This window comes from Panulirus ornatus, chromosome 55 (assembly GCF_036320965.1).
Source record: "Panulirus ornatus isolate Po-2019 chromosome 55, ASM3632096v1, whole genome shotgun sequence".
In the NCBI taxonomy this organism is placed as follows: Eukaryota; Metazoa; Arthropoda; class Malacostraca; order Decapoda; family Palinuridae; genus Panulirus; species Panulirus ornatus.
Window position 1 is genome coordinate 35,811,200 of NC_092278.1, and position 135,901 is coordinate 35,947,100.

Consider the following 135,901-nt stretch of genomic DNA (forward strand, 5'->3'; position numbering starts at 1 on the left):
ATCGAGGACATGAACACGTCTGTATCGAGGTAATGAACACGTCTGTATCGAAAATTTGAATATCGACGAGCATTGTCAGTAAGCGAGGCCGTCCATCCACACTGACCAGTGCGTTCTCAACACTTCCCGGGCACTTTATGCATCACCTTTCATTGAACAGGTGACCTGCGTTCCTAATACGGATGGCCGTTGACCTGCTCAAGGTCAGTGAGCCATGGGTCTGTAATACACTCTTCAAACATATGCCAAACAGGATTTACATAATATTAGAATATATTACAATGGCCAGCATTAAGAAATGCTCTTTAAATGACAGCTTCGTAATGTTTTCCTTTTCATCGTGTCACGTATTTAAGGCATGATGAAGGTAATGTGATGAAATGAAACAAATGCCTCACATGATTCAGGTCTTGGATTGTCAGCTCATTTGAGATAGCCAGTTTTGGCTTCAAGTGGTGGTGGTGACTGGTTCGGTCAGAGGTTTGACCATTTGCGGCCTTTATGATCAATAAAAGCTCGTGGACTCTTGACGGAGGAGTCTCCCGCGGTTTCCTAGCTCCAGGGAGGCTTCTAGTATATCCTTGGCATCATTAAAATCCTGCAGGAGGAGGAGGAGGAGGAGGAGAAGGGTGCTCCGGTAAGCGTTGCGAGCGACCGGCAGTAGGATCCTTCCGGTGCGGGCTTAGGTGGAGGAGGTGGGGGCGGCAGGACCCTAACCCCACCCCACCCAGCGCCAGTCAGAGTCGAGCACCCCGAGCGAGAGCACCAGCCCAGGCCCTCGGCTTCCCTCCTCCTCCTCTCCTCACCCCCCTTTCCCAGCCCTGCCTTGCCCTACCGCCCCCACACAAACACTGTGGCCTCCACTCAGGCTCAGGCAGTTGTGGGGAAGTGACGAGCGGCGCTTGCGTCTTCCTTACCAGTGAGAGTGAGTGACACTACAGAACCCGTGGCGATTTGAGTTGAACTTTGTTCCTCCATTTTTTTTTTTACAAGTGTGAATAACAGTGTTCACTTGTGAGTACAATAACAGTGAAAGAAAGGAAGGAAAAATATATACATACTTACACGGAAACTAGAACGTGAAAAGAGCCTCAACTGAGAACGTAGTGTGGGAATATTGGATGATTTGGATCAACGAGATTTGATTAACCGTGGTTGACTTTATATACACAAAGTGTTGGTGGTATAACCCATGTGGGGGTGCGGGATCATCACCATCATCATCAGCAGCAGCATAATTACCCTACTTCGCTCCTCGAACATGCCCACACTCCTAGCTGCTTTCGAACTACTGGTGAGTACTAGCCTGTTATTATGATGTTCGTCACACAAGAGAGCGGGCGGGCGGGGAAGGAAGGGAAACGGTGAGGAAGTATGTTTTACGTGACAGATACCCCGATGGCAGAGATCTAGGTGTTGTCATGCCTACCAGGCAAAGCTCTTCGTCACTACTTAATGATGCGTTGAGGTCTAAGTGTTCCTCTCCATCAGGTCACCAAGCGTCACTTCACCTGGACTTCATAACAACAACTGACCTAGTAATATAAACCTCTTGATTATAACTTTTTCCTGGTGGTGTTTGGCTCCGGTTATGACACTTTAAAGATCACGTGTTTTATTGAGCGACCATAAGATTGAACGACGTTGTTCGACATTGACATAATTATGGGCACTTGTGATCATTGTAATGGTTTACAGTATAGTTTCGTCTCTGTTGTCTTTCCCCATTCGTTAACTGGTGGGCCAATGTACTTTTACCTCAATCCAGATTTTAATGAACTGATGCAAAATTAATTTTTTTTCCTTCACAGCCATTTCGTATTCATGACTTTTCGTAGACACTTACATGGCATTGAAGAACATTTTTCGTACTTAGAATCCTAGGATGTTCTTGTGTATTATATTGTTGTTATCGGTTGATCTAACTTGGTCTAAGCCATCCTGACTTGTTACCACAGCTAACAAGACCTACAGTGCCCCAGCACCGATAACGTAGTGTACCTGTCAGAGATCAGTGTCTGACCTCCACAACGGAATAACCTTAAAGGATGACCTAATCCACGAAGGGAAGAGAGAGATATCCTCTCGAACACAGCGAAGGAGTTCGGAAAACGGCGAGGTTACCCGACTGAGGATTTTTACCCTACAGGATCGGTGGAAACGCGAACGTCCCGAAAAAAATAATAGGATTGTGTGAATATTTTCTCTTTATTTTAGATCTCTTTTTTTTTTTCGTACTTAAAAGAGGTGTTGAATGACCATTAGGATCTAGTGCCTTGCAGACTCCACCGAATCTTGGGATGATATTTACCTCACGTTGGATACGTCTTGTGGTTTATCATCCAAGCGTCTCAGATCACATCAGGCTGGACGATGGCCCCTGGCAGCAGTCTCAAATATAAGCAGCCAGAGATATTGTGTGATCGAATATCATTTCAGAGTGTCTTTGAATGCTGAAGACAGACCAGTCCATAGACGTCTGTGTTGGGGTATTTAGCGAGGTACCTTCAGGAACAGACGACTTGGGCCTTTTTGCGGGACAAAAAAAGGTATATCCTCGTGTGATTCCTTCTTTTATTCCTTCTTTCAGAAAGCGATAACACAGGAAGGGAAGAATTTCCAGCTCACCACCCCAGTCCTTCTTACTTTTGCCTTATACACAACATGCAGGAAATACGCGGGAAGCGTTACTTCCTACTTTAATCCATGAGATGAAGACATCTCCCTTCTCTTCAGTATCATCCATCCTTCGATCATGGTACACGCGGACATGAGGGTGATTTTTGCCTGCCCGGCAACCTCGCATGGACCAAAACAATGCGCGCACTTTAATGTTCGTTCGACACCAGGATGATATAAAGCCTCCAGAACACCTCAGCTGTACCACGACTGTCAACCTTACGTAACCAAGACAGAACCTTCGAAGATCTCGCTCCTCGTATCGTCTTCGATACAGTGGATGTAAATAAGCTGTGCAAGAACTTCGCCAGCTTTAATGGGAAGCTTTTTCGTCTGAGGTGCCATTGGCTTCAGAAGAACGTGTGTCTGAACCATTAATATAGCACCAGGGTTCTTGAGTGTACACTGGATGGCAGATCTTTACGCGAAGGGAGAGTATAAAGGAAAGATTAGATAATTGGAGACCTGGTGATCTATGATGAGGGTATTTGTTATGATGGCCTGAAAAAAAGAAATAGTGTAGAAAATAGTATAGTAAGGAATAAGGCACCTCTTCCCCGACCCATCACTCCTTCCAGCTCAATTGCCGGAAAGAAATAGTTGATTGAAAAGAATACATATGAATTATGGGGGTGGGGGTGATATCATACTGCCATGGAAGTTCTGTTGGAAAGTGTGAACTGAAGTGCTTTACCTTCCAATTTGACAATATTCGTTCCTCGGTTGGATTATGAAAAAGGAAAGATATGATCATTGGTAAACTGGATTATCAAGCGATAAGGATTAGGAAAATGTTTATCTAGCCTTCATATAAAAGTATTTGTTACGGTGGCCTAAAAAATAATGGCTAAACTGTTGGAAAGAAGGCACCTCTCGACCCACCACTCCCTCCGGCTTATCTTCTTCATCGATACGTAGACTGTACCAGTGCAAGGCCAGCAGTGAGGTATGCAGCCTGCCAGGACCTAGCCACCATTCTACCTGACGAACGTCTGATGTACGCTGGCAAGAATGCTTGGTTGACAACGAACCACCCCTCCTGCTCCAGCCTCGCTCACACAGCCCGTCTGATGTGTCCGCAAGAGGTCAGGGTGGATGGTACGCCAACGAGGATACAAGATTTCAGGACATGGCTTGTCAGCGGCGTGACATTGTACCCTGTGGGCGTGCTGCACCATCTTGCAGGAGCCGCGTCCCTTCGTTACCTCCCATCATTGGCGCCCTCTATTTACTCCCGTCGCAGACAACATACCCTCCCCTTTGTTGTGCTGATGCACTGGCTGGTACGACACACTGAACCCCTCGTTGTCTCGGGCTCCCTGGAACAGGAAGGTGATTTCCAGGGGCGTGACACAGGCTGGCGTTGTGATGAACTGCACCAGGTGTTGGCGGGTGTGCTCCGCCAGGTTGGGGCACTGAGTCCGCCATCATTTGTGACCCCTGGGGGCCCTTACAACCCTTACGCGCTCTCCTGCTTGTGTCTCCTCCACACTCCACTAACCCACACAACAACAACAAACCCCCCTCCGCTTCCTTTAGCTTTCCTTCCTGCACTGAGTCGTCTTTCTATTTCCTGGCGGGTTTTTTTTTCCCCGCGTCTTTGCAAATCGTCTCGTGTGAGGATGTGAAACACCCACCTCACTTCCTCAGCTGGAGACCAGAATAATATGACTTTGTCGTGAGGCCGTTCCTCGAGACATACAAAGCTGTTTATGACGCCACAGTTGTCATCTGGTTCCCGTACCTCCCGTTTTTAAGAACGTAAACTGCTGGAGCAAGTCTTAAACTCTCATACACATATAGAACCTCGCTCAACTTTAACTCGAGTGTCTTGTACTAGGCTGCCAGAGAGCGCGCTAGGTGCTGTCGGCGAGGCCGTGCGTCCTCAACAGGTCATATATATATATATACGCTATTGCTCTGAGAATGTTACACACACACACACACACACACACACACACACACACACTAGGTACTGCGTATTGTATTGAACCTAACGAATGAAATCAGTCGTAAGCCAACGTTTGTGTAACCTCAGACGAAACAGCCCCGCGGAACGTTTCTGTGTCGTGTTTGTTCCCTCCCCCGCCTGTGAGGAGAGGAATTCGCGCTATAGCTGATCGTAGAAGTCTTGGCGAGTAATAAACTCTCAGTGGGCGGAATCTCTTTGCTTTCCCGCGCCTTTCACGAAACTGGCCGCAGGTTCGTTCCCCAGGCGCGTGCGTACTGGTCGACCCACGAATTTCGGCGAGCGAGTTGTGGGTTCTATGAGCGGTCCGATGACGCTCATAATGGCAGATCTGTGGTGACTCTTTCTCATAAATGTTTCGCATTAGTCTTTATCATGAGGAAATGTTCATATCTAAGTGTAAAAGGAGGATGAACTACATCGTGTACAGGAACTCTTGTTAACTTGTTGACGAGCGGTTGGCGCTCGTTGTAGATTATGATTGTAATCCCGCGGGGGCAGCGGCGTCGCCACCTTCAGCAGCAACAGCAGCAGCGGCGTCGCCACCTCCAGCATTAGCAGCAGCAGCGGCTTCGCCACCTCCAGCAGCAGCAGCGGCTTCGCCACCTCCAGCAGCAGCAGCGGCGTCGCCACCTCCAGCAGCAGCAGCGGCGTCGCCACCTCCAGCATTAGCAGCAGCAGCGGCGTCGCCACCTCCAGCAGCAGCAGCGACTTCGCCACCTCCAGCAGCAGCAGTGACTTCGCCACCTCCAGCAGCAGCAGCAGCAGCGTTGCCACCTCCAGCAGCAGCAGCAGCGTTACCACCTCCAGCATCAGCAGCAGCAGAGGCTTCGCCACCTCCAGTAGCGGCGGCTGACCCAGGTGGCCCACGGTAACACCAGTACCTCGAGAGAGCTCCATGCTGTAGTGACGGATGTACAAGTTGCTCGACGTATCGACATAATCAAGTTACTCAGCTCGAGCCTGAGTTATTAAAGTTACGTTCAGAGAGAGAGAGAGAGAGAGAGAGAGAGAGAGAGAGAGAGAGGTGAGTGAGTTGGGTTCTTCAGTGGGTTAAACACATTGAGAGAGAGAGAGAGAGAGAGAGAGAGAGAGAGAGAGAGAGAGAGAGAGAGAGAGAGAGAGAGAGAGAGAGATAAGCGAGTTTTAGGTTCTGCCAAATTTGGATCTTGAAAATTGTTCATCCCCATATTAAGTGATAGCCATTACGCTAATGACCTTCCCAGTTCAAGGCAATTTACAGAGTAATCCCACTCATGGCCACGAATTGTAATTTGATTGTTATTGTTCTTTTTCCTCCTTGCGAAGTTGGATCAATTACGAAAACTTTAGGTCGGAAATTGTCTGAATCCTATTACAGATGGATGCCACTTCCCTGATCCTATTACAGATGAGTGCGGGACCCTAACCCTATTACAGTCGAGTGCAAATACTCTCGTGCTCTTGCGTCAGGATCGTGTTTTGAGATCCCATTATACTGCTGTGGTGTGAGTCCCTCCCCCCTGCAAACCCACTGTGGTGTGAGTCCCTCCCCCCTGCAAACCCACTGTGGTGTGAGTCCCTCCACCCTGCAAACCCACTGTGGTGTGAGTCCCTCCCCCCTGCAAAACCACTGTGGTGTGAGTCCCTCCCCCCGTGCAAACCCACTGTGGTGTGAGTCCCTCCCCCCGTGCAAACCCACTGTGGTGTGAGTCCCTCCCCCCTGCAAACCCACTGTGGTGTGAGTCCCTCCCCCCTGCAAACCCACTGTGGTGTGAGTCCCTCCACCCTGCAAAACCACTGTGGTGTGAGTCCCTCCCTCTTGCAAAACCACTGTGGTGTGAGTCCCTCCCCCCTGCAAACCCACTGTGGTGTGAGTCCCTCCCCCTGCAAACCCACTGTGGTGTGAGTCCCTCCCCCCTGCAAACCCACTGTGGTGTGAGTCCCTCCACCCTGCAAAACCACTGTGGTGTGAGTCCCTCCCTCTTGCAAAACCACTGTGGTGTGAGTCCCTCCACCCTGCAAAACCACTGTGGTGTGAGTCCCTCCCTCTTGCAAAACCACTGTGGTGTGAGTCCCTCCCTCTTGCAAACCCAAATAAAGAGAAATCTTTGAGATGATCATTGTTTTCTTTGGGTACACGGGAGGGACAAGCAATAAAGGAAGGAGCCCCGTTGGCCCCATGTCAAGGTTGTCTTTTTCTGAACTTGAATCTAAAACCTATAAGCCATGGTTATAACAGAGTTACGATGTTGTGCAATCTTCAGTGCGGCAGAATTCGACTCCCTGTAAAGTTGCAATTGCAAAATGACCGGCCAATGGTCAGTTTACCTTGAGAATTTAGCAGATGTGAAAGGCGGAGGGAGTAATTGATGCCGCAGAGACTACAGCGAGATCCGTCCCCATCGCTGAACGACAATGGTCAACAGTGAACTCAGCTTGACCACCTAGTGGACGAAGGTGTGATCCTTGAGCACGACGGTACGACTCCTCGGGTCAGATGGTTATGGTCCGCGTGACCTGACCCCTCACCATTTCAGGTCCAGGTCATTCGTGCCTAAGGGTCGTCCCCGTCGCGTCTTGCCCAAAAGACCTATACCGTCATGGTTAAATCAAGAACTCCACCTACCTTCTTTATTGAAGGGTTTTCGACCATCGTGCTCAAGTAAAACTAAACCAGGCTCCATCCTGCTTCAGATCTCACCTGCAGAACACGTCGCATGACGCGGTATTGTGTCACGTTCTCGGAACTGAACGTTGATTCAGCCATAGCCCGGAAATCCCCGTGACAGAATGTTAGATACACACAACTGGTGTTAGACTGGAACCTTGGCGGAGGCGCACACGCGCTACTTTACGTTCACCCTGCTGGAAATACCGTACGCAAGAAGCACACATGACTGCTGCAGTCGACACCTCCGAACGCTTCCCATAACACGAGAAGGAGACAGTTTGGTGGAGTTGTTTGCCGGCGACGAAAACACCGGCGCCAGAAGCCTTGGACGCGTCCATACCATTATGATGTTGACTTCCTTGTGTATACGATGAAGCGAAGACCTGAGCGACGTTGTATGAGATGTGTAACGCAGTAGCACCCTGCCAGGAATGCGTGTTAAACAGAATTATGACGTTGTCCTTGCGTAGAGGGGACGACAGCGAGAGTGGCACTCGTGTCAGTAGGCTGGTTAAGGATACGTGGCCATAGCGAACTGCTGTAAAAAAAACACATAGAGGGGTAGGCAGATTATACATGTACGCCATAGTCTTTTGAACGTTTCTGCTACTTGCCATCAAGTCATTAAGATCGAGGCCACTCTCTTGCGTCGGTGAACTGGTGCGTGCACTGCCCTGGACGTTATCAGTCCCGCCAGACATAAATGTGATAGGTTCCCTTCATCACCTGCAAAAGCCACACTTATCACAGACCCAGGAGCCTCCTGCAGAAGGGTTTGGTGGTGGTGGTGGAGATGGGTCGAGGGAGGCACGTGTAGTAGGATTAAGCGGAGTAAGGTTGTCCGTGTATCCGTAGACTGTCTTGACCATTGGCATCGTAGAGTGTTTACCTTCCGAAAGCATTTCCTTTACCAGCTCGACATGGCCTTGTGATTCGTGTAATTAGTTTCTGTCCTTGTCGTTGTTGGGTTCGTTTCGTTCATTCGTGACTGGTCCAGAGGAAGGAAGATCTTGATACTGTCTATAATACTCTCAGACTTAGGGCCCGGCCTGCCAGCCGAGTGTCGCACAGGTTAATTGAACCATATCCTTGGTGAGTTAAGAGTCTCCATTAGTATTCACAGTTAAGGGATATTTGAAGAACTTGACGCTTCGTCTCTCGCTGGTCTGATCGACCTCCCTCAACGGGTGATGGGAGGGTTTGGGACGCGTTGTATCCCACCCTCGCTATTCGTGTGACGCTGTGGTCTCCACTTGTTTACCAGTATAATGTCACTGTGAGCCACCACTAGGAGCCAGTGGGCACTAAGGTGAGGATGAAGACGGTATAGCCTCACACTTCCAAAAGAGACACGAATTGTATATGATGCTGTGTGGAAGATAACTTGGGTGTGTGTGTGTGTGTGTGTGTGTGTGTGTGTGTGTGTGTGTGTGTGTGTGTGTTCGTTCTTGCTAACACCACTTCGTCAGAATACACGTATTTATACTGAAATTTCCCCTTATTTTGTACTCTCAGATTTCGGGTCCGGCCGGCTTGGTGCTATACAGGTTGATACAGAGTTTGAGGGACTTAAAAATACACCATTAGTATACACTGCTGTTAGGGATAGGTTGTAGGATGTCATGACGACAGAAATGGGTTGTAGAAAGTGCTGATTTCACGGATGGACAAGAAATCCGACGTAAGATTCAACGTCGCATGTCGTAACTTTGAATATTTCACCCTCTGGACTCACAGATTACGAATCGTCTTTACGACAACGCTGAGACGTTGATTGTGGTCGAGTTACGTGTGAGGTGTGTGTTTGTGCCTTGTGTTGCGCGGGAGTTGTAATGACCCCTGGTTAATGTCATGTGTTGCATGGGAGCTGTAATGACCCCTGGTTAATGTGGTGTGTTGTACTGGAGTTGTAATCACCCCTGGTTAATGTTATGTGTTGCACGGGAGATGTAATGACCCCAGGTTAATGTCATGTGTTGCATGGGAGATGTATCGACCCCTGGTTAATGTTATGTGTTGCACGGGAGATGTAATGACCCCCGGTTAATGTGGTGTTGTACTGGAGATGTAATGACCCCTGGTTAATGTTATGTGTTGCTCGGGAGATGTAATGACCCCTGGTTAATGTGGTGTTGTACTGGAGATGTAATGACCCCTGGTTAATGTTATGTGTTGCTCGGGAGATGTAATGACCCCTGGTTAATGTCATGTGTTGCTCGGTAGATGTAATGACCCCTGGTTAATGTTACGTGTTGCTCGGGAGATGTAATGACCCGTGGTTAATGTGGTGTGTTGTACTGGAGATGTAATGACCCCTGGTTAATGTTATGTGTTGCACGGGAGATGTAATGACCCCAGGTTAATGTCATGTGTTGCTCGGGAGATGTAATGACCCCTGGTTAATGTTATGTGTTGCTCGGGAGATGTAATGACCCGTAGTTAATGTGGTGTGTTGTACTGGAGTTGTAATGACCCTCGATTTATGTTCACTGTTATACGATGGTAATCATACGTCATATTTTACCTTCCTTTATACATTACGGTACAAGCGAGGTCACTCTGCGAGGCATTGACGCCCTGTCAAACACATTTCTGACATGATATAGTTGTTCAGCTTTTACACCAGTCGTGTTGGCCATGGATGCAAGTCGATTCTGTTCTCATGATGGGTGGTTGTGTCATTTCTGCCAAAACGCAGCCTCCGTAACGCTATGGGTTGGTGCGTAAGTGCCTTACGCAAGCTCCTCTGCGAACCAGTGCCAGCTGGCGTGACCGGCACTGCCGCTGTGCAGTGTAACGCCACCGTGACGATCTTGTGGTTGAGAGACGCGTTGCACGCGTCACTGCTCGACACCTGCCGCGACTTTCACTGTTTTTTTGTCCTTTTCTCATAGTCTTCACGCCGGGTTCGCCCGCCAAGTTGGAGAGCGCACACGTTTTTCCCCTCATAGATCCCATCTTATCTCCGTCATAGGTCGGTCCAGATGGGGGTGTTTATATGAGTGTCTCCTCGTCTGCTGACGTTGTGTGGCCTCCACACGAGGAGCGAGGGTGTCAGAGGCCGAATCCCAGCGGTGAATGACACGATCAAGTGACGCGAGACTTGGTGGTGGTCCTCCTCCTCCTCTTGAAACCCGACGCCCTTCGTAATTTTATAAACGTGTGTTTCGCTCCTTTGCATAAGCACCGCAGTTAACTGTATGTGATACAACACATGTCTTAGAAAGTCTGTACATAACTTCATCTTAACTGTACAGGTTTACAAGTCCCCCTCAATTGTACAGGTTTACAAGTCCCTTTTAACTGTACAGGTTTACAAGTCCTCCTCAGTTGTGCTGGTTTACAAGTCCCTTTCAACTGTACAGGGTTTACAAGTCCCTCTTAACTGTACAGGTCTACAAGTCCCTCTTAACTGTATAGGTTTACAAGTCCCTCTTAACTGTATAGGTTTACAAGTCCCTCTTAACTGTACAGATTCACAAGTCCCTCTTAACTGTACAGGTTTACAGTTCCCCCTCATCGTAACTGTACACATCCACAAGTCCCCACCTCATCAAATCAAGTATATCAAAACCATCATTTCCTCGACTCATTTTCTTTTATTTCGTGGTCTTCATCCGCTACATTAGTACGCCACTTTCGTATTCATTGCTAGCGGTAAGTTTCCCTTTGACCGTCTGTGTTCGATGCCCTGGATGTATGATAGCCTGAGATACATGAAGATACGCAGATAACAGAGTTCTGCGCACGTTTGCTGTATGTGTGGAGAGGAGGGAGACAGAAGCGTCTGGTGTGGTGTTCTGCTCCTTGTTTCTGGTCTTATGATAATTAATGTTTTCGTCTTAATGCTCTACGAAGACGAAAAAAGTTCAACGTCTATAAGCACGAAATGAGAACGAAAGAGTTCAACGTCCTTTAATACGAAATTACGAAAGTGTGTTCAGCTTTCGGTAAACACGAAATGAGAACGAAAGAATTCAACTTCGGTAAACACGAAATGACGAAAGAGTTCAACGTCGGTAAACACGAAATGAGAACGAAAGAGTTCAACGTCCTTTAACATGAAATTACGAAAGTGAGTTCAGCTTCCGTTATCACGAAATGAGAACGAAAAGCGTTCATTTTCCTGTCAGTCAAAATACGGAACTTCATCCACAAAGTAAGAGCGATTTCTCAATTGTTTCCCCACGCATGTATATAACGTAATACCTCAGTTGAACGTAATTCGTGGACGTCACCGGAATCACAGGTACGAAAAACGCAGCTGTATCGTAAGCGCCGGCAACCATCCGTAGGACATTAACGAAGTGTTCGTTATAAAGATCCGGGACAGCGGGTGATTAACAGACGTGCGAAGAAGGGAAAATGTCATGTGGTTGGACTTCGTGGAAAGGGATATAGTACACACGGTACGGTGACGAGACACGGTACATACGGTACGATGAAGGGACACGGTACATACGGTATGGTGTAGGGACACGGTACATACTGTACGGTGAAGGGACACGGTACATACGGTACGGTGAAGGGACACGGTACATACGGTACGGTGAAGGGACACGGTACATACGGTACGGTGAAGGGACACGGTACATACGGTACGGTGACGACTGTACCGTGGGACAGGAAAGAGACAGGATTATGGTACAGTGACATTCTCTTGTACAAGAGGAAGGCGAAAGGCTCACGGTACAGTGGCAGTGTACCATGGAAGAGCGTGGGAGAGCTCACGGTACAGTGGCAGTGTACCGTGGAAGAGCGTGGGAGAGGAAAGACTCGTGGTACAGTGACATCATACCATGGGAGAGTGAAGGGAGGGGGTAAGTAAGGCCCGTGGTACAGTGACATCATACGGTACTGGAAGGCAAGAGGTAGGGGTACGGTACGCTGACGTCATAGAATAGAAGAAGGGTGAGTGGCCCGTGGGAGACAGTGACGTCACGGATGAAGGTGGGAGACCAATCACCGATGACGTCACATGGAAATCACCCACGGTGGCCACAACAAGACAAATAAACCATCTAGTCGTCGAAGAAAATGGGAAGATGGATTATACGGGAAACTTTCAAAAGGAGAAGAAGAAAACGCCGGCTGCTCAAGACACTCGCCTTGTAGGCTTCTGTGACCCAGCTGTCTGTTGGTGTTTGCAGTCGTGTTGTGTAAGGCTGGCGGTATAAGCGAGCCACGAGCCATAACAAGGCCGGCGGTATAAGCGAGCCACGAGATGCATAAGCACGTGGCAGGCAGCTAGCTGGTCCTGCACGTGGCGGACGCCTGGGCCAGCGCGTGGGACTCCCTTTAAGTGTCTGGCCTCTGCTGGTAGGGTCGTGATGTGGTGCCAACGTGAATGTGGCAACAGCAACGCCACAGTGCCATCCTCCACCGTCCCCCAGGACTCCACATATATGTCCTCCACTCTTCCATTTTAACACCAGGTAGCGCCAGGAAAACAGACTAGAAAAAGAAAAAAGAAAAAGAAAGGAAAAAGAATTGGCTACATTCGTTCACATTCAAAGTCTCCAGCTGTCATGTGTGATACACCGAAACCACAGCTGTTTCTACCTCATATCATCGCCCCTCTTTCCCCCCCTCTTCTCATTTCTCTTTTTATCAGTTCCTCCTCCTCCTCCTCCTCATGTTTACGTACCTCATCTTCCAGCAACTCATTCTCATTTTTCTTCTCTTATCGTCCCTCCTCCTCCTCCTCCTCATGTGTACGTACCTCATCTTCCAGCATCTCTAACTTTCTCATATCTCTTCTTTTATCGTCCCTCCTCCTCCTCCTCCTCCTCCTCCTCATGTTTACGTACCTCATCCTCCAGCAACTCTAACTTTCTCCTTATTCTTCTTTTATTGTCCCTCCTCCTCCTCCTCCTCATGTTTACGTACCTCATCCTCCAGCAACTCTAACTTTCTCCTTATTCTTCTTTTATTGTCCCTCCTCCTCCTCCTCCTCATGTGTACGTACCTCATCTTCCAGCAACTCTAACTTTCTCATATTTCTTCTCTTATCGTCCCGTCTCTCCTCCTCATGTTTACGTACCTCATCCTCCAGCAACTCTAACTTTCTCATATTTCTTCTCTTATCGTCCCGTCCCTCCTCCTCTTCTTCGCCCGTCGTAAATCCACCCTCTTCCCCCTTCCCTCCACTTTGCTAGTTGTGGTTCCTCACCGTTCACTCACACATCCACCCTCCCCCAACAGTGTTCACGGTAGTTGCCATTACCTCCACTTTGTGGTGAGGCTGTGGACCCGCACGCTTGGATATCATATCCACTCGTCGTAGATTTAGCTATTTTTTTTTTTCATGGTATTGTGAACTGAGGTAAGGAATACGTTTGACTTTACGTTATAGTCAAGATCCTGGAACATTAAGAGTCGTCAGTGGCACTGTTAGGGGATCCAAGGCCTCCCCAGTGGTAATGTTGGGGTTTTTATGGTCCCCAGTGGTAATACTGGGGATCTTATGGTCCCCAGTGGTAATACTGGGGATCTAGGGCCTCCCCAGTGGTAATGTTGGGGTTCATAATGGTCCACAGTGGTAATGCTGGGATCTTATGGTCCCCAGTGGTAATACTGGGGATCCAAGGCCTCCCCAGTGGTAATGTTGGGGTTCATTATGGTCCACAGTGGTAATGCTGGGGATATTATGGTCCCCAGTGGTAATGCTGGGATCTTATGGTCCCCAGTGGTAATGCTGGGGATCTTATGGTCCCCAGTGGTAATACTGGGGATCCAAGGCCTCCCCAGTGGTAATGTTGGAGTTCATTATGGTCCACAGTGGTAATACTGGGGATCTTATGGTCCCCAGTGGTAATGCTGGGGATATTATGGTCCCCAGTGGTAATACTGGGGATCCAAGGCCTCCCCAGTGGTAATGTTGGAGTTCATTATGGTCCACAGTGGTAATACTGGGGATCTTATGGTCCCCAGTGGTAATGCTGGGGATCTTATGGTCCCCAGTGGTAATGCTGGGATCTTATGGTCCCCAGTGGTAATACTTGGGATCTAGGACCTCCCCAGTGGTAATGTTGGGGTTCATTATGGTCCCCAGTGGTAATACTGGGGATCCAAGGCCTCCCCAGTGGTAATGTTGGGGTTCATTATGGTCCACAGTGGTAATGCTGGGGATCTTATGGTCCACAGTGGTAATGCTGGGGATCTTATGGTCCCCAGTGGTAATGTTGGGGTTCATTATGGTCCACAGTGGTAATGCTGGGGATATTATGGTCCCCAGTGGTAATGCTGGGGACCGAAGGTTCCCCATTGGTACTGCTGAGGACTCTAGGCTCCCTCTAGGGTAGTACGGGAGACCCAAGTCTCCACCCCAGTGGCAGTGCTGGGGACTGAACATACCCCCATTGCCGTGCTGGGGACCCATGGCTCCCACAGTGACTGTCCTTGGAACACTAGGCTCCCCTAGTGTTGGTGTTGAGGGCCTAAGGGTCCCCCAAGGTGGTAGTGTTAGGGGCCCAAGACTTTGCTTAAGGGCGGGGGGGAGTCCAAGGCTCTACCTCCCAAGGGTAGTGTTTGGGAGGGGGACCCAAGGGCTCTGTCCCGTCCCTCAGCAATGAGTGTGCTGGGAACTCCATGCCGGAGCTGTGGCGTTCATCCGAACTTAATTCGCAATTACCTACTTTGTATTCCGGCTGGAGGAACCTCTCTTGCCCCAGCGAGACGTCTGCCTTATTCAGTAATGTCCCGTGGCTGTGGCACCTGCCTGGTTTACGAGAGAGAGAGAGAGAGAGAGAGAGAGAGAGAGAGAGAGAGAGAGAGAGAGAGAGAGAGAGAGAGAGAGAGAGAGAGAGAGAGAGAGAGAGAGAGAGGATGATGATGATGATGATGATGCAGGAGGAGGAGAAGGAGGAGGAGGAACAATCAGGCCTGCTGAGGTGGAGGATGAGTAGTAATAGGAGGAGGAGGAAGAGCCAGGTCTGGATTGACGTATATCTTGTCCCTCTCTCTCCTAAGGGGCGTTCTTCCCTCTCAGGAGGTGTTCCTCCCTCCCAAAGGGAGACCTTGTACACCCACCCAGACAGCAGTTTCTGTATGGTTTTGTCAACTTCTGTCACAGTTGTGAGTGGATTTAAGATGAGACTCTGAGATGAGAGCACAAATGATATGCTGGAGGACAGCCACGTCAACTTGTATTCTCATATGTGTACGGAAGGAGACGAGATGATTAACCAGACGATCGAGAAATGTCTAAAAGCAGCCTCTCTCCAAGCTCGCACTTGGCGCGGGACAAAATCCAGCCCGCAGTTTCATGGGCGTGGATTTACACAGTGCGCGGGGGCGCGCGACTAATGCATGTGTTCCCGAATTTGTACCACCAGTTACAGTGACAAAGCCCCTTTTCCAGTCAGATGGAGCGGTACCCGTGCGGCAACCAGTAGACAAAAGCGCACGGGGTACCCGACGTGCAGCAACCGCTTGTAGCTGATGGTAGCTACATTGATTGCCACCTTAGGTTCCTCTCCCGCATCCCTCCACCTCCCTCTCCTACCTGACCACCACCCCTTGAGAAGAACTCACCATCCTGACCTTGGCAGGCCAGCAGACGGCACCAGCACATCCAACAGATGCCCAAGGACATATTTGGTGTATTGGTGAGTACGTCCTCCCAATGAATTGTCCAAGAGTCCAGCCCAACTCTATATACTCATTCATCGTCTGACGAAACTCTCACCATCTGTGAGGTTCAAGGGGAGATCGTACGCACCATTATGACCGTCCCTCGCTTCACCACTTCGTGTGATTTCACTTTGAAATAATACTGGTCACGTCTTAAAGTCCTCAAACCTCTCAGCATGGAGATTCCAGTCTCGTCTCGTTAGCATCCTGGGCATGAGGTGGAGCTCACCCCAAAAGGACGGCAGTAAATGTGTCATCGGCAATAACTCACACTCCACAGAAGTAACAAGGAGGTGCGGCTCTGGAGGATGAGGAGCCCTGTACTCTAAGAGGCAAGACAAGAGGCGCCCCTCACAACACACACACACACACACACACACACACACACCACCACCACCACCACCTGCTCTGGAGGAGTTCCTCCTTGAGGATGAGGAGCCCTGTACTCTAAGAGGCAAGACAAGAGACGCCCCTCACAACACACACACACACACCACCACCACCTGCGCCACCACCAGACCTGTAGCATACGTAGCTCCCTCAATTGATTGTGTCGAGTGCCCGGGCGTCGCACCTCAGCCTGCAGCCAACCGCATCCCCGACGTTGAGAGTCGCTGAGTGTTGCCTTGTGTGTTTGTTCCTGTGACGGCGGCTCAAGCCCTCAGCCCCAGAACGAGCGTTCAGGGGCGTGGGAGGTAGAAGAGGCTGAACACCGAGAGGAACAGAAAATGGTTCCATTATTTGTACAGATGTGTGGCACAGGTCGTACCGAGGTGTGTGGATAGTTTGAAGGATACGTATTTTTTATGCCTTAGTTTATATAATATATATATATATATATATATATATATATATATATATATATTTTTTTTTTTTTTTTTTTTTGTCTCCGCGTTTGAGAGTAGGCAGGAAAAGACGAAAGAATGGCCAACACCCTACAAGTATATACTACTCAACACACGCAAATATAATACCTACACAGCTTTCCATGTTTACCAGAGCTCACAGCTGATTAACACTGCAGACGTGAGGTATCAATCGCTCCAATACTTATTCCTTGCTCTTTAACCTCTGGTGTTCAGCCGACACACAATCTTTTTCATCATCTTCACACCCATTTGGTCTCCACTCCCGTTCCTCACTCAAACCATATATCCCTGGTCAATCTTCCTACTCATTCTCCCATGGTGCCTGGTAAGTCTTGTTTCCTCTCTCTTACCTTACTTATTTTAATTATATAAATATACTATATTATATTATTATATATCCTTATATATCTTATATTATTCTTCATATACCTTCTTGTGGTCTCAAGCTTCCCACCACCCACGCCTTGCATCCCCCACCTCACCCTGACACGAGCCAATGCATATAAGGCAAACACTTGCAACCTAAGCTGTTCATCGTGGTTTAACACCATAACACGTTGAAACAATGATTAGCGGACGCAAGGCACTTCATAATCGCCTGCTTCTGACGTTCCCTGGCGAAGGCTGGGGAGGGAAAGCAGATAGAGATGAGAAGAAACAGTATGGAGTCCCTTGAATGCTGGCTGCCATCTGCCAGTGGTGGCCATCAAGTTATAGACATCTTCCTATATAAGGCAGTTGGAGCAGCTGACACACACACACACAGTGGTAGCTAGGGAAGTCCCTGGTCAGCTTGCTCGTGTGTAGGTTACTCCAGCCTCTCGGGTGGGCGACCTCGCTCCTTCCCTAAGCCATGGTTGGCCATGGTCTCGTGTGGGATGCCTTAAACCAGTAATCCCTGTTTTTTATGAAAGATGTTTACAGCCTCACTGGCCATACATCTTCGAAATTTACAGCCTCACTGTGTGCAAATTTTCGAAATTTACAGTTCACTGTTTAGATTTGTCGAAATTTACAGCCTCCTCTGTCTGAAAATTTTTTCGAAATGTACAGCCTTCTTACTGACTGTAAATTTTCGAAATTTACAGCCTACTGCCTGTCAGTTTTCGAAATTTACAGCCTATTCACTGTAAATATTCGAAATTTACAGACTCCTCTGTCTGTATTTTTTTTGTATTTTAGATATTTTGCCACCCCACTGGCTGTAAATTCTCGACAAATTTACAGCCTCACTCTGTAAACAGTTCCCCAATTTTCAGCCTCAGGGTCTGTAAATTGACTTAAGTTTTAACCCCTTTACAAGTTGATGTTCCAAGAGGTTATTTACAGACGCGCATTAACAGCCTTATGGCTCTGTCATGTGGTTACTGAACCATCTGTTTGTACATATACATATATTCAGTATATCACAACCACTTCACAGCGGTAGTTCTAGAAAGAAAAAAAAAAGATAAAGGCTTTAATTTTTACCTTAAGAAAGATTGTCTTTGTCAAGACCCTTCAGCGTGGTGCAATGCACAGGTAATTATTTTCTCTCTGCCACAGTTTAGATCTCATCTCGTTAATTGGTGTATAGTGTGTGTGTGTGTGTGTGTGTATGGTGTGTGTGTGTCTGTGTGTGTGTGTGTGTATGTGTGTTGGGGCTGGTCCCGGCACGCCACCACGGCTATAAGCGTGGTGTCCTGGTGTGTAAACACTTTTAAAAGGGTCCCCTGGTATGTCACACACACACACACACACACACACACACACACACACACACACACACACACACACACACACACACAGTAATCTTGCCTCAGATTGCCAGCCCGTGCAAACGCTGCCTGCCAATGACGAGAGAGAGAGATTGGCGAAGGTACTTTTTAGATAGAGATTAACTCAGTTACGTGAAGGGGGGTGGAGGGGTGTGGGGTGAACGTTACGTCCTGCCAGATGAGATAACAGAGGTGTGTGATGTGGAGGAGTTAGGGAGGTGTTACGGTAGCAGGAGACAGGAAAAAAAAAGGTGTTTGATATTACGAAGAGATCATCATTCTGAAGAAATGGCGTACATTTTTATTTTTTTTTTAACTTCACTACGACCGATTTGATCTCCCTGATGTGTTCGGTAATGAGCTGCCATGGAAGCTTCGTTGTTATGCCTCAGAGATGGCCTTCGCTGGTGCTCTATTCATGAAAGAAGTTCATCTCTTACGTATTTGGTGTTCTATTCACCGTCTTCATGAAACAAGAAGTTCATCTCTTACGTATTTGGTGTTCTATTCACAGTCTTCATGAAAGAAGAAGTTCATCTCTTACGTATTTGGTGTTCTATTCACAGTCTTCATGAAAGAAGAAGTTCATCTCTTACGTATTTGGTGTTCTATTCACAGTCTTCATGAAAGAAGAAGTTCATCTCTTACGTATTTGGTGTTCTATTCACCGTCTTCATGAAACAAGAAGTTCATCTCTTACGTATTTGGTGTTCTATTCACCGTCTTCATGAAACAAGAAGTTCCTCTCTTACGTATTTGGTGTTCTATTCACCGTCTTCATGAAGGAAAAAGTTCATCTCTTACGTATTGATTGGTGACGACAAAAAAAAAAAAAAATGTAGGAGGATGTAGGATCTTTCTACTCCTTGGGCACCGGTCGCCACCCCCACTTGGAAGTTCCATGGGTCTCTGTCAGCCTAGGAATCGACCGTACAGATTCATCTACAGACGTCGCCATACATCTCCTGTCTTAACTGATGAAGATCTCACACTCGGCTTGCTCCATAAGGAAGCCAGTTCTTACGTAAAAAAAAAATTAAAAAGAGGTTCCTCTGTTGATTCGCTGGGTTGAGGGTGTGGCTAGGTGGTTGAAGAACCCTTGGGGAAGAAGGGTTGGGCCGGGGCAACGAAGAGGGATGGACGAGAGAGAGAGAGAGAGAGAGAGAGAGAGAGAGAGAGAGAGAGAGAGAGAGAGAGAGAGAGAGAGAGAGAGAGAGAATGGAGTAATGGTTGCATCATGTGTGTGTGTGTGTGTGTGTGTGTGTGTGTGTGTGTGTGTGTGGGATCACCACGGCTGACCTGGAGGGGCACCAGCACTGGGTGAACACCGAGGGGGATCTTCGGTTTTTACGACTGTAGGGGAGAGGGAGAATGATAATGTTGGTGTCTTCATGCCTGGACGTGATCAGTAGGTCTTCCATATGCATCATGGAAATGATGTGATATGATGGACCTGCTGAAGTAATGGACTACGAGCAAGCAATGGACTACGAGCAAGCAATGGACTACGACCAAGCAATGGACTACGAGCAAGCACATCCTTTCGTCTCGATCATCAGGTGACATACATCACTCGTAATGTATAAGACATTTTCTTAAAGATGTTTGTGTTTGTGGCTTTCCCGACTTGAGCCATCGCTGGTTGGGCGGTTGGTCAGTTTGGGCTGTTGGCCAATCAGTTGTTCCAGTGTCATATAGCCGAAGGAGGTCAAGTTCTTACCACCCTCTGGGAAATCTTTGACAACACCATCTTCATATATTACGGACGTGTGTGGGACTACGGACACTATGTATAGGGCCCGTGATGGTCCAGGCTTCAACATCTGTGTTTCCCTGTTGCTGTACCGACGTAACGTTGAGCGTTCGTTGTTGCTTCGTTAATCATCAAGAGTTCTCACAAACGACTGCATTTATCTGCTCTTTCCCTCCGCAATAGTCCTGCTTTCGTCATTGTTATGGCCTAATATATGTTTGCCTTCAGTTAGCGCCTCGTGTATTGTGAGCGACGTACAAGCTCCACCATCGATGAAGAACGAGAAGTTTACAGCAAGTTTTATGAATGTCTGGGAGATGAATACACCACATATCTGTGTGAGCAGAGGGAGGACCGTATGAAACGTCCAATCTACACAAGGTGTTGTGTGGTTGGTATTGCCTCCTCAAGCCGCACACACACACTCTCTCCATGAATCCCCAGCGTGTGTTACTTGAGACATGTATTCTACCGGGGAGTTACCCATTGTTACTCCCGCCTCTTCTCTCTGGAACCAGAAGCGATGGTAAAATGTGGAATGAGTTGCGACAGTAAGTCACGGCTGCAGTGTGGGAGGAAAAACATACGGGTTATCCAGCGTGGCGGGTGGGTGGGCGGCCACACGCTCCTGCAGATCCAGGACAGTCACGGTGTTGGGGTGGCCGGCCACGCCTCCTGGATACTGTGTACTCAACCGGGCACACCACACACACACACACACACACACACACACACACACACACACACACACACACGGTGTCCCAAAAGTACGGGTTCCCGAGGCAGAATTCCGCATTTTCGCCTTGAGTTCCACGGACGTTCATATTGCTTGCCTTCACGACCGCACACATCCGCGTATCCTTCGAGACGCTATATCAGCCATCAGGTCCTGCTGTCACTCCTCCCTCACAGAGGCAGTGAGTGAGGGTACTCGACCCTGTCGAAGACAGTACTCGAGCACAGGTTTGGCTATTCCTCAATCCAGCAGCTCCCCCACAACCCCCAACCTCGACGAACAGGTTGGGTATTGGTACAAGGGGGATATGGGACCTTCAGCGACGTACGTACAGGGGTAAAATCCCCCTCCCTGCCTCCCTCCCTCTCTCCCTCTCTCCCTCCCTAACCGCTGGGAGCCGCGGGAACCACGGGTTTGGGGTGATTGAGAGGGTCACAGAGGTTGGTGACCGGACCAAGTGAGAAGCAGTTTCAAGACAAATCCTTGTGTGTGTGTGTGTGTGTGTGTGTGTGTGTGTGTGTGTGTGTGTGTGTGTGTGTGTGTGTGTGGCGGCAGTGTCTGTGTGGCGGCAGTGTGTGTGTGTGTGTGTGTGTGTGTGTGTGTGTGTGTGTGTGTGTGTGGCGCTCCAGCTGATCCCCAGGGTCACACGGTATGACTAGAAGGGTTAGAAGTCTTCGTTGTAATTAAGACGTTTGAATGACTACCGTCTCGAGGGAAGTAAGGTGTGCGGACGTTAATACAGGACTGTCACAGTCCCTTCCAGGAAGTTCCCCTGGGCATGACAAGGGGTAATTCTGCGTCCCTCGGAAAAGAACTTCCAGGGATTAACGTAATTACTGTGACGGTCTTGAGCGATTACCCTGGACTGTAATGTACATCTTGGGATACCTTGATGCAATGAAAAAAGATTGTATATATATATATATATATATATATATATATATATATATATATATATATATATATATATATATATATATATATATATATATGTATATATATATATATTTTTTTTTCTTTTTCATACTACTCGCCATTTCCAGAGTTAGCGAGGAAGCGTTAAGAACAGAAGACTGACCCTTGAGGGAATATATATATATGGGGGAGAAAGAATACTTCCCACGCATTCCCTGCGTGTCGTAGAAGGCGACTAAAAGGGAAGGGAGCGGGCGGCTGGAAATCCTCCCCTCTCTTTTTTTTTTTTTTTACCAAAAGAAGGAACAGAGAAGGGGACCAGGTGAGGATTTTCCCTCAAAGGTCCAGTCCTCTGTTCTTAGCGCTACCTCGCTAACGCGGGAAATGGCGAATAGTATGAAAGAAAGAAAAAATATATGTGTGTGTGTGTGTGTGTGTGTGTGTGTGTGTATTGTTTTCTTTTTTGTTTTTTGACGCAGGTGAGCAGCGTCTTTTTCTTCTTTTTAGTTCGTTGTTGAACATTTCATTAATCTTGGAGTTGAACAAAACAGCCCACTTAGTTTATGTTCACATTCTGTCTCTCTTAAATTGGGGTTCATCACCACCCGAGCCGCTCGAGGCCAAGAATTCACACAAGGAAACGTTTATACTAATGATGGCAGGTTACGAGGGTCATCACGTGACCCAGCAACGTTTTGTGACCCCTGAATTCTTCCACTGGCTTCAAGCAGTGGTTATTACCAGTGGTCCGAGGGGGTCATCTGCTGACGTCGAGGTGGTGGATTCAAACCCCCATAAACCCTCACCCCCCCACCATCGTCTGCCCCTTCCCCTCTTTTTCAGTGTTGGTTCAACAATGTCTTAACTCACGTCCCAAGAGAGAAAACTGATCCCAGTCAGGGTGTGCAAGATGAACTTTCTGTTGGACGCGGAAGCGCCCTGAGTGGTGGTCTAAAGCTGGGGTTTCCCTGTGGTGTGTGTGTGTGTGTGTGTGTGAAATGTATTTTGGTGGTGGTGTTGCAACCGCTGAGGTCTAGAGAGAGAGAGAGAGAGAGAGAGAGAGAGAGAGAGAGAGAGAGAGAGAGAGAGAGGCGGGCGGTGGCGGTGGTCAGCGGGTTGGGTGAGGAGAGAGAGAGAGAGAGAGAGAGAGAGAGAGAGAGAGAGAGAGAGAGAGAGAGAGAGAGAGAGAGAGAGAGAGGCAGAGATAGTAGGTTGGTTGGTTGTTGGTGCTGCCTTCCCACGGCTGGGCCCGGGAAACACAGTGTGGTCTGCGACGAATAAGAAAGTCTGAGTCTTTGACTTCAGTTTGACTATGATATTTGACGCAGATAGTTGTCAGAATTCGTGAAGGGAATGTTTCATGTATATGGTTGTCGGGAAAAAGCAATTTGACCATTAGGCTTGATTTTGTGATGAATGTTTAGGATGTCTTTGTAGTCATACTAATCCTTGATGTTTGATGTCTTCAACAGAATTCGCCATGCTGAAGCACGCTAGTCCCCAGAGGTCGTCCTCCAGCCTCGCTCAGCATCTACCGCCGTCCCACGCAGCTCCGCGCCCCTCGAACACTTGCAGCTGCGTCCATGTGGAGGGCCCTTCCTCCCAAGCGGTAGACTTTGCTTTCAGGGACTCCTACAGCGAGCGCAGCGTGGACTGCGACAGCCTGATTGTACCTGCGTCGTACGCCCAGGCTGAGAGGCAGGCCGGCTACCAGGTGGGGACGTGGACGGGCGTGTCACAAGCCAACGTCCGACGAGGCCTCTCATTCAGCTCCCGGCGCGCTCCCGACGCTCTCTCCTTCAGGTCCGTGCGTAGCGAGGGAAAACCGGCCTCGCTGGCCCTGATGTCGCCCTCCAAGATGCCCCAGTCCAGCACGAGCATGCTGAACGTCTCCACCATCAGGAGCGACGGCTCCAATCTCAAGAGCGACAAGGAGCGTCCGGAGAGCAACTTCCAGTACCTGAAGGGTGACATGTCCAGCCTGAAGAACTTGCTGAGGCTACCGGGGGTTCGAGGACCAGCCAAGATAATTGAGTTGTCCAAGGACGGGGTCCTACTCAGCCCTGACAGCCTGAGCCTCAACTCCTCCGACAGTTTCTTCACCGCTAACACCGGCCGCACCTCCTCCAGGAGCTGGTCCTCCAACGCCTCCTCCAATTCCAGCGGTACCAACGCCTCCTCGGGATCCAACAGCTCCACGTCAGAACCCGCGTCAGTAAGTATTCTTGCGCTATAGTGTTATCAAGGGAACAGCAGTGTTAAGTTGCATGTAGTCTCGTCTGAGGCGGTATCAGCAACCTGTTTCATATCTCACAACTTCTGATTCCTTTCCCTTTTTTTTTTTTTTTTTTGCTACTGTTTTTTTTCCTAAGACTTTCCTGCATCCTGGACATGAAGTCATCGAGACCAATAAGTGTCTTTTTTTATGTCATGTGTTTTCTCCTGAAATACGAGTATTGGAAATTTACGAAATTCAGGGCGTCATTCGTTCTACGACGTGGACCGTCTTTGTTCTACGTCTTATCCACTGCAGGGATGATGTCATGTGAGCATTACGAGGGCTGGGGAAAGTAGATGACAGAGTGATAGAGGTAGTGAGGACGCTTGTAGTACCTGTGGTGCTACTGAACTGTCCATTGAGGTAATAGCATTTTGATTGGGTGACAATAACTACATTGATATTAGTAGTGGTAGTTTCAGTGGTTAGCTAGTAGTTATATGGGGGTGGTTTTAGCGTATGAACACGAGTGATTAGTGTGATTAGTTGTGGTGAAGTAATTGATGTGGTAAGTAGTGCTGTGGTAGCGAGGGCGAGGTTCAGTTGCGACGGTAGGAGACAGTGGTAGTGAGAGCGGTGGACAGTAAGTGATGGTGGTAGACAGTGGTAGTGAGAGCGGTGGACAGTAAGTGATGGTGGTAGACAGTGCTAGTGAGAGCGGTTGACAGTAGTGATGGCGGTAGAAGGTGGTAGTGGTAGGTGGATGGACAGTAGACATGGTAATAGAGCAGTACTGAAGTAGGTGGACAGGAAGCGATGGTAGTAGACAGTGGCTGGCTGGGGTTGCACGCGCACGGCTCATAGGAGTAAGTTGAACAACGCGCGTCGAGGCCTCACCCCTTTGTCTTCGCGAGGAAGGCTTGCTGCTCATCTTCTGCCACCTCTGGATGAACGCTGCGCTTCAAGTGTAAGGGAATTAATGAAGACACATTTGACAGATGCGTGACGGAACGGTCATAGGTTTTTATATGTACATGGCTGGCGTGTACGTGATGAAGAAGGCAGCATGCTGGAAAGCTGAATTTTGTCGGCTCTTGTGCTTGGTGTAACGAGCGTCCGTCTCGGGGTCTTGAACCCGTGGAAGCTGGCACAATCAGACAGAATGATCAGTTAAACAACTTAGATGACAAGCGATCACTGGATGTCATATCAGGTTATGGCAGGAGTATGTACTAGGTAATGTGGACGTCTTCATATGTCGGGCATCCTCCTCCCTGTGACTTGCTAGTGTTGCACGGGCGAGGAGGAGGGAGAGGAGGAAAAGGCCTTGGATTGGTTGTGTGTGTGTGTGTGTGTGTGTGTGTGTGTGTGTGTGTGGGTGGGTGGGTGGGTGAGTGTGGGTGTTAGTCATTCGCAACCAGATCAATAATATCCCAAGTGGGACAAGGGCCAGTCCACTGCCACCAGCACCTGGAGCTTTTGGTTTCCATCGATCTGGTGGGCGTCAAAAGCGTATGGTCCCCACCCATGATGAGGGGGTTACTTAAGGTCATTACATTATGTAAGGACTCCAAGACTGAACCAAAATAACGTCCATACGATGAAGTCTGTCTTTATGACCTGAGATAAATAGATTTTCAGATTTCAAAAGTTTATCCTCAAGAGGAAATGAAGCCCATCCACATTATAGGGAGGTGCCTGCATTACAGTGTCACTAATAACACACTCACACACACACACACACACACACACACACACACACACATAATGTAACACGTCGATTCCTCATGTTCTTGGAATGTTATTTACCCCTTCCGTTAGCCGTGTTCGCTTCGCTCAGGATTACTCCATGAACAGTCATCACAAAGGCCTAGGGCTAAGTATAGACTGAGTTATGTGTAAGTTCGCCAGAGTAAGCACACGCCAGCAGCATGAGTGTGTGTGTGTGTGTGTGTAGTTTTCGCTGAGAGTGCTCGCTGATCTGACATTTGCTGCGTGGTGCGGCGAGGGGCAGCAGCAGCTGGCCACTACAGCTCAAAGGTTTATCAACCTCACCCTCCCTTCCCTTCCCTTCTTGAACACAGCGATACGAACCGTAAAGGTCGTCCCGTTGAGCTACCACTGTGCTTATTGGTCGCCACGGGTTTCTCATAAGGTCGACATGGGTTACACTGTGCGGCTGGGGGTTGGGTGTCTACCCCCTTCAATGGACTGCCGTTCATTGTGTGTTACTTTACACCAGTGGGGTCAGGGTAGGGCGGGGACCTCTCATTGTGGTGTTGTGTCAGCTGGTTGCTACTTGAGCGTCGGTCCTAGCCTGTGTACGGCAGTAGCTGCTGGTTCAGGCATAGGAGTGGGTGTTCCTTGCTAGGCCAGCGGCTATGGTTGCGTTCAGTCGCTGTTACCTCACAGTGTTTCAGTTTTCAAGATCAGATTCTATATATATATATATATATATATATATATATATATATATATATATATATATATATATATATATATATATATATATATATATATATATTGTTTTTTTTTTTCAATTTTCCAAAAGAAGGAACAGAGAAGGGGGCCAGGTGAGGATATTCCCTCAGAGGCCCAGTCCTCTGTTCTTAACGCTACCTTGCTAATGCGGGAAATGGCGAATAGTTTGAAAGAAGCAATCATTCAACCCTAGTACCCCACTTTATAGGTTTCCTTCAACTCTGAGGCTGCACTCCAAACAGGAGCAGGGTGATTATGGACTGCTGTGGATTTGAGAAGTTTCTCGACGAGTTCGTGTATTCATGCTGATGATGTTCTTTTACGTAACTCAACTGTAATATTTAGGTTTTATATACATCTCTTGTGGTGTATAGTTCCTTACTTTTCCTTTCCGCTATCTGAACGGTACGACATTTCTTCGGCGTCTCGCAGTCACGGCAGCGAGCCCCGGCACCCAGCTGGCGGGCCGGACGGTCGACTTCCTCGGCTCTGCTGCCTGTACAGGAAAAGATCTAAACAACTTTGTTTGCCCCTGGAATATCATCGAGCGTCTTGTGTATCCTTAAACCATTCGTAAAGGGGAGGAAAAAAAATATCCAATTTGTCTCCTCATGTTAATCTTGTTTGAAGGAAAGTTGTGAAGAACGAGAGCTGCTCAGACAGTAGATGTATCCGGGAAGGTCGGGAGGATGAACATTGTTACGACTTTGTCGCGTTTTGTGGGAACTTTCTTTTCCTCCGTTTTCTCTTTCCAGCGCTGATTTCATTTTTGTGCAGTGTCGCAAATGCGAGGAAGAATAACGTAAAGTTCTTATATATATATATATATATATATATATATATATATATATATATATATATATATATATATATATATATATATATATTCTTTCTTTTTAAAGTATATTAGGATCCAAAATCGAAATGCTTAGTTGCAGGATCTTAGGAGTATGAATAAGCACCTAAAGGTTAGCAGATATGTGGCTAGGGGGGTGTGGTGGGTATTGCTGGAGGTGGATGAGTGTTGCTGGGGCCTATGGGCGCTGCTGAGGATCGCTAGGAACAGCCAGCCTTGCTGATGGCGACAGATGTTGCTAGGAATGGAGTGTTGCTGTCTCAGGACCATGTTGCTGTGGTTTGGGTGCTGTTGAGATGGCGGGGGGCTGTTGGTGGGGGATCGCGAGAGCCGTGTGGGTGTCGCTTGGGACGTGTGTGGATGTTGCGGGGGAATCGAGAGAAGAGGGAGGGATGATGGTCCGTAGTTCTCGGTCCGGCGGCGTAATAAATTGCGGGCGGGTGAGTCACGTGGGCGGACGTGCGGAGCGGGAGCCCCCCGGAGGCCGCGCTGGGCTGTAGTAGGGTGGGTGGGTGCGTGTTGTCACTGGGCTTTTTCCTCCCGCCTCACCTGAGGCTGCCTTTGCCCAGTCCCATCTCCCAGGGAACCAGCAGGCCCTTCAAGAGTCGCCACCTCACCTACCGCGCGTCAGCCTCACCTCCATATCCTCCGTCACCTCGACTCAGACGCACATGAAACGTGTTGTGCTCTTTTCCCGTGGACGCGCGGCCTCCCCCATGATAACAGTCGTGTTCTCGCCCGCAGTCTTCAGCGGGTCTTTTCTTCGCACGACTAAAAACCATTCTCTCCTTACTTCCGGCCTTATTTTTTTATTCTCTCTCTTTATTTTTCTGAGAGAAAGAGAGAGACTTTCGACGCACTTGTCTTTACCTGGCAGCGTCCATGTTCTTGTACAAGAATGATATCCAAAGCGAAGCTGTAGCGACTGACCGCTTTCTCTTTTTCGCTGTAGTTCTTAGTTTTACGAAGATGTATCGGAAGACGTCTTCTGTGCCCTGCTCTGCTTCATGGAGAGTCCAAGACGCTGTTATTGCCGCCGACCAGCATGTGTTCAGGAGTGAGGGCTTCATGCTACACCATCCTAGAAGACCGCTTCACAGCCACACTCCCCCTGCCTTGTGCCCGGCGGCGGCGGCGGTGTGGTGGAGACCCCGCCACAACAGGCTGCACCACCACCCACTGGAACAAGAACCCACTCAGCGGTCCTGACAACGACTGGCGCCTCACTCACGGTAGTTCAGGATAGGAGGCGGATATGTTGACATCCCTGTGGTGGTGTGGGCCAGCGTGACAGGTACAGCACTGGGATGACGCCAGGCATTTGGGGCTGGCTAGCTCTGTGTGTCCACGGGGTCTACTACATTTGCTCCTCCATACTCTCATGAAGTGAGCAACGTTTGACTCAAAATGATTTAACCCCTCCCCCGCGATGTCCTAACATCGGATGTCAACCGATCAAAGCCTAGCTTAACCCTGTCAAGTTGGAACGGCCATTGTTCGTTGTATGCCTCCGAAAGTACGTCGCTCCCTATATACCATAACGGTACAATTTGCTCTATCCTATACAAACCCAGTAGAACTGTACACCGAAACCGCTTCCAGAGAGACTGCTCTTTCCACTCACTATTAGACAGACGAGAGAGTTCTCGGTGATTACCGTTCCTCTTACATTGATAATGGAGTCAGTGAATTATAACGTGAGCGCCTCACGGGTAATTGAATGCACGTCCCAAAGCATTACCACCAATGTAAATCCTGCAGCAGTCGCAAGGGGAAGACCTCCTCCGCCTGCAGCAGTCGCAAGGGGAAGACCTCCTCCGCGTGCAGCAGTCGCAAGGGGAAGACCTCCTCCGCCTGCAGCAGTCGCAAGGGGAAGACCTCCTCCGCGTGCAGCAGTCGCAAGGGGAAGACCTCCTCCGCCTGCAGCAGTCGCAAGGGGAAGACCTCCTCCGCCTGCAGCAGTCGCAAGGGGAAGACCTCCTCTGCCTGCAGCAGTCGCAAGGGGAAGACCTCCTCCGCGTGCTGCAGTCGCAAGGGGAAGACCTCCTCCGCCTGCAGCAGTCGCAAGGGGAAGACCTCCTCGGCGTGCAGCAGTCGCAAGGGGAAGACCTCCTCCGCGTGCAGCAGTCGCAAGGGGAAGACCTCCTCCGCGTATTATAGTAAGTCGGGGCATCAGAGGAACACACACACACACACACAAACATATATTAAAAGGTTGTATTCCAGCTAATGGGAACAGATTATAAACATTTTTTGTTTATAGATTCGTCGAAGTCGACTCGCAGCGCAACTCTGCACCGAGCGATGATTTCCCCCTCCTTCACTCCACAGGCTAAGTTTCTCTACGCCCGGACCTCATACACACACACACACACACACACACACACACACACACCCTCGTTCTTATGAAAGGTTTCTCTGTATGAAGATTCGTAACTCTCGTATTCTTGGAACGTACGGAGATGATGTAATGATGAGACGGACGTAAAGCAAGATGACTATGGCCTTCAAGAATTGGAGCGTTAGGGTGATGATGACGGGTCGGGCAGCTGGCAATCGACGCAAGCGGGTTACGGGGAGTGTGATGCCGGCAGCAGGGAGGAGGAAGGAGGAGCAAGACGTCCTCTCGGCGTAGCTGTGTCCGAGTATGTGTGTGTGTGTGTGTGTGTGTGTGTGTGTGTGTGTGTGTGTGTGTGTGTCAGCCGTAGAATCCCTTGGACGTCCACCACCACGACCTGACACTCCCACTCGGGGCCCCCGACTCTCCACCAGATAGACAGAGGTCAAGTTGCGATACATAGATAGATGGAGGAGGTCAGGTTGGGGTAGATTGATCGAGAGAGAGGTCGTGTCGCTCCCACGGGCACCTTGTCTCGCCGCCCCCACCCCTCCGCTCCTCCCTCCATCCCTCCCCGATGCCCCACATATATATATACATACGCGAACCAGTGACACAGATCGTCTTAAGTCTCATGAACCTGACCCGTCGATAGCGGAGCTTGACACACCCAGGAACTGTGTCATCCTCGCATTGTTTACTGTAATGGTATGGTGGGGCGCGGGGGGAGGACCTTATGGCATCCACCCCTGGGTAGTGGTTACGGGTAACCGAGAGAGAGAGAGAGAGAGAGAGAGAGAGAGAGAGAGAGAGAGAGAGAGAGAGAGAGAGAGAGAGAGAGAGAGAGCGCCAGGCGCTGAACTAGTTACAGGAACGGAGGATGTAGACTAGAGATCGACGATACTCGGGTTCGGTTCCCAGGTGGAAAGACGAGGGTGAGGAGGAGGAGGAGGAGGTAGAGGGTTGAGAGTGTGTGCTGAACATAGGTGAACTGAGGAGGATCGGGAAGGTATCATAGAGAAGCGTATATAAAAATACAACGTAACTTTAACGTATAGTATAGTATAACATAATGTAATATATAATGTAATGAAGTATAATGTAATGTGATATATATTGTAATATACTATTACGACGGATTGCACCGCCCTGCTCAAGGGTCGTACCTTCCTATTGAAGGATAGTACCAACCTGCTTAAGGGTCGTACCTTCCTATTGAAGGATGGTAACATCCTGCTATAGGAATGTACCGTCTTAGTGAAGGATAGTACCATCCTGCTTAAGGGTCGTACCCTCCTATTGAAGGATAGTACCATCCTTCTATAGGGATGTACCGTCCTAGTGAAGGATAGTACCATCCTATTTAAGGGTCGTACCTTCCTATTGAAGGCTAGTGCCATCCTGCAGAAGGGGACTACCGTACTACTGAAGGGGCTGATGCACTTCAGAAGGGACTTAAATGATAACATTTCGAGATGCTATCTTTACCCTCCTGTTTGACGAGTGTGTGTGTGTGTGTGTGTGTGTGTGTGTGTGTGTGTGTGTGTGTGTGTGTGGGATCGTATGTCCACCACGCCATAAATCTGCTTGAGCAACCACTCCTCCTCCTCTTCCTCCTCCTTGTTATTGATCATTTAGCTTGTTCTGAGCTGCTGTGTGGGTGCCTCTGTGAGGGTGTTGGAGGTCTCATGTGTTAACTAAACGTTGACCTTATATCTGGCAGTGATGTGTGTGTGTGTGTGTGTGTGTGTGTGTGAGCTGCCTGGGGGCACGCAGGCATTCACGCGTCGTGTTTTACGTGTCTAATTCACGGATCACATGTCGTCGTTTGCTGGTGGTGTAGACCGTCTGATTTTGGTTCTCCTCCTCCACCCGTGCATGGCCAGTCGTGGCTGACGCTAAGGTTAGGTCAATGAATCGCAAATGCTTCATGAACGTGTGTGTGTGTGTGTGTGTGTGTGTGTGTGTGTGGCGTGTGAGTTTGTGAGCCGATGATCGTGGACAGCTTCTGACGGACCGAGTCATTTTAGTAGCGAGTGTGTCGTTGGTCTACGGACAAATTAATGTGTAGGTTACTACCGTATTTCATCATTCGTTTTGGTGCTTTGAGGACATGGCGTATGTCATATTCTGTCATTAGCTCCTCCGCAACCAGTTGTGCGCACGTAGGTCATGGCTGACGGCTCGGTCGGGTCTGTATGTTTACCGTTGCGATGTTTTGAATTAACTTATCCCACCAACCGCCGGTACGACACCCATGGGGGCTGGTCACACAGTTTTCTTTATGATGTATTAATTACCGGGTTGTTTTTTTTGCCGGTTCACGCTCCCCATCCCTGGCAAATTAGATCCGGCAGCGTTCTTCTTCTTCTTTTTTTTTTTCTTTTTCATCCGCGAGTATCATGTGACCTCACACTTTCCCTCACCTCCCTCGAAACTCGACGTTCCTTTATTTCGTATTTGTTGGTCTTGAGGCCATCGGTCGGGCTCTAGGACAGAAAATCGACGTGGTTCAGAAAGACAGATCATCATTCTACATATGTATGGAAACTGACGTAAATGACGCGTTATTAGAGGGGGTTAAATAGAAGAGAAAGAGAAAGAGTGTGGTGAGAATGCGCGGCGCTTGGCTTAGGCTAGGCCGGGCCGGGCGCTGTCTACCTGGAGGTGCTGGGTTACAGTGCTGTCCGGGATCGCTTACTTTGCCGGTATTATGAGCCGCGTCTCACTGCCTTTGTTCCCAGCGCCCTTCCCTGGTGTCTCACCTCCGTGGAACAAAACACTGATTGGAATTCCTCTTCAGCTCAAAGACCTACTTAGTAGCTTCGCCTTCGAGGATGATTCCTTTTTATATTTTCCAGCCTCGTCTTGTCAGTTGTTGATTTGATATGTTAAGACGTATTGGCTTTACGACAGGTAATAAGACCGATTTCTTTCCTGTCGTTGTTTAACGTCTGGTTATTTTACCGACAAGACCCTAATGCAGGCGATTACGTTTGGTTATTTTACCGACAAGACGCTAATGTAGGCGATTAATCTAGTGTGTGTGTGTGTGTGTGTGGCGAGACACCATCGGTAGTGACCTGGTCGTGTGTGTGTGTGTGTGTGTGTGTGTGTGTGGGTCGGTGTTTCATAACAGCCAAGATCACGCCCTTGAGCATGACGGTACAACCCTTGTGTACGATGGCCTGGCCTTCCACTTGACACCTTTAAAAGGTCAGATTAAGAAAAGGTCGGTACATTTATACCCAAAGGTCGTGTTCACGGGTTGCGCCGTCGTCCTCAAGGGGGGGTTAGTTAAGGATGAGGTGATCCTACCACTAAGATAACAGCCAGACAAGGATGAGCTGTGTCGTGCCGTAACCAGGAATTAGTAAGCGGTGTATGACCTCATAGCGGGAAAAGCTGTGATCTGTGCAGTACTGTCTAGAATTAATGTTGATATTTTTCCTGAGATTTCCCATGAGGCTGAAATCGAGCGTTTGACAGTACCTACTCCACATCTGGAACGCTGGCTGGTCAAGGGAAGAGGAGGGGCTGTGTGATCAACACTGGCGAATGTTGTAGTCAGTCAGTCCCCAGCTACAGCGTAGCTCTGAGTGTGTTCCCACATTTTGAGCTCCGAGATGGGGGTGAGGGGTGAGGGGGGACATGCTAGAGATGCCTCCCCATCGTGAAGGACGTCCCCCACCTCTTCCCCCTTAGTGTGGGAAGTGTGGTTAGCTGTGATGGTGATATGATTGGCGGGGGATAGTGGGGGATGGGGGATGAAATGAGATATAGGGGCAGCCTGATTAAGGGATAAGACGGTAGAGCACTTTACGTTACGACCCAGCGTGGGGAAGTGAGGGGGTTGGGGGTAGGGTCGGTTCTCCGTTACCCTCTGTGGTGAGAGGGCATTTAGAGGTCTACTTTTGACCCTTGTATTCCCAAGGCATCATAGATTCCTTTTAAGCTTGCGTTTAAACTTTTTTTTCTTTTTATTCTAGGAGGTCAGGTGATATAGATGAGGCGTGTGTTAGAACCGTAATCTGAAGCAGGTATCCAGTAACCGTTTTCTATATGTCAGGTGTTCCATGTTCCATCGGGAGAGAGACTCTCTGGTGAGCTTTCCTGGCGCTCATTACACCAGGTGACCGGGCGGACGTGAAGAGAGTGACTCGCTCTTGTTACGGCGCTACACATCACCCAGCCTGTCCTGCTCCTGGGCCCAGGGTCAGTCGGGGTCTCCCTCTCCCACTGTGTGCTAATGAATGGAGGGAGGACTGGCTAGCTGGCTGGCTGGTTGGCCTTCAGCACCTGGCCTGGGACCTGGTGAGGGCCTGTCCCAGCTGGGGAGTGTGTGTGTGTTTGTGTGTTGCCACCTGGCCTGGGACCTGGTGAGGGCCTGTCCCAGCTGGGGAGTGTGTGTGTTTGTGTGTTGCCACCTGGCCTGGGACCTGGTGAGGGCCTATTCTACCTGGGGTGTTTGTGTGTTGCCACCTGGCCTGGGACCTGGTGAGGGCCTGTCCCAGCTAGGTGTGTGTGTGTGTGTGTGTGTGTGTGTGTGTGTGTGTGTTGTGTGTGTGTGTTGCCACCTGGCCTGGGACCTGGTGAAGACCCGCCCCAACAGGAGTGTGTAGTGTGGTGTCCACCCCAGCTGAACCTTAGCTATCCACATGTATAGTTTACATCAGCGCATTCTCCTTTCTCCACCGTATGAATCAGTCATATATATCATTGTTACTCTCATTTACATATCCTCTCTAATCCTCTCACCCTTCCTTCGCACTCAACTGTTAGTCTTCTGTTCATACTTTCCTCTCATACTAAACATACTGCCCTCAGGATCACCCTTATCATATCTGTTTTAGATTTCTCTCAGTATCTCGATTATTTTCGTCGTCAATTACTGTCTGAATGATTTTCTTATTCGTCAGTTAATACCAGAATTATTTTAATCCTTCGTCGGCCAATATCTGAATTATTCTTTTGTTCTTCAGTTGATATCAGGATTATCTTCGTGTTCTTCGATTATCAACAATTATTCTCTTATGGGTCAGTTAATATCTGAATTATTATATTTATTTGTAAGTTGATTTATGAATCCAGACCTTACTTCTTCAGGTGATAGTTGTAACAGTCTCGTATGCGTCACATAACACCTGCCTCATCCTCATATTCCCCGGCTCTCCTCCACCACCTTCACCGCCCCTAACCCCTCCCAATTTAGCTGTCCGGGTCTCGCCCGAGCATCCGGCGCACCAGCCTCGGTGGCATGATCGCCCCAGCACAGCAAGGACAGCCAGGTGCGTCGCTGCTGCTGGTCCTCCTCTTCCTCCTCCTTCTCCTCCGACTTCGACTCCGCCACGACCGCTCTGCGCTGTGCCTCCTGCTGTGTGTGTGTGCGCGCCCCGCGCGCACACACACACCTGTCGCTGCTGCTGTTCTTCCTCCTCTTCCTCCTCCGACTTCGACTTCGACTCCGCCACGACCAATCTGCGCTGTGCCTCCTGCTGTGTGTGTGCGCGCGCCCCGCGCGCCCCCTCCCCACCCTTTCGTGGGACGCGGTCTTTGCAGTCACGCCGCAACGAAAACAAAGAACAGCGCTGTGTGATTCGACATGGGAAGGGCCGTTGATTGGTGGATATTATAATTACTGGGCGGTGGTGGTTATCGTGGCGGCGGCCATGATATATACCATTGTTGTCGTCATCAGAAACCACCAACACCCACATCATCACCATCATCATCACCATCATCATCATCACCATCATCATCATCTCCAACACAGTTCAAGGCCACGACCCCGATTAACCTCAGCTGGTCTTATCTCTCTACCTCTCTTATGTGTACCTAATGATGACGTATGTGTGTGTGTGTGTGTGTGTGTGTGTGTGTGTGTGTGTTTGGGGAGGGGGCAAAGAGGACGGACGATAATGGTTGGTGATTACCCATTGGTAATCGCCTATTTGTACTGTACGAGGAGGGGGTTCTGTAAGGCTAGGGGGAAGGGAGAGAGGGTTCATCTCTTGAATCATCTCGACTAATCATACGGGTTTTGAAACCTGTCAGTGTGGTATAAACATTTACTGCATCGTCACTCAGCGTACTGCAGTTCAACCACTACTCACATACCGTCAGATGACTCGTTTGCGTGTGTTTTTCAAACATGTTCCTTGGCTCGATTCTGGTGCTGGGCCCCCTAGGCTGATGAGCTGTGCGAGCACTTAACCAACAATTTACCCTTGATTGACATAGGAATGTATTTGGATTATCTCCTGCCTTGTCTCTCAATATTCTTCTCAGTTTTTTCTCTATTCCTCTTTATTTATCTTGCTGTACTCATTTCTTGCTCTGTTGCACATCTCATATTCTCGCTGGCTGTTCTGCCACCTGTGGTACCCCACCACCACAGTGCGTCATTAAAGTCTCTTGCTCTTCGACATCTTTCTCAACCTCTCCTTTCTGTTTGGGAGATTACGGTATCCCATGTTCTAACTCCTTTCGCGGTGCATTTCACAGAGCCTTTCATCAACAGTGATCTACATCTTGGGAAAATCCACTTCCAGATTTATGGCTGGAAAGAGTTTGTTCAGCTCTTTGTCGTGTCCACGATTATAACTCATCGGGCCTCGTCTTTTATGGTCGTTCGTCTTCTTTAACCATGTAATCAGAACATGACATGGTTATCTTTCTTATCATTAGAGTGCTATATCTCATGTACTTACTTTCCAAGCTGCTGCTGTGTGAAGATAAGCTCTGGTAATGGCAATATATCAACTTATCTGATTGTATAGTGTGCTTATCGTCATGATATCACGGTGCGATTACTAGTTGTGTGCTACGAGAGAGAGAGAGAGAGAGAGAGAGAGAGAGAGAGAGAGAGAGAGAGAGAGAGAGAGAGAGAGAGAGAGAGAGAGAGAGAGAGAGAGAGTTTACCCTGATGTTGCCACGTCTTTTAATCTTGTGCATATACTGTGTTTATGTATACACGCCCCAGCTTACACAAGGTGTGTGTGTGTGTGTGTGTGTGTGTGTGTGTGTGTGTGTGTGTGTGTGTTTGTGTTTGTAGACCTATAGGAAGCAGAGTGACCCAGCCAGTAGTATGGGTAGGAGAGTATGATGATACGGGTCATGGCGACTGGTCGATACTGGTCGTACCACCTGGTCGATTGAGAGTAAGTCGTAAGTAACATCCTCTTACACCTGTGAGGGACACCTGTACCTCACGGTGGGCAGCTGTGAGGGGCGGGGTCTGAGGGGCAAAGGGACGGTCACTCGAGCCCGGATGGTCAGAGTTACTGGGTCGGAAACTCCTCCATTCTGGGGTGGACTTGTCGTGTGGTGGTGGGAACGAAGGATGCCGACGGAGGAAACACTGAAGGATAATGTGTTCCATGATCCTATATGCTCCCGGGCTGCCAGGTAGAAAGGGCGGCCTCCTTCACGGGGGCCCCCTCTCCAACCCACCTTGAGGTCGGGGCCCCAGCAGCCACCTCGACCACACCTCCTGACCCGGGCCGTCGTATCTCCCTCCCGCCCTGGTTGTGTACCGGCTTGGCATCCTCTTCACTTCCCACGTCCTAGTTTTGCTACTGGCGGGTGACAGCGAGGTAACCAGGGGGCGCCGAGCAGGTCGCCGCTGGGCCCTGGCCTGCTTGTGGGGGTACGTCGGAGACAAGGAGGACGGAGAGAATACTGTGGAGGACGGGGAGTAAGTTAGGGGGGGGTACCGTGTTGAGTGGAGAACGCCACATAGACCAAGAGGCAGGTAGGTCGTCCTCCACCTGTTGACGGTGACTGCCGACACTAGGAAGCTAGGGGGTTTGGTTGGGTGGAGGGAGGGAGGTGAGCACACCTGGTGGAAGGAAACTGTAATTATTTATGGTAATTAGTGACGTACACCTGCGGGCACGAGAGCGGGCTCGTACGCTCGCTACATGGGTTGCCTCACATACACTCGTGAGTCTTGGTGTAAACATCTCTGATGGTTGGGATGATCTTAGGATAGTAAATTCACGTCTGTGTTAAGGTCAGGAGGCGCCCTCTCAACCCCTAGCCTACAGGGTTGGGCCACACGCTGTGTGGACTTGATTAATCAATGGTAAAGAATTTCCAGTTCGATTTGATTGAAATGCTCGATGATGAGTTTGTATGTATTAGCTTGCATGCGAGGACTGGAGCAATGATATGATGGTTATGGGAATGGTAAGCAAAGCTGGGAGATGGTAAGCAAAGCTAGGAAATGGTAAGCAAAGCTGGGAGTTGGTACGCAGCATTAGCCGTGCCACACCAGAGGGCTGCGTACGGGGAAGATAAACTGCATATATTAGTTATCATGAAAGATAACCAAGTTGGCTTCATGCCTTCCTTCCTGCTCAGGCAGACCTGCGCGAGTCCTGCCCTGGCTTTTCTTCGAGTGTCCTCTGTCCTTTACTGAGGCCTGAAGGTGCTGGGTCCTCATGTGTGCCGCGGGACAGCTCGTGGTGGAGTTGTGAGGCATTTGGTCAGCAGACCACTAATGATGCTGTCCGCTTGCCCGGAACCGTGGGCGCGAACCACGCACTGCTGCTACCTCCCTCCCTCCTCTTGCCTCCCGCTGCATGCGCTACCTCAGTTCTGAGGGATGGTAATGTCGTATCGATCATGCCGGGGTATAGGTCAGCGTGTTTCCTCACTAAACACTAGTGCTTACGGAGGTAACCAGATGGCAGCACAAGGCAGACTGTTGTATAGTGTGTACTCCTTGTGGCGTATGCATAGCACGGTAAACATACGTCCGTACGTTTGCCGTTCTTCGTTGTGGATCAAAACATGGTTTAAGGAAGTAGTGTTTGATCCCATTTGCTGATCAGGTCATATGCATCAAGATCTATGCTTTATATAGGTGCTTCCTGCCATCTAAAAGGATTGAGTAGCATATGACCCGTAACTACAGTTTAAATGTTGCTTGAGTAATGCCATTTATAAAACGGTTTAGCCTGCAACTTAGGTCTGGCTCATGATTGGAATAAGATTTAACTTTGCGTATGGACCTTGATAAACATGGCCAGATATATCAACACATCAAACGGAGATGTTCGATCCATTCCATATCTCACTTTGTTGCTTCGGTTGAACATGAAACTCCCTTGCCTTTAGGCACTGTGTTTCTGGGCAGTGTTTAGGCCAGTCAAGTGGTCCTTAACCCCGTCATGGCCACCTGCATACCAGCCAGGGATGTGAGGGAGAGACTCCCAGCCCTCACACCACCTCAGCTCATGATAGCATTGTTTACCTCACTCATCATCAAGTGGCGGGATGAACCCTTATCAGGCTCGGGTGATGGTGGCAGTAGCGGCTCCCGCTCCTGCACCCTCCTCCTCCTCCTCCTCCTCCTCCTGCCGCCCAGGCATCCGGCTGTCTCGGGAGGTTCCGTCGTTCATTAGATACAAGAGATACACCCGGTGATGAACGAGACAGGCTGGAGGAGGCAGTGTGGGGGACAGGCTGGAGGAGGTAGTGTGGGGGACAGGCTGGAGGAGGCAGTGTGGGGGGAAGGAGGGACAAGTAGTGGAGGCAGGGTGGGAGGTGTGGCAGGGGAAGAGAGAGACAAGGAGCGGAGGTAAGGAAGACGATGTAGCACGGGAGGCAAAGGACGAGGAGAAGTGGGAAGACGGTAAGATGGCAGGGGTAATAAAGAACAGAGATAGAGTGAGAGAATGAGGGTAGGAGGAGGAGGAGGAGGCAGTGTTGGAACGTACGATACTGTGGGGAGAAGCCTGAAGTGAGCTGAGATAGGCATGAACGAAGGTAGGAAGGAGTTTAATGGTAGTAAACGAAGGAACATCAAGATGAGGAATGAGTTTATCTCCTGCCCCTGACCATGTGATGGATCTCTCACCAGGCAGGTGAGGTGATGTTTACACTGCAGTGGAACTGATTGTGAATGTAGGGGTGGAATGAGGTTAGACGTTGTTTTGCCTGTAGGAGAATGGTTTAGGTGGAACGTAGTGGGAGGGGTTGGTGAGTGGCGTATGGTTAGGGCGCTCGACCTAAGTACTGTCCGGTGACTGACGGGTAGTCGTCACGGAATGTCCTATTTCTCCTTGCCACCACTGGACCACTTGAAGATGTAAACATAGACGGCGTGGAGGGAACGAAGGTGAGGCAAGTGGCTGAGCCGTTCGGTCCAGGGAGGTGGAGACTATGAAGAAAGAGAGGGATGTGTGGAGTCGCATTAAGTGTCTCTTACATCGTGTAAGCAAGAGAGAACTCTGGGTCACTACCTTACTGTAAGAATCCCAGATGAACGATAATACATGGTGACTGGCCTCGTAGATCCATGGATGTGAAACAAAAAGACTCGGCAGTATAAGAATAGTGACTATGGTACTGGCTCTCGTATTACTGTTATCTCGTTCACGGGGGATCCACGTAACGGGGAGGGAAAAAAAAAAAAAAACCAGAGGAAAGAAATCGTAAAAGAAGACGTCAGTCTTTGTGTTTCAGGTCAGTGTGGTGGCACATTAGCGTGGCTGTGCGTGAGCGCCTCCCGATATTCTAGAGCCACACGACGTGACCTGGTTCGCAGCACGTACCGTCCATCCATCACCGGCGTCAGACCTCCGAAGTCACACCCCCTCCCAACACATACCGGAACATCGGCTATTATCACTACCGCTCCTTGTTGCTGCCTATACCGCCGCCACCACCACTGCCGCAGTAGGAAGGTTGCCCGACTGCTCCCCGTCACCCTTGATGGATGAGGGACATCTCGGAGGGGTGCGGCAGCATTAAGCATCAAGGGCACGCGCGCGCACACACACGGCGGATATCAAGACCCCGAGCAGCAGGAGAGGAGGAGGTTGGGCAAGATGATGGGATGCTGCGCTGTGTTGGGCCAGACCTCTCCTCCTTGACCTCCGACCTGACCCGACACTGTCAGAAAACTGGTGACACCATCGGCAGCAGCTAGTGCACTACCAATTGAGCCATAGCTCTTCCTTCTTAAACCTCGCACTTCGCTGACGCAGTCTGCTTTCGTCGAGCTGTTACTTGGTTAAGGTGTCTACCATCGTCAAGCTGTCTGCAGACATCCCTTATTTTACGAGTCTATCACAGGTGGAATAGAAGTCACCCTGCCGTGGCTTGTGTATCTCCAGCAACACTGCAACACTACCTTCCCTTAGAAACACTGGCTGACTGTTTCATAGACCTGATACACTTGCACAAATGTTTGATTGTGGCGTTTTATATATATATATATATATATATATATATATATATATATATATATATATATATATATATATATATATTTTTTTTTATATCAAACTGTGGCATATAGAAACTCATCCGTTTTCTATGAAACATTTTCGTATCGGGAACTATTTTCTCCTCAGCTCCGCAAGAGTGGAATACTCGTTCTGTTATCGTAATTCTTTTTTATTATCGTTATCTTCCATTCTGATTGTTTAGCATTTTCTTCCCCCCACTCTTGTCGTTATTGTAGTCGCTATTCCTCAATGGTAGTCTTCTATTTTGGTCTCTGTCATTGCTTTAAATGTCGCTGTCATTCGCTTTCACTGTTCCCATCCGCTGTTTCCTCCCGTCTACGGGGAGGATGTCAGGTCCCTCCCTCCCGCTCCCGGTGCGGTGAATGAGGCGTCACGCCGTGCCTCTGGTGACGGCGGAAACGGGTGGTAGAAAGTGGCGGTGTGACGCAACCGGAAGGAAGGAAGGAAGGAAGGAAGCTGGTAATAATCGGATAGAGGGGAAAGGGGAGAGTGCAGGGGAAAGGGGAGAAGGGGGGAGGGAGGATTCTCACATGGGGGCCGGCACCACCGATGTAAACAAACAGTGCCGGATCCTGCAACACCCTCATCCCCTCCTCCACCTCCTCCCATCCACCCCACAAGGGACACCGGACACCATGGCGCATTTTCCCCATCTCGCACTGTTTGACTTTCCTGCTCTGTTGGTGTCATCTTCTGATGGCTGCTAGAGTACGTGGAATAGTGAGTATGGGGGGAGAGTGACGGTAGATCTGGTCGATATTCATGGTAGACGGGTACAAACATAGTATGGCATAGAGTGTGACGGATGGATGGATGACAGTGAACTCCCAAGTGACCGGCCATGTCCGCCGTTAACGGTGGGTGGGTGGGTGGATGCTGTTGTTAACGGTAGGATGGATGGTGGAAACATATTTCCGTTGGTGTGTAGCCAGGGTCTGTATCGGAACGAGGCCGCTCCTGGGCCGTGGGGGTGCGCACACCCACCCACCCACCCACACACACACACACACACACACACACACACACACACACACACCGCCGCCCATTGTGGCACGTACAACAAGTCTTGTCCGTTTCTCGAGCTGTCTTTTTTTTTTCCACCAGGCGCACCGTTATTGTCAGCGCTGACCTGCTGGGGTCCAGTGGGCGTCCAGCGCGGCTCTTAATGTCTTGTGTCGGGCAGACGTGATGTGTGGTGGGGTAGGGTGGCGGCAGCGCAGGAGGAGGAAGAGGAGGAGGAGAGGTGGTTCGAGCAGACGTGATGTGTGGTGGAGTAGGGTGGCGGCAGCGGAGGAGGAGGAGGAGGAGGAGGAGGAGAGGTGGTTCGGGCAGACGTGATGTGTAGGTTGTGGTGGGGTAGGGTGGCGGCAGCGGAGGAGGAGAGGTGGTTCGGGCAGACGTGATGTGTAGGGTGTGGTAGGATAGGGTGGCGGCAGCGCAGGAGGAGGACGAAGAGGAGGAGAGGTGGTTCGGGCAGACGTGATGTGTAGGGTGTGGTGGGGTAGGGTGGCGGCAGCGGAGGAGGAGGTGGTTCGGGCAGAAGTGATGTGTATGGTTCCTCAGGGTGTGGAGGAGGAGGAGGGATGGTTCCTCTGTGGCTTCGTTCTGCGGATCGCCAGTGCGGTAAAAGGGGCCCCCTTTCAGACCATTACTCAAGACCTAACAATGAACAGGTAGTCTGCGTTCGTTACTGAACCCGCTCGCAACGACATACCGGGTTATGTTCGTCACCCCCAGCGTACGTTAACGATGAGGCAATCAGGTAGTTCGCCGAGTTAACGTTAGGGGGACCTTAGCAGAATTTCTTACCGGGTGAAGCACCTGTCAAACACAACGTCATCGTTACGTCATAGAATCTTCAATCGATTGAACCCGTTGGCGAACAACGTCATCGTTACGTCACAGAACCGCGGTCGGTTGAACCACCAGGCAGACAACGTCATAGCTACGTCACAGAATCATAGTTATGATGATAACCACAGAACTAACGCCCCATGAAACGGCGGGACGGACCTTAGCTAGATCAGGGTGATGCATGAGGGCGTCCGTGGGCTGCCAGCAGCCCCTCCCTCACTCTGTTATTACCTCCCTGGTGTACAGGGAGGACCTGGAGCAGTAAGGGAACGCACCAGCGCCCTCTTGACACAGACGGGTCCCAGCGAGGTGGAGGTGGAGTTGACACCAACACAGACGTTGCAGGAACATTTCAGTGCGAAACGAGTCATAATGAAATTGATGATAAGAGAAGAGACAGGCAGGTTAAATCTAATGGGTATCATGTGCATTGCACCGATACCACAGCCCCTTTATCCATAACCAGGCACCACAGACTTCTGAGCAGTTTTCTCTGGCCGCTTCACATGTCCTGGTTCAGTTCACTGATGGCACGTCGCCCCTTGTATACCACCTCGTTGCAATTCACTCTATCCACTGCACACCTTTCACACTCCTGCACATTCTGGCCCCGACCAGTCAAAATATTTTCACTCCATCTTTCCATCCCCAGTATATATATATATATATATATATATATATATATATATATATTTTTTTTTTTTTTTTTTTTTATACTTTGTCGCTGTCTCCCGCGTTTGCGAGGTAGCGCAAGGAAACAGACGAAAGAAATGGCCCCCCCCCCCCATACACATGTACATACACACGTCCACACACGCAAATATACATACCTACACAGCTTTCCATGGTTTACCCCAGACGCTTCACATGCCTTGCTTCAATCCACTGACAGCACGTCAACCCCTGTATACCACATGACTCCAATTCACTCTATTTCTTGCCCTCCTTTCACCCTCCTGCATGTTCAGGCCCCGATCACACAAAATCTTTTTCACTCCATCTTTCCACCTCCAATTTGGTCTCCCTCTTCTCCTCGTTCCCTCCACCTCCGACACATATATCCTCTTGGTCAATCTCTCCTCACTCATTCTCTCCATGTGCCCAAACCATTTCAAAACACCCTCTTCTGCTCTCTCAACCACGCTCTTTTTATTTCCACACATCTCTCTTACCCTTACGTTTCTTACTCGATCAAACCACCTCACACCACACATTGTCCTCAAACATCTCATTTCCAGCACATCCATCCTCCTGCGCACATCTCTATCCATAGCCCACGCCTCGCAACCATACAACATTGTTGGAACCACTATTCCCTCAAACATACCCATTTTTGCTTTCCGAGATAATGTTCTCGACTTCCACACATTTTTCAAGGCTCCCAAAATTTTCGCCCCCTCCCCCACCCTATGATCCACTTCCGCTTCCATGGTTCCATCCGCTGACAGATCCACTCCCAGATATCTAAAACACTTCACTTCCTCCAGTTTTTCTCCATTCAAACTCACCTCCCAATTGACTTGACCCTCACCCCTACTGTACCTAATAACCTTGCTCTTATTCACATTTACTCTCAACTTTCTTCTTCCACACACTTTACCAAACTCAGTCACCAGCTTCTGCAGTTTCTCACATGAATCAGCCACCAGCGCTGTATCATCAGCGAACAACAACTGACTCACTTCCCAAGCTCTCTCATCCCCAGCAGACTTCATACTTGCCCCTCTTTCCAAAACTCTTGCATTTACCTCCCTTACAACCCCATCCATAAACAAATTAAACAACCATGGAGACATCACACACCCCTGCCGCAAACCTACATTCACTGAGAACCAATCACTTTCCTCTCTTCCTACACGTACACATGCCTTACATCCTCGATAAAAACTTTTCACTGCTTCTAACAACTTGCCTCCCACACCATATATTCTTAATACCTTCCACAGAGCATCTCTATCAACTCTATCATATGCCTTCTCCAGATCCATAAATGCTACATACAAATCCATTTGCTTTTCTAAGTATTTCTCACATACATTCTTCAAAGCAAACACCTGATCCACACATCCTCTACCACTTCTGAAACCACACTGCTCTTCCCCAATCTGATGCTCTGTACATGCCTTCACCCTCTCAATCAATACCCTCCCATATAATTTACCAGGAATACTCAACAAACTTATACCTCTGTAATTTGAGCACTCACTCTTATCCCCTTTGCCTTTGTACAATGGCACTATGCACGCATTCCGCCAATCCTCAGGCACCTCACCATGAGTCATACATGCATTAAATAACCTTACCAACCATTCAACAATACAGTCACCCCCTTTCTTAATAAATTCCACTGCAATACCATCCAAACCTGCTGCCTTGCCGGCTTTCATCTTCCGCAAAGCTTTTATATATATATATATATATATATATATATATATATATATATATATATATATATATATATATATATATATATATATATATATATATACATATTTAGAGCAGGGGGCTGGAAATCCTCCCCTCTCATTTTTTTCTTTAATTTTCCAAAGGAAGGAACAGAGAAGGGGGCCAGGTGAGGATATTCCCTCAAAGGCCCAGTCCTCTGTTCTCAACGCTACCTCGCTAATGTGGGAAATGGCGAATAGTATGAAAGAAAGATATATACATATTTATATATATATAATCATTCGTGTACAATATATATTTTATATGGAAAAAAAGTGAAGGGTTTGGTCTGTTGACTGGACTTAAGTATTACACAATGAAAGTGAGGCGTAGATTGGTGCACTGTTATTCGCGTCCACCCGCCATTTACCTGTGGTGTGTGTGTGTCTTCACGCGCCTGTTGGCACCTTCACTACAGGTACGTACCGATTAAGAGCCTGAACCTCTCCAGGGATATACCATCGTGCTCAAAGGAGTCGAATCGTCGTACTTAAGTGTTGTACCGTCGTGCTCAAGGGTCGAACCATTGTGCTCAAGGGTCGTACCGTCGTGCTCAAGGGTCGAACCATCGTGCTCAAGGGTCGTACCGTCGTGCTCAAGGGTCGTACCGTCGTGCTCAAGGGTCGTACCGTCGTGCTTAAGGGTCGAAACATCGTGCTCAAGGGTCGTACCGTCGTGCTTAAGGGTAGAACCATCGTGCTCAAGGGTCGTACCGTCGTGCTCAAGGGTCGTACCGTCGTCCTCTAGGGATTCAGCCCACAGGCTGCTTGTCCAGGAACGGAGCCAACTTATACCAGAAGTACTTACACTTATGAAAGGAAAAGCCTAAGACCTCTGTCTAACTCGTGACCACACCTTTCTGTGCATCTGTGTAACATAGGTCCATAGATAGATACACAGACCACGCAAACCCCAGGTCCTGGAGAGGCGGCATAGCCTTAACACAACTGGAAAAGATACAGTCCCCTTCAAAAGGATAGGAAAAACTGTGGCTCTCTGGATACTAGCGTTACGAAGAACCCCGTAGTTATTCAACTTGGAGATCGAGATGAAAGTCTTGGGTTATAAGTGATGTCTGCGGTCGCCGTGTGTGTGCGTGCCTGCCTGCCTGCTTGCGCTCCTGAAAGTAGCATTCCAAGAGAGATTCTCAAGCCACACTAGCTTTCCAACCATTATAATAACCTGAGGTGTGGTATACGACGGTTCTGTAAGGGTTTCATATATGTATATTCATATATTTGTTTATAGTTGCCTCACGCCCACTTTCTGTGAGAGGGTCTTGGTGGTTTATCCCAAAGACCTTTCTCGAGGTTCCTTACAGCCCAAGGCTGCGCTGCTTCCAGTAGCAGGGAAATGATGATGTCGACTCCTTTGGAGTGAGGAGTTCCTTGACGAGACTGTGCTCTCAGTTGTATACAGCCTCGCCCAAAAGTGACTTTTCGCTCGCGGTGGAAACTCAAGCCGGCGGAGTCAGGTAACACCAGGATTTTAAATATATTCAGTAGTACGATTTCTTTTTTTTTTTTTTTTGTGTTACACCTTCTATGGTGTTTGAGGCTCTTGTATTATATGATATTTTAACTGAACAGTTATTTAACTTACAAAGAGGCCTGAGTGACATTGTAGCCACAAATTTAATTAATTATCTTCCTCGTAATTTTGATCATTATTGTCTTTTTTTTCCAATAAAGATGATTACCCTTCACGTTAACACGTACTCAGTGAAAAATGTTCAAGGAAGTTCATTCTCTGGCGTCGAAGGGCAAGACGTAACACTGACAATGAAAGCTTGAAACCCTTTGGACCAGGAGGCACCTGCAACATGTAATGACCAGCCTGGACCAGGAGGCACCTGCATCAGGAGGTGATGACCAGCCTGGACCAGGAGGCACCTGCATCAGGAGGTGATAATCAGCTTGGACCAGGAGGCACCTGCATCAGGAGGTGTTGACCATCCTGGACCAGGAGGCACCTGCAACAGGTGTTGATAACCATCCTGGGCCAGGAGGCACCTGCAACAGGTGTTGATGACCAGCTTGGACTAGGAGGCACCTGCAACAGGTGTTGATGACCAGCTTGGACTAGGAGGCACCTGCATCAGGAGATGTTGACTAGCTTGGGCCAGGAGGCACCTGCATCAAGAGATATTGACCATTCACGGTCGGGCTTGTGTCTGAGCAGCCAGAGGTCACAATGCAGGCTGACCTTGCCCTGTCCTACCACTGGTAAGTGTGGAGGGGTCACGACCCGTGTGTTAGAGCCTCACAGTAACCAACTGTACAGATGGTTTGACTAGGTCATTATCGTGTCTCACGGCGGCAAGAGCCCTTGATCGTAATGACCTGCCCTTGATAGTAATGACCTTACGATTTCACATGAGCCGAGTCCGTCTTCTGCACATAACATCGCATGTAATGCATCGAGACTCAGAAACCTAACCTTATTTTACGACTACAATCACCGGGTGTAAGTCCTCGTAATCACTCATTTACGAGTTGTAAAACACACCTCATCCAAAGACGCCACGGTCACTCCGTTAGGACCCCAGCTGGGTGTTTTTCCTGCCGCCCCCCCCCCCCCCTCCCCACCAACCACACCCCGGGGCGCCCCCCACAAACCACACCCCAGCGCGCCCCCCGCTGGCAGCCCCTTCTTCAGTCACCCGTGGTGATGAGACGAGCGTAGTGATCTCACACTAGAATATCTTCCGTGATTTTATTTTTTCTCGCCGATGCTAGTGTGTGTGTGTGTGTGTGTGTGTGTGTGTGTGTGTGTGTCTACCTGATACACACACACACGTCTCTCTTTTTTTTTTGTATCATTAATATAACTGTTTCGTTATTGTTCTTTTATTTGAGCTGTTTTTTATTCTCTCTTTTTTGGGGGGGATACTTTGCCTCTCGACTTAAGATCAGCGGTTATCTGTGTGTGTGTGGTGGAATGATAAGGGTTATGAGCACGGAATGATATGGGTGAGGGATAGTAAGTCAGGGTGGCCGAGAACCATCGCGTGTCTCCTCTTGTGCAGTGACTCCTAGGTCGGTTTCAAGGCTCTCTCTCTCTCTCTCTCTCTCTCTCTCTCTCTCTCTCTCTCTCTCTCTCTCTCTCTCTCTCTCTCTCTCTCTCTCTCTCTCTCTCTCTCTCTCTCTCTCTCTCTCTCTCTCTCTCTCTCTCTCTCTCTCTCTCTCTCTCTCTCTCTCTCTCTCTCTCTCTCTCTCTCTCTCTCTCTCTCTCTCTCTCTCTCTCTCTCTCTCTCTCTCTCTCTCTCTCTCTCTCTCTCTCTCTCTCTCTCTCTCTCTCTCTCTCTCTCTCTCTCTCTCTCTCTCTCTCTCTCTCTCTCTCTCTCTCTCTCTCTCTCTCTCTCTCTCTCTCTCTCTCTCTCTCTCTCTCTCTCTCTCTCTCTCTCTCTCTCTCTCTCTCTCTCTCTCTCTCTCTCTCTCTCTCTCTCTCTCTCTCTCTCTCTCTCTCTCTCTCTCTCTCTCTCTCTCTCTCTCTCTCTCTCTCTCTCTCTCTCTCTCTCTCTCTCTCTCTCTCTCTCTCTCTCTCTCTCTCTCTCTCTCTCTCTCTCTCTCTCTCTCTCTCTCTCTCTCTCTCTCTCTCTCTCTCTCTCTCTCTCTCTCTCTCTCTCTCTCTCTCTCTCTCTCTCTCTCTCTCTCTCTCTCTCTCTCTCTCTCTCTCTCTCTCTCTCTCTCTCTCTCTCTCTCTCTCTCTCTCTCTCTCTCTCTCTCTCTCTCTCTCTCTCTCTCTCTCTCTCTCTCTCTCTCTCTCTCCGTGCACCAGACCGCTCCTAAAACGCACCTCTGAGTCGTCACCACACTCGCCTCGGATGAAACGCGCGCGCGCGCGAAAAGCAACAACGTACGAGTCAGTAAAATAAAAGTTTTTCACTCGTCGCGCGCGCGCACGATCCATGAGTATGTGGCGGATGCGTCGTTCCGGGATGTGTTCGCCCTCCCAGAAAGTCGCTCCGTCACTCCTGTCTTGCTGGCACCGTCGCACGGCCACGTACGTCATGTACTTACTGGTGCAGCTGACGGAGGAAATGCTCTCCAGGGGCAGGAGAGAGATTGTGTACATTAAGCCATGAGAGAGAGAGAGAGAGAGAGAGAGAGAGAGAGAGAGAGAGAGAGAGAGAGAGAGAGAGAGAGAGAGAGAGGAGGAGGAGGAGGAGGAGGAGGCCATATCATCCCCCGAGGATCAACCACCGCTCCCTGCACACCATCGTCTCTTCTGAACATAGATAAGCAAGCCACACCGTGAGGTCATCACTACTCTCAAATGGACAGATGTTTTACATAAGACATTCAGTAGCATTTGTAGATCAAGAATGATCTCTCTGTGTGTGTACGCTTGAGAAAGTGTTGTGTTGTACCCCCTTTCCCTCCAGTCGATATATCCGCTTTATTTTCAAAGGGATTTGGGTAATGGGGTTGGTTAAGGGTCCCACATTTACCGCAGTCATGCGTCAGGAATACACTAATGTATGATACCACCCTTTTTGTACCTTTCGTCGAGACAGTAGGCTCCCAGGTGGCGGCGGCCCGTAATGTAGCAGTGAGGTGCGAAGTGGGTGAAGGTGTGGATGCTCAGGTGCAAATTGTGTCGCCCTTCTTCCCCTCCCTCCGTCCCTCTCTCGCGGAGCAATCACACTCAGGAGGTCTTTTGGCCTTGCCTTCGGTCTCTCACTCGCGGTGGGAGGAGGGGAGCCCCCGCGCGTCACTGCTTTCGATGTCTCTTAGCCATCTTAAGAGGCAAGGGATGATTGACAGCTGTGGGAGAGCAGGTCTATTGAGATGATGCGCCCTCGCAGAGTGTGGGAGGGACAGCGAGGCTGGTGGTGACAGCGGTAGGGTGGTGGTGAGCGGGGAAGGTGGAGGCAGCACCCGGCTGGAAAACTGCGCGGGTGGGTGGCGGCGTGTGACGGGTTAAGGGGGTCTTTTTCTGTATCTGTCAGGCACAGGTGTTGGTACACACACACCACACCACCCAGAGGCACTCCAGTGGTCGCACCTTTACACATCTCGGTCTATATAATCTTTGTATATGGAGCTACTTTTACGTTGGAACAAGACATGTTTTTTCACGCCAGTGTGGAGTGAAAAAACTAGGTTTACTCAGCGAGCGAAAAAAAATAGGTTTACTCAGATACGCCAGCAGGGTTTAGGGAGAGTGAGAGAACAGGAAAGATTATAATGGGATAGAGTTTATCTTGAGGTCTCCACGATTGCGTTGTGCTAGGATGATGATAGCTAATATAGACGGATCATTCTTTATGGGTGGCCCGATCACGAACGATGCTGAAGTTTGAACGTGTGGAGGGAACTGAAGTCTTGGCCAGCTGACTGAGAATCTTATCAGGAAGTTGGACGTTGAGTGGAAAGCTTTCCTTGGTACATGGTTTCAGGACCTTTAATGATTAAGTGAGGAACTGCGAGTAATGAATACTGCGAACATGGCTTGGTTCCCTCTGGGGCGTCTGGGGGAACCAGACACGTGTAGTTTCCTCTACAGATGCAGGGAAGTAACTTGTTCATCGTGCAGTAGTGGTGGCTTGTGCTGACGAAGGGAAGCGACAGGACGTTGTCCTACAAGTGGTGGCAGATGACTGCCGACCTTCTCTTGCCTGGGTGGTGTTGGCTGTGACGCGATCAGTGTGCCGCCTCCGTCACGCTGGCTGCAGAGAGTGACGTCTGCAAGAACCATGCACTGAGGGACGAGGTTGAGAAAATACAGCGGAAGGATTTAGCTCGAAGTGAAAGATAAGGAAACTGTCATTATGTGTGGTTAGAGTACTGCGTTTACGTTTGGGTCGTGCTTGTGTTCCTGCTTTGCTTGGACCTTCTTGGTATGATGGAGGCAGGAGTCCCTTGTTGTGGGTTATGTTTCCTGTATGATATTTCCTCGTAAGGTGCCCCACCAGGTGTTTAAGTCGAACACCAGTACAGGGGCAGGGATAAGTGATGACTGAGGGCTGCAGGAAACACTGACGCACAGGTTAGGGGAGACAGTGACTTAAGCTTTGGGTGGATAGTGACTAGAGTCTGGTGTGGACACTGACCAAGGCTCAGGAAGGACAGTGACGAAAGCCTGGGATGGACGGTGACCAAGGCAGTGACCAGTTAGGCTAGGGCAGAAATCAAGATATGGAATAACCAGTGGGCAAGGAAGACAGTGAACGTGGATATGGGCAAGCTTTGGCCGAGGCAAGTAGGGAAGACTGTGTCAGAGGGGAGAAGGCTAAGACAGACAGGGAGGACTGGGATAGGTAAGGAAGACAGGGACAGGCAAAGAGAGTTGGAACAGGCAGGGAGGGCTGAGGCAGACAGAGAGAGAGCCACGACAGGCAGGTAGAACTGGCTCAGACAGGGAGAGAGCTGGGACAAGCAGGGAGGACTGGAACAGGGGAGGCAGGGAAGGAGGGAGCCGGACGGAGGGATTAGCGGGCAGGAAGCGGTATGGCCACTCACACCCACTCCACCTCCCTCCGTACTCACCACAATCACAAGTCTTAAAGCACAGGCTGGGTCGGCCATTGCCGCCAGGCCACTACTACTTGGCTAGACTAGGAAAAGGGGGCGTGGGAGCGTGTGTGTGAACGCAAGGGCCTGAGGCTCCTGAACCACCAGGAGACTCCCCAAACCACACACTTACACTCACCTTCAGCAGTCTTTTTCCCCGCACGACGCCTTCGCACGGCTGAGTAAACAGGGCGGCGCCTCGGCTGGAAATAAAAACCTTCCCCCTTAGTCCCGCTGGAAGGATGTGTGTTGTTGAAGGCAGTACTTGAAGCAGGGAACATAATGCACCCGAGGGACGAGGTACAGGAAGTTTTGACTGGGGTCTGGCGAATCCTCAGATGGAAATATCGTCAGGATTTTCCTTTTTTTTTTTTCCCTGATAGATTGACGCACCGTCATTCTCACCGAGTCTCCAGAGACGTTTCGGCAAAGCGAAATTGCTTTAAGGATTTCAGGTGCGTTCAACCTCGGTCGTTAAGGCTGGCTGGCTGGTGGGCCGCCTGCCCGAGTGCATTATTGAGTCAGATCCCATCGGTGCTGGTCTTCCAGGCTGTGTGTAGGGGCGAGGCTGTTGAAATTCCCAGCTCTGTGTTCGTTAAAATGTAGTTTCTGAGCTGTGTGAGTCGTCCCCCCTCCTCCTATCCTTGTTTCTGTATTCTGAGTTGTGTGAGTCGTCCCCCTCCTCCTGTCCTTGTTTCTATATTCTGAGCTGTGTGAGTCGGCCCCCTCCTCCTCCTGTCCTTCTTTTTGTATTCTGAGTTGTGTGAGTCGTCCCCCTCCTCCTATCCTTGTTTCTGTATTCTGAGCTGTGTGAGTCGGCCCCCTCCTCCTCCTGTCCTTCTTTTTGTATTCTGAGTTGTGTGAGTCGTCCCCCTCCTCCTATCCTTGTTTCTGTATTCTGAGCTGTGTGAGTCGTCCCCCCTCCTCCTATCCTTGTTTCTGTATTCTGAGCTGTGTGAGTCGTCCCCCTCCTCCTGTCCTTGTTTCTGTATTCTGAACTGTGTGAGTCCCTTCATCCTTGTAGCTCCCAGCAGCTGTGCTTAATTTCCCCTTCTGTGTAGGTCTACATACCGCAGTTTCCCCAGGAGTTGAGGCCGCCCAACCGCAAAGTTCCCAAGCTATGTTGTTACCCCGCTTCTGATATTCTCATCTCCGTAGGTCCGGAGATCCATGGCTTCCCCTCCTGTAGACAACTTTTCAGCTGCGTATTCCCACCCTGTCCTGTCGCGCTAGGTCTCAGAAGCACGTAGACGCCCAGCTGCCCAGATCCGAGCTTGCGTGGGTTTTCGACTGCGATAGGTCCTGAGTTGCTTAGGCCTCCTGCTGCAAAGGTCACACATCCTGCGTAGGTCCCCCAGCTGTGTGTAGGTTCTCTCGTGATGAAAGCCACGGTGGCGTGTCCGCTTATCCCCGGCGGGGGTTTGGGCGCACGGCTCGCTGGATCACTACCTGAAGTGTCGGCGTTGAGGTCTCCGGAGAGCGGATGTAGCCAAGGTTACTCGCTGCCCTTTAATACCTCACCACCAGCGAGGGTAGAGACGCTCCCGCTTAGTGGGCTGCTGGTTTGAGGAGAGGGTACAAAGGTGCTTGAGGTTGGGGTGGGGTTGGGGTTTAAAGAAGAGGGGTATGTTCCCCTGGATGAGGAGGAAGAGCAGCTGCGTTGTCAGCGAGCATAGGTGTTCTGATAAGAGTGTACACGCTACGCAGTGAAGGCATGTATTCGCTGCGAGGAAGTGGGTATGCTATAGGGAGAGACGTGTATGCTGTAAAGAGATCTTGAAGGCTTCGAAGGGCGTGCGTGTGATACGAGGGCGTACATATGTTTCTAAGGGATTGTATGTATCTTGCGGTAGTAGAGTCTGTGTTAGGAGGAAGTGTCCGTACACGGAGGGAGTTGGCAAGCAGTGAGGGGGAGAATATACGCAGCGGAGGGTAATAGCGCCCTGATGCACAGTGTGTGTGTGTGTGTGTGTGTGTAATTAAGAATATATCGTCTGTGTCGCCGGAGTGTTTGCTGTAGGGAAAGTGTGAGCCATGATGAGAATGGCCGTTGTTCTACCGAGGTGGAAAGCGTGTGAAGCGAGAGAGTTAATAAGAGGACCAGCACCACCACTTGACCCACCCCCTTTTCCTCCACCACCATCCACGGCTCTAACCTCCCCTGCTCCGCCTCCGTATAGTATACACGTCAATGGTGTGGTCTGTCTTTACGCAGACCGCCCACACCCTTCCTGGTGCTGGTCCTCCCACCGTGTGTGACGTGGGGCGAGGCGTCACATGTTTGCACGTCGCTTGACCAAGCAAGGACCCGAAGCCCTGCAAGTGCCGTGCTGGAATGTAATCAGACACCAAGGAAGACACACACACACACACACACACACACACACACACACACACACACACACACACACACACACACACACACACTATCCTGCCACCTTCCATTCTCTTTCTCTTCCTCTCTCTACCCCTCGGGGTCAAGGGTGTATACATATGTATATTCCTTCATTATAACGGATATTTCAGACGCAAATAAAGACCTGCGAAGACCACAGGCTTCATATTACGTGATTAGACAGACCCTCACCCAGGCTCATTCTGTCGCAGTGGTTCGTGAGACAGAACAAGAGACGCCGACCTCTCGCCGTGGTGTTTACCTCTGGCCTCTTGGTCGAGGGTCCGTACTTAAGCCCTCAAGGGTCCAGCTACTAGACATCCCATTTTCTCTTAATAAGGTCTTACTTCGGTAAATTACGGGGCTGAGGTGCATTGTGTGATGTTAAAGTGTGCGTAAAAATCTTCCCTCTGGGTGGAGATCACTTCCATTTCAGTTCAGGGATGTATTTTTTTTCCTAGCTGTGTCTTGGAGCTACATCTTGGATAGGAAATTGTTAAGTGGGAAAAAAAAATTAATGTCACTGTGAACGTCCTTCGTAAACAAAGGACTATTGGCTAATTATGTCAGTAACAACTGGGGACGATAAGTTACCTAATGACTACAGTTTTTGTCGATGTCTCGTAGGATGTCTGTAGCATAAGGAGACGTTAGGAGAATACAGAAGTTACTGTAATGCTTTTTTTACTTCATGGTACGTAGAAGCACGTAAGGGAGGGACAGATAACAGGAGACTTGATGGTGTATGACGAGGTTCACTCTTGGAGGTTGGTAATAGTAAACTACTGTGATAATCACGGCAAATGATGATGGGATAGTCAGAAGAGGAGGTTTTACTACACCCTACAGCACGGGAGGAGGATAGGAGGCAGAGATGGATAGTCGGAGGGGTGTGGAGGAGGAGGAAGGAGGAGGAGGGAGGTAGGTTTCTCCCATGGGTTGGTTACGGCAGGGTGAGAGAGAGAGAGAGAGAGAGGGAGGGAGGAGGGGTCGCTCTTAAGAGTCCCGGGGAAAAAACAATTTCACGTGTGACCAGGTACACTTCCTGCCATCGGGTGAACGTCTCCGAGCTAGCTACCACACCCTCCCTGACCGTGGCTACCACACAGGCTGGAAGGTGTGTACTGGGCCACTAGAGGATGGTGGATGATGACTAGGTAAGTGGGAAGAGGATGACAAACGGGAAGTAGCAGTATTGACGGGGGGGGGGGGATGCAGGCTTGATGAGGTGGTGGTTCGAACGCACAGACGGCTCTGTCTCAGTGTTCGTAGCTTCGGGACGGTTGACAGTGGTCGTCCGAACAATAGACAGATCAGAGGACAGTTACAGGGTGGCCTCACTTGTAGGGCCTCTCACATGCCCTGTGTGTTTTTAATTATCTACTTGTACGGTACAGGGTGGGACTTCTGACACTGGTGGTGGGCCCTGTCTCTTGAATTTTCTCTTCTGATGCACATTAAAAGTTCTGTAGGCTGTTAGCATTCGCGGTTTCGTCACTCACATTCTTCCATTCATCCACTGTTGAATTATAATAATACGTCTTTGCATCTTTTCCAACATGGTTTTTGTTTGCGTTCTTGTCATGGCTTCTGGTTGTTCTGTCTTTGTATTTTTCGCGTCCGACATCATCAAAGTAGTTTGAAAACGGATGTTGTCATTAACTCACCCCTTACTTTTCTCTCTCTCTACCATGATGGAGAACTTTATGGCTTCTAAGCCTCTCAGGTCTCTTACTTCTGGTACTATCCTTGGTGCCTCCGTCTGTGTCTGTGTGACCAGGTACTGACCAGTGGACATGACCTGGTACTGACCCATGAAGATAACCGTGGTAATCACCAATTCACATGACCCAACAATCGACCTGATAGTGTCTTATAAGACTTTGGAACGATTCACTGATAAGTTGATGATTACACTGCGTTAGGAGGCTGTTATCTCCGTGTGGCCGCTCCCCCCATACCTATTATATATCCATCTCTGAGCAGGAAGAGACCTTCACACCCCATCAAGGCTAATTGCACCCCAGGAGAGATAAGACTTACCTCTCATTACCACCGGTGTAATAAGCTTCCCTCGCTTTCCCTCTGCTCATTGATTGTCTTCAACTCTGCGTGTAGCAGGTTTAGTGATCTCTGTAGCCGTATCGAAGTACACAGTGGAGGACGAGGTCTAATAGAAGACGTAGAGACAATTCAATAGACAAGTGTTTTCTACAGTTAGGAAAACCTGTTGATGATACAGTCTTATTAATGTTGATGAATCTTTTGAAGCTTGTAGACTTCAGGGCTTCTTGAGCTTCAGATGTGTGCATTTTCAGAGAGGTGTGTGTGTGAACAGCAAAGCAGAAACCTGGCCGATTGAAGTGAATACCTTAACATCTACAGACATGAAATACCTCAGTGTATACCTCCGCACCCAGGTGGGATGGACGGGGTATGTTTCCCTCCACATGACTGTCTGGAATGGTAGGACGAAAGTTAGGGTAGTCTCTCTAGAGAAAGGGAGGAATTAGATACGGGTTATGGTGTGGGCCGAACGGTGGCGGAGTGGGCTGTGGTGGCATGGGCAAGAGAGTGGTGTGTGTGTGTGTGTGTGTGTGTGGAGCTGGCTGGTAGATAGTGTGTTCCCATCATTAAGGGCCCCACAAACCAGATCAGGAGTTGGGGTGGGGGGGCGGCGGGCGCTTGGGGCCCGCCCGTGGGACGACGCCACCGCCTCCTGGGAACCAGAAGGTCGCACGGGACGCCTCCTGGTTGTGGCGGGGGAGGGGATGGGTGGGTCGTGGGGCTTCTGCTGGTGGTGTGGTGGTGGTTGGTTGGTAATCGAGGGCTGGAGGAGAGAGGAGGGGAAGGGAACGTTGCTGGTTGATGATCCTAGAGAGTTCAGGAGTGGCTAGGAAGGGGAAGGGGAGGTTTATGATGTCGTTCGCTGTTGTTCAACTACGGACGACCCTTGAGCACGACTGTACGACTCCTTGAACACGACGGGTACGACCCTCGAGCCCGATGCTACGACCCTTCGATCACGATGGGTGCGACCTTGGAGCACGACGGGTGCGACCCTTGGGACGTGTTAGCCTGATCTTTGAACTCATGACCCTTCGGGATCAGGACAAATGCCAAGCCGCCATTATCCAAGGTTCGCACTGTCGTATTGATGGGGGTCGTATCGACGTACTCAAGGGTCGTGCCCAAGAGAGGTCGTATACCTTCATGTTCGGGGATTTAAACCGTTCGTTCTGGACCCCAGGTGTGCTTGGGTGTAGGCCTACAGTGTGGGTGGAAAGCTGCCTGTAGTAGGCCTCTCTCTCTCTCTCTCTCTCTCTCTCTCTCTCTCTCTCTCTCTCTCTCTCTCGCGCGCGCGCGCGCGCGCGTGCGGCACAGGCACTGTGTGTGTGTGTGTGTGTGTGTGTGTGTGTGTGTGTGTGTGTTTGTGTGTGTGTGTGTGTGTGTGTTTGGTACAGGTGCTTTGGAACGAGGCTCAGTCTCTGTCTCGCATCCCCTTTGTTCATTCATAACACTTTGGGGGTAAGGGGGTTGGTGGTGAGGGTTTAAGAGCATGAGAGAGAGAGAGAGAGAGAGAGAGAGAGAGAGAGAAGGGTGTACGCGATAACATTGTTCTCGCTCCCGTTACGTGAGGCGGAACACCCAAACAACCGCCGCCCCTGACTGCCCTGTTCCTCCACACCCCTCCCTCACCCTCCCTCACCCGCTCTCACCCTCCCTCACCCGCTCTCACCCGCTTCATCCACTCTCACCCGCCTCCATCCATCCTCACGCACCCTCATCCACCCTTACCCTCCCTCACCCGCCCTCACCGGCCCTCGCCCACCCTAACCCGCCCCCATCCACTCTCACCCGCCTCCATCCACCCTCATCCACCCTCACCCGCCCTCACCCTCCCTCATCCACCCTCACCCACCTCCATCCACCCTCACCCACCCTCACCCGCTCTCACCCGCCCTCACCCTCCCTCACCCACCCTCACCCGCCCCATCCATCCTCAGCCGCCCTCATCCACCGGCTGATTAACCTGCCGTACTGCTTTACTGCCACTGTGGGAACCATTGCCTCGGGGCGTGATGCATGTTAGGGTCAGGTATGTACACTTGGGGGAGGGGGCGCGGCGCGCGGCGTACTGGTGCTTACCTGGGATGGATTGCTGCTTTCCCCGGGTGGTCCAGTCCTCTCCTGGGGTAGGTAGACTGGTGGTGCTGCTTTCCTGGGGTGTGTCGTTGCTTTCCCGTGGATAGATATTACAGCGACGTTGCGAGACGCTACTTTGACTGAGCGAAGAGCTAACACCTGACGAAGGAAGGTACTGGCGATAGTTGAAGGCACTGGCGACGACGCAGGAGGTATGAGCGAGCTGGTGGCGTGACAGCGAGGCCGGTGGGCGGCGCGGGTGGGGTCGGCGAGGGCGGTGCGACACGGTGGCTGCGGGGCGGCGGTGGCAGCTAGGGGGAGGGAAGGGGGGCGGAGGTCACGGGATAATTATGTCCCACCACGACCCCCGGGGCACCCTGGTGACTCCCTCCCGCCCCGCCGTCGTCCTCCCCTTCCCACCTCACCCCACACCCCCTCATTCACCTGACGCCCACCCAACCACTTTGTCACTCGCCCACCCATGCCTCACCCACCCACCCATTCCTCACCCACTCTTGCCACCCGTCAGCGTAACATCGCCCATACATCAGACTACTTTATGGTGGTTGTGACAACAATTTTAGGGGCCATGGATCCCCCGAGCCATATAAAGGAATGTGTGTATGTGTGTGTGTGTGTGTGTGTGTGTGTGTGTGTGTGTGTGTGTGTGCAATTACCTTTTTGTACGGCACGAGGGGGGAGGGGAGGGCGCTCTATACTCTTGGGTGGGGCCCCTTAATTTGAACTTTCTCGACAGCCATTCAGCCATTGAAACTCTACTGTCCTGTCAGGCATTTCACAGTTCAGTTACTTAGATTTAATCCCATTTATCCGCCATACTGATAGAAGTACATCTTTATCTCTTCTTTTTTTTCGACACTTTCTTTCTTGTTATTTTGATTTATATAGTCTCGTTATCACTTCTCCTTAGCGTCTACTGTTCGCTCTCGCCATTGTCGGTTTGGATTTAGAAATTGGAAGGATCTGATCAAGTCTCCACTGACTCTTCTCTCTTCCACGGTGGGCAGATTTATAACTCCCTCTTACTCATCCTCTCACAGTAACTCAGTTCTCCTATTCAAGATACCATCTTTGGTGGCTCGTTCGCCGCCCCCTCTCACCTCACCTCACCTCCCTCCTATGGACCTTCTTTGTCAGGTCTTTATGTTTCTTTAAGTGAGGCGACCATACCTGAGATGCAAATGTGTGTGTGTGTGTGTGTGTGTGTGTGTGTGTGTGTGTGTGTGTGTGTGTGTGTGTGTCTTTGAAGGGTTTATGGTGGCACTGGTCTCAGCAGGGTACCGACAACACTGCTCCTCCTCCTCCTCCTCCTGCTGCTGCCACTACACCCCCGCTGTTGCTGCAGCTGCTATTGCCTTCACCACTACCTCCTCCCCACCACCAATCCTGCTGCTGCTGCTGCTGCTCCTGCCTTCACCATCGCTTCTGCTTCTGCTGCTGCTGCTGCTGACGCTCTGCTTCTGCTGCTGCTGCTGCTGACTCTTTCTACGACTACCTACTATTACTACTACAACAACTACCACTACCACTACCACTACTACTACCACTACTACTACTACTGTTCATTTGCCACACTGCACCACTGCGCCTTCTGCTGCTCTCACCGTCTCCTTCACTCCTCCAGACGATGATGTGATGGCATGTCTGTAGGCGATGACTGCAACGCTCCCTCTCTTCCCGCTCCACCTGACCTGTTTAGCAGTCATCGCGACGACGACTGATGATCGCCGGTTTATTACGAGCGAGATGAACCAAGGTTACATTAGCATCACGGTGTGACACGCAGCCCTTCGGAGAGATTGAGTGTAGCGGTTTTGTAACGTGAGTTGGGCGCCCTGTGGGGAGAGGGCGAGGGCATGAGACCCACTCCTGAAGGCAGGCGTGGTCGACCGAGAGGGTTGTGTGTGTGTGTGTGTGTGTGTGTGTGTGTGTGTGTGTGTGTGTGTGTGTAGTGGGTCGGTCAGGTCCTCCGACTCTCCCACACCAGCCGTAGTGAGATCATCTTTATTGCAGTGTGTGTGTGTGTGTGTGTGTGTGTGTGTGTGTGTGGGCAAACTGAAGAAGGACTGCGAACTATCTGGCTTCGCCACCAGAGGGAGGCGCGGTCTGATCACATATGGCGAAACGTTTCAAATGTTTCGTGTTTCGAAGTCTGCCGCACAACGCAGAGTGTTTGCTCCAGTGTCGTTCAGCTTGTAACACTTGCTTGCTGGAAAGCCTGTGTGTTGAGGGTGTGGAAGTCCTGGAACGTCGACGCAACACTTTGCTGAAAAGTCTGTGTTGTTAGGTTGTCAAGAGTCGTACCGTCGTGCTCATGGGTAATGCAGTCGTACTGAAAGAGAGAGAGAGAGAGAGAGAGAGAGAGAGAGAGAGAGAGAGAGAGAGAGAGAGTCACACCCAGGGATCGAACCGTCGTGCTTAAGTAGTTAAGCGTACGTGGATGACCCGGAGCCAAGCATATGTAGATGGCTATGTAGATGGCCATTAGATAGTGATGCCAGCGTTCAATTATTGAGTATGTACCTGAAGGTTCTCAGTTTTTCTTTTTCTCCTCCTTGTTTCTGCCGTCCAGAAATTTAATACGAGGTAGTCAGGAGATACAGACACCACTCACTGTATACCCACACTAAGTGTACTACACGTACCGAAATACCATCTCTCTCTCTCTCTCTCTCTCTCTCTCTCTCTCTCTCTCTCTCTCTCTCTCTCTCTCTCTCTCTCTCTCTCTCTCTCTCACACACACACACACACACAAAGTCTAGTGCTCTCTCATCCTTATTAATGGTACCCATCAGGGCGTCTAGCAGGTGCATCCTGATGGATACACCTGGCCCAGGAGGGCTCCCCGTCTGACACCGCCAACGGCGTCAGAGATGACAGCAAGCTCTCACACCTACATCACCCTCCAGATACACTCCCCACACCCTCAGGAACTGGACCTTCGCCAGCATCCTCACCACCAGTCGAGCCAGAGCCCGTAGTTACGCACACCAGCCTCACTTCCAATCCCTCTGTTGTCTAAACAAAGCCTCAGTCCTCTCGATCTGAGTCAGTTGGACGAGCTTCTTAAATGTGACTATGGCCAGTGAACTCCACCGGAGGGAACGTGTCAGCCCCATCATCAAATCCTTTACCAAACGACTCTGCTACGTTCATCGCAGACTCAAGACTCTTAGATTCCTCATACCTGAAACTCGAGGACATATACAGAACTCTCAGTTACACTCTAGAGTCTCTCTGTGACACCTTCCCCGCTTGGTTCCCATCCACCATACAACAGAAGGGGCAGAAAAGGACGAGCAAGATCATCGCCGTTCCCTCTTACACCTCCTATCAAAGAGGCGCTGAACACACACACACAATGGTCCTCACGCACTCATCTCCAAGTTGCCGAGTGAGGAGATCAACTCCATCGTGTTGGGAAATCTCAGACGTAGGCCGGAAGATTGTACGAGACCAATGAATGGCTCAGTAAGGGCTGGAGGTCCTGCAGGATGGCTCAGTAAGAGCTGGAGGTCCTGCAGGATGGCTCAGTAAGAGCTGGAGGTCGTGCAGGATGGCTCAGTAAGAGCTGGAGGTCGTGCAGGATGGTTCAGTAAGAGCTGGAGGTCCTGCAGGATGGCTCAGTAAGAGCTGGAGGTCGTGCAGGATGGTTCAGTAAGAGCTGGAGGTCCTGCAGGATGGTTCAGTAAGAGCTGGAGGTCCTGCAGGATGGCTCAGTAAGAGCTGGAGGTCCTGCAGGATGGCTCAGTAAGAGCTAGAGGTCCTGCAGGATGACTCAGTAAGAGCTGGAGGTCCTGCAGGATGGCTCAGTAAGAGCTGGAGGTCCTGCAGGATGACTCAGTAAGAGCTGGAGGTCCTGCAGGATGGTTCAGTAAGAGCTGGAGGTCCTTCAGGATGGCTCAGTAAGAGCTGGAGGTCCTGCAGGATGGCTCAGTAAGAGCTGGAGGTCCTGCAGGATGGCTCAGTAAGAGCTAGAGGTCCTGCAGGATGACTCAGTAAGAGCTGGAGGTCCTGCAGGATGGCTCAGTAAGAGCTAGAGGTCCTGCAGGATGACTCAGTAAGAGCTGGAGGTCCTGCAGGGTGGCTCAGTAAGAGCTGGAGGTCCTGCAGGACAGGCCACTCTCATGGACAGCTCTGTCACGGCCCAACAGCTGTTGTACCGTCATGCCCGAGAGCTGTTGTACCGTCGTTATCAAGGGTCGTACCGTCGTGTTCAAGGAGAGTCGTACCGTCATGGTCCAAGGGTTAGGGTGTGACCCCTCACACGCTGCAGACCATCAGCCGAGGCTGGCGAGACTGGACCACCAGGAGGGAGACCATTTGCTTCGTGCGGATCACCTCCTTCATTTCCCTCGCCTGTGAGGCTGGTGAAGGCCAGTTGTTTCACGTAATGAAAGCCACAGGTCGGGGAGGGGGCGCCTCCTCCTCAGGTGCAACAAGGTTGTACTGAGTAGAGAAGAGCAGTGTGGGGAACTCCTGTATAGATTCTCATGAATGAATATATGGCGTATAAGACTTGTGGGAAAGTACATACGCCAGTGTCAGGTATATTCGCGTACACGACAGTGACACTGAGAGTTGGGGAGGGGTTGTTAGGAAGGGGAGGTGTTCTTCTTCAGGTCGTTTCCCCATTCCTGGGACGTCCCAGGTCGACGCTCTGACCTGCAGCAGTGGCTGTAGCATTCCCGCTGGACTCCATGAGTTATGACTTCCTCACAGCGTGCCTCGCCTTCGCCAGGACGAGTTGACGAACTTGCCTCAAGGTGTGGTTGAGGTTGTGACTATACAAATACAACACAGATGTAGACGATTGGTTGAGGTTGTGACTATACAAAGACAACACAGATGTAGACGATTGGTTGAGGTTGTGACTACGGAAAGACAACACAGATGTAGACGATTGGTTGAGGTTGTGACTACACAAAGACAACACAGATGTAGACGATTGGTTAAGGTTGTGACTACACAAAGACAACACAGATGTAGACGATTGGTTGACGTTGTGACTACACACAGACAACACAGATGTAGACGATTGGTTGACGTTGTGACTACACAAAGACAACACAGATGTAGACGATTGGTTGACGTTGTGACTACACAAAGACAACACAGATGTAGACGATTGGTTGACGTTGTGACTACACAAAGACAACACAGATGTAGACGATATCTCAAGACTTAGCATGGCTCGGGGAAGATTAGTGCTCTAGACCCGTTTATGTTTGCTAGAGAAACATGGTTGCAAAATGTTGCACGTACGTGATTCATGTACGGGCATGTGATGATACCTATTGACTCTCACCAGCATTGTGGATGTTCATCCTGCCATCGAACTATGAGAGAGATTGATCAAGAGCTGAGCCAGGCGGCAGGGCCCAACATCCATAAGGAAATTAGATGCTCACGATTATCTAAAGCAAAAAGATTTCACGAACCCTGCATCCTGCTCTGAGCCTTCTCACGATGGCACTACTGCTGTTACTGTAGCTGGCAGCACACACACACACACACACACACACACACACACACACACACACACACACACACACACTGAGTCAGTTCACATACACGGAGGTGGCTCACGAATGCGGCCCGTCACAGTTGTGTAGTTGTGGATAAAAAACTAACCAGAATGTGGGCTGCTGTAATGTCTGTTTCTTTCCTTACGCCACTAAGCTTTGGAAGCATCAACTCTCTCTCTCTCTCTCTCTCTCTCTCTCTCTCTCTCTCTCTCTCTCTCTCTCTCTCTCTCTCTCTCTCTCTCTCTCTCTCTCACATCTTACCTAATTATTACAACGTTTTTCCGTCTGAATGGCAAGTTTATACACCCTGTCAGACACTCTTAGATCCTTCTTCCCGCAGTTCTTTCTTATTTTCTTTTTTGTCTTTTTCTTAGAAATTGATGAAGGCCTGGTGTTTGTGAGGTCATCTGGTCGAAACTTGAGCCTTTGACGAAGGAATGACGTCCACATCTAACCACTATTGTCCACAGGGTCCCTCTGTACCCAGCTGGTACCTGGGTATCTCAGGAGTGCAATGTACAAAACGAATTTTGGAAGATTGGAAAAGACGCGCGAACAAGAAGTGAAAGAAAAGAACATCACTCAGCTTGAATCTGTTTTCCTTTTGTAAGCTTAGGTCTCTTTCCCATTATAAGCTTTGGTCTCTTTCCCTTCATAGAACAATGTGCAGACGAGCAGGTCAGCGTAGACCTGGCTCCCTTCTGCAGGTTGTGGTCAGGTGGTGGTGTGAGCGATGATGACCCGGTCAAAGTTGCTGTTGAGGCGAGCGGCAGCCAGCAGCTAACGGCCCGACACTCGATGAAGAAGCCCTCGTAATTTCATTGTCTTCTGCGGTGACTTAATAATGTATGAACGTTGACAGAGAGACAGCATAATCAAGTGGTACACCTATTTAGTAAATCTAAGACGATGTAGGGAAGAAAGAAGAAAAAAAAGAAAAGAAAGTATACAAACCCATAAACCACCCCGCCCCCTCCCGCCTGACTTACGACAATTATGGATAAAATTGGTCGTCATGTTTCAGTGACAGGATATCCCCCCCTCACACATTCCCTCCTTCCCCCACACACCTCAGATAGTGTAGTGTGTGTGTGTGTGTAGGCGATCAGTCTCTAGCTGCATCGTGTGCAGCCGTAGAGAGAGAGAGAGAGAGAGAGAGAGAGAGAGAGAGAGAGAGAGAGAGAGAGAGAGAGAGAGAGAGAGAGAGAGAGAGAGAGAGAGATCAACCACCATCACTGCGTCAGAGTGTCCCTTACGTGAGGTGGGAAGGTTTCCAGTCTTCCATGACCGCTTGTGGGTTGGCTGTGCATCATTGGTTGGCAGAGTCGCTGGCGTGTTTCGTTAGGACGTCCGTATCTGCGTTGATTTACGCTCGTCTGGTGTTTATTTCTGCCGTTGCTGTTTTAGAGTCACTTTGCTGTTACTGCCTGTCGCTGCTTGGGCTTATTCCCTCGCTGATGGGCTGTTAATTTGCAGCTGAAGTGCTGTTATTTCTGTTGCTCTGCTGTTACTGTGTTTGTTTTGTCCTGGTTTTTTTTTCTCTTCCCCCCTTCTGTTGGTGGTGCAGGTGGTGTTTCCACCGCTGGCCTCTCTTTTACCCGCCCGTGCCGCGGTCCTGCCCCCACCCACTGACCCAAAAGGGGTCGACCTCGCGACCTGTTACGGGTCACACACACACACCCTCTCTATTAACCTTTATATCCGCGAGGCGACGCAGGGATCGAACACCCCGTCGTGGGAGCAGGAGCACCTGATGGGGGAAGATGCTGTCTGATCGCTCTCCACACACCCCGCTTTTTTTTTTGCCTTTGTCGTGCTGACGTGACCTTTCATACCGAGGGCGTGACACCCACACACCCCCCCAGGTGCTGGGAAGGTGTCGTCGTCAGGTGCACGGGCTGAGGGGGCAGAGAGAGAGAGAGAGAGAGAGAGAGAGAGAGAGAGAGAGAGAGAGAGAGAGAGAGAGAGAGAGAGAGAGGTGTAAAACTCCCTCGCCATACAGTTCAAACAGGCAGTTACCCCTCACCCCGCGCGCGTCTCTCTGTATACCACTACGTAGGAACGTCCCTTAGACCAAGATTGTGTCGCGAGTGTATATTTCATCTCAATACTCGTCAAGGAAATACTTAATTTCTCATTATTTTGCCCTAGATCTTACTGCATGCCATGGTTTTTTCAACAGGTAAGGAGGAACGATGCTGGAGATCTCTCGTGTAATTGAGTTAACTTAAGCCACAGCGTGACTGGTGGATTGCAAACGTTGGTCTGTTGATACGTTGCAAACGCTGATCTGTTGATACGTTGTAAACGTTGACCTGTTGATACGTTGTAAACGTTGATCTGTTGATACATTGTAAACGTTGACCTGTTGATACGTTGTAAACGTTGATCTGTTGATACGTTGTAAACGTTGACCTGTCGAAGTAGAAGCCATACAGCAGACCTGAAGCCGTTCACATGCATTAGCACGATGGAGGTTTGGATGATGGATGACCTGTCACCTCACAAGTGATGTGGCTGGGTAGAAGGCCCTCGCGTCATGACACAGCTTCGTGGATGAGAGGGTTAAGCTCATGGCCATGATAGAAAACCATTCCAAAGGTCGTGACAGCCTCAGTCATCTCTGAACAAAGTGCTGGTCTAGTTAGAGACCTTTGTCTTGATATATGGATGACCGACTGACTGGCTTGTGAGACGAGGGGGACGAGAAGCGGCGTCCAAAACCCGCAGTGTGTGGGTCGCGTGCGTAGACTCCAGGCGGAGATGGACTACGGAACGCGCCATCGACTTCGACACAGGTTGAAGGGGGGGCCATTCTGGCGACGGGGGAAGGGACCGAGTTGCCGTGGTAGCTGAGGCGTCCCGGTGGTGTGGTGGTGTGTTTCCTCGTCGTCCTTCCTCAAGGGGGTTTCCGCATTTCAGGGGTGAGTGTGGCAGGACGGGCCGACGGAAGGGGACGCTGTGCTCCCGTGGACGCTGCTGCTGCTGAGCTGGTGTGTGTGTGTGTGTGTGTGTGTGTGTGTGTGTGTGTGTGTGTGTGTTGCACCTCTCGTTTCCGTATATATGGTAACGTTAGCCACCGAACACCATCACCAGGAACCAGTAGAAGCTTATATTTTCGACTGTTGTGACCGACAGATATGCCCTCCCTGCAGCGCCTCACCACAGATCTAGTCAGACAGAAACCCTCCGTCGCCCCCCAACCTTCCCCCTCTTCATGAACATCATGGCTCACCAGAGCTTAGGCGTCTTTCCCTACCTCTGTAATGGAAACTGTCGACGTTAAGTCTCCTGTGGTGTACCTCGGTAATGCCCCCATTTCACAGCCTCATGCATATTGTATTGGTGGCTTCCGGTCACCTGTGTTGTGAGGTGGGCCTCCCTCGCCTCACTCCATGTGTGTATGTACTCACACTTGTGCCTCGCACGACCAGAGAACAGAATACAGTCATATTAGAGTATTTATATTCTTATTTATCATCTTTACTGTTGTCATCATCATTATTATTATTATCATTATTATTATTATTTTATTATTATTATTATTATTATTATTATTATTATTATTATTATTATTATTATTATTATTATTATCATTATTGTTATCATTGTTATTATCATTATTATTATTATCATTATTATTATCACTATTATTATTACTGTTATTCCTTATCATTATTATTATTATTATTATTATTATTATTATTATTATTATTATTATTATTATCATAGTTTAATTTTGTTTATTTTCTTTATTGTACATTTTTTTTCTGAACGCCTTACCGAAGTCAGGCCTTAAGTGAAATATGTAAAGGATCATAGCAGAGGAGAGTAACAATTAATGAAAGGGTCACATGGGAGCTGTTAAGAATGCATAGACCATAGCCACATTCTAGTATAGCAGAGCATATCTTCATAACATACCTTACTGATTGACGGTACATTGAGAATGAGTATAAGATAAGATTTCGGGACACAAGACCTTCACTCTTGCGTTTGTTAACGCTCACATTCCCTCACAAAGACCCTCATACACCCTCATAAAGATAAGACTATCACTGCTGTGTGTTGGCGTGATGTTTGGAATACACTGGGTGACAGTACTCGATCGATATCCTGTGATGATGTCTTCTGGGTAGGAGTGAGGGTGTATGGAAAGGTGAGGAGGGAGAGGCGAGGGTGGAGGAGAGTGGTGAGGGGTAATAGGTGAAGTGGTTGGGAGTGGGGAAGGAAGGAAGGGATAGCGTAGCTCCGACTTGTCCTTCAGGAGGACAATAGCAGTGTAAGGGAGACCCAGTCCTTGCTGGGGGACACTGTCCTGGCAGTGGGGGGACACTGTGCTTGCTGGGGACACTGTGCTTGCTGGGGACACTGTCCTTACTGGGAGGGGGTGGGGGGAGACGGCCCTTGCAGGGGGGGAGACGGTCCTTGCTGGGGGGGAGACGGTCCTTGCTGGGGGACCTGTCCTGACAGAATACGGGCCTTTACCCCTTAACTTCCTCAGACCCTAACTCCAGTTTCCACTCCTTCGTCTTGCCTGGAAGACGATAGATACATTCCATTATCCAAGGCCTCTTTGAGGTGATGCTACATCCAACTGATGATGAATGATGACGTCACTCAGTCATACATCTCCTTCACTGATGACTGACTGCGTCATCCTGAGCACGGAGAGGCCGGGATGATGCCGTTCATCCTTGATGACATATTGAATTAATGAATTTTTCCACCATTACTGCCATTAACCGATGTGTAATACGAGGACGGGGTGGGGTCTTAGGCTGTCCTTGACGGCGTGATACAGGCAATTAAGTGGTAACGACAGCGTGTTGAAGGTCGACGGTCGTTAAGAGGCGGCGTGATGCAAGCCTCAGCGGGTGATTACAGTGAGGAATTTCCTGTGGATCAGGGGCGTGAGTGTGCTCCCGTCAGGTAATGTCTGGGAAGATGGAGGTCTTCAACTGCTGGCTGGCATCCGGCTCGCCTGCACCTGTGCTGCCTCTGCCTCTCCTGCCCCTCCTTACCTCCCTCCACGACCAACCCTCGAGCAGCTAACCCACCTCTACCTCCTCCCCTCTGCGAGTACTGACTGACTGCACTCCACTCCCGTCCTCCCAAGTGTGAGGGCCTCCTCCACCCACGCTCGTCGATGCCACTCACACCGCTCATCTGAAAGGCTTTGTCATCTGAGTACACCTAGACAGGGCGTTTCTGTGATAGCGTAGGTGAATGGCACTTAGTGAGGGGTTAGTGGAGTCGGGCGTAAAGCGTACGGTGGGGTATAATACATCGACGCAGAAGGGTGACAAGTGAACCTGTGATAGTGTGAGTGAAGGACACATAGCAGGGGGTAGGTAGGTGGAGGCAAGCACAGAGTGTGCAGTGGGTACAATACATGGACGTAGAAGGGTGACAGGTGAGCTAGCGTCTGGGTGTGAAGAGCACATAGCAGGTGGGTTAGGTGAAGGCGAGAGTAGGACCTTCCGTGGGAAAAGAAGGAGCAAGGAGCAATGTCATTAACAATTGTAATAATACAGAAGGTCGAAAGGGTATCAGAGTAACACATTCGGGTACTGTATCAACGACTCGACATCATAAAGGATTTGCAAACAGAAAGAAATTGTGGCGATGGATCATCACTTCGAGACTCTCTGTGAGAATAGAGGTATCATAAAACATGGATGATAGTGTGGAGAGTGTACAAAACCCAATGATTTACGGAGAAATGTTTTTTTTTGTGTGTGATTCATTACGTAGGTTCAGCTTGTGTTAGACGTGGACTTAAAAAGCGAGGCACTCGTCAGATCTGTTTTGGAACGTAGTACATGGTGTTATACCATGAGCTCCTCGTGTTGGTACTTATCCCTCATGTTAACAGTCTTCTTCAAGACAAACTGCCTCGTTACGAGACACCTGCTGAATTGGCATCCAGTACTGTAGGGTGACGTCAAACTGACCCATTCTTAAATATCTGCTCCAGATCAGTACTATCGAAACCTGTGTTAGGATTGATATAAGTCACGTCTTGATCTTCTCTCTTATAGGTTGAATAACTTAAGGTCGTCTACATGGTTCGAACAAGCCTTGTTTCCCAGCCCTGAGTCATCTCGGTAGTGGGCAGCTATTCTCTCTCGATCCTATATGTCTTCTTCAAATACCGCATCCAAACCTAAACACAGTATTCCCGCTGGAGACGCACCACTAAATTGAAACGAATGAAGGTCGTTTTCTTGGTCTTCGAGTACCTTACCTCCGAAGCCTGTGGATTAGTTTCTCGTTTGGCCATTGCTGTTCACTGCTTACTTGGCTTTAAGTCAGTGGAGGTTATTACATCTATTTGTGTTTCTCTATTCACCTTATATTCATTATTCTTTTTTACTGCCTTTATCGATATCAAGATTCACTTACGACTTGTGAGCTCAGTTACCAGTCTTAAGTCGGATTGCAGATGATGACGCGCGGAATCTGTCGCAGCTTCACCACCCAGTTACAAAGCAGTGTGGACATTGTCATATTTGACAACTTGATCCAATACCAGTGTTAAGTCAGACACGTCAGAATGGGGGATAAATTCCTGGACTGCTGTTAGCGGCAGTTCGCTTGTTTGGTCTATTCTTTGTCTTGAGGTTTGTGTGTGATTAGGGCCATTCAGCTTGACAAGGTCAAGTTATAATCACCATCTGGCAAAGTCATTTTTTTTTAACACCTTCTGGTTTTGGAGATGGTTCTAATATCACTTACGCTCGTATTGTGTGTGTGTGTGTGTGTGTGTGTGTGTGTGTGTGTGTGTGTGTGTGTATGTGTCTGTGTTTGTGTGTGTGTGTGTGTGTGTGGTTCTTGGTGGGATGGTGATGGTGGTAGTACTAGTGAGATGGAAGGAAGGGAGGGAAGGAGGATAAGATGCAGTTGAAGGCGGAGGCGGAGTTCAGCCTTCGTCTCGGGAGTCGACCTTGGGGTGTGTGTGTGTGTGTGTGTGTGGAGGGGGTGTGAAGGTCTCCCCAAGCCACCTCGCGTCAAGAACACTTCTTGGTAATTTACGGGTTATAAAATCCTGTGATTCAGGGCTCGCCAGCATCATGTTGCTTGACACGGGAGCCACTGACGCACTCAAGATTGTCGTGTGGTCACGTCCGACGAGCGAGGACTACGGTGAGGCACTGGTCCTCCTCCTCCTCCTCCTCCTCCTCCTCCTCCGGTAGTCACCTGGTGGAGACTACACTCCTCCGAGGGTGCTCTGGTCATATAGTCGTAGGGGGGAGGTTGTCTTGTGCAAGTGAAGACAAAGATGTTAGTAAGATGGTATACGGGTGGGTGTTTGATGAAGGCCGTGAGCCAGCAGACCCCCTCTCGTTCATCCTGCATCCGACCATTACTCAGGAAATTCCGACGTTCCGGCTCTAGTCCTAACAAGCCTCCTCTCCCTCCTCCTCCCTCCCTCGTCACCAACACACACACACACACACACCCGCTCGACACTGTCACCAAGAACCCCAGACCCACAGGATTTAGTCCACGTCTCGAAGTTCCCCTGTTCTCCGTGGTTGAGGAACGCCTTCTACAGGTGTTAAGAGACAATTCTAAAATCTTTTACATTCTTACTGTACACGTGGAGATCTCTGAATGCGTCTTTTAGCATTTAAGCCTCCATGCCTTACCAATTTACCGCATTATCCCATGTTTATCCCGTCTCTCCTTCTTGCCTCTGACGGATGCGTTCCACATCATCCTTGAGAACCAGGAACGGTAACCTCACAACACCACTTCCTCTCCGCAGACGACCATCAGGGTGTTCGCCAAGTGCCTCCGCTCAGACATCGAGTACAAGACGATCTCGGTGAGCTCGCGCGCCACCTGCCGGGAGGTGGTGGCCCTCCTGCTCTCCAAGTATCGCATGAGGCATCGCGACCCCAACCTCTTCTACCTCACCATGGAGGTCACCGTTCGCAGGTATGGTACCGCCTCAAACCTCCTGTCATGTGTTGTTTAAGCCACCTCCTTGACCACATCGGTACGACCCTTGGGGTTATGATCGCCTGGCCTTTGACTTCCTCCAGAAAGGTCAGGGAAAAAGGCCAGCCCATCATACCTAAGGGTAATACAGTCTTGCTTAAGGGTTCTACCATTGTGCTCAAGGGTCGTACCACCGTGCTGAAGAGTTGTACGTGCTCAAGGGTTGTACCATTGTGCTCAAGGGTAGAAGTTGCTGTTGAGTTTGAGTATCAGTAAAATGATTAGGTCTCTATACTCTTTTGTCATTTGTAACCATTTGATGGCCAAAGACGTACGTGTTAGCTCGGTGTTCCAGGTAGTGTGATGTCTAAGTGTTGCCTGGCCCAGGTGGCTGTGTTACAACAGAAGGTGTAGATATATGTGATGTTTTGCCCAGATGGTATGGATGTTAGTTATGTGTGTTGCTCAGGTGGTTGCGTGTTACAGTTGATATAGAATTATGTGTTGTCTAGATCAGGTGACTATGTTGCAGTTGATGCGGGCTAGCTAACACAGGTGGTTGTGTTGCACGGATACCTAAGCGTTGGCTAACTCAGGTGGTTCTCTGTGTTGCAGGTGGTCAGGTGCGCCGGTGCGCTCGCTGCTCGTACTGGAGGACGGGGCCCGGCCGGCGCAGCTGGCGCTCTGCAGGCCTCCCGGCGACTCGAGGTTCGCCCTCCAGATGCGTCGTGGTGGGGTGGTCAAGGTGCACGACACGCTCCTCATGCCAGGGGTGAGTAGTGGGACCTCGCCTCAGTCATCCTCCACGACCGCCGACGCCGCCACCCTCACCCTCCTCCCACGACCACAGAAATCCCTCCCTCCCTCCCTCACTCTTGCTTTAATAGATGGTCAACTCCCTCTCTCTCTCTCTCTCTCTCCCTCACGTCCCCAATATCCATGGTTCCAACTGCCCCATCCCATCATCTGTCACCCCTCTCCACCACCCCATCACCCTTCTCCTTCATCCTATCATCCTTCTCCACCAACCCATCACCCCTCTCCACCATCCCATCACCCCTCCACAATCCCATCACCCTTCTCCACCCTCCTATCACCCTTCTCCACCATCCCATCACCCCTCCACAATCCCATCACCCTTCTCCACCCTCCTGTCACCCTTCTCCACCATCCCATCACCCTTCTCCACTATCCCATCACCCTTCTCCACCAACCCATCACCCTTCTCCACCAACCCATCACCCCTTTCCACCAATCCATCACCCCTTTCCACCAACCCATCACCCGTTTCCACCAACTCATCACCCCCTCCGACTCGCTTACACTTGTACTTCCGAGAGACGTAACTTGGCAATTAATTTTTTGTGTTCGCTCTCCAACTCACAACCTAATTTCCTGTTTAGGTTGTCTCTAGGTACTTTCACCTCTTCCTGTTTTCACTTGTTTACGCCAATATTCACTCTTCGTTTTTTTATACTTTGTTTGTATAACCCATTTACACTTCCATTTTCTGTATTCCCTGTCTGCGACCTTTTTCCCCTATACTTTGTTTTCATTTTCAAAGTCAATTGATATGATTGTTTGCATCAGCGGTGTATTCCTTTTTCCCTATACTTTGTTTTCATTTTCAGAGTCAACTGATATGGTTGTTTGCATCAACGGTGTATTTCTGACTGAATTGATTTGCATCAAGTATCACTTTTTAACCCAGTCATATTAACTGGTAATCTTAGACATGATTTCTTACGATGTATTAAACTTAATGGTTTAGTGATAGTCTTTCGAATTACACTTAGATGAATTTGGCTAAAGATATTTTTTTTTACTCAAGTTATGATTATTTTAATTATGATAGTGAGTCATATTTGCAGATATTTTTTTTCATTTCCAGATTTGGAAGCCATCTCAGCCACTATCTTGAATTAGTGGTATGATGATGACCAAACAGGCTTTTAGCAAGAAATAGACTTTTTATTTATTTTGAACAATGTCTAAATATATATGGAGGCTTCTGAGCTGTATGACTGTACACACAGAGCCGACCAAATGGAGTGTGTCTTCCGTTGCTGTGTTGGGGTAACCGACTGCTTATTGTGCTTTAACGTAACCCCCTTGAGCACGCCGGAACGACCCTTGGGCACGCCGGAACGACCCTTTGAGCACGACGGTACAATACGACCCCTTGAGCACGACGGTACAACACTTGATCACGACGGTACGACCCTTGAGTACGACGGAATTACCCCTTGATCATGCCGGTGCGACACCGTGAGCACGCCGGTACGACCCCTGAGCACGACGGCACGACCCTTAAGCACGACGGTACTACCCTTGAGCATGCCGGTACGACTCTTGAGCACGACGGTGCGACCCTTGAGTTTGATGGGTTTGCCCTTGATCATCTGACACTTAGGGCGTCAAATGAAAGGCTAGGCCATGAAACCCAATGGATCTTTATCGCCTTGCCCAAGGGTCGCACCGTCGTGATCAAGGGTCGTACCGTCGTGATCAACGGGTCGCACCCTCATGCTTAAGGGTCGTACCGTCTTGATATGGGTCATACCGTCATGGTCGAGGGGTCGTACCGTCATGCTCAAGGGTCGTATCGTCATGCTCAAGGGTCGTACCGTCATGATAGGAGTTCTACCGTCATGTTCAAGGGTCGTACCGTCATACTCAAGGGTCATACCGTCATGCTCAAGGGTCGTATCGTCATGCTCAAGGGTCGTACCGTCATGATAGGAGTTCTACCGTCATGCTCAAGGGTCGTACCGTCATGATCAAGGGTCGTACCGTCATGATCAAGGGTCGTACCGTTATGCTTAGCGGGTCGTATCGTTATGGTCATCGGTTCGTACCGTCATGCTCAAGGGTCGTACCGTCATGCTCAAAGCTCGTACCGTCGTGCTCAAGGGGTCGTACCGTCGTGCTCAACGGGTCGTACCGTCATGCTCAACGGGTCTGTAACTTGACATCCCCGTCTCCTTTTACGTTAGAGCACTTGACGTAAGTACCATACTAACTCTTCCCTTCCCCCCTTCTCAATGTCGCAGTCGCAGTACAAGTCGTTACTGGTGTCGGATCGCACGACGGCCGAGGAGGTCGTCCAGCTGCTCCTCAACTGCTACAACAGACGTGACAACAAGTACTACTACGCCATACACGAGGTACGACCACCCACCACCGCCCTCCACCCACCCACCCACCCCACGTTACTATGACCTGTTACCATACTTCACTGTACTTTTATATGGTAGAACCACAATAGTCTGTAGCGTCACATAGAACCACAATAGTCTTAGCGTCACATAGAACCACAATAGTCTGTAGCGTCACATAGAACCACAATAGTCTTAGCGTCACATTGAACCACAATAGTCTGTAGCGTCACATAGAACCACAATAGTCTTAGCGTCACATAGAACCACAATAGTCTTAGCGTCACATTGAACCACAATAGTCTGTAGCGTCACATAGAACCACAATAGTCTGTAGCGTCACATAGAACCACAATAGTCTTAGCGTCACATTGAACCACAATAGTCTGTAGCGTCACATAGAACCACAATAGTCTTTAGTGTCACATAGAACCACAGTAGTCTGTAGCGTCACATAGAACCACAATAGTCTGTAGCGTCATATAGAACCACAATAGTCTGTAGTGTCACATAGAACCACAGTAGTCTGTAGCGTCACATAGAACTACAATGGTCTGTAGCGTCATATAGAACCACAGTAGTCTGTAGCGTCACATAGAACCACAGTAGTCTGTAGCGTCACATAGAACCACAGTAGTCTGTAGCGTCACATAGAACCACAGTAGTCTGTAGCGTCACATAGAACCATAATGGTCTGTAGCGTCACATAGAACCACAGTAGTCTGTAGTGTCACATTGAACCACAATAGTCTGTAGCGTCACATTGAACCACAGTAGTCTGTAGTGTCACATAGAACCACAATTGTCTGTAGCGTCACATAGAGCCGCTTATCTGTAGCGCGTCACGTAGAACCGCTTGTCTGTAGCGCGTCACATGCATGAGACGCAATGTCCCATAAGTTCTGGACTTAGGACTTGGGGTCAGAGAACCATTAAATCACCAGCATTCACAGTAACGATGCAGGAAGAGAGTTAAAAGACGAGCGACTGCGCGTCTTGCATGGTTAGTTATCTCAAGTCACTCCATGAATTGCTGGAGCGATAAAGACTGAGAGTCTTCCTTTGCCGCAGGTGCGGCGCAACCCGCAGTACAGCGACCGCATGATCCTGCCGGAGGAGCGGCTGCTGGACGTGAAGGCCAAGTGGCCGCGGGATCGACAGGCCGAGTTCGTCTTCGTCCTCAGGAGGAACATGTCCCAAGCGCTCTCCCTCCGCCGGGTCAGTAACTCAGCTACCTCCCTCCCTCCGTCCCTCCTTCAGTACGGGCTGCCGTACCTTGTGTTGGTTTATGAAGTGTATCATCATGTTTATCTTATTCCAGGCATCCATTCTTCTTTTCCTTAGTGTATCTGGAGTTATCAAGGGGGCTTGTTTGTCTTATTAAATGTCGATTCAGAGCTTGACTGAGCATCAATTCATACATAAAGCTTCTTAGATTAGAGTATAATGTAAGACATTTTACGTTGAATGAGGAAATAAAAGAGGAAAATCTTCTTCCAGCTCTCCTTAAGGACAAGCGACGTGAAGAGGCCTCCAGTGGACTTCAGCGGGAGGGAGGAAGACAGGCACTTCCCCAGCACCCAGGTGCTCCCTGCATGGAGAATCAACGCGCCTCCCCTTCCCAAGGCCGATGACCAGGTACACATCATCATCGTGGAGGAGGCGGTCATCGACTGCACAGATGTCACCCCCAAGATGACGACCATCAATAGGGCCACCACCACCACCTACCGCCAACACTGGTTGTAAAGGCACGGCGGAGGTCTTCCCTTCCACCACCACCACCACCACCACCACAGGTTGTAAAGCCACTGCAGAGGTCTACCCTAACACCACCACAAGTTGTAAAGTCACTGCAGAGGTCTACCCTAACACCACCACAAGTTGTAAAGTCACTGCAGAGGTCTACCCCAACTCCATCACTGGTTGTAGAGGAACTGCAGAAGCCTTCCCCACCACCACAGGTTGTAGAGACTCTGCAGAAGCTTTCCCCACTACCACAGCCTATAAAGGCACAGCAGGAGTGCCCACCACCACTGCGGGTTGTAAAGGCACCGGAGAAGTCTTTCCAACCACCGCCACAGTTTGTAAAAGCACTGTAGGAGTGCCTTCCACCACCACCACCACCACGGGTTGTAATGGTACTGCAGAAGTCATCCCCACCACTACAGGCTGTAAAGGCACTGCAGGAGTGTCCTTCACCACCACATCTGCCGAAGCCTTCCCTGGTAAGACGTCTGCCGAAGCCGCCCACACTCGACCACCTGCCGCTCAACCAGTCAGCGAAGCGGTGGTTGGTCCTGTCGCTGCCTCCAGCACAAGAGATAATGCGACCAACACGGAGGCCAAGATGTGGTCCAACACCAGTACTCAAACCATTGTATCAGGTCAGGTCTCTAAGTCAGCCTCGGCCTCAAGGGACCAGCAGCGCCCACAACCATCGCCTGAGATAAGAGATGTGAATCCTAGCGAACAGAATCCAGGAGGTAATGTTAAAAGATCATCTAGCGAAGAATCAAAAAGTTTGACGACTAGAATTGCCTCGCAAGATCCACAGGGTGGAACCGAAAAGGCCACTTCAGAAACGCCACGGTGTGAAGACGCGAGCAAAGTGTCATCAGATAACCCCACTGATAGAGAAAGACCGTCAGCTCCAAATCCCCGGAGTGGTGAAGCCAGTGACAGCTTCACCACTCCCCTCAAAACACAGGTCAACGAATCTTCCTTGGTTAGTTCTTCCCCAACGGATGTGTCGGTAACTGCCAGGCCAGACGTTAGACATAAGTGTAAACACAACTGTCAACATTGCTTTTACATATGAAGAGTCCACCATTGTGTATATAATGTACAATTGTAGTGCCCTTCAGTGACTTTACCTTTGCGTGTACATATCTCACCAATCTGGCCAGTAAGCATTGAAAGGACTGGCCCAGAACAGGTGTATGTTTAAAGGTGCCAGAGCCATCTTCACATGCACTGTGCTTCTTGCATCCGTCTGAGCCAAAGTGTTTAATTTGCAGAGTAATATATATGTGTGTATATACCCAAACTTGTATATACGAACACATATATGTATATATGCTTGTACATACATTCTTTAATACCCTCATAATCCCTTGTAAGGGGCTCCCACAGCTTCAGGGATCGGCTACAATCATTAGGAGGGAAAGGGTGAAATGCTTTGGAGTAAGAAGTTCTCGGACTAGACTCTATTCAGTTTCGTCTTCCTAAAAAAAACGTTTCTGTTCCGATTGTGCTTGGGGGCTGATGGTTGATTGTGATGTGGTTAAGAAAGGAGGCGAATAATTTGGATGCTAAGCATATTGATGTGAAATTTTACAGGCAACGTTTTAGTTTCATTGTGCAGGTGAAGAGTTTTGTGTTTATAAGGCCATGTCTTGTGTGGTTTACAGTTTTGTCATGATTGCTCATGCAAAGGGATTCTTTTTCTCGTCCAAAACTGATGCCAGTTTATTGACAAGTGAATCACTTTTCGAACACAACTGTGATCCATTTTTCGTTCGTCTTCTGGACGCCTTACATCACCAGCCAGCTTTACAAACACCGTCTTAACATAATCACAAGAACCGTCTACCCCAATGTGCCACTTTTTATTCTGAAGACACCGAATAAGAGTCTAAGTTCACCCCTCAGAGACACACGCACTTACACAGCACCGCAGGATACGACCTGCGTTCCCAACCCGTTGGATGTGGCCTGCATCCTGTGCGCTGCGTGAGCCCTAAGCAACTCCTTGTCAGGAGGGTAAGATTTTATGGAGATAAATTAGTCCCTGGTATGATCTCCTTTCAGAGTTGTAATCCAAATGTATAGTTTCTGTTTTTGTGAAAAAAAAAAAGAATTGTACATAAAATGATGTGAAAGATAGTTTATGATTTATTCAGGAGAATAAAAACAATATGATAGTAATAAGTCTGTGTTTGCTCTGATGGTAAACAAGTAATAAGTCTGTGTTTGCTCTGATGGTAAACAAGGACACAGAACATGTAGATATGTACATTTGTACCACGGTTTCCATGTGTGCCTTGCACATGCTACGGTTAAAGCAAGCTTTAAGTAGCCTATGTAATATGATGTATTTACTCACAGTGATTCAGGAAAAGAAATGGAAATAGTCTTTGTAAACATTCACAAGATATTAGAAAAATAAAATAAATGGCATTGAGGAATTTGTTTACAGTGATGTGTTCAACCTGAAAGAGACCAGGACAGTTGTATATGACACTTATATCCCTGTGTATTACTCCTACCTATATAGCACAGCTGCCGGGGTACAAGTTAATCTGTTTTCGCCCAATCTATTTTTCTTTATAGGGACCAACTTGGAGCGAGCGAAACTTGCCCCAGTGGAAGCCATCTCGGGTGAAAGATTAAGATGAGGTGAACAGTAGCTAAGTATTAATCAGGGCTTCCCAGTTATTAGTCTGCCTGAATCGTAAAGGAAAAAAAAAGTTATATGAAGAGTGAAAGACGTGTTGAATGATTATGTCGGTATTTTTGGTGTATTTACTGCGTGTGTATTTAGGTAGCAATGGATAGCGAGCTGCTTTACTAACTTTCCTGATATCAAAGCGTCAGTAACAGGGGTGAAGTTCATTATCAGGAATGAAAGATACTCCTTTTAATTCATTATCATGTGATACAAGCTATAATGAGACCACAAATTAGCTCCAAAAGTCATACTTCGATAGTTTTATTATAAGGTGAATAGGGTATGAGGTATTGTGTTACTTGTATTACGAATCAATCTTAAAGAAAAGACGGCTCAGAAGAAGCAAGATGAATATATTAAGATAACAATCGTCGATACACTAAGAACTATTTCCTAAATACATCTAGAGCAACAAATCAATAGGATTTGTCAGAGGAAGATTTATTTAAGGGAAATTGAATTGAAATACCGTCTCGGCTCATGCAAGTACGCATATCCTGTATATCGTAGGGGAGGGACAAACTATCGTTCAGCATGGAGCGGCTGAGTTGTTTTGGTTTGTCAGTGTTGATGAATACGAGTGTTATTTTCGTGCTTAGAGCCCAGGATATGAGGAATTCTGATATAAATTCGATGTACATTTGAAGATGGAGGTTCTCCAGTTTATTTCTAGTGTCCTGTGACTAGAAACTGCGTCAAAATTCAGTGCTTCGTCACCCGAAAACTTGGTGATTTAAACTGCATGGAATTGTAAACAACTGGAAAGTGACAGTTTCTTGAACACAACTTTTCTTATAAACTTTTGAGAAACACAGTATTGATGATGAGAATAGTGAATAATGAATAACAAACACGAAGACCTCGAAAGGGCACACCGACGGATAGGAGTGTATATAATATGTGGGCGTTACTACATATTATCCTCCCAGTTAAGGTAATTTTGATATTGTTAGTATTTACCTTAAACACCACAATCTAAGTAATTTAGATACGAGTACAGGACATCGAACCCGAGAATTATGAACGTGATCTAGGTTAAGTTTGGTCCTTTTCGTCTTTTTTGGTTTTTGTTTCTCCTTGGAGCCGTTCTTATATCTATTTTTCTGACGATAGCTTCTTGGAAGACCAACTGCAGATCATGAAAATCTTAATGTTATCATTACTTCAAAGTGGTACATTTGTCTTCTGGTTTGTTTTCCACTTTGTCTATTTCCCCTTGTGCCACTTCAGTTTCGATGAAGTAGACTAGGTAGGCAAGATCTGGCTCGGAGTTAGGTACAATAAATGGATGTGAACATTTTTTTTAACCTATCTCTTTGTCTCGACTTTGAGATGGCTATGGGTATTTGATCTCTCGCGAGCCTGGTAGATTTAATGCAGTTCGACTTGTTCTAATCGTTCATCCACTGTCACACTTTCAAGAATGTTAATATTTCATTAGTTTTTTTTTCCGTAGGAAAATCGATTGATCCAATAATAAAGTGAAAGTAAAGGTAAATTGATTAGTGTGTAGAATACAATACCACTTAACGCTGGTGCCATGTGATTGGCAAAATAACCTCTGCGTATGTAATGACGTCTTTGTTTCAGTTTTACTACTCTCAGTTTGCGTTTGCTTGCCTAGAGAATAGTAAAGTTGAGTAGCAGAAGCTGAAGAAGCGGAAAGACTTTATCGATGTTATTTTCACAATGCTTCATTTGAATGAGTAAAGAGCAGCAAAACATGCGGTACTGGGGCAGCATTACATAGAACTAGTGACACCTTTTTAAGACATCAGACGCGAACATTGGACCAGCCAATGTCTAGCATGAGTCCCAAATTATACTCTTGTTTAATCAGTTGACTATCCACAGTTTGCCTTGTGTATCACATCGCACAACGTCACCTTGTATGTCTTGCTTCCTCAGTCATGACTAACGTAGCAGAAACAACACTTAAAACTCGTTTTTGTAGCTTGTAGTGATGTAATATAGCGAAAATTGGACACCCAAGGACGAACTGTAGTGAATAAACCATTACTCATGACAGATATCTGTGAATGCAGTGTGAAAAACAAATTCTGATTTGCGAATCAAGTAAGCGTCAGACACATCTTGTAAAACTGAATGGAGATGAATTGAAAACTATCCTAGTTAAGTCAGTCTTACTCAGATATGATCGCCGATACTTTGAATGAATGTTTTGAAGTAGATTTTGTGTTGAATAAAGCTCTCGTCGAGGTACAGTGTGGGTGGTAACATACGGCTCAGCCTAGAACGACTGTGTGATTCAGGAAATCGTAATTCAGCCACGTTGAATTTAAGTTCAACTAAACATCGGAAGAAAATGGGTCGTGTGTATATATGTTTAAATGATATACGCCATAAAGTGCAGTGTTAAGGCTCATTTGGTAAAATCATATGAATCTTGACATCAGTTCTGTAGTAAGCAATGAGCTAGGGTAGGTGGAAGATGAAATATGTTTCAAAATTTCAACAGACTAGCATAAATTCACTCAATACCGAACACTATGTCAGGGAAGTTTGAAGCTTTGGATGTATGATTCCTCAAAAAGAGAGAGAACGAAAAAAAATCAACCGAAAGTTTCTAGGAAGGAGGCGGGTGGAACGTCTTACCTTTAACGGAACTTCAGATCTCTTCTTGCTGAAGACTGCTTAACACGCTGATCCCTGAGCACCACAGTGGACACGACAGGGGTCAGCCATTTTATTAGTTTCGATGGTTTATGTATGGCGGAGCGTTAAGCGCCCCAGCTGATAAGGATCATGATACTCCACGCGAGACTGTTAAGATCAAACTCTGTTCAGCTCTCTTCGTCATTGGGTCATTTCACTGTAGAAAATTGATAATTCATGATTCATTTATGATAGCTGACCTTTACATTACTGCATATGTAACCTGTCAAAGACATCTTCCCTTTTTAGAGAGGTCGTAGTTTTTATAGCTCGTAGTTTTGTAGACTGGCACTAAGAAATTATGACGGTGCAAGGAGGCTGGTTTTATACCTCGATTTGTAATCAAAACGTGGTAGAAGTTTTAAGCAGATGCCGAGACCATTCGATTACGAGCCAGGAGTACAACAGATGCATATGTGAAAGTTGTTGAGTGTCGACAGCCGAATTGCTGTGAGGTCGAAGCTCGCGGGTAGCACTTCGAAGTTTGGTTACTTTCCCTCCCATGGCTTCGTATTAAGAGCGAAAATGAAGCGTCAGTACTTTCAACGAGACGTTACTCTTTTAGGATGTGACATCATGAAATATCGTAACGTAGAGTCACTGGATTTCGTGTCAACTTGGTCATAGAAAATGTCCATGGTTGCCCTCTTTTGACGTCCCGTTGTGAAATCAAGATTTTTGTAATAGTGTGTGGTATATTAAACACAATTAAAAGATTTGCTGCATATATCTGACCAGAGAAAATAGATAGAGGGCTAGACTGGAGTGTCCCAAGTTGATATAAGTATATCAAGAACTGGTTGGTTCAAGCATTCCTCCTTTCCCCATTGCAGCGCTATAGCTTGAACGTATACACGCTATAGCAAAACTGGAGGAGAAATTGCATAATTCACGAAGCTCATAAAACAAGTAAGTTCTTCATTGTGATTTTCAAGTAGGCTAATTCTAAAGGAGTCTAACGTGATTTTACTCAGTCCGTAAGATATGAATTATTAAGTGAGAAATTAGATCGATTCAAAGATAAATACAAACTTTTATGGGTGCCTTGTGTTCTTTTCTTACGATCAAACTTAAGACTGCAAATATGAATCTTGTTTCATATGATCTTCATAAAGTATCGGACACCATCACGTTCATTGAAAACGAACTCATACGAGAAAGCTGTGGTCAACGTTTTTAGTTGGGGATAGGCTTTTTAAGTCGCTTCACTATAGCCATTTTGGTTAGGCTTTTTAAGTCGCTTCACTATAGCCATTTTGGATAGGCTTTTTAAATCGCTTCAGGTACAGCCATTTTGGATAGGCTTTTAACTCTTCAAGTATAGACATTTTGGGTAAGCTTTTTAACTCGCTTCAAGTATAGCCATTTTGGATAGGATTTTAACTCTTCAAGTGTAGACATTTCGGATAGGCTTTTTAACTCGTTTCAAGTATAGCCATTTTGGTTAGGCTTTTAACTCGCTTCTGTATAGACATTTGGGATAGGCTATTTGAATCGCTTCAAGTGTAGCCATTTTGGATAGGCTTTTTAACTCGCTTCAAGTATACCATTGTGGATAGGCTGAAAATTTTAACGCTTCAGTATAGCGATTTTGGATAGGCTTTTAAACTCGCTTCAAGTATAGCCATTTTGACAGATGATGTAAGGAAGGGTTGGTAGTGTTGAACACTCCAACATAATGCTGTTTAATCTGGGCTAGCATCATCGTTTTAAGGTTAGACCAATGAAGAGGCAAGCAGATAAATCGAGATGAAACTTTGCCTCGAAAACCTTCATACGTTACACACATTTAGTCGACTGAATTTCAAGTTTTGCAGTGGCTATCCAGCGCGTCAGACTTTTCTATACCTGGACGTGGATCCGATCCGATATCAGGTTGTGAGACGGTCTGCGATCTCCCTCTCCTGTCCTCTTTTGATGAGGCGCGACTGCACCGTGGGAGCTGTATACAATGAATTTTAACTCTGGTCACCAACGCATTACACATTAGGCGTTCCTAATTGTATCAGACCGTTGTTGTGGGAGCGAATCATCACTCATCACATTTGGTATTTTGTCTGGTCGTATGTTGTTTCATATGTTATAAACAAACCGGTGCTCATGCTACGCTAATTAGGTGGTGGAATGCCTTTGGTCGAACTGCTTTTGTATATGGTAGTTCTGGTTCCCAAGGCCTCCCGGTTTTGTAATGAATTACTCTCTCCCCTCCTCCTCAGTGTTGTGTTAATTCACATGAACATTTTTGCTGCTCTTGGTAACTTACAAGTCGCGGATGTGAACTGTTCAAACGCCTGGCTTTATTTAGGTACTGGGAAGTCTTCTAGACGAAATTGGATGTGTACTGGAATGAAACTCAGTCGTTATCTTACATGTTGCCTAATTACGTATCTTAATGAGAAGGAAAACAGCTAAATCTCGGGTGTTCCTTTTGGTTTACAACATCAAAATATATGTTCAAACGTTAAGTTCTCCCCATACGCCTTTGAAGTTGAAAATGGAGCCATAGAATATGCAAACGAGTTTATTCAGCAAAACGAAACTTAAAAAAAAAAACGTTCGTCTCTTTTGTCTGACGTAAAAAGAAAGAAAAAAAAAATGGTGTAAATTCTGAGACATTTTTGTTTGTCAGTTAAATCGAAATAGTTTCATTTCTTAACAGTCTATCACTCAAGTAAGGCATGACAGAAAGAGAGTTGAATAGGCGGGTTGGTATTGCAAATTCCCTTTTGAAAACCAAATCTTTGTGTTATGAATGGGGTGGAATGGTGTTGCCTCTTCTTTTGAACTGTTCCTTAATTGATAATTGGAGTTGAATTGTTCTTTCATTGATAATTGGAGTTGAATTGATCTTTAATTGATAATTGGAGTAGAATTCTTCTTTGATAATTGAACTATTCTTTAATTGATAATTGGAGTTGAACTGTTCTTTAATTAATAATTTGAATTGAATTGTTCTTTAATTGATAAATGGAGTTGAACTGTTCTTTAATTGATAATTGGAGTTGGATTGGCCTTTAATTGATAATTGGAGTTGAACTGTACTTTAGTTAATAATTTGAATTGAATTGTTCTTTAATTGATAATTGGAATTGAACTGTTCTTTGATTGATAATTGAAGTTGAATTGTCCTTTAATTGGTAATTGGAGTGGTAATTTTCATTTGCCATTTCGAGTTATTCGGAAATATTATCGAAGGAATTAACGGGCCTGTAGGATAATATTGGGATTTGATTGTTGTTTTTGTGGCATCTTTTAATATGATTTTTTTTTTTTAAAGTAACATAGTTTATGTTGAACTTTCCAATTGCTTGTTATAAAGATGATGGTCATTTGTCACGATTCTTGCTTTTTTTCATATTGATTTATAGAGTAATATGATTTCCGAATCTGAATTGTACTTTTGCCAGTTTTTTTAAGTGATATTATATAACTTTGGGCTTTTTATAACAGTATTTACGACAATACGTGCGCGAAGACGGTAGCGCACTGAAAACCACTCGGGTGTTATAATTTTTAAAGTATAAATTTCGGTTTTAAGAACAGATTTAGGTCACTGCACCGATAAATGCGGTAATATATTCTCTCTTTACTGTTCTGACTCTAGTTTATATAAAGTTTATATAAGCTTATTTATGTTAGATTAATTTTAGTCAAAGCTTAAGCTAGGTTAAGCTAGGTTGTTTTGATTTTGGTTTGTGTCAACTCCACAAGGCTTCATCATTCAAGCCCTGTCGTCATTTACCGAGTTTATATTTCATATTTTATCTCAGATTTCGCACCAGTAGTTCCCAAAGAATCTTTTTCTGAGGAACATGATATCGCCCCTGAACATTATTTTCAGTAACTGCTTCATGATCGTATATGTCGCAATTAGGAGACTTATTATATGGTACTTTAATAACGAAATGGGAGGTGACGAACGTTTCCCTAAATTCTGTACAATATTTTAGTTAACCAGTATTTAGCCGTTTTCTTTCAACTATTTTTTTTTTATGTTCATAGAAAACAATACATAGATTAGCTATGACTTAAAATTCTTACATACCCATTCAGAATTATATATAAAAATCAGTTCCCTTACAGCATTCTGTATGTACGGAGTGATATGAGTATGTGAACATATGTAAGTACGTATGTGCATTAGTTTCACCTCCAAGCATGTCAGCACTAGTGAACGAAATGAAAGCAGGTTTGGTATATATATATTTTTTCTAATTTTCGACGTCGCCTTGACCATAAGTGGCTGAATTTCAAAGGCTCCATGCAAATGACGCCTTCACGGTGTTATCTCAAATTTACTTAGATGGGATCTCTCCCTTGGTATGAGAGAGGTATAGCTGTGCTGTAATGTGACCACACGATTTCCTTCCGTAGCTTTGAGTTAGCTTATGTTAGATTAGAGTTGCATTCTCATATATATAAGATGTTTCTCTGTGATTTACAGATATCATTCATACTGTTGTGCTAGAAGAAGCATAGAGTGTTAGCCAGTAGTACCTCTCCATAGATAGAGATGGCGTCCTATATTTCGTAGTATTTATGAGGGATAAACTCATATTTTGAGTACACTTCTCTTTGATATCACGCACCTCTGGCATTAAGAGGCACTAAGTGCTCTTAAAAAGAGGCTATCCAGTGAAACATTAGAGTTGTGTAAAATGCTGCCTACTTAAGAGGCCTTTTTTAACACTCTCCTCCTCCCTACATGCACCGTACACTTAATTCTCCTCCCCTGTAGCTATCTCCCAACACCATATATAACGATTTGATTTTTTCCCTTTATCTGTAAATCATACGTGTTTTCGTAACAGTTATGTACTGCCTCACTAATAAAAAACAGGTTTGCCACCTCTATAGAGTACTACGTTTCTCCTCTCTGCTCCTCATAACGACCGGCTTGTGGTTGTGAGTTTGTGAGACTGGGTTATGGATAGTAAATACCTCTCCAGTCGTGGCGTCTGTTTCAAAACTGGCTCGTCTCTCTCTCTCTCTCTCTCTCTCTCTCTCTCTCTCTCTCTCTCTCTCTCTCTCTCTCTCTCGTTCGCTATTTCGAGCAGATATTCGTTATCAGGTTTCAACAGAACTTTACAAGAATGTTAAAAAAAAAAAGGTCTCACATATGCTTCTCAGTCCGAAAAAAAAAATAATTGATAAAGACAGATACATCAGTGTTTTACCTATAGAGAATAAATCTAACTGGAATATTAATGAAGTCATAACAGGCTCGTTAAGAACCCGCCAAGCTGCTCAAGGAAGTCGTGTCAAATAATATAAACAGATATTCATGTCCTGAGTGTGTATAATGGTGGGTAAGTTCGTGGGAGTACCAGGGACTTGAGAGCACCCGATCAATGTTGTAGAAATGACCAACTCGTGACCAAGCTCCTTCCCTCCCCACCTCACTCTTTGATTAGGGAACATTACCGACACTCCAGTCATAACTTTACGTTCCAGTAACTCTCTCTTCAGTAGATCATTGGTCCCAGTGAACCAGACGTCAGAATACTTGAATTGCTACATTTCAGACAGCATAAACCTTCAATACATAATGTTAAAACAGCCGTACCATTGTGTACAATAAGATACCTCTGTGTCTAATGGCTTCCCCTCCTAGTAACAGCGTCTTCTATTATTTTGAGAACGGAATCCCAATTAGCTTTATCCTCTACCGTGAAATACCAATATTATTTTTTTTTTCCTTTTTACAAGTTATTGGTACGAAGTGCGACGTATATTTGTGACTTTGTCACCAATTTTTGCAAAGTTTTTTGGGCGAAACACGTTAACATATCTTTGAAGTGACGGCCAAGACAGACGCATCAGGATTGAAACAGACGCCACGGGGTGTGTTGATATTCTGATGTGGATATTCTGTGAAGATTTTTTGCATTTGTGCTAGTTACCTCGTAACCTTAGATCATTTGGGTAAGTTTTAGATAACTTTTAACCAGTTCGTGTATATTTTTGTGGTTGGTATATACTATATCTTATGATACTGTAAGTGTAATCAACTTATGATTTTTAGTTGATGTATTTTAAGTTCTTAGAAAGTTCTGTGTATCATCTTTTATTTCGATTTCGTTATATAAAGATTATGTCTACAGATTCCCCTGAAGATGGGCAAAGAGATGTTCGTGAAGTATAGTAAATTGAATGATTAATATACCTACAATACTACATTTATTATGGGTAATTGCTTCTGACCTTTATTTTTTTTTAATTTCTTGTTACTTTAGTTTATTAAGCACACTGGTCTGACCTTCGAGCATGACGGTACGACCCTTAGGTAAGGTTAACTCCTCCCCCTGAGTCGTAAGATGATAGCGACTGTAGTCGTAGTAGTAGTAGTAGTGACGAGATGTCATCGTGACTAGATAGGTCGTTCGACAACTCCATTCCGGTCGGCAGTCCAGACCTGCCGGGGGTGCGCCGGCAGCGATCCCCCTCCAGGTAGTTTTGCTGGAAACTCGAGGCTTGCTTACTGTGTCGGTCTGCCGCTCGGCCACTCGCTCGCCAAGCTCTTCCTGTGGGTTGTGGGGTAAAAGGGTTATTATTAGAGGTCAGAAAGGGGTTGTTTGTCAGACACCCCCTTCCCCGGTGGCCATGGTTCGTTCGTTAACTAGGCCTGCAATCACCTCATGTTGTCTTTGACTCGTTTTTCTCATTCTAAGACATGGTGGTCATTATCTCTGTCCACACACTTTACAGTCCACATACTCACCTCCGCGGAAGCCACAGAGCCAGAAGGACTTAAAAATCGAGCCTTTAATTTAACAGTGACAAAATGTTGTAGTTTACCAGTCTTATTACCTTCTCCATAACACATGTTTTCCTCTACACGCATTTCACTGTTGGGGGAATATAGGACTTCTTGTGCCCTATGTACACTCGTCTTTTGGCTTCACTTACATCTGCTAGTTGTTTTTATCTCTTTGGACAGCCTAGTGATGTATGTGGCCATCATCTTGATCTGGCGTAAGTCAGGCTAAAGCATCCAATTTGATCATACTCTTGGAGACGCGTATGAGAGAGAGAGAGTCCACAGCAGTTTGATTCGAATCCATCTCCCAACTGTGGCCGTGGATCTCCCTCTTAGCTTTAGGGGCAAGTACATTATATTCTGGTCTCAGGGTAGAGGCCCTGAGACCCTTGTTGTACGTACGTGGAGGCTTTGATCCCATTCCACGCCCTGACTGCCACGCACACTAACGAGTCTGCGTATCTATAGTGAGTTTATCTTTTAATCCTGTTAAGGCAACAGTGGGTCTAATGTGTGTCTGGAGGGGAGGGGATCCTGTCTTGTTTGTTGACATGTGGCTTAGCTGGCAGGGGATGGGAGGGCCGAGGTGGGGGTGTGTTATGGTGACCGACCCCCCAACCTCCTCCTGGTGAGTCTTGGGCCGGACTGATGCTGCTGCAGCTGGTGGTGGTCGTCCTCCTGCCTCGTAGCGCCTGGTGGCTGAACACCACCTGGTGATCCAAAGGACCTGGTGATTCGTAGGGGCGCGGGGGGCAGGTGACTTACGGGACTAGGGACCTACCTGGTGACTCACAGTTCCTCGTGAGTTATAGGACTTTGGATCTGGTATTTCATAGTGGTTGGTGAGTTAATGGACCTGGTGGTTCACAGCTCCTGGTGACTCACAGACGTAGGGACTCAGCGTGGTGAATGATAAAGCCTGGTGATGACTCGGCTTCTTCCTCTCAAGACCTGGTGACTCCCAGCTGGTGAATTTCAGGTCCTGGTGACTCACAGCTGGTGTATTATTACAGGACCTCGTGACTCACATCTGGTGACTTATATGACCTGGGGATCCACGGCTAATGAATTCCTGGACCTGGTGACTCACAGCTGGTGAATTACAGAAATTGGTGGCTCACAGGTCCTTCTGACTCACAGCTTTTGAAGTACATAACCTAGTGACTCACATACGGTGAATTATAAGACCTGGTGACTCACCTCTGATGAATTATAAGATGTGGTGACTCACATCTGGTGAATTATAAGATGTGGTGACTCACCTCTGGTGAATTGCATAACCTGGTGACTCACCTCTGGTGAATTACAGGTCCCTGGTGACATGGGCGACTGTGAGGCACGAGGTGATGGTTTGGGTACTAGTGACTGAAGGAGGGGGTCCATGTGGTCAAAGATCCTGGTGATTCATGCCGACTTTTGACTTTAAAGTTCGAGATGATTCACCAGCTGGGGACTCGTGGGTTCTAGATATTCACAGTCTGGTGAAAAAGGATTTGGGTGGTTCATACCATCTGGTGGGTGAATCATACTCATGTGAATTGTAAGTTCGGGTGATTCGTACTGTCATGTCACTCAAGCGTTCGCGTGATTCACACCAATATGTAACTCAAGGAGCTCTGGTGATTCATGCGATTCAAGGAGCTTGGGTGATTCACGCTCATGTGATTTAAGGACTTGTGATGATGGTTCACACACAACATGTCAAGGGTGTCTGGTGATTCACTCTATCGTGTTACTCAAGGGTGAATATCAGGTGATTCATACCATCATGTGTCACAAGGGGGCCCCCTGGTGATTCACACCATCATGTGTCACAAGGGGGGGGCTGGTGATTCATACCATCATGTGTCACAAGGGGGTCCTGGTGATTCATACCATCATGTGTCACAAGGGGGGGTGGCTGGTGATTCATACCATCATGTGTCACAAGGGGGCCCTGGTGATTCATACCATCATGTGTCACCAGGAGGGGGGGGGGGTGGCTGGTGATTCATACCATCATGTGTCACAAGGAAGGGGGGGGGGGAGTGGCTGGTGATTCATACCATCATGTGTCACAAGGGGGGGGGGGGCTGGTGATTCATACCATCATGTGTCACAAGGATGGGGGGGTGGCTGGTGATTCATACCATCATGTGTCACAAGGGGGCCCTCTGGTGATTCACGCCATCATGTGTCACAAGGAGGGGGGAGGGGAGTGGCTGGTGATTCATACCATCATGTGTCACAAGGGGGCCCTCTGGTGATTCACGCCATCATGTGTCACAAGGAGGGGGGGGGGGGGGGAGTGGCTGGTGATTCATACCATCATGTGTCACAAGGGGGGGGGCTGGTGATTCATACCATCATGTGTCACAAGGGGGCCCTCTGGTGATTCACGCCATCATGTGTCACAAGGAGGGGGGGGGGAGTGGCTGGTGATTCATACCATCATGTGTCACAAGGGGGGGGGCTGGTGATTCATACCATCATGTGTCACAAGGGGGCCCTCTGGTGATTCACGCCATCATGTGTCACAAGGAGGGGGGGGGAGTGGCTGGTGATTCACACCATCATGTGTCACAAGGAGGGGGGGGAGTGGCTGGTGATTCATACCATCATGTGTCACAAGGAGGGGGGGGGGGCGGTGGCTGGTGATTCACACCACCATGTGTCATAAGGGGGGGGCCTGGTGATTCATACCATCATGTGTCACAAGGGGGAGGGGTCCCTGGTGATTCGTACCACCATGTGTCACAAGGAGGGGGGGGGGAGTGGCTGGTGATTCATACCATCATGTGTCACAAGGAGAGGGGGGGGGCGGTGGCTGGTGATTCACACCATCTCGTGGTCTAGTCATGTTATGCTGAGGCCAGCACCTTCCCCATGCTGCAGAATGGTGACCGGGCGCTACTCTCACGCCGCGCTCCACCTGACAGACGGGCCCGGGGCTGGGCTGGGCTGGGCTGAATCTATACTCCACAGGACGCCATATCTCCCTCACTCCTCATTAGATGTTTAGGTCCTCTCCCTTGAATAGTTAACGTCCCAGGACTTACGGTAGTCCCGCCCTAAGCCACCTCACTCCCGTTCGGTCACTCGGGGGCTCTCACCACATTTCTGGGGCGCTGTGCCACACCCTCCACACCCCATCCTCAACACCCTCCCGAGTACAGAGTACCACACCCTCCACATCACAGTCCCGAGACACTGTGCCACACCTCCTCATCACCCGGTACACCGTGCCACACCCTCCCGGTACACTGTACCACACCCTGCTTACCACACTCCCGGTACACCGTTCCACGATCCTAGGACACCGTGTCACGCCCTCCACCCACCCGCCCTTCAGCCACAGTCCACCGTAGGTAGGTGTGTAGGTAGGCTGGCAGCAGTGTAGGGTGTGGGGTCCGCAGTGGGAGCTGACGTGGGGAGGGAAAGACGTGTACTGGGCAAGTCTGTATTGATCTCCACCTCCTTGTTTACCCACGGGCGTGTCCACACTTGTATGGGTGAAGGAGAAGTTTTTCTATCATATATTTATATTTTCATCTTTTATTTGCTGCTAGTTTTTTTTTTTATTTCCCTTCTGGTGTGTGGTTATATTGGTGTCTTGGACCTCGTGTGACACGCGGGGTGGGGCTGTATTGACCTAATTTGATAGATTTGCTATGATACGGAGGGGCACTGCTGGAGCTTCGTATGTCCTGACGTGCATGGTTGATCTGTGATGACCTTCTCTGACGTTGTGGTGACCTTGTCCACTGTTCATGTATGGCGACGTTGTAGTGACCTTGTCTGCTGTGGTCACCTTGTCTCGGGAACTGTAACTTTGACGTAATGGTAATGTAACAATGAAAAGACCTTATCTGATTTGTTGGTACAGTAATTATCAAACTCCTCACATACCCATCACCTGCTGTAATCTTGGGGGGGGGGGGGGGCCTTTTTTTGTGACGTGGGAGACGACCCCATTTGGCCAAACCCTCTTGTAACGTCTGAGGGAGATAGAGAGAGAGAGAGAGTGCCTCCGGTACGCATCGGGTGTGACTGGAAGTAACTGGGGCGGGAGGAGGAGGAGGAGGAGGAGGAGGAGGAGGAGGAAGCGCCTCACATGAGTGCAAGAGGCAGGGTGTAGCTTCCCTTCATTCACATGCTCCCCCCCCCCCCTCAAAGTGCATTGCTGTTCTAGGTGCCTAAGAGGCGTCAGGGAACAGCAGTTTAGACTAGTGAAGAGTTAGATTGGCGAACAGTTCCTAAACCCGTGGACTTTCATTGCCCTAGTGGGAATTCAAAAAGGGCCTGGCATGTTCGTGGTTTGTTACCGATGCGTTACTGGTGTGTTACCGATGTGTTGCTGGTCTGTTACTGCTGCGTTACTGGTCTGTTACTGGTGCGTTACTGGTCTGTTACTGGTGCATCACTGGTCTGTTACTGGTGCGTCACTGGTCTGTTACTGGCGCGTTACTGGTCTGTAACTGGTGTCTTACTGGTCTGTGGTGCGTTACTGGTCTGTTACTGGTGCGTCACTGGTCTGTTAGTGGTGCGTTAGGCGCCGTTGTTCTGACATCTGTCTGTCAGGTGTTGAGGAGGGTCCGTGCTAGGGGGTGGGTGTGGAACTAGCGCTCTGGAGCGAGTGGGAGGCAGTGTACCACATACAGTGTACCATGTTAATCAGGTCGATGTGCGAGTGTGGTGGACCGCGCCATGGGTTTATACAATAGGGGGTCCGGCCACACCGATGGAATCTAATGCAAAAAAAGAAGAGGTTATCTTGCTAATTAACTCCCCCCTCCCTGCTCCCCTCTCCCCAAAAGGAAAATAGTATACCTTGATATTTTTGCATTTATGAATTTCAATCTCCCATCATTGGGCACTCCTGTGTTATTATAAGACTTCCCCTCCAAAAAAAAGAGGCTGATCACTTTTTCCCATTTGTCTTGTAAATGTATTCATCAAAAGCGCCTCCAACTGTGAACACTTCTTCATCTCCACAGTGCGAACGTACGGTGTCATTACGAAGTCTCCATCATGTACTGTTCTCGAGTTATCGCGCTGACAAGAATAGCTTCACACAGACGGACAGACAGACAGATAGACACAGACAGGCAGACGAAGGGCTGACGATGTAATGTATTGCTGGCGAGTCGTGAAAAGCTTTCGGGTGTAAGTGAGGCTCGAGTGTAGCCTTCAGTTCTCCTCCTCCTCCTCCTCCTCCTCCTCTTCACACCTGCGCTACCTGTGGTGCTGGAGGAGGAGGAGGAGGAGGAAGAAGAATGACGCTGGGTGAAAGCCTTACATTAACTGGAGCCTCCTGAGGACCCCCAGGCCTGCAACATTAACCTTACTCCCACAACACAGTCTTGATCTCCTTAACTTCACCACTCTCTCAGAACTCGCAGAACTTCTCACAGTGGAGGGAGGAGGGGGAAGCGCCCTTTAGCTACTCCGGATCTAATGATGTCTTTCTTTCCTGATCTCCTTAACAGCTGGGTAATACTGCGCTGGGGTGCTTTACGTGCTGGAGTATAGACTACACCTTTTTTGTTTTTATATCCCCTCCTCCTCTCTTCGTAGTGCTCTGACGTTATCGTTCACTCTCTCTCTCTCTCTCTCTCTCTCTCTCTCTCTCTCTCTCTCTCTCTCTCTCTCTCTCTCTCTCTCTCTCTCTCTCTCTCTCCCGTGCTGGGGTTTCTGTGCATTACATATGACAGCTAGAGTGTGTTGGTATGCAGATTAGGCCATTGTTCGTCCGTTTCTGACGCTAAACTCGTTCAAAGGTGGTAGAGAGGGAATTAAGTCATCCAAAAGTATACTATTATTTGCAAGTGCAATTATGGTCATTACATTTTGAGGTAATATATTGTACTTATTATCTAAGCTGTTGTGGGTTTTTTTTGATGCTTAAGATGGTCTATCACCAAGAGGTTTAGTGAGGAAATATGTATTGATTGTTAAATTTGTTTATGTTAGTCTTTCCCTGTCTTGATGAACCCCTTGGGGGTTTGTGTGGGGTTGCCTGTGTCGCCAGTTTCCATCCGTGTCCTCACACTGTGCCCAGAGTGTGAGGACTGGAATTCTCAGTACGATGACGTGGGGGTGTCATCGTTCATCACGGGGTTTGGTCATCGCACTCACAGATGTGACTGGGTCTTACAGAGCCAGTCATCTCCCACGTTCTGGACCTTGTCCCAGCCATCCAGTCGTGCCTGGGGCTCTGGTATAAATCACACACACACACACACACACACACACACACACACACACACACACTGCGGCACAATAGGCAGTATTGGGACGGGTAATGCTGTAGGGTCGAGTCTTACTGACCTTCCCCATGGTAGGTCGGGGGTGTGAGGAGGTCGGTGCTCGTGTGCTTCACCCACAGGTACCCCAGTGTGTGCGCCTCGTCCTCACCACCGGCGGAGGGAGGGAGGGAGGGCGGTCGCGGAGGAAGGCAAGGCGCCAGTGAGGCGACATTTCAAAATCCCGATCCGGTTAAGACGAAGCGGTTCGTATATATTCGGAAACTCGTGTCGTGGAACACCGAACGCGTCGTCACTCCAAAATCCAGACCTTCGTGTCTTTACAGACTTTATTTTCCCACTATATCTAGTCGACTTCAGAGATCCGCTTATGTTTTAAATAGGTTGATCATGTTAAGTGACAACATTCAGAGTGAAACGCTAGTGTGTTTTATCAGACGAGTTAAGGAGATAAATGACGAAATTATTGTGATATTCACCTTTAGTGGTTGTGTGTGTGTGTGTGTGTGTGTGTGTGTGTGTGTGTGTGTGTGTGTCTCCCGCTGACGATGCCAGTTTATACCGGCAGTTTGGGAGCGCATCAGACACGCGCCGGAGGCATCTACAACCCTTCGCCAACCCGAGACATCCTCCTCACATCCATCTGGGTTATATTAAACCTGAAAAATCCAGTGTCAGCTCCCCGAGTTTCATGCTGTCATATGTTTTTTTTTTTTACCCCCCACCTCCCCGTTTTAACCCCCCCCCCCACCCGTTTTTTTACGACTCCGTGGATTTCATTTTGTGTCCGCCCCCCCCCCCCGCTTGACCGATGGTCGCGTGTGGCGTGTGCTCTCCTGATGGAGATAGATCCTCCTCCAAACACACCTCTTCCCTCCTCCCCCACCATCGAACCACCTCCTGTGACCTGCTGGGGAACATGTCGGGTACGTATGCCGCGCCCCCGTCCTCCTCCTTCCCTTCCCTCTCCCCTTTTTTTTTCCTCAGTGTCGCTAAGTCTTCATCTTCATTCCCAGTGGCTTGGGAGACGCATAGAATCGTATCCGAATAAGAGGAGGTTTGCATTCACCTCCGATCCATAAGGAACGTGTGTGCAAATCACGCGCGCGCGCGCGCGTGTGTGTGTGTGTGTGTGTGTGTGTGTGTGTGTGCGTGCACAGTGTATGAATACGTGAGTAAGACAGAGGTACACGTACCGAGTGGAGTCTTGACTGAAATACCCTGAAATCCGTCTGTCAGGATCGCGAGCAAGACGACTGAATGTAAGTGACGGGAGACAGACAGACAGACAGACCATCATCCCCAGTGTGGCCTACGCATTACCACCTAGCCGGTCCAGCATAGACGTACGGAGGAGGATGAGCTCGCTCTGACATCCGTACGCTCCTGTGTTGTGAGCAAAGCTGGAAGGCGGTACCCTCGATAGGGCCTGGAGCTTTCGTCGAACCTTGGTTTAGGAGTTATGGGACGCCTTGGGTACCAGTGAAGCCACCGGGGTCTACCTTAGGGTATGGCTGTGTGCGTGATTAGCCACGTTCTATACTGAGTCATTGGGGGAGGAGGGGATGTGCAACATGCTGCAGGATGGGCGCTGGTGTAACATCCAGCCCGTTCCCAACAACCCACAGCTTCCATGGCACTAGAGGAGGACTCATACTTGAGTCAGGGCCCATGGCTATCTGTCGTGAGGGGGACGGAGAGAGCGGTAAAAAGGGCAGGGTAAAGGGGAAAAAAAAAAGGTGGAGGGGCAGACGAAGGGCAAGAGAGAGGGAGTTGCGGAGGTAAGGAAAGGGGCACAAGAGAGGGAGGATGAGTTAAGGGAAGGGCACAAGAGAGGGAGGGTGAGGGTGAGGGTCGGGAAGGGCACAAGAGAGGGAGGGTGAGGGTGAGGGTGAGGTAATGGAAGGGCAGAAGAGAGCCAGGATGAGGTTGAAGGTTGGGAAGGGCACAAGAGGGTGAGGGTGAGGGAAGGGAAGGGCACAAGAGAGGGAGGGTGAGGGTGAGGGAAGGGAAGGGCACGAGAGAGGGTGAGGGTGAGGCAATGGAAGGGCACAAGAGAGGGACGGTGAGGGTGAGGGTGAGGGAGGGGCACAAGAGAGGGTGAGGGTGAGGGAGGGGCACAAGAGAGGGTGAGGATGAGTGAGGGTGAGGGAGGGGCAGTGGCATGCACATCACGTCTCCTGAGGGGCGGATGCATCGCTCTGGAGGGGGGAGGGCTGCTGCTGCTGCTGTGGTGGTGTCATCTCAGACTCTCTCTCTCTCTCTCTCTCTCTCTCTCTCTCTCTCTCTCTCTCTCTCTCTCTCTCTCTCTCTCTCTCAGCTTTGCATATTTATACGGTGGATCTCCTGCCCATTTTCTTGTTTGATGGAGAACGAGGGAACTGCTGCTGGGGGGGGAGTGTGTCGGGGCGGGGCTCTGTGGTGTCCTGGTGACGCTCCTGGGGTGACTGTTTTGGTGGAGATGGTGAGGGTATTTTGGTGGAGATGATGAGGGTATTTTGGTGGAGATGACGACGGAATTTAGGTAAAGATGGTGAGGGTATTTTGGTGGAGATGATGAAGGTATTTTGGTGGAGATGATGAAGGTATTTTGGTGGAGATGATGAGGGTATTTTGGTGGAGATGATGAGGGTATTTTGGTGGAGATGATGAGGGTATTTTGGTGGAGATGATGAGGGTATTTTGGTGGAGATGACGACGGAATTTAGGTAAAGATGGTGAGGGTATTTTGGTGGAGATGATGAGGGTATTTTGGTGGAGATGATGAGGGTATTTTGGTGGAGATGGTGAGGGTATTTTGGTGGAGATGATGAGGGTATTTTGGTGGAGATGATGAGGGTATTTTGGTGGAGATGACGACGGAATTTAGGTAAAGATGGTGAGGGTATTTTGGTGGAGATGATGAGGGTATTTTGGTGGAGATGACGACGGAATTTAGGTAAAGATGGTGAGGGTATTTTGGTGGAGATGATGAGGGTATTTTGGTGGAGATGGTGAGGGTATTTTGGTGGAGATGATGAGGGTATTTTGGTGGAGATGATGAGGGTATTTTGGTGGAGATGACGACGGAATTTAGGTAAAGATGGTGAGAGAATTTCCGGTGAAGTTTGTGAGGATATTTCAGCATGCATGCTAAAGGGTTTTGGTGAACAGAATGAAGGATTTTGGTGAACAGATTGTGGGATTTTGGTGAACAGAATGAGGGATTTTGGTGAACAGAATGAGGGATTTTGGTGAACAGAATGAAGGATTTTGGTGAACAGAATGAGGGGTTTTGGTGAACAGAATGAAGGATTTTGGTGAACAGAATGAGGGGTTTTGGTGATCAGAATGAAGGATTTTGGTGAACAGAATGAGATATTTTGGTGAAAGGATTGTGGGATTTTGGTGAACAGATTGTGGGATTTTGGTGAACAGATTGTGGGATTTTGAAACAGATTGTGGGATTTTGGTGAACAGATTGTGGTATTTTGGTGAACAGATTGTGGGATTTTGGTGAACAGATTGTGGGATATTGGTGAACTGATTGTGGTATTTTGGTGAACAGATTGTGGGATTTTGGTGAACATATTGTGGGATTTCGGTGCGGTAATGTGATGAAGAGAGTCTGGCTGGGTGGGGGATTTTGGTGAAGATGGTATTCACGATAGATAGCGCCGTTCCATCATGATTCTGCCGATAGACTGTACCCTTCCATCACGCCTCAGAGAGCATGTGGGACACACACACACACACACACACACACACTCACTCACTCACACACACACACACACACACACACACACACACACACACACACACACACACACACACACACACACATCCTACACGTTTTACCTTAAAATTTTATTGGCCAGTTTTGCACACGGGGGCCAACCCGACGCGCGCGCGCGCGCGCGCGCGCGCGTGTGTGTGTGTGTGTGTGTGTGTCTGGGAATAAGGGGGAGGGGGTGTTTGATGCACCGGGAAAACTGCATTGGACGTAACCGAAGCCGAGAAACTGTTGGAATTTTGTGTCGTCTTGTTCGATGGCGTTAAACTGGGAGAAAAGATGACCTGGAGTTGATAATGATAATAATGACAATAGTAATAATAATGTGTGAGCTGTGTGTGGGTATCGTCGCCACGGAGAGAGAGAGAGAGAGAGAGAGAGAGAGAGAGAGAGAGAGAGAGAGAGAGAGAGAGAGAGAGAGAGAGAGAGAGAGGATACACCTAAAAAAAAAAAGGAAAACTTGGTAATCCGAGATTGGATGATATTTCACGTGGTTATCAAAGCCGATCTGAAATGGAACCGAATATATTGTCTCTCTCTCTCTCTCTCTCTCTCTCTCTCTCTCTCTCTCTCTCTCTCTCTCTCTCTCTCTCTCTCTCTCTCCCAGTCTGTCTGTTATAGACGGGTATGGTTGGTGGCGGAGGAGGAGCAAGAGGAGCTGCCGACCCGACCCGACGCCCCACAGAGCCTGATGGTCCCCCAAGGGCCTCTTGCTAGATGCTTTTTGGACCACGAAGGTAACAGCAACACACACACACACACACACACACACACACACACACGTCACTCAAGAAGCCGTGGTCCTCCTCCAAGAGAGGTTTATCTCCCTCCGGAAGATCCGTGCTGTTCCCAACCGCCACACTGGAAAGCGAGACGCCATTAGGGTAGTCGGGTACTGCATAACTCTATCCATGGCTGCGCCTCGTCCACCTAGTCTCAAGCGTGCCGTTCGCCAGCAGAAGCAGACGCTGACGGAGGTGTTCTCCCACATCCTGGCGTCGCGTCGCGTCAAGAGGTGGTTACGTAGCGTGTGTGGGATGACGCTGGACTGTGAGGAGGTGGTAAGGGTAGGGTCGGAGGCCGACTGTGTTATTGTTGCTGGTCGTCTACCAGGTCGACCAGCAACCCCGCCCTCCTCGTAGCTAGAATGGCGTTCGTGTGTCGGTTTATCATTCCGTAAATTATAATGATGATGGTAATGAGTGTGTGTGTGTGTGTGTGTGTGTGTGTGTGTGTGTGTGTGAGTACAGGAGATGAGGGGAGCTGGTAGGGTAGGCGGGGGGATGTGTGGGGAGGTCACAGCATCACGCGTCGCAGATCTTGTGTTTACGTTCGAGGAAACATGCTTTGAGTTCTTGTGTTGCCGTTTTTTATACTTTAAATGTTAGCTAACCCAGCTGCCATTTTCTTTGTACTTTAAATAAGTAATGATTGACAAGGATGTCAATCGTCTTTTCCAGCAAATAACTGAGTTTCTTTCACATTATTTGATTGATCAACTTACATTTCCAGCATTAAGATTACCTGGAGCAACGGGTTGCTCGTCAAACGTTCCTCTGTCCAAAGTCGTACCAAGACACAAGGGGGAAAAGAAAAAGGGACGCAGGTTGAAAACGTCATCATTGTTATTCTGGAAGGACAGGGAGAGGAACCCTCAGATAGACGGCAATAGAAAACGGAGGGTAAAAAAAAAAAAAAAAAAAAGGCTCGTGTCCCCCCCCCCCCCTCTGTAGACAGGAGGCCATTTTCGCCCTCCTGGTGTAATTGAATCCTGGATGTTCTCAAATGCTGTGGGAGGGAGGGAGGGAGGGATTGGGATGGGAGGGATTTATGGGTCTGGGAGGAAGGGGGAGAGGAGGAGGAGGAGGAGGAAGAGGGAGATAAGTACAGTTGCCGTAAGCTGTGTGATCTAATTGTAGGGTCTGTTACCGTTGGTCCGTAGTCTCCTGCACAGGCCACGCTTCCCTGGGTCTTCTGCCTCCGTGTGTGGACCTTAGACTCGCTAGGTCCCCGTGGTTGGTGGAGGTGGCGAGGAGGTGTGGTAGATGCGTGGTGGTGGTGGTGTGGTGGTGGTGATGAGGTGTGGTAGATGCGTGCTGGTGGCTGTTGGTTGTGTGGTGGTGTGGTAGATGCGTGCTGGTGGCTGGTGGTTGTGTGGTGGTGTGGTAGATGCGTGCTGCTGGCTGGTGGTTGTGTGGTGGTGTGGTAGATGCGTGCTGGTGGCTGGTGGTTGTGTGGTGGTGTGGTAGATGCGTGCTGGTGGCTGGTGGTTGTGTGGTGGTGTGGTAGATGCGTGCTGGTGGCTGGTGGTGGTGTGGTGGTGTGGTAGATGCGTGCTGGTGGCTGGTGGTTGTGTGGTGGTGTGGTAGATGCGTGCTGGTGGCTGGTGGTTGTGTGGTGGTGTGGTAGATGCGTGCTGGTGGCTGGTGGTTGTGTGGTGGCGGTGGTGTGGTTGACTCTGGTGGGGTGGGGTTGAGTGTGGTGAGGTGGAGGTGAGGCACAGGTTGTGGAGGCCAGGCCAGGAGGTGGCGGGTATTGCTAGGTGAGGGAGGAGGAGTGGGTGGGTGTACCTTCACGTAACCCTTACACCTGCCGGAAGATTGTGGCACATTGATGCATCGTAACCCATGGAGGAGAACGAGGGTCAACGAGGGGGAGAACGAGGGTCAACGAGCCTCTCTCTCTCTCTCTCTCTCTCTCTCTCTCTCTCTCTCTCTCTCTCTCTCTCTCTCTCTCTCGTCCCGCAGCGCTGTGATGGGAGCACCGGTGGTGTGAGAGAGAAAGAGAGAGAGAGAGAGAGAGAGAGAGAGAGAGAGAGAGAGAGAGAGAGAGAGAGAGAGAGAGAGAGAGAGGAGGCAGGGGAGGGAGGGAGGGAGGCAGGTGTGGGTAATCACCAACACATATATATATATATATATATATATATATATATATATATATACAAACATCTGCCGCAGCCGCCACAGTGTAGATATGGTATATATGTGGCCGCTCATCTGCTCTCCCCCTCCTCCTCCTCCTCTCTCTCTCTCTCTCTCTCTCTCTCTCTCTCTCTCTCTCTCTCTCTCTCTCTCTCTCTCTCTCTCTCTCTCTTCTCTCTCTCTCTCTCTCTCCCCTCCCCCTTACATACCTTCCTCCTATTTCCTTTTCTCTAACCCTCCTTTTCCCCTTCTCATCACATCCCCCGTTCTCATCCATCCTCCTCTTCCTCTCCACTCTCCCATTTCCCCCCCACTCCCTCCTTCCTCTCTATCTCCTGCTCCCTCTTTTATTACCTCCTCCCCCTCACAAACCCCTTGTCTCCCCACCTCCTCCTCTCCCCTTAGCCCCTGGCCATTCATATGGTAATGGTGGGCTGGCGTCTCTTTACCATTGCCCACGGGGGGGGGGGGGGGCCTCTGTGGGCTTTCCTAATTCTATATATATATATATATATATATATATATATATATATATATATATATATATATATATATTGGAAAGGATCACAGTTGAGCGCGTGATCAAGTATATTCCTATGAGTCCACGGGAAATGGAACACGGAAAGTTCCCAAGTGCACTTTCGTGTAATAATCACATCATCAGGGGAGATACAAGAGAGAAATATAACAGTCAATTGATATACAACGAAGAGACGGAGCTAGGACGCCACTTGGTAAACGAGTGAATATATATATATATATATATATATATATATATATATATATATATATATATATATATATATATATATATATATATATATATATTCTCGTATGCAAAGATTTATCTGGGTCATGCAAATTAGACAGGTCTAATTCCAGCTTAAGTTGTGTGTGTGTGTGTGTGTGTGTGTGTGTGTGTATGTGTGTGTGTGTGTGTGTGTGTGTGTGTGTGTGTGTGTGTGTGTGTGTGTGTGTGACGACATCGTAGCCTTAATATGAGACTCGTTGGCTTATTGCCTTTTTGTATGCTCCCCCTCGACCCACTGCTGTAGGGGGGGGAGGCCTCTGCTGGAGGAATGTGAAATTAACTCTCCCCCATCCCCCCTCACACACACACACAGACACACACACACACACACAGACACACACACACACACACACACAGACACACACACACACACACACACACACACACACACACACACACACACACACACACACACACACGTGACCCTTCCTGCCCCTATAATGTGACGAGACCAGAGTGCCACGCTCACGTGCAGTCATGCACTCACACCACGTGCGGTTATGCAGTCACGTTCACGTGCGGTTATGCAGTCACGTTCACGTGCGGTTATGCAGTCACGTTCACGTGCGGTTATGCAGTCTCATCACGTGCAGTAGTTATACAGTCACATCACGTGCATTAGTCATACTGCCACATCACGTGCAGGAGTTGTACAGTCACATCACGTGCAGTAGTTATAAAGTCACATCACGTGTAGCGGTTATACCGCCACATCACGTGCAGTAGTTATACAGTCACATCACGTGCAGTTATACTTTCATGTTGCGTGCGCCCCCTCTAACTCAAGTGCAGTGTCCCCACCCCTCCCCCTTTTTTTTTTCTTCATCCGTCATATATCCTCGTTTACCAGCTCATCCCTGCCTCCTGTCTCTCATGTCAGGTGTTTCCCTACTCCTCATCACGTTCGGCCACGTTCTCGTCCCATCTGTTCCCTCATACAAGGTCATTTAACTCCTGCAGCTTACGTGTTCCCTCCTACAATGTCACGTAACTCCTGCAGCTTACGTGTTCAGACTCCTACAAGGTCACGTAACTCCTGCAGCTTACGTGTTCCCTCCTACAAGGTCACGTAACTCCTGCAGCTTACGTGTTCCCTCCTACAAGGTCACGTAGCTCCTGCAGCTTACGTGTTCAGATTCCTACAATGTCACGTAACTCCTGCAGCTTACGTGTTCCCTCCTACAAGGTCACTTAACTCCTGCAGCTTACGTGTTCACACTCCCCCGTACAGGATCACGTCGCTCCTGCAGGTTACTTGCCTCCCCTCTCCCCCTATCACCCCCCTCCCCCTTGCCCAATCACCTGCAGGTCAGCTAATCCCATTCTCCCTCCAGTTCCCTAATCCTCCCCCCCCTTAAAGGTCCCCTGATTATCTGGCCTACATGTCCCCTAACTCCCCCTCATCCAGGTCGTGGAGGATCACCCTCCCTCCCTCCCTTTAGGGTCGCCTGCCCTCCTCTCTCTTCCCTCCCTCCCTCCCTCCCTCCCTCCAGAGAGAGAGAGAGAGAGAGAGAGAGAGAGAGAGAGAGAGAGAGAGAGAGAGAGAGAGGTGGAGGGGGTGGGAGAAATGATATTAGAATTCTCTTAATTCCCTATTATTGCATGTCCGGACGGTTTAGCATAGGGCGAGATTCCCTCCCTCGCTCTTCCTCTCTCTCTCTCTCTCTCTCTCTCTCTCTCTCTCTCTCTCTCTCTCTCTCTCTCTCTCTCTCAAGCGTAAATTAAAAAAAAAATAAAAAGAATTGCGTTCAAAAAGTCCTGGTACTTTTGCATCATGTAAGTTTACCTAAGTTTCACACGTTAGTATATAGTTTACGGATAGTACACTATAGTATGATATAGTACAGTAGTATAGTATTACTCCATTTAAGCTATTTACCTCCTGCGTCCATGGACAGCGTCACAATACATCGTTAGATAACTAGGAGAATTGGAAACCATACGGAAGTACATAAATAAGACATTATCTCCTCGAATCTATTTAGCTGTTACCCGCGCTACATCATCCTCGGTACTGTATCAAGCTAGATAATTGAAGGTTAAATTACACATGTTTTTACCGGGTGCATCTACGGTTAATTTGTGGTTAAAGAAAAAGGGATAGTTAGCTCCTACGTGGGTGAGAGCCAGGGTAGCTGTTGAGTTCTGATGCAACGAATGATGATGATGATAAAACACGGCGTAGAATTGAGAAATCATATACAGACACACCTCAATGAGGTACTGATGCTATGATACACACACACAAACACACACACACACACACACACACACACATATATATATATATATATATATATATATATATATATATATATATATATATATATATATATACCTATGAGTCCACGGGGAAAATGAAACACGAAAAGTTTCCAAGTGCACTTTCGTGTAATAATCACATCATCAGGGGAGACACAAGAGAGAAAGTGCACTTGGGAACTTTTCGTGTTTCATTTTCCCCGTGGACTCATAGGAATATCTTGATCACGCGCAAAATTGTGATCCTTTCCAATATGTATATATATATATATATATATATATATATATATATATATATATATATATATATATATATATGTATATATGTATTGGTGCTAAGCCAATTAGTTAGGTAATCCTGATGTTTACTGGCCAGGGACATGGAAGGTACCGAATGCATTTCCACCCTCCACCAGCGGTGTCGACACTGGCAATATTTCCATTTATTTCCAGAATCTTTTATTTATGCAACATGAAGTATTTCCAGGGTATGACAGAAATGTATATATATATATTAATTTCTTTTTTGTGGAACTTGATGATCTTATCAGTGTAGTATTGTCTCCAACTTATCATTGTAGTAACGTCTTTACCACTTACTTTGCCACTGAAGGTACGACCCTTACTATTGACGTAACCCCTTACAAATCAGTGTGGAGACCAGACTATCGTAAAGTCGTGCGTGCCCACGGGGGGTCGTACCGTCGTGCTCACGGATCGTCCTGTCGCACACGGGAAATCGAGTACCACCACACACAGCCTTGTAAGGAGACACGTCCCCTACATCACACAGATGGATGAGGGTGTCTGGACCCTCGGGTTTTTTTGAGTCTTGCGTCCCCCAGGCAAGACTCTGCTGAGCTTCAGTATATTCCAGCGGCGGAGAACAGCACGTTGGAAGTAAGGGTTTTTCCAGGGGGCTCCCACACGACCGGTCACGATCCTCTCGTCGTCAGCTCGCGTCGCATGGCGTGCATGAAGGCACAAGCGGGGTGTAGGCAGAGGGTGCGGGAGGCGGGAAGGGTACACAGTTGGGTGTAGTAAGGGTCGGGGTTGTGGAGCGTTTGAGTCGTAGGTGTTGTGTCATGACTACACTGAGGATGTGACAGCAGCGGACTCCATCTCTGCCAAAGACCCCCGAGTCTGGACGGGAGCAGGGCGTACCTGTCTCTCTCCTCAGGGGCTGTTACGACACCAGGCTGTACCAGGGGTTGGGGGGATTACTGCTATTTTAAACTTCCCTCCTCCTCCTCCTCCTGGCTAGATTTATAGTCACACTACCCTTCCCCCGATCTGCTTTCCTCCAGGGTGGCTGGAGAGTGTTGTGGGGATGAAGTCGCGAGCGCTTTCAAGTTGGTTCTGAAAGGGATGTAGCCGACACGTCTTCTCTCCTCACCAGTTGCTGATGAGGGAGGGAGGGAGGTGTTCGTGGAGGGAGGGAGGGAGGGAGAGAGGGAGAAGTTCGTGGAGGGAGGGAGGGAGGGAGATGTTCGTGGAGGGAGGGAGGGAGGGAGGGAGATGTTCGTGGAGGGAGGGAGGGAGGGAGATGTTCGTTCCCTCGTGTGATGTAGGTAGTAGGGACGATGATGACGCCTTATTCACCAGGAGGAGGCTCATGGTGGTAGGGTAGAGTTAGCCATCAACGGCGTCGTCAAAGTGCTGTGGTGGTGGTGGAGGCAGTACAGCCAGAAGACTCCCTGGCAGAGACCCTGTATTGAGGGGGAAGATAGGATCGCATCCCATCCAGAGGGATTCGAATGGACGGTGATGGCTTGAACACCACTGTCTCTCTGGTCTTGTGCTCTTGAGACGCGATCACACGAGCGTCCCTCAGAATGTGGGGAAAGTCGGTACGTGTCTGGGTTCAGTCGGCGTTGCGATCCTCAACCTCACACACACACACACACACACACACACACACACACACACACACAGTACTGGTAACTTACCAACATTCTACTGGTTGACTGTATTTGTTATTTGTTATTGAGGGGGGGTCAAGGGCATGGTCGTGTTCTCCGTATCTCTAAGTTATTCCTGCCGAGTTATATCCGTGTGTTCTCGGCGATGTTAGGGCAAGGTATACTAGCAAATGTATGTGATCTTAATAGTAACAACAACAGGATTTTTGCCAGTGAAGTTTTGCGATATCAGATGCAATTTTCAGGGATTTCTTTTCTTTTTCTGTCTCTCCGAACACAGGTCAAAATTTCCAGAGATGTGCCTGAGGAGGTTCGGGATTTCCTGAGTCTCCATTCTCAGTACGAGTCTGGGACGTGCTTGTCCCCAAACCTGCACTTCGCTGCCAGGCAGGCGGGGGTCTATTTGATACAAGATCTGAGATTTTTTTTTTTTTCTTTTTCAAGGTACATTTGAGTCAGCTTAAAGGCATATTTGTGGAGGAGTTAGGGGGAGCAGCCCGCCGCCTGCAGCCATGTTCAGTGCGTGGTCAGGGTAACTAGGTGGACCATACCTGCTTGTGTCAAGTCGAGGGACTGTGTGTGTGTGAGTACAGTCTAGGACGATGGTGGAGCCTCTTTGTGTTGGAGGCGAGATGGACCTTTCGTTGGCGATTGCGCGCTGGTGGTGGTGGTGATGTTGGGGTGTGTGTGTGTGGAGTAATGGTGGTGGTGAGGGAGTGTTGGTGGTGGTGTTGTGGGGTGGTGGGGGGTCAGAGGGGAGTAATGGTGATGAGGGAGTGTTGTCGGTGGTGAAGAAATGGTGATGGAGTGGTGGCGTTTGGGGGGGGTGGAGTTATAGATGGTGGTGATGGTGTATAGACTGAAGGCCTACGCTCCCCGATATCATCGCTGGGTCATATCGCTGACCTCCCATTAAGGTCGTTGACAGCTTCGTATTTGGAGAGGCGTTGTGGGTTATACAGGGCCTTCCTTGCCCCACTAGTGTGGTGTGAGGGAAGTGGAGCAAATCGTAATGATCATTCGCAAGTGTGTGTGTGTGTGTGTGTGTGTGTGTGTGTGTGTGTAGTGTGATGGACGAAAGTGTTTCTAATCCTTTTCGATATCCACATATGCCATCTAACCCTCCGAGGGTACGACCCTTGAGCATGTCGACACGACCTTTTAAGAAACCAGGTCCTCAAGAGACCAGACCGTGATCGCTGAGGGTCGTGCTACCGTGGTTGGTGAAGGGTCGCGCGACGTCGTGCTCAAGGATCATGCATCGTCGTGCTCAAGGATCACGCATCGTCGTGCTCAAGGATCACGCATTGGTCGTGCTCAGGGATCACGCATCATCGTGCTCAAGGATCACGCATCGTCGTGCTCAAGGATCACGCATGGTCGTGCTCAAGGATCACGCATCGTCGTGCTCAAGGATCACGCATCGTCGTGCTCAAGGATCACGCATCGTCGTGCTCAAGGATCACGCATCGTCGTGCTCAGGGATCACGCATCGTCGTGCTCAAGGATCACGCATCGTCGTGCTCAAGGATCACGCATCGTCGTGCTCAAGGATCACGCATCGTCGTGCTCAAGGATCACGCATCGTCGTGCTCAGGGATCACGCATGGTCGTGCTCAGGGATCACGCATCGTCGTGCTCAAGGATCACGCATCGTCGTGCTCAAGGATCACGCATCGTCGTGCTCAAGGATCACGCATCGTCGTGCTCAGGGATCACGCATCGTCGTGCTCAAGGATCACGCATGGTCGTGCTCAGGGAGACATTGCTTAGACCTACAGAGTCCTTGACCCTCGACACACTCGCCTCCTCTCTTCATCTTCCTTCCCTCGCGACTCGAACGGAGAAGACACAAAAGATTCGTACACTTCCCGACGTCCTCAAAATTACATTCTTGCGGATCTGCTCCTCCTTGTTGTCGCAGACGACATCAAACGCCACTCCCCTTAGGCGACGACGGAGAAGGGGGGGGGGGGAAGGGTGGGGGGAGGGTGAGGAAGCACAACAGAGTTTGGGCTGTTGTATTTTTGTGTCTGTATTCAGGGCTGTGTTTTCGTGAGGAGGAGGAGGAGGAGTGGGGTTGGGGTTGGTTGGTTAGGGGGTTAGGGGAAATTGGAATCGATCGTGTGGGACGTTCCTTGTCAGCTACAGGCCAGACCACAGTGAGGAGCGAAGGATGGGTGTGTTTGTAAAAGCTTAGGGGGGAACTACAGTAATTGGATTTGTCCTTATGTATCCGTCGCAGACGCTGGTTTTTGGTCTTACCCGGCTCAGTTCTCGATCTCTGGAGGAATGATGGGGCGCTTGATTGTACGTGTGTGTGTGTGTGTGTGTGTGTGTGTGTGTGTGTCCACTTCGTTGTTTGCTCTGTGGTCGGTCATGGGTCGTATCAATGGCTTGAAATAAGTCGCTGGGATTGGAATTTTGCCGTTCCGGTTGCATCATTTCGTTACTGAAATATGAAGAAATTTATGGTTCAACATCCAGACCAGTTTCTCTCATTGTTACATATTTTCTAATGCGATATACTCGATTCAGCATGTGTTGTTGACTGATACTAGTTAAACTGTCATGTGAACTGACTTCCTTATCGCTAATGTGTCCAGCTGGGAATTTCTCATGAATCATACCCCAGTCATTTTGGAGTCTCAGAATGGGGACAAGACTCACCAAAGACCTCAGTGGATGAATAAACGCGATCCACCAGTGTACTCAACTGTGTTCACCAGGCCCAACGTATACTGTGGCTTGGGCAGACGCGTCACAGGCACTGGACAAGACTTGAATGCATACAGTTTGGACAGATTATAGGTGAATGTCAGGCAGGTTCCGGAGGTAAGCCGAGGATGCCATTGTATTCACCATGAGCTTAGGCTAAAGTCCCTCCTCTGCTCCTTCGGTGAAGGATACGTGGGGGATATATTCTCCGTTGAACTTAGGAATACTACACTCGTCACCTCGACTCCTCTTTTAAGGCTGTACCTTGGATATTCCTCAGGTATGTACGTATTTAGACTCTCGAGCACGACGGTGGAGAACCCCTTAAGCACGCCGGCACGACCTGGGAACACGACGGCACGGCCCTCGGGCACTTAATGAACCTGGGCCCTAAAGGTTGGTCAAGGGCCAGGCCGTTGTCACGTATCATCCGGAGGGCACTGGACGCCACCAGACTAACCAGAACTTAGTCAGTCAGCCGAACTCAACTCCCAGGTCGCCATGTGTTGCATCATCACCCTCCTGAAGGTGGCTTGACCAGAAGGGAGGTGTCTACCAGAGGGGCCCGGCGTGGCGCACCCCACCAGGGGCGGGCCCTAGCGGCAGATCCAGGAAGTAGGGACCACATCCCTTCCTCCCTCCTCCCCCGAGCGGGCCGTCACATCGCCCCACCGTCTCACCTGACAATTAAGAGAGACGTAGGCCTAGGAGGGGGTGGGGTCAGGAGGACCTTATAAGCCTATCAGACCGACCCCTCCCCCCTCCTTCCTTCCCTCCTTCCCTCCCTCCCTCCGTGGCCAGCAGCGGCCGGCCGGACGGACGCCCCGCTGGGGACGTCTTTGGACCTCGCCCTTCCTCCGGTCAGCGCTGCTCCCCATTCAGGTCTCTCTCTCTCTCTCTCTCTCTCTCTCTCTCTCTCTCTCTCTCTCTCTCTCTCTCTCTCTCTCTCTCTCTCTCTCCACCGTTCCTTCCGCCTCCCTCACAACCACACCTACGCGCTCCACCACACCCTCAGGACTCTTACCCGACCCTCTCCTCCCTACCTGGTCAGACTCGCATGTCTTCCCCCAAACCCAAACCCTATTGCCACACACGCCTCCCTTAACTGTTTCCTCTCTTCCCCCCCCCCCCCCCCCTCTCTCTCTCTCTCTCTCTCTCTCTCTCTCTCTCTCTCTCTCTCTCTCTCTCTCTCTCTCTCTCTCTCTCTCCTTCCTGACCCACCCTCCTCGTCCTCCTCTACCTGCACACTCCACACCCTCGCCGCCATCAGACCTCAGGTTACCGCAGACATTATTAATTCCTGACGTCATATAGATAAACGAGGGGGAGACTAATGTGTATATATGTGTGTGTGTGTGTGTGTGTGTGTGTGTGTGTGAGTGTGGGTTGGTCTAGGATGTGACCGGAGATAGATAGATAGATAGATAAATAGCTAGAGATAGATAGATAGATAGATAGATAGATAGATAGATAGATAGATAGAGAGAGAGAGAGAGAGAGAGAGAGAGAGAGAGAGAGAGAGAGAGAGAGAGAGAGAGAGAGAGAGTTGATACAGGTTGCGGAAACAGAGAAGGAGAACGATTGTAACTGGAGAAAGAAAGAGATAGAAAAGATGATATGGGTGAGGGAAAAAAATAAAGAGATAAATGAAGCAAAGGAGAGAGAGAGAGAGAGAGAGAGAGAGAGAGAGAGAGAGAGAGAGAGAGAGAGAGAGAGAGAGAGAGAGAGAGACCGACCAGAGCCAGCCAGCCGCGCCATCCTCTCCCCGTTTTCCACACTCGAAAACGTCTATTGTGGCACGCTTTACAAACTTGTCATAAAGTGAAGTCTTCTGTGAAACCGAAAAAAAAAAAAAAAAAAGAGGAGGCACGAACCCGTGTCCCTGTGATGATTACAAAGCGAGCAGCGGTGGTGAGAGTGAGTGGGAGTGTCGCATGGCCATTTGGTTATCAATGACCGCATCATGACCGCAACATGACCGCATCATAACCGCAACATGACCGCAGCATAACAGCAACATAACCGCAACATAACCGCAACATGACCGCATCATAACCGCAACATGACCGCATCATGACCGCATCATGACCGCATCATAACCGCAACATGACCGCATTATGACCGCATCATAACAGCAACATGACCGCATCATAACCGCATCATAACCGCAACATGACCGCATCATAACAGCAACATGACCGCAGCATAACCGCAACATAACCGCAACATGACCGCAACATGACCGCATCATAACCGCATCATAACCGCAACATAACCGCAGCATAACCGCATCATAACCGCGGTTGAGGGTTTTGCGGCTGTTGGGGTTTGGATGCGTTCTAACGCTTTGGGGTGTTTGGCTGCACTTTAACGCTGTTGGGGGGGTTTGGCTGTTCTAACGCTGTGGGTAGTTTGGCTGCGTTCTAATGCTTTGGGGAGTTTAGCTGCGTTCTAACGCTGTGGGGGGGTTTGGCTGTGTTCTAACGCTGTTGGGGGTTTGGCTGTGTTCTGACGCTTTGGGGAGTTTAGCTGTGGGGTGTTTGGCTGCGTTCTGATAATGGCGGGAGAAGAAGGAAGGAAAAAAGGAAGGGAAAGTTTTTGTTTTCTGACCCTAAGTATTCGACCCAGAGTTTGTAATGCGTCGTACGTGGCGCGATCATGTCGGACGTGTGGTGGAGGCCTTTGATGGATTAGGTCGACGAAACGGGGGTCAAAGTAGGTCATAGAGTAGGTCAAAGAAGGAGGAGAAAGTTCCCTCTCAAAGGACGGGCGAACAATATCCTCTCCAGCCACACACACACACACACACACACCATACCCCCTGCTATCATCGAGCAACAGAGCGTGTTTGTACACAGCGGTAGGTGCGCCGCAGATCGAGAGGACCCCCACACACAGTCAAACACAGATGTAACTATAAACTGACCCCCTAACAGGGCGACACAGAGCGTTTCTACTTTGCCCCACACTGTGCCACGCACATCCCCCCACCGCTCTTCTGTCTCGCGGTGCGAGCCACTCTGTGCCACACACTGCACGACCGCTCTGTACCACACGGCGCTACCGTAGTGTATACCACGGCACTACCACACTGTGCCACATAACTAGACTGTGCCACACGGCACGACCACCACCTCTTGCCTGAAGTGACACAGAGAACTGACACGGAGCAACAGTTTTGTCAACACTGAAATGCACTGCCAACACTGTGCAACCCTTGATAATACTAGCTCGTGTACGTTAACAGTGGAACGGTTTGACACTTCTAGTGTGGACTGCCAACACAGTGCAGCATTTTGACAACACTTCTGTGTCGTGCCAACTCAGACTAACATGTGTGTGTGTGTGTGTGTGTGTGTGTGTGTGTGTGTGTGTGTGTGTGTGTGTGTGTGACATTTTGGAGACATGTCCCTGAGCGGCTTAGAACAAGAGTCTTAAAGACGACATTGCAGGAACGTGCCCTGATGTCATAAGGTTCAGCGCCATATAACCAACATCAGGAAACTCGACCATACAGCATCCTGCGTTTCCTGTGGGATAGGTAGTTTAATGCTCGTACGGGATGATGTTATTTCCAGTATGGTGTCATTTCTTAGGAGCCGCCGACCGATGTATTTCCAAAGCATCATTGGAAAATGGAAGGTCAGCTTGGCGGTGTCACTGGCTATCCTCATATTAGCGTATTGATTCTCAATGCATCGATCGCTAGAAGGCAAACCTGAAGCTATCGTTCCACGACCCTGCACATAACTGCGAAAAGAATGTGAGAAAAAATAAGGTTAGTTGGTAACTGCAGCCTTGTATAAGTTGCCACAAAGCCGTTGGTACATGTTGACGAAGCGGGTCTTTGTGACCGATGACGTAAAGACACCCAGAAAAAGGGCCGTGTTTTCCTCCAGTTGCCTTCGTGTGATAGCACTCGACTTACCTGGAATCTGGAACCCCCTTCATGCGCTGGCAGACGGTATGGAACCGACCGACGGGACGTGGCCGGGCGAGCGAGGCGAAAGCATGTGGGCGGAGTTCGAGTCGAAGAATCTTCAATTATGCGAAGCTCGGGGCCCACTCCCGAGGAGCTGCGCGGCGTCCCGAGTTCTCTTGATATACGAGGCGCATATCCTGAAGGCCATGACGAGGGAGGAGACGAAGATAAAGACGACAAGTCGACGACCCAGAAACCACGACGTCTTATAGGAGGTCGGGAGGTCGTCCAGCTCCCGGGCTTCCGTGCCAAGAAGGATCACACACCGCGAACTGAGGGATCTCTGTAATTCTTCTTCCCTCCATTATGTGTAATGTGGTCCCCTCCTCCTCCTCCTCCTCCGCCTTGAAGCTACACTCGATTCACTAGGGATTAGGAGGAGGAAGAAGGAGGAGGAGGAAGGAGGAGGGATGGGGCATCCTTTGTATGTCCCATATCCGTGGATTTAGCTGGAGGAACGTCCTTGGTGTCTCTCTCCCTCTCTCTCTCTCTCTCTCTCTCTCTCTCGCGTCCGTGAATTTCGTTGTGGGGGACGTCCTTTTGTATGTCTCCGGTCCCCCATCGAGGGTTGTTGAGGGAGGGGGGTTACGACATGCCGTCGTGCTCAGGAGTCGTACCGCCGCGTCGTGCCCAGGGGTTGTGCCCTCGTGATCGAGGGCCGCCCCATCGTGGCCAGAAGGGATTTCTACCGTCCTTACTCAGAAGGGTCGCATCGCCGTCGTTGCTCAAGACGTAAAACGATAGATAGATAGATAGATAGATAGATAGATAGATAGATAGAGAGAGAGAGAGAGAGAGAGAGAGAGAGAGAGAGAGAGAGAGAGAGAGAGAGTTTGCACACCGTCGCCACCACCAACGTATGACTGAATCGGCTCTACTCTAAGGCCTCTTTTACACTGAGCGTGTTCCAGGCCCTCCGCTCCCACAGCTTAAACTTCCTGATGGAGGACGTCAAAAGGGACAGGGTCTTCTGTGTGTGTGTGTGTGTGTGTGTGTGTGTGTGTGTGTGTGTGTGTGTCTGTGTGTCTGTGTGTGTACTCGCTGAGTAAAGTTATGAATAAGAGACGCCGTAGACGGTGGATGAGTAGATGAATAGTTATGAGTAGTTCTGTCTTGATGGTTTACCATGGCGTTGTTCTGCAATATATATGTTAATACATGATTAAGATCAGCCATCAGAATATATAGATAGCTAGAGAGATAGATATGGATGTAGATATATATACGGTGTATCGATAGATAGAGGGATAGATGTAGATCCAAATAGATACATGATGCACATTCTTAATCACAAGTGTAAATTCGTACCAAGAGATAATCAGAGGCACTCAGTTGCGCGTCGCGCCCCTCGAGAAATGAAGACCACTTGACCCGCTGGACATATAACCCGCTCGTCTGACACCACCTGACCCACTGGACATATAACCCGCTCGTCTGACACCACCTGACCCACTGGACATATAACCCGCTCGTCTGACACCATCTGACCCGCTGGATATATAACCCGCTCGTCTGACGCCACCTGACCCGCTGGACATATAACCCGCTGGACATATAACCCGCTCGTCTGACACCACCTGACCCGCTGGACATATAACCCGCTCGTCTGACGCCACCTGACCCGCTGGACATATAACCCGCTCGTCTGACGCCACCTGACCCGCTGGACATATAACCCGCTCGTCTGACGCCACCTGACTCGCTGGACATATAACCCGCTCGTCTGACACCACCTGACCCACTGGACATATAACCCGCTCGTCTGACACCACCTGACCCGCTGGACATATAACCCGCTCGTCTGACACCACCTGACCCGCTGGACATATAACCCGCTCGTCTGACGCCACCTGACCCGCTGGACGTATAACCCGCTCGTCTGACGCCACCTGACCCGCTGGACATATAACCCGCTCGTCTGACGCCACCTGACCCGCTGGACATATAACCCGCTCGTCTGACACCACCTGACCCACTGGACATATAACCCGCTCGTCTGACGCCACCTGACCAGCTGGACATATAACCCGCTCGTCTGACACCACCTGACCCACTGGACATATAACCCGCTCGTCTGACACCACCTGACCCGCTGGACATATAACCCGCTCGTCTGACACCACCTGACCCACTGGACATATAACCCGCTCGTCTGACGCCACCTGACCCGCTGGACATATAACCCGCTCGTCTGACACCACCTGACCCGCTGGACATATAACCCGCTCGTCTGACACCACCTGACCCGCTGGACATATAACCCGCTCGTCTGGAATGCGCCAGTCGGTATACGATGAACACCGTGAGCACACGCGAAAACGTATTTTGACTCGTCACGTCAGGGGCCCACTATTGCAGACGTGCCGTGTCAATCTCCCCGCCGTGTAAAAATTCTCCCCTCCCCCTCGTTTTCACGCCCGCGTGAACGCCCCCATTGAAGTCTCTGTGCATTCCTGACCTGCTGGCGTGTTGTCATGCGACGCAGGTTCACGCTGGCGTGGAGATTGATCATCCTCGCTCACGGCACCGCCAGGCATATACACACGCCCCGAGATGTCTCCATCTCTTCCCTCCTCCTCCCTCACTCACCCCTCTGCTCTAGCTGGCAGCAGAGGGCTTCCTCCTCCTCCTCCTCCTCCTCCTTCACAACCTCTGCTCTGGCTGGCAGCAGAGGGCTCCCACCACCACCACCACCTCCTCCTCCTCCTCCTCCTCCTCCTCCTCCTCCTCCTCCTTCTCCTCCTCCTCCTCCTCCTCCTCCTCCTTCTCCTTCACAACCTCTGCTCTGGCTGGCAGCAGAGGGCTCCCACCACCTCCTCCTCTTCCTCCTCCTCCTCCTCCTCCTTCACCCCTCTGCTCTGGCTGGCAGCAGAGGGCTCCCACCACCTCCTCCTCCTCCTCCTCCTTCACTCCTCTGCTCTGGCTGGCAGCAGAGGGCTTCCACCACCACCTCCTCCCCCACCTTCTCTTCCTGCTCCTCCCCCTCCTTCTCTTCTTCTTTTTCCTTCTTCTTCTTCCTCCTCCTGATTGATGGAGTCGATTACCTTTATTGACCTGTTAATCGTCGACCATTCATGATGATCATAAAATTGGCCGCCAGTGATCACTCACACTGTCCTGGGGATTTCCTCCTTGCTGACCTGGCATGACCTCTGGTGGTTAACGATGACCTTATGATGGTCCCTGAGGACCTGGGATGGCGTCTGGCGGTCTGTGGTGGTTCGTGGTGACCCGCGATGACCTCTGCTGACCTGTGATGCTCTGGTGGTTGATCGTGACCTCTGGTGGCTTCAAGTGGTTCATGGTGACCTGTGACGCCCTCTGGTTGTTCATGGTGACCTGTGACGCCCTCTGTTTGTTCATGGTGACCTGTGACGCCCTCTGGTTGTTCATGGTGACCTGTGACGCCCTCTGGTTGTTCATGGTGACCTGTGACGCCCTCTGGTTGTTCATGGTGACCTGTGACGACCTCCTGCGACCTGTAGTGGCCTTTTGTGGTTCCTGGTGGCCCGTGATGGCCCCTGGTCGTGATTCATGCCGACGTGTAATGACCTCGGTGATGGCCCAACTTTTTTGGATTGTCCATAATGACCTTTGTGGCCACCGACCTGAGGTATACGTTGACGGGAACTTTTCGACGATTTGTGTGCCTGGGCCAGTTTGTAGCTCCCTCTCCCTCAGTCCTGTGTGTCATGACCTGCGGATGTTGGCCAGGATGGACGAGACACACGCATGGGCATACTTCGTAAAGGGAGAGGAGCAGCGGACCCTATCGGGAATAAGTGAATGTATTCTTCAAGGAAGAACAGAAGTCCTGGTTACTGGAGGGAGAGGGGGACGGGACGGGGCGGGTCTCGGCGGATCTTGCCAGTGTCTTATTCCTTGCGAGTGGGAGAGAGAGAGAGAGAGAGAGAGAGAGAGAGAGAGAGAGAGAGAGAGAGAGAGAGAGAGAGAGAGAGAGAGTTACTATCGAAATCTGAATCATTTTTACCCACTGCATATTTGAACCTCCTCTCAAGTAGAAGCGTATTTTAGTCGGGAACTTTTCCCGCACACGGTTTCCTTATGAAAGTTCCATGACTTCTTTATCCATACTAAATTGGTGTTCCTTCTCAGATTTTTTCCCTTCCTGATGTTGAGCCGGAGGGAGAGGTGGGTGGTGGGGAGTTGAAATTTCCATGACTGCTTTATCTATACTAAATTGGTGTTCCCTCTTAGATTATTTTCCCCTTCCTGATGTTGAGCCGGAGGGAGAGGTGGGTGTGGAACTGCCATTTTGCGTTACTGTCCTGTTTCTACCGTCAGGACTGGAGTCATCTCTCCATCGCCCCTCCATACTTTCCATCACCCCTCCGCCACTCCCCTACCCCTCCATTGTTGCCCCTATCACCCCTCCTCACTCTTCCTTACCCCCCCCCTCCCCTTGTGCTCCCCTCAACGCCCTCCATCACCCCTCCACCCTCTTCATTACTTCCCCACACACACACTCCATCATCCCTCGACACACACACACACACACACACACACACACACACACACACACACACACACACACACACACACACACACACTCTGACTCTCTCTCTCTCTCTCTCTCTCTCTCTCTCTCTCTCTCTCTCTCTCTCTCTCTCTCTCTCTCTCTCTCTCTCTTTCATTACCATCGCACACACTCCATCAGTGTCTGGCACCATTCCAATTAGAATTTTCAGAGATTAAGTTTGTGTTGCCTCGGTTTAGCTGGGCAAGGCCACACTGATGCATGCCCGGTAATTCCAGCTCACATAACTCGCGTTATTATGTCTAACCAGCTAAGCTGGGCAAGACAGGGCTGCTGGGGAGAGGGTTGGGGGGGAGGCGCTGCCGCCCGAATTTGAAATCGTTATTCGTATTTTTTTTGGAGGGAGGGAAGCGGTTTTTCCGGGATGACTTTCAGATGGCGATGTGAGTTGATTAGAAAAAGTTGTCGAAATGGCTGATGATGAAGATGTGGTTTATATTGATTCAGGCATCGTCCTCCCTCAAGGGGAGAGGATGGGAGTGTATTCTCATTTGCGCTCAGCTGAGCCCCTCCCTCACTCCCTCCTTCCATCACTCTGGTCATCTGTCGATTTTGCAACGCGTGCGTTCGCCAGGGTGTTGTTGACAGGCCACATGAGCTGCGTAAATGTCCGCGGTTGTGCTATGGTATATTGTGAGTTAGATATGACCTATTGCTATATTCTAGGTCCACCATGACCTTATGATCAGTGTGTCGAGGGGTCTTGAGGTCATATTGGACACGCTGGAAAAGTGTTTCTTGAACCAGCCGAAGGCGTGAGTCTTTTATCTTCGAAGAGGAAAGGAAAGTGTCGTTTTCTAGTGAAACGCTTGCTTGCTTATGGTCATCATCTCGACTATGGTTGGCGTCAGGTTGGTTGTAAGTCCATGGAGGGACCTGCCCTCGCACGTCTCAGGGTCGTGGATCCCATCGACCAACGCTACCTGTATGATGGGGCTCCTACACCCTTTGGAGCTGTGAGGGATTGTGATCTTCGGTACTCATCAGGGCTGCTCCCTTGAGAAGGAAGCCCGCTGAGAGGATCAGCACGTACTGGTAATGTATGGAGAAATTTACCCATAATGACGTAGACAAGGTTCTTCGTAGACCAGGCAGGTAGTTGAGATCGAAGAGACAGGGTCGTCCCAGCGATGCTATTGGCCCCGGACCGACCGTTAAAATGAGTTCACTCATCTCGGGATTATTCAGTGTCCAGGTCATCTCTCACACACATCTGTGGTGTGTAGAATACCAGCGTCCAGGAGATAAAAAGATCCACTATGACTGGATGTCATTAGTGTCATATTTAGCGGATGGGCGAATCGATTTCGCCTTTGCTCTTTGCGTGTGCCCGCCCGCCCGCTGGCCAGACCACAGAACACTCTGGCGGCTACTGCGTCATGTGGTTACTGTGTGGCCGTTGGCAGTCTAAAGATAGGTGTCGTTGCGATGTCTGTTTCTTTATGTACACCGCTAAGCTTTGGACTCTTCACCTTCTCATGTCTTCCTTAACCCCAGCTACATGCAGCCTGTCCCTCTTTTTATATTGTTTACTTTTTTTTTTTTTATAACCCAGGATTTTCACTGCCTCAAAACACTCTCCCACTTTTCTTTACCTTCTATTTAGGGTCTGGCCTTTATATTGATAGATCACACATTCAACTGTCCAAGTTTAGGAGCTGGGTCCAAGACCTAACCTGTTAGCAGTGCACATCAGAGCTGCGAACGAGACTAGCTGTCCTTAAGCAAATATGAGAATCCCTTCTAAGTATATGGACCAGGGAAATGTTTGGTAAACTCTTCACCACGTAGACTAGAAGTGGAATACGCCTCTCACGTCTGGGCACCGCACCACCTATAACACGAAGATCGGACTGAGAAGAACCAGATGATGAGCAGCTAAGATGGTACCTGAGTTAGGAGGAATGAACTACAGTGGGAGGCTGAGAGGGGGCCACACATGTGTCCACCCCCCCATGGGTACAGGAGAGAGAGAGAGAGAGAGAGAGAGAGAGAGAGAGAGAGAGAGAGAGAGAGAGAGAGAGAGAGGCGTGTGACCTTATTACACCCATTATGTTCCTGAATCGTCCGAACGAAGTCGACAGTGAACTGTTCTTTTGTTTACCACAGCGACCAGAAGCCATAGCGTGTTGGCGAGGCAAGGAGCTCGTTGGGAAGGACGGAAAGGAATACCGTTGACGCGTAAGGATGGCGGGTGGTCGGAACAGTACAGAGAAAACGGTGGATGACGGCAGTAGACAAGTTTTTGATAAGGTTATTCGATGGTATAGAAAAGTTCAAGAGATGAGGCCCCACGAGAGTAGATACCTCTCTGTTCGTGCTGTCCAAATGGGCTATTAGAAATAGGTAATACTCTCTCTCTCTCTCTCTCTCTCTCTCTCTCTCTCTCTCTCTCTCTCTCTCTCTCTCTCTCTCTCTCTCTCTCTCTCTCTCTCTCTCTCGCTCAGTCAGACACGATCACACACGAGAGTGAACTAATTAAGTCTACAATATTCGCTGTCCATTTGACCAAGTTTGAAACGTCGAGAGGTGTGGCAGGAGGAGGAGGAGGAGGAGGGAGGAGGGTGCATCACACAGGTGAACCAGAGTGTTGAATAACAGCAGTGTCAGCGTTGACTCGTGTACACCTCTCTATCTCTCGCTGTGTATATACAAATATATATTGAGGGCTGGATCAGGAATCGTGTGTAGCGCCCGTTTGTCTCAACATTAACAAGATAACGTGGGAATGTATGATATTTTCCCAGCATGTAGGAGATGGCATAGTGCAGTCTCGTCTCGGTAGACTTAATGCTTCTGTGCTGTGTCTCGTCTGATATATGGCGGAGACGATGCGTCTTGGTATGTCACCGGCCCGGAAGGAGGGAGGCTAGAGGCACGACGGGAACAACCTAGGCTAGGGAGAGAGGGAGGCTAGTCTGGGAGGGGAGGGATGGAGCACTCCATCCAATCTCCCCAACTTCCAAAAGCTCCCCCACATCCCCTTCCGTAACCCCATCGTTCTTAACCAGCGTCATACCTCCTCATTGTGCCACCCTTAGCACCGCCATCCCTCCTCACTCCCAGCATCATCCCCTCCGGCCTTTCCCCTCCCTCACCACTGTCGTCATCACATCCCCTCCACGCACCAACCCCTTCCTCCTCCTTCCTCCTCCTCCTCCTCCTCCTCCTCCTCATCCTCCTCCTCCAACACCCACTCCCATCAGCCATTCTCCTGTAATTAACCCTCGTGTCACGCCCATTATCAAGCAAGACGATACACTGAATAATGCAAGGGGCCCACCCCGTCACTCCGCCGGGCCCACTCACCCCTCCCACGTCGGGTTATTTTTTGGTGTGTGTGTGTGTGTGTGTGTGTGTGTGTGTGTGTGTGTGTGTGTGTCCCCTACTGAATGGTGTCGGGGAGGAGGAAGGGCCTCTGGCTCCTGCAGGAGGAAAGGGAGGAGGAGGACCTGGCTCTGTTATCCCTAAGGGGCATCATCATCATCATCGTATCCCCAGCCTCTCATTAGCTACATGATGAGGCAGAGTCCTGGAATATCATCGCCTTGCATTATCACCGCCATTTTTTGGGTCAGGAAAAAAAAATTATTTTCCTCCCGTCCCCCCTCGCTGTGCGCCAGCCTCGGCAGCTGACTGGACGTGTATTGTGGGAGCCTGCATGAACGCTCAAAAATTTTCCCTTCCCAACGATTCAGCAGGAAACGTGTATTTCCCTCACTCTCTCGTCATCATTTAACGTGATACATAACACTTGGAGTTACTTAATGACACAGGGACGCCAATATTCATGGGCCATAAGGGATAAGTGTCCCCTTCATAATACGGTCTCCGTTTTCCTTTTCTTAATTAGTTACTCTTTATACCACTGAAGTGCGTGGAGAGTACGCTGGTGTGGAGGGTATGATTCTTGCATAGTGGCCCGGGGAGAGGGCGAGGGAGAATTCATGTCACTTGACAAAGGTCCCAGTACTTCAGTGGCTGTTTAGTTATTGATGAAGACTCCGTCTACACAGACTGATTGTACGTTTTCTTTCGATGGTAGGGAGTGCAAGGTTATCCCCAAGTGCCACAATCTAGAGTGGATGTCACATCTCACACTTGGGTTTACCTCTCACACTTTGGTTTACCTCTCACACTTTGGTTTACCTCTCACACTTTGGTTTACATCTCACACTTTGGTTTACATCTCATACTTTGGTTTACATCTCATAATTGGGTTTACATCTCACACTTTGGTTTACATCTCATAATTGGGTTTACATCTCACACTTGGGTTTACATCTCACACTTGGGTTTACATCTCACACTTTGGTTTACATCTCACACTTGGGTTTACATCTTCGTTACGAGAGTTTTGATGTTTCGTTTATAAGCCGTGCGGAGAAAGGTGATAATTATCTTTATCCTGTTTACGTGTTTGTTGGGTTAAAACTTCGTCGGGTAAGTTCATTTGTGTTGATCGGTGCGTGTGTGAGGGAGGGTTTGTGGGAGTGTTGGAGAGAGGGGGTGGGTGTGTTGAGAGAGAGGCGCAGTGTTGGAGGGCTGGTGATATCCAGACTCTGAGGATGTGTGGTGGTTGTTGGTGAGTGTTGGTGAGCGACGGGAGAGAGTGGTGGAGGGTTTGTTGAGCACAGATAGTGAGGCAGGTGTGTGTGGAGGGGTGTTTTTATGAGTCTTCAGTGAGTGCTGGAGAACCTTAAGGGAGCGTTGGGATCGTGGGAAGGTGTTGGAGAGCTTTGAGGTGTTGGATAGCCTAGAAGGAATGTTGGAGAACAGAAGGAATGTTGGAGGACCTTCAGAGAGGTTAGAGTCTTAACGAAATAGGGAGTGTTGGAGGACTGGTAGTATGCGGGTACCAAGGCTGTGTAGAAGTGTTGGAGAGTGTTGAGGGAGTGTGGGAGTCTTGACGGAGTGTTGGGGCATTGATCACGGGCGGGTACCAAGGCTGTATAGAAGTGTTGGAGAGTCTTGAGGGAGTGTGGGAGAGTCTTGACGGAGTGTTGGGGCACTGATCACGGGCGGGTACCATGGTTGTGTACAAGTGTTGGAGAGTCTTGGAGGAGTGTGGGAGAGTCTTGAGGGAGTGTTGGAGGGCTGGTGACATGCGGGTATTAAAGAGGTGGGTCTTCAACCCCCCCCCCCCCCCCTCCCCATCACTTTCACTAACGTCATCTGTCATGTTACTGTTGCTGCCGTTAGCACTACTGTTGTGTGGCAACCGTTGCCGTTAGCACTACTGTTGTTTGGCTACCGTTGACGTCAGCACTACTTTTGTGTGGCTACCGTTACCGTTAGCACTACTGTTGTGTGGCAACCGTTACCGTTAACGCAAGCGTTACTGATGTTCATGTCTGCCATATTCCCCACCGTTGATGGCAGTGGTTGAACTGCCTTCTCTCTCTCTCTCTCTCTCTCTCTCTCTCTCTCTCTCTCTCTCTCTCTCTCTCTCTCTCTCTCTCTCTCTCTCTCTCTCTTTCTCTCTCTCATACACCATGTAAGCGGCTCCCACGGCACAAGGTCATACCCGGGCCCCTCCTCCTCGCCCCAGGCCAGGAAAGCCAATGTTCCATTTTATCTCCGTCCATCAGAGAGGCGGGGGTAGGAGGCGAAGCTGAGGGCAAGACTAAGGCCACACTAGCCGGTGACTTACCTATAAGATCCAAGACCCGACCCAACAGGATGGGGTTGGATACCAGGGGGTGGGGGTCATAAAGAGTGCTTAATGTGGCCTCGGATCCTCTTCCATCGACTTTGGACGATGACCAAGTTTTTTTTTTTTTTTTTTTAGTCAGCCTGTTGGTGTGTGTGTGTGTGTGTGTGTGTGTGTGTGTGTGTGTGTGTGTGTGTGTGATCATGGCTGATTATATTGATCCGGTGTTATGACCCTCTCCCCCCTCCAGCACCCCCTGCTCCATCTTCCTACCTATTCTCTCTCTCTCTCTCTCTCTCTCTCTCTCTCTCTCTCTCTCTCTCTCTCTCTCTCTCTCTCTCTCTCTCTCTATCTATCTATCTATCTATCTATCTCTCTCTCTCTCTCCATCTCCTCTGTGCTTCCCCATTCAGCCCCAATCCTTGCCTGGATGCCTTCACTCTCACATTGCCTCTTTCCCTCCTCCTCACTTCAATCTGTCCTCTTCCCTTTCTCCCTCTCCCTCTCGCGTACCTCCATCATGAACCCTCAGACGGACCGACCTGTGTCAAGGCTGAAGCCCTCTGGTGAAGCCCTCTGGTGTATAACAGTACAAGAGACGCTTTGGTGGGGAGGAGGAGTGGAATGCCATCACACAACAACCCCTGGTTCCCACCCCACTGGCCACTGGGTTCCTGCATCTTCAAGGGTGTCGATCGGCGAGTGAGCAAGGGTAATGGGGGAAGGGAAGAGGCAGGGGAACTGCGTTTGAACTACTGATTCCTGTACTACGCCTTCCCGCCCGCTGACGACGGTGAGGAGAGACGCGCACCTGACTCCTCCAGCCCCGTGTGTCTGTCGAGGGCGGTGAGGATCATCGCTGGACCGACCTAAACGCCAGGAGGAAGGAGGAGGAACAGCAGGAGGAGGAGAAGGAGGAGGCGTCACTGGATAAGTAGGGGGCTAAGGAGGTCGAGGAGGAGGAGGAGGAGGAGGCTTGAATGACACGGAGGAACCGCCTAAAGACGAGGTGTATGACTGGCCTGCTCGGGGAGCACAAAGACGTCGCTTTGTGAGGAGCTTATCTACATCACTCTCGACGCTGGGGTTCCGGCTGCGTCTGGAGACGTATAGGCGACGCTCAGTACTTCATTGCCATCATCCAGAAGCCAAAAATGTGTATCCCTGGAGAGGCTCTTGCTCCCACCAGACGTGTACTGGGAACCGCCTTCGCTGAAGCGGGTGTTCATCCCACCAGACATGTACTGGAAACCTCCTTCGGCTCATGGCGACGAACCAGATGGAGAAATGCAAAAGTGATTGATGTACCTTCCTCAATCTGTCACATACGAACATATCCCCCATTTCCAGACTACGTCTTAGTACTTAACCTGTATCCCCCTCAGACTTGATCGGTCTGGCTTCCAGTGGATTTTAGAGTTTCCCTCAAATATCCCCCATTGTGGGGTTGAGGCCTCGTGAGGTTCCGCGAGGGGGAGGGGGTGTCAGAGTGGCAGCAAAGTAGCCGGATGAACGACTTTTTCCAGACGGGGGTCTTGGAGCTCGCACTACTCGGGACGTGACCATCTGTTGTCGCCGCTGCGCCCCACCCCGCCCCGCCCTGCCCCGCCCCACCAGGGCAGGGCTGGCCAGCCAGCCTCGACCACCGGCAGGTCTGTCATCCAGCCACTTGAGGGTAAGTGGCTTGTGTCTGACCCCGTCGCTGGGTGCAGGGGGAGTTCCTCGTACGTGGCAGGAGCACGCGCTGCCACCACTGCCACCATCCGGGTCAGGTGTAAGATTAGAGGGAAATGGATTTATGTATTAATTAATTCGGTGTCTGAGTATCGTGTCATGACTCTACTCTTGAACACGACGGTACGACCCTTGAGCACGACGGGACGACCCTTGAGCAAGACTATACGACCCTTGAACACGACGGTACGACCCTTGAACACGACGGTACGACCCTTGAGTTCGAAGGATAGATAAGTGAAAGATTACTTTACGTATTATATATATATTTATTATTTTTATTATACTTTGTCACTGTCTCCCGCGTTAGCGAGGTAGCGTAAGGAAACAGACGAAAGAAATGGCCCATCCCACCCCCATACACATGTATATACATACACGTCCACACACGCAAATATACATACCTATACATCTCAATGTACACATATATACACATGTACATAATTCATACTGTCTGCCTTTACTTATTCCCATCGCCACCTCGCCACACACGGAATAACATCCCCCTCCCCCCTCATGTGCGCGAGGCAGCGCTAGGAAAAGACAACAAAGGCCCCATTCGTTCACACTCAGTCTTTAGCTGTCATGTAATAATGCCCGAAACCACATCTCCCTTTCCACATCCAGGCCCCACAGAACTTTCCATGGTTTACCCCAGACGCTTCACATGCCCTGATTCAATCCATTGACAGCACGTCGACCCCGGTATACCACATTGATCCAATTCACTCTATTCCTTGCCCGCCTTTCACCCTCCTGCATGTTCAGGCCCCGATCACTCAAAATCTTTTTCACTCCATCTTTCCACCTCCAATTTGGTCTCCCACATCTCCTCGTTCCCTTCACCTCCGACACATATATCCTCTTGGTCAATCTTTCCTCACTCATTCTCTCCATGTGCCCAAACCATTTCAAAACACCCTCTTCTGCTCTCTCAACCACACTCTTTTTATCACCACACATCTCTCTTACCCTTTCATTACTTACTCGATCAAACCACCTCACACCACATGTTAGGTTATATGTATATATATATATATATATATATATATATATATATATATATATATATATATATATATATATATATATATAGGATAGGGGAGAAAGAATACTTCCCACGTATTCCCTGCATGTCGTAGAAGGCGACTAAAAGGGGAGGGAGCGGGGGGCTGGAAATCCTCCCCTCTCACTTTTTTTTTTTTTTTTTAATTTTCCAAAAGAGGGAACAGAGAAGGGGCCCAGGTGAGGATATTCCCTCAAGGGCCTAGTCCTCTGTTCTCAACGCTACCTCGCTAATGCGGGAAATGGCGAATAGTATGAAAGAAAAAAGAAATATATATGTGTATAGTTTACTATATGATCTAGATGGTTTACCTGTCAAGTATCAAGGTTTTAATTCAAAGATTTTTCTTTTCAGGGACCCGTAGTGAACCTGTATGATAGCTCATCGTAGCATTCATTGACCTCTCGTCCCCCGCTCTCATCAGAGGGTCATGAACATCATGAGTGAGCCTGGGTGAGTAACCGTGAATAGATTTGTTGTATTTAAAGGCCATGGACTCTTGGGTCGGTCCCACTCCATCTCACGTCACCTCGTGTGGTACTTGGCCCAGATGCCTTCGGTACGATACAAGATATTCTTTCTTTCATACTATTCGCCATTTCCCGCGTTAGCGAGGTAGCGTTAAGAACAGAGGACTGGGCCTTTGAGGGAATATCCTCATCTGGCCCTCTTCTCTGTTCTTTCTTTGGAAAAAAAAAAAAAGAGGATTAATGAGAGGGGAGGATTTCCAGCCCCCCGCTCCCTTCCCTTTTAGTCGCCTTCTACGACACGCAGGGAATACGTAGGAAGTGTATATATATATATATATATATATATATATATATATATATATATATATATACACACACGTTGTAGCTGAGAGAGGGCGGCAGAATGATGGGGTGAGGGAAAACATCTGTCAGCCCTGCAGTGTGGATGCTTACGTACAACGCCTGTCTGTTGTGAAAGGCGAGGAGGCTGGAGATCCTCCCCTCCTATAGGAGTTTTTTTCAAGAGAAGGAACGAAGGAGGAAGCCAAGCGAGGAGTTTTTTTTTTGCGAGGAGTTTATATTTTTTTTTTTTTCTGCTCGTAGATTCAGTTATTTTAGTTATCTCGCTCTTGCGTGAAATGGCAGACACTCTTGAAATTCGAATGTGTGTGTGTGTGTGTGTGTGTGTGTGTGTGTGTGTGTGTGTGTGTGTGTGTCTATTATCACATAAGTAACACGCTCAGTTTAAGAATAAATACAGTTTAAGATCACATTATTTGCGTAAAAGTTGTCTGTTATTGTTGACGAAATGAGAGAGGTTATCTCTCATGACTGTGGCCACCGGGTCATTATTTGCCTCACGACGACGCTAAGAGGCCACACGCTCGTGCACCGAGGAAGAGGCCGCACGCTTGTGCACTGAGGAAGAGGCCGCATGCTCGTGCACCGAGGAAGAGGCCACACGCTCGTGCACCGAGGAAGAGGCTGCACGCTCGTGCACCGAGGAAGAGGCAGCACGCTCGTGCACCGAGGAAGAGGCCACACGCTCGTGCACCGAGGAAGAGGCCGCACGCTTGTGCACTGAGGAAGAGGCCGCATGCTCGTGCACCGAGGAAGAGGCCGCACGCTTGTGCACTGAGGAAGAGGCCGCATGCTCGTGCACTGAGGAAGAGGCAGCACGCTCGTGCACTGAGGAAGAGGCAGACTTGTACAGCTCCCTCCTTGGCGCTGGAGTACTGGGCCACACCCTACTGGCGTTACTGATATCATCGAAGTCAAAAGAAGGGAGTTATATGTCGACTTGTGTGTCGACGGATCCATTGTTGTCGATTAGAATCTGCCGTAGTAATATTTGATTTCAGACCACACACACACACACACACACACACACATATATATATATATTATTTATCTTACTCTCTCAAGTTTATATACCCTCTTGGAGCACTGTGGCCTGACTCAGTCGAATGTTTTTGGCTTGTATGATCGTGACATTTTTGTGTTGTTTCTGTGTCTGCCAGTTGGCCCCGCGCGTGTCGAGGGGGCTGTGTGTGTGTGTGAGTGTGAGTTCACGGCCATTCCCTTAACTACAAACGTAAACACAACTTGTGGTATAATGGTGAGCATTATGTTGCCAAGGTTTGGGTTGGGTGTACGTGTTGGTTGGCATCCTTCTGCTGGTTTGCATCGAGAATAAACAAGGGGCCAGGCCACTGTTATGTTTATATACATATTTATATCTCGCCGGAGCAGGGGAATGAAGGAACAAGTGCACACAGACACACACACACACACACACACACACACACACACACACACACACACACACGCACACACACACACTCTTCCCTCCATCTCTTCTGGGAGGCATAGGTCATCGACGGTGAGAGGTAGAGGGACAAGGTTGGTAGGGCTTGTTAAGCAACCGGCCATTAACACAGCACCAGCTTGAGGGGAGAGCCCCGTGTGTGTGTGTGTGTGTGTATGTGTGTGTGTGTGTGTGTGTGTGTGTGTGTGTGTGTGTGTGTGTGAGTGCCGCCAAAAGGTCTCTATGTCACAGGTCGGCCATAACCGCCCGGCGTCTGGCTCGGGGAGGTGTTCATCACTTCGTACACGGCAAGTGGGTCTTGTACGTACCCACACCTCCTCTCTCTCTCTCTCTCTCTCTCTCTCTCTCTCTCTCTCTCTCTCTCTCTCTCTCTCTCTCTCTCTCTCTCTCTCCACGATCATGTGCAGGCCGGGGAGTAGGCGGATTTTGAGGAGGGGGAAAATGCGATGATTTACGGCGCTGGAAACTGCCTTCCAAGCGCTCTGCGTGACGTGTTGGTCTCAATACTTTTATTAGATTTATATACGAGACGTTTGTATATGTAAACGGTACACATTCCGTTGCTTCATCTTCCCTGCAGAAGATCGTGTTCATATACACAGCGTAGTGTCGCTGTCCGGGAGATAAACACGCCCCTCTTCACCGCGAAGATGTGTTCCCTGAACACGACATTAACATCCTGCGGGTCACGGCAAAAGGCTCCATCCAGTCTTCATACTCAAAGGTTTTATCGTCGTGCTCAAGGGGACGTAGCGTCTTGCTCAAGGGGACGTAGCGTCTTGCTCAAGGGGACGTAGCGTCTTGCTCAAGGGGACGTAGCGTCTTGCTCAAGGGGACGTAGCGTCTTGCTCAAGGGGACGTAGCGTCTGGCTCAAGGGACGTAGCGTCTTGCTCAAGGGGACGTAGCGTCTTGCTCAAGGGGACGTAGCGTCTAGCTCAAGGGGACGTAGCGTCTTGCTCAAGGGACAGCCCGCCGTTCTCAAGGGACGTACCATCGAACTCACGGGTCATGTGGTCGTGCCCAAGTGCCGTACCTTCCTACAGAAGGAATTAACTGATGATATATATATATATATATATTTTGTATTACGCCTAAGTGATGTGTACGGGCCATCGCTTTACAAGGAGGAGTGGCCTTCTCTCTGTTGTCCTGTTAGGCAGTATCATACGCAGCTGTGGTGGAACATTTGTATGTCGCGTCTACCATAGAATTAGCTCGAAGATAGGCAGAGGAACATTAGAATAATACTGCACCTGTGGTGTGAAAAATGGTATCAGTGCACCAAGGCAAAACTTGACCTAGGATCCTCCTCTCTGATAAGAGAACCTTGTGGAGGCCACGACGTCGCTGTGGCCTATTATCTCATCGAGATAAAAGATGTAAGACCTCACTAGTCCACGACCTCGGTGGTCAAACCCTACTAGTTAAGAATCTGGACCCAACTAGTCCAGAATCTAATAGAAGTAGAACCCGTCTACTTCATAAGCTCACTGTATGAGTCCAAGAACTCCCGAAACTTAAGATCCCACACGTCAGAAAAATATCGTTTCAAGGTGTACACTTCCCCAGCGTGACCCCACTCCTCCCGAGGTCTTCGTTGACTGGAACTTCCACACAGACATACCCCCACTTTGGAGTACTTCCTAGGGCGGTAACACCGTCGTTGCCTCGTGACCTGGGCTGGGCCAGGTCACGACCTCCTCCCGGGTCCACAGAGACTCGGACTAGAGCGAGGCATGCGTGAGGAGGAGGGAGGAAGGTTCAGGGGTGAGGGAGGAGGACGAGACACAAGAGGTCTATTATGTAAATACCCACTCTCCCTCACCGTCAGCATACACGACATAAATTTGCATAGCTCCTCCCTGCGGGACGGTGTGCGTGTGTGTGTGTGTGTGTGTGTTTGTGTGTGTGTGTGTGTGTATGTGTGTGTGTTGCCCTACTTTGATATCTTTCCCATTCGTCATCCGCTTGCTCTTCTCTCTCTCTCTCTCTCTCTCTCTCTCTCTCTCTCTCTCTCTCTCTCTCTCTCTCTCTCTCTCTCTCTCTCTCTCTCTCTCTCTCTCTCTCTCTCTCTCTCTCAAATCCCCAACTACTAGGACCCCCGCGCAGCCAGCCCACGGCCTCTCCAGTAGCGCAGCTCACCACTCCTCCCTCCTCCGGCCCTTACGTTGCTTGTCCACAGCAGACCTGGTGATGGTACTGTGGGAGCGTCTGGAGACCACAGGGGAACGCTGCTGGGCGGTGTCGCAGGATCTGGCGCTACACTTGGGCGCTTAGGTGTTTGTTGATGTATTAGACACACACACACACACACACACACACACACACACACACGAAGGGGCCGGTAGACTCCGCGCCCGTAGCGTTCCACACGTCACAGGAATATTTTATCTTCCTGACCACGACTTTTGAGCGCGGCGGTACGACCGTTGCGTATCCTAGCGAGGCCATAAAGGGTGAAGACAGGTTGAAGGCCGGGCCTTTCTACTCAAGGGTCGCACCTTCGTACGCGGGTCGTGTTCTATTAACTCAAAGGGGGTCGTACCGGTCGTGGCCTAGGGTCGTATTATCGCGCTCAAAGATCGTGCCGTCGTGGTCAAGGATCGTACCGTCGCGCTCAAAGATCGTACTGCCTTGGTCAAGGATCGTGCTGTCGCACTCAAAGATCGTACCGTCTTGGTCAAGGATCGTACCGTCGCGCTCATAGATCGTACCGTCGTGGTCAGGGAGGATGCGATCGTGGTCGAGTTTTGTGGTCCCGGTAGATGCACAGGTAAGGTCAGACTGGCTCCAGCCTCCCCTCCACACACCCCTCCCTTCCCCTTCACCTCAAGGGAAGCGTTAGTTGGACAGGAGAGAGAGAGAGAGAGAGAGAGAGAGAGAGAGAGAGAGAGAGAGAGAGAGAGAGAGAGAGAGAGAGAGAGAGAGAACTAACTTCAGGAACTAACTTCTGAAACTGGCTCCTGAAGCGGAGTGCCATGGCAAGCTGTGGCATGGTATGGTATGGTATGTTGCGCTAGAGAGGAAATGGTGAAAGTATCTGAGCGCACTCACGCCATGCAGACGAAGAGTCCGAGGCTGCCCTTCTGGTGGGTTCAGACAGGCTAAGACGGACGGACTTATGTAATGTATGAGACATTAGACAGACAGACAGACAGACGGACGGACGTATGTAGTGTATGAGACGTTAGACAGACAGACAGACAGACGGACGTAATGTATGAGACGTTAGACAGACAGACAAGTTATGTCTTAATCTCTGATGACAAATGAGAAGTACCCGAGTCATAGATATTCATGACCTTATGGAGATATTAGAAAAAAAAAAACGAATTATAGAAAAAAAAAAAGATATAATCACTGGGTTGTTCAGCTCTTAACAACTCAGTCGTAACCAGGGGCCACACAGTGATGATCCCAGTGGACACGAGGGTCACTACTCCCCCCCCCCCCCATCCCCACTCAAATTTTCCGCCTTCCGGATCTCCACCATCACCCAGCCAGACAGTGGCTCACCCATACATTGAAGAATCTCTCGTCTTTCTTATTAACTCTCTGACTTCCTTTCCCTGTAAAAAAAAAACCCTAACACATTATTTTCAGCCGCTGCATCTCAACATCTCACCTCTCCACCACCACTTCCTCCTCCTTCAGCAGACAGCCACCACGCCCTCACCACACTACCATCATGACCCCACTCCAAGTAAAACCTTTTCTCCCGGACTCCGTCGGGCGTCGCTCTGTTGGCCTCGTGCTTGACACCTCCACCATCTCGGTAATGCTGGTAAACTGGCTTTTTTCGTCACTGGGAGATGAACATGTTCGTCGACCCTGTCTCACCTGCCAGTCTTCCCACGGGCGCTGCGGGAGAGGTGAGGGAGAGGGAGGAGGAGGGTGTGTGACGTGACAACTCTGCCGCTTCTTCAAGGTTTCCGGTTTCTTGTGGTCTTCCCAACTGAGGACGTGCAGTGCTGGGGAGGAAAATCGGGAGGAGAGGATGTTTCTGGAGGGGGGGTTGGTGTTGGGGTGCGACGGATGCTGGGCTGGGTGCGACAGTGGGACGGGTACTTTTGGCTTGGTGCGACGGTCAGGCGGAGGTTGTGATGGATACTAGGGCTTGGTGCGACAGTGAGGCAAGTGTTGGGTCATGGTGCGACAGTATGGCGGGTGCTGGAGCTCGGGGCGACAGAAGGGCGGGTGTCGGGGCGACAGTAGGGCGGAAGCTTGGGTGGGGCTTTGCACCGTCGGTGAGACGGATGCTGGGGAGTTGGGCGAGGGCGGAGCGCCTCCTCCCCATCTTACCAGCCACTACCCAGCCTTGTCACAGCACGCGACTCTTTCCCCGTCCGCTGCAGACACCTCCGGCTGCTGATGGAAGGCTCTGCTCCCCCCTGGTCCTGTGCCCTGGCTCAGCGGAGAGAGGAACAGGCGGGGAGGACGACGAAAGAGCAGAGAGCCTGAGGGAGAGGAGAGGTAGAAGGAAGGCGGCAGTGGTGAGGAGGTTCTGATGGCCTTATGTGTTGCAGTGTTCGTCGTCAAGAGGAAAGGGAGGAGTCTTGTGGGCGCTGGCTTATCTAACCCACACACCCATGACGGCTGCTCCCTTCTCCCACGCGAGAGGAAAAGATGAACTCCTTGAGCACGACGGGACGACCTTTTGAAAACGACGATGTAACCTTCGGACACAACGTTCCGATCCTTAAATACGACGATACGACCCCATGAGCACGACGTTACGACCATTGAGTTTGACGTAACGCCCCTTGAACACGACTCTGTAACCTTTGAACACGACGGTACGATCCTTAAACACGAAGGTACGATCCGTCAACACGAACACTCGATCACGCCAATCCCGACGGTACACGACCCTTAAACACTACGGTACGGTGCGAGCCGCTCCGCCCAGGGATCGTACCGTCGTCGTGTTCATGAAGGGAACAAACATCCCCCAGACCCTTGTTGAAGACAGCTGGCCAGTTCAGTGTTTGGGGCTGGGAGGGTGGAGGCCATGATTCACCATTGCCAATTAGCTGGGGTTGAAAGCTTCGTGTCATGTGTGTTCACACCTGACTGACTTTGAGTGTAACTACTTCCTCCCCCTGCCTGCCCCCTCCCAGGCTGGCTAAAGACCTAATGACCAGCGAACAGTGACAGGGAAAAAGAGGGACTCATTTTCTGGTACACTGGGACGCCTGATTGACTGCTCAACCTGATTGGCTGAGGGAGAGTCTGTCTGTTCCTGGTCCAGCGAACATGATTGGCTTGGGGAATCTTCTGTTCTTGGTCTAGTGAACCTGATTGGCTGGGAGAACCTTTCTCTTCTTGGTCTAGTGAACCTGATTGGCTGGGAGAACCTGTCTGTTCTTGGTTCAGTAAACCTGATTGGCTGACAGAACCTGTCTGTTCTTGGTCCAGTGAACCTGATTGGCTGGGAGAACCTGTCTGTTCTTGGTTTAGTAAACCTGATTGGCTGACAGAACCTGTCTGTTCTTGGTCCAGTGAACCTGATTAGCTGGGAGAACCTGTCTGTTCTTGGTCCAGTGAACCTGATTAGCTGGGAGAACCTGTCTGTTCTTGGTCTAGTGAACCTGATTGGCTGGGGAACCTGTCTGTTCTTGGTCCAGTGAACCTGATTGGCTGGGAGAACCTGTCTGTTCTTGGTTTAGTAAACCTGATTGGCTGACAGAACCTGTCTGTTCTTGGTCCAGTGAACCTGGTTGGCTTTGAGGACCTGTCTGTTCTTGGTCCAGTGAACCTGATTAGCTGGGAGAACCTGTCTGTTCTTGGTCTAGTGAACCTGATTAGCTGGGAGAACCTGTCTGTTCTTGGTCTAGTGAACCTAATTGGCTGGGAGAACCTGTCTGTTCTTGGTCACTTGACTGACATCTTGATTGGTCGCCTGGATCAATCAGGCTGGCTGGCAAGCCAGTTGTTAAGGGTGATCGTAAGGGTCCTCGGACGGGACGGGTCGTTGGGTAGTCTCCCTTATCGTCCATCGTAGCCTGACGAGCTGACCTCTAATTACCTACTCCTGGGTACTGAGGTTCTCTATACAGACGTCACCAGTGATTAAGTGGAATGTGTCAGGTTCTGTGTATACATACACACTCCAGTCCATAAGTCTGTGCATATGTGCGTGGGTGGTGGTGGGGCGCAAGCGCACCCACGCTCAAAAGTACAGTTGGTAAGTGCGTTGATGCAGACAAATACATGATAAAAGAGGGGTAAGGTGATTAACACGTCAGACCGTAATGTAGAACATCCGTTGTCCATTTGGCGTAATGAGAGGTTGGTCCCGTTGTCGCGGCTAGGTAGGGCGGCCCCCTGACCTCCCCACAATCGACTGGTCTCCCTCCGTCCCCACTCACTTGTCGGATCTTCACAGTTAAGGAAATTTAACTGGCTCATTCTCTGTCTCCCTCCCGTTTCATATACCGGCCCATCTCCTCCCTTATCTCTCTCTCTCTCTCTCTCTCTCTCTCTCTCTCTTTCTCTGTCACTTTCTCACATCTCTCTCTTCCTCTCTCCCGTCTCCTCCCGTCTGTCTTGCTTCTCCTCCTCCGCTTCCTCCTCTCCCCTTACCTCCCTCTGTCTTCAATTATCTGTCCAGGACGCATCACTTCCTGGCCTACTTATCAAACCCGCCACCCTCCCTGTCTCCCTCCAGGTATCTCCACCCCTCCCTTCCTTGGCCCAATTAAGGGCCTTACCCTCCCCTTCCCACAACCCTCCAGGATAATTATAGACACGAGACAGTTCCAGCGCACCTGTCCCTCGCCTCCACAGCTAGTCAGTTCGCGCACTTTCAACGCGCGTACGGTCCTGATGCTTCGAAATCGTTCATGTCCGACAGATCGGCTTGATTCATTACCTTATGACTGACGCGGATGAGGAAGACAGAGCAGACGATATCCTTCACTTAAAATGTCTAG

General features: G+C 49.3%; 1 protein-coding gene across 1 annotated transcript; it reads left to right on the plus strand.

Moving 5' to 3' along the window:
* The first annotated feature begins 758 nt into the window (after positions 1-758).
* Positions 759-79,324, plus strand: LOC139765692 (uncharacterized). Its single transcript, XM_071693454.1, has 8 exons — positions 759-1,294; positions 23,438-24,180; positions 71,801-71,973; positions 72,592-72,748; positions 75,030-75,143; positions 76,206-76,352; positions 76,635-76,847; positions 76,921-79,324. Exons 2-8 carry the CDS (start codon positions 23,446-23,448, stop codon positions 77,953-77,955), a joined length of 2,574 nt encoding a protein of 857 aa, XP_071549555.1. The 5' UTR covers positions 759-1,294; positions 23,438-23,445; the 3' UTR covers positions 77,956-79,324.
* Positions 79,325-135,901: the final 56,577 nt, after the last annotated feature.

Coding starts and splice junctions, on each gene's coding strand:
- LOC139765692 (XM_071693454.1), top strand. CDS start 23,446: ATGCTGAAGCACGCTAGTCCCCAGAGGTCGTCCTCCAGCCTCGCTCAG. Junction 71,974..72,591: donor ATGGAGGTCACCGTTCGCAG/GTATGGTACCGC, acceptor TCTGTGTTGCAG/GTGGTCAGGTGCGCCGGTGC. Junction 72,749..75,029: donor ACACGCTCCTCATGCCAGGG/GTGAGTAGTGGG, acceptor TCAATGTCGCAG/TCGCAGTACAAGTCGTTACT.